This window comes from Choloepus didactylus, chromosome 11, assembly GCF_015220235.1.
Source record: "Choloepus didactylus isolate mChoDid1 chromosome 11, mChoDid1.pri, whole genome shotgun sequence".
Classification (NCBI taxonomy): domain Eukaryota; kingdom Metazoa; phylum Chordata; class Mammalia; order Pilosa; family Megalonychidae; genus Choloepus; species Choloepus didactylus.
The window spans coordinates 18,367,099-18,511,277 of NC_051317.1; the positions used below are offsets into that span (position 1 = coordinate 18,367,099).

The 144,179-nt window shown below is 40.1% G+C and overlaps 1 pseudogene; it reads right to left on the reverse strand.

The window, feature by feature from the left end:
* Positions 1-49,793: 49,793 nt before the first annotated feature.
* Positions 49,794-50,723, reverse strand: LOC119506475 (annotated as a pseudogene).
* Positions 50,724-144,179: the final 93,456 nt, after the last annotated feature.

The following is a 144,179-nucleotide window of genomic DNA, read 5'->3' on the forward strand; positions in this document are numbered from 1 at the left end:
CCCACATTGCCTGACAAAATATTTTTTCACACAGCAAGTGCTTAATAAATGTTTGCAAAACAAACAAACAAAAAAATCAGGCTAATTTGAACCTCAGAATACTCTGAATAATAAATCATGTATTGAGGAAGAAAGTGAGTCCAGATGAAAAGACATCATGATGGGACATTTCACAAATTATGCAACACTTATCTTCCAGGATGAACCGCTTCTTTTGTGTATGTACCCAGCATGTCATACACAGCCACCCTTGTAGCAGTAAACTGCATTTTGCTTCAGTCTGTACTCCAGAACAGACACAACCTCCTTGTGTTCTGCCTACAAACAATCATACCAACATTGTGAAATAAGACTGTAACTCGAAACTTTCCTCCTCTCAAATTGCCATTCTCTCAAGGGGGATAAGTAAAGAGCTAGATGACTTTCATGAACATTTTATCCAAGCTGGAAAAGGTTTCCTATGTTTCTTATCTTTAAAGCACATGGAGAAAGGAGTTGTCTCTATCAGAATAGACAAAGTTATGCTGAGATGACAAATGACCCCAAAAGACTCAGCGGCTTACAACAACAAATATTCATTTCTCACTCATGCCATGTGTCTGTCAATGGTTGGCATAAACTTTGATCGATGCCATTTTATTTGGAGACTAAGACTCAAACTTTGATCGATGCCATTTTATTTGGAGACTAAGACTCACCAAACAACCCCCATCTGAAATGTTGCTGGTCTCATGGCAGATGGAAAACAATGTGGTAGAATCATGCAACAGCTCTTAAAACTTCTGCGCAGAAGAAACACAGGTCACCTGTGCTTACAAGTGACACATTTCATTTCTGCTCACATTTCCTTGACCCAAAAACAATTCGCCTGTCAGTACGTCAGGGCTGTATAATCCTTCCACAAGAAGGGCAGCAAATATTGCAATCAATAATGCAATCTACTTGCAAGGGCAAATAGGATACAATGCCACGATTAGGCCTCTGCTCTCTGCACAGTTTAAGTGTGTCCATTTAAATCAGAAGCACAAACTTAAATGCCTGTAAGGGTCAAGATTCAAGCAGGGCACATAAACGAATCAGCAGGGAAGGGAATGAGGAACAAAAGGAACTGGTGAGGCCTGAGGCAAACCAAAAGTACATAAGCTGACTTAAAAGCATTTACGCACACCCTAACTTAACAGCATTCAAACTCAATTTTTTTTAATAGGCCAAACCATATCTATAAACCAGCTTATGGCCCCTGATTTAAATCCAGAATGATTCTTCTTGACGGAAGAGTATATCATTTGATGATGGATCATAATGAAGAAAAAAAAATAACATATTTATTGTATGTCTTATATTTTAGGCACGAGGCTAACCACTTAAAAAATTTTAACTTAAATCTCTATATAACCCAGAAGTTGTCAGCCCTTTGAAAATTAAATAAAACTGACTAAAGCTCTCTGTCGCACAGCCTATAGGAAGACCTGTGACCTCCTCAAGATTTCTGTGATCTCTTGAGGCTTATGTTCTCATTTTCACTTCTGCCTCTAAGTTACTCCCACCAAACTGTCAAGCTCATTTGCGTCTCACCTCCAGGGGCTCTTCTCTCTGCTACAAGCAGTTCCAGACATGGAATTTGGCCTCCTCTTCTTGTCTTAGCCCACAACTGTTCACACAGCACATGAATGAAGGTTTAGAGTGAGGGGAAGTGAGGACTGTATCACAGCAACAGGAACATATCAGTCGTTCTCCTCCTCAAATGCCATCCGCCCACACATTCCCTCACCTCCAGCCAGTCAGTTCGTCAGTCCCACTTACTCCTGCCCCCATGCACTCTCTTTTCCCCCATTCCTAAATCCCTGCATTTCTAATGCAGAGTCATTTCACTAATCCCTTATTTTGCTGTTTCATTCCAAACTAAGAGGCTTCTTATCTTTTTCAAAACTAAGTAAGTTTCTTCCCCAAGAAGGATCTTTTGTTAAATAAAAATTCCTCACCCAATGTATTTACAATAACATATCGAGGTACGTTTTATCATTCCATTTTCTACAAATGAGAAATCAAAATTAATATTTAATAGGGCAGAAATGATTTTCTTGATATAAACCATACCCCCAGGGCCTCACAACCATGAGCCCATGGAACATTGTACAGGAAGACAGAGTCCTCCTTTATCCTAAGCACAATAGCAGGTAAGATAATAGAGAGCCAATATGGCAAGCACACTGAAATACTAGAAAGTTTCATAAAAGTTTTGTTCTTCTACCACTCCTCTGGAAGAAGATACATCCCCCCTCTTTTCTGAAAGTCAAATGTCTCTCTGAACAGATCTGAAAAAGAGACTCCCTGACCTCAATGCATATACTGCTTCAGAGTCAGACAATGTTAGACTTTTGCCACCTCCACAAAAAAGTCAGCATCATTGCAGAAATATAACATGCCTTTGAAGCCCAAGAAACAATTCAAGGTGTGAAAGTTAAAGTCATGTGTCAACTTGGCTAGGTTATGATGTCCAGTTGTTGGGTCAAGCGAGACTGACCTGACCGTTACTGTGAGTGTATTTTGTAGACGGATTTACATCATTAGTCAGCTGACTGCATCTATGGCTGATTGCATCTACAATCAATAAAGGAGCTTGCCCATGGCAATGAGAGGAGTCTCCTCGTCCAATCGTTTGGAAGTCTTAAGACAAGAACTGATTATTTCAGCAGTCAAAAAGAACATCTATCTCTCCTTCAGCCAACCAGCTTCTGCTGGAGAATTCATTGTCACTTTCATCAGTTGTCAACTTGTGGCCTGCCCTACAGAATTTGGGCTACCAATCTCCATGGTTGCATGTGCCAATTCCTATTTTAAATATCTCTTAATATTGTCATATATATGTGGAGAGATAGAGAGATATGTAAAGAGAGATCCTGTCAGTTCTGTCTCTGAAGAACACTGACTAATACATAGGGACACCATGGTCTTTCGTGGTAGGATGATGAGAGGCCAGATACAGACTCAGCACCTCTTGAGTCAGAAAGCCATATTACATCACTCTTTGAGCTACAAAACTGGGTCCCCAGTCCAGCTCTCCAGGCAGAAGCCGTATCAAGAATCTAGCTTGACCACCACCATCAATCCAAGTTTTCTACTACCTGTTCCTATTTTGGGTGATTCCCAAATTATTACTATGAATTAATCTGGCATTCATTTGTTTACTCATCAAATTATTTATTATGTACCTACAATGCATCAGGTTTTGTTCTAGGCACTCGGAAAACATGAATGCAAAGACTAAGATCTCTGCCCTTGGGAAACTTACATTCCAGTGAATGGAGACAGATAATCAAATAATAATCATAATAAATAAAGCAATTATAGTATATTAGAAGGTAATAGACTATGGTGAAAAGAAAACAGATTGGGGAAATGTTCTTTCCCCCTTTCTTTTATACAGGAAAATGTTGGACTTGCATAGGTTAGCAAAGTGTTCCCATCCTTGTCACTGTTGACATTTGGGGCTGGATAATTCTTTATAATGCAGGGTAATCCTATACATTGAAGGATGTTTAGCAGCATCCCTGGCCTCGATATACTAGATACCAATAGCACACATCCTCAGTTGTTATAACCAAAAATGTCTCCAAACATTGCCAAATGTCTCGTGGAGGGCAAGATTGCCTGGTCCAGTTGAGAGTCACTGAGTTAAAGACACTTAAGGGCCATCAAGCTGAAAGGTAAGAGCAGACCCTCATATCCAGTCACTTTTATTCACTGTGCTGGTTTGAAGCTGTATATACCCCAGAAAAAGCCAAGTTCTTTTAATCCATTTCTGTGGGTGCAGACCTTGTGGATGGAATCTTTTGGTTAGGTCATTTCAATTGCAAAGTGACCCACCCCATGCAAGCTGGGTCTTAATCCTTTTACTGGAGTCCTCTCTGAAAAGAATAAAAGACAGAAAAAAGCCAAGAGAGCTCAGAGAGAGAAACACCCAGAGAGCTTGGAGAGAAAAGCCCCAGAGACACTAAGAGAGGACCCACAGAATCTCAAAGAGGAGGCCACTGGAACCAGAAGCTGAAAGCAACAAGATCTGGGAGCAAAGCAGACTCTGGCCATGTGCCTTGCTATCTGAAAGAGGAATCCCGGATACCAGCAGCCTGACTTCAGAGTCCAGGTATCATCCTTTTAATGCCTTAATTGGGACATTTTCATGGCCTGAGAACTGTAAATTTATAAACTAATAAATCCCCATTGTGGTCTGGTTTGCTAAAGCTGCCAGAATACAAGATATCTGAAATGGATTGGCTTATACAATGGGGTTTTATAGTTCACAAATTTATAGTTCTGAGGCCATGAAAATGTCCCAATTAAAGCATCAATAGGATGCTGCCTTCTCTGAAGAAAGGCTGATGGCATCTGGGGTTCCTCTGTCACATGGGAAGGCACATGGCCAGAGCCTGCTGGGCCTCTCCCAGGTTTGTCTTCTGGCTTCTGTTGCTTTCTCCAAATTGTCTATGGGTTTCTGTTTGTTTCTCTCTCTCTCAGCTCCTATGCATCCTTGCTTGTTTCTCCCAGGGCATTTCTCTCTAAGAGTCTGGGGTTCTTCTCTTAGCTTCTCCAGGGCAAACTCTGGATTTCATCTCTTAGTTTCTCTCCTGGTTCTGGTTTCAATGGCTGTCTCCAAAATGCTTCTTAGCTCTCTTCAAAATGTCTCTGCCTTTTACTTTCTCATAGAGGATGCCAGTAAAGATAATTAAGACCCACTTTGAATGGGTGGGGTCACATCTCCATGAAAACAACCTCTTCAAAAGATCCTACCCACAAAAAGTCTGCACCCACAAGACTGGATTAAAAGAGCATGGCTTCAGGGAGGCACTAAGACAACATCATAGAGAGCAGTGGAATTTAGTTAGCCCCCTGGAGCAACTAATAAACAACCAGGAACAACTAGTAAATAATTTGGAATAACTGCTAGGGAACAACCGTGACTGTCCACACATCGTACACCAACCTGGATTAGGAGGAATGCCTGAGCTCGCAGCATAAAATCTCTAAGTAAAAACTGTGGAACGACACAGGGAGCCCTCTTCCCCCCATGGCAGGCTCAATGGCAAAACCTCGCTGTGGTAGAGAGCAGCATTCCCGGAGCCAGTGAATATATCTCAGCCCAGTTCCAACTGGGGTTTTAATTAACAAACGTGGACTGCTGAATACAAGCTACAAACATAGACAATCCCCTAACAAGCAGACAGAGGCTTTTAGTGATGAGTGACCTTAAAGAGCCAGAAGACTCCTGTGTCCCAGGAAGAGGAGCCTAGAAGACCAGGTGCTATCTCTGGCCAAAGGGCGAAACTGGGAGACCACAGACTGGCTCTGAAAGGGGGTTTTCTGTCCCTTTCTCTCCCTCTCAACCTGAGGGGTACAGTGGAGAGAGCCTCAGCCATTTTCAGTTCACAGCAGTCTCTAAACCCAGACAAAGGTGGAGATAACAGAGCCAGAGAGACAAAGAAGGTATTCAAACGCAGATGATAACTCCCTAGGGGGTGTACCTTCCCTAGGAGGAAGGAGGTGGGGCCCAGCTCTATTACCGGTCTTCCCTTCAGAACCAGACATCAGAGCCTGGGGGAAAACAGCCAAAACAGAAACTAAGGGACCACACCTCCTTACACAAGTTGGGAGTGACAGCCTGACAGGTGCCACCTGCTTGGCAGGTTAGGAAAAGCACAGCGGCTAGAGACCTCACAGGAAAATCTGTCAATTTCTAAGACACATCCGCAGGGCAACTTGAAACTGAATATAACTCCATTGTGACATCTAAACCAGTTCTGGTCTGGGAAAATCTGATTGGGGTAACCAAGGAAACCAGATGTCTAGATAACAGAAAACTACTATCTACACTAGGAAAAACAAAGATATGGTCTAGTCAAAGGAACAAACTTACACCTCAGTCAAGATACAGATGAGATATTGTTTCACTTTAATGAAACAATCTATTAAAGATTTTCAAAGAAATGTGCTAAATCAAATAAAAAACCAAATCAATGAGTTCAGGGAATATACAGCAAGAGAGATGAAGGATATAAAGAAAACACTGGGTGAACATAAGGTAGAAATCCAAAGTTTGAAAAAACAACTGGCAGAATCTATGGAAATGAAAGGCACAACACAAGAGATGAAAGACACACAGAGACATACAAAAGCAGATCTCAAGATGCAGAAGAAAACACTCAGGAACTGGAGAACAAGACACCTGAAATCCTACACACGAAAGAACAGATGGGGAAAAGAATGGAAAAATATGAGCAACATCTCCAGGAACTGAATGACAACATGAAGCACATGAATGTACATGTCATGGGTGTCCCAGAAGGAGAAGAGAAGGGAAAGGGGGCAGAAGCAATAATAGAGGAAATAATCAATGAAAATTTCCCATCTCTTATGAAAGACATAAAATTACAGATCCAAGAATCACAGCGTACCCTAAACAGAATAGATCTGAATAGACCTACACCAAGACACTTAATAATCAGATTATCAATCATCAAAGACAAAGAATCCTGAGAGCAACAAGAGAAAAGCAATCCATCACATACAAAGGAAACTTGATAAGACATTCTGCAGATTTTTCAACAGAAACCATGGAGGCAAGAAGGAAGTGGTGTGATACATTTAAGAAACTGAAAGAGAAAAACTGCCAACCAAGAAATCATTTATCTGGCAAAATTGTCCTTCAAATATGAGGGAGAGTTTAAAATATTCTCTGACAAACAGACACTGAGTGAGTTTGTGAACAAGATACCTGCTCTATAGGAAATATTAAAGGGGGCACTACAAGCAGATAGGAAAAGACAGGAGTGAGAGGTTTGGAACACAATTTTGGGTGATAGTAACACAGCAATGTAAGTTCACTGAACAAAGATGACTGAGTATGGTTGAAAGAGGAAGGTTAGGAGTATATGGAATATGAAAAGGAAAGAGGAATTATAAAGACTGGGACTGTATAACTCAGTGAAACCTAGAGTGTTCAACAATTGTAATAAAATGTACAAACATGTTTTTACATGAAGGAGAACAAATGAATGTCAACCTTGCAAGGTGTTAAAAATAGGGTAGTACTAGGGAAAAAATACAATCAATGCAAACTAGAGACTACAGTTAACAGAAAACATTGTATTATGCTTCCTTTAATGCAACAAAGGCAATAAACCAAAGCTAAATGCCTATAAGAGGGGGACATAAGGGAGGGGTATGGGACTCCTGGCATTGGTAATGTTGTCTGACTCTTTTATTCTACTTTAGTTTAATTCTGTCATTCCTTTTGTTGCTCTTTAGCTGTCATGGGTTTTTCCTTTCTTATTCATTTTCTTTTGTCTCCCTACCTTCTTTGACTCTTCCTCCTCCTTTGTAGAGGAAATGGAGATGTCCTTATATAAATAGTGGTGATGATGGTGAATACATAAATACATGACTATACAGGGAACCGTCGATTGTTTACTTAGGATGGAATGTATGGTGGGTGAATGAAACCGTCTTAAAAAATATGGGTTGATAAAGAAAACTTGAGGGCACTATATTGAGTGAAATAATTCAGACATCTAAGGACAAATATTGCATGATCTCACTGGTATGAATTAATTATAATATGTAAACTCAGAGACATGAAATATAAGTTACCAGGATATAGAATGAGGCTAAAGAATGGGGATTGGTAGCTTATTATGAGCAGAATGTTCAACTAGGATGAACTTAATGTTTGGAAATGGACAGGGGTGACAGCACCATGTTATTGTGAGAATAACTAACAGTGCTGAATGGTGTATGAATGTGGTGGAAAGGGGAAGCTTAGAGTCACGTATGTCACCAGAAGGAAAGTTGGAGGTTAAAAGATAGGAATGTATAAAACAATGAATCTTAGGGTAGAGAATATCCATGATTAACTGTACAAATATTAGAAATCTCTTTCATGAACTAGAACAAATATGTGACACTATAACTAGAAGTTAATAATAGAGGGGTATATAGGAGGAAAATATACCTATTGCAAACTATGTACTACAGTTAGTAGTATTTTAACATTCTTTCATCAACAGTAACAAATGTACTATACCAATACTATGAGTCAATAATTGAGGGTATGGGAGGATTTGAGTTCTCTTTTTTTGCCTTTATTTGTTTTCTGGAGTAATGAAAATGTTCTCAAAATTGAAAAAAAATTAATTGTGGTGATGGATGCACAGCTGTATGATGGCACCGTGGGCAATTGATTGTACACTTTGGGTCTTTGGATAATTGTATGGTATTTGAACAATCTCAATAAAATTATATTTAAAAAAAAAAATTTAAAAAAAAAGCATGGCTTTCTCAGGTACGTAATAGTTTCAAACCAGCACACATTTAAAAGCCAACCTAAAGAACCTCCTCCCGAATGCCTCTTTGTTGCTCAGATGTGGCCCTCTCTCTCTACCTAAGCCAACTTGGCAGGTGAAATCACTGCCCTCCCCTCTACGTGGGATCAGACACCCAGGGTAGTGACTCTCCCTGGCAACGTGGATTATGACTCCCGGGAAGGAATGTAGACCCGGCATCATGGGATGGAGAACATCTTCTCGACCAAAATGGGGATGTGAAAGGAAATGAAATAAGCTTCAGTGGCAGAGAGATTCCAAAAGGAGCCGAGAGGTCACTCTGATGCACACTCTTACGCACAATATAGACAAGCCTTTTTAGGTTCCAATGAATTGGAATAGCTAGCAGTAAATACCTGAAACTATCAAACTACAACCCAGAACCCATGAATCTTGAAGACGATTGTATAAAAACATAGCTTAAAAAAAAAAAAAAAAAAAAAAAAAACATAGCTTATGAGGGATGACAATGTGATTGGGAAAGCCATATGGACCACACTCCCCTTTATCCAGTGTATGGATGGATGAGTGGAAAAATGGGGACCAAAAAAAAAAAAAAAGACATACAGTGTTCTTTCTTTCTTCAATTGTTCTTTTTCACTTTTTTATTCTTATTATTTTTGTGTGTGTGGTAATGAAAATGTTCAAAAATTAATTTTGGTGATGAACGCACAACTATATAATGGTACTGTGAACAACTGAACGTACACTTTGTATGACTGCATGGTATGTGAATATATCTCAATAAAAATGAATTAAAAAAAAAAGCCAACCCATTTCTGGTATATTGCATTCTGGCAGCTTTAGCACACTGAAGCACTCACTCAGGTTTGCAATCTGACTTTAGTACCTATCAGCTCCATTACCCTGGCCCAGCTTCTTAACCTCTCCATATATCTGTTTCCCAATCTATAAAACAAGGAGGGGTAACAGTGCTTATCTTGAGATTTGTCACAAAAATTGAAGAATACAATGTAGGTAAATCACCTGGTACACATTGCCAATTGAAAATTAAGACTTTCTAGCCCAAAATTATCAACTAATATCTCTCTTTTTCCTCCTAGTAATCTTCTGATGAAGATAAGCAGGCATTATTGTTTGATTTTATGAAAAGATAAACCTAGACCCTACTAAGTCCAAAGTCACACAACTACTAAGAATTAAGACTTAAACCAATGTCTTGATTCCTCGAAGTCTCAATCCTATACTTCTTCTGCCTGACTGCACCACCGCCCTAATTTTAACTTGCTTGTGTCTGTTTACAAACAGTTTCTACGGCACACTAGTGAAGGAAAACATTTGGATCACAACATTTATTCCTGGAAATCGATTTTGCCCACATGTGGCCTTGACTGGTGCAGTTTGATGCCACATCCCAGGAATCTCTGGGAGAAAAAGCTCCCGTCACACTGGCCCCAGCCCAGCCACCTCCACCACCACCATAGCATGGAAGCCCAGGTCAAGTTGCATCTGGTGTATGATCTTCTCTCTTCTCCCTGAAAGTCACTAAGACAGAACTGGTGGCACCATACATCCAGGCTTCCCTACTCAGACACCAACATCTCAGAAGCTTGGATGCAAATATTCAGATAACCAAATGAATTGAGGCGGGGACGAAAGGGAAAAGAGGGGATGAGACCTTGGCCTATGGCTTTGGGCAAATGCACGCATTCTCCCACTGCAATTTTAACAAGACGGGGTCCTCTCAGAACACTAATTCCTCCCTGGATCACTGCTTCCCAGAGCAATAACATAAATCCATCTAACATTTAAGCAAAAGGATATTGAGCTTGGCAGATCAGTACAGTGTATGTTTGCCTCCTGGAGTGATAAGGTCACTCATTCAAGACCCACTAAGCAAGGCGGATGGAAATGCGGAGAATCACAATGTGAGGTGGCCAGGCTGATACAGACAGCAGAGATAACCTTTGAAGAAACAAAGAAGAATTGGAGGGGAATCAAGTCAGAGCCTTCTAGGAAGCAGGGGAGTGAGGTATCCAGCTGTCATTAAGAAATACAGAAACTTAAGGACAGGACAAAATGTATCCTGGTATTGCAGAGACATAAAAGGGGTTATTCTTATGTCTGGAACCCCCAAAGAGGCAGGTTTTCAGTCCTAAAACATTCAAGTTCAACTGCTCAGTCCTGATCAGGTGATTTTTGTATCTGAATTCACAGCTTCCTAAAGCTAACTTGCTCCTAAATTTTCAGGAAAAACACCTATGTGATCATCATTGCACTGTGTCCTGAAAACTGATTAAAACCACTCAAAGAATGTGGGGGAGAATAGACATCCTCCCACATTGTTGGAGGTGGTATAAATTAGTACTTCTTTGGAAAGCAATTGGGCAATGTCTAGCAAAGTTTAAAATAAACATGCCATTTCATTTGGAAATTCTACTTTTAGGACTTTATCCAAAATAAACATTCACACATGGGCAAACTTGTATGTACAAGTGTATTCCTAGGATATGTGGTGGTTTTTGGAGATGTATATACTGCAGAAAAATATGTTCTCAAATCTAAACCATTCCTGTGGATGTGAATCCATTGTAAGTAGGACCATTTGATGAGGTTATCCCAGTTAAAGCATGGCCCAACCCTATCAGGCTGGGTCTCAATCCTATTAACTTAAGTCCTTTGTAAGAAAGAGAAAAATCAGAGGGACAGCCAGAAGCTGAACATCAACAGTAACAAAAGAGAAGGGAAGGACCAGGAGATGATACCATGTGCCTTACCACATGCCACACTAAGGACCAAGGATGGCCAGCAACCAGCCCCAGAATACCACAGTCTTCGGGAAGAAAGTATCTTCTTGATGACACTTTGATTTGGCCTTTTTCCCAGCCTCAAACCATAAGCGAATAAATTCCCATTGTTTAACCTGACCCTTTCAGGGTATTTGCTTGAGCAGCCTAGGAAACTAAGGCATGGTATTTTTTTGTAATAGCCAAAAACCAAGAACATTTGAAATGCAAATCAAAAAGAATCTGGATAAAATGTGCCAATGGAATATGAAACAGAATTTAAATGGATGAGGCAGGTCTACAGGTACCATTATGGAAGAGATTATCTCCAAAATGCATAGCATAAATGACAAAAAAGAGCATGGTGCAAGACAGTATTGCATGCTATCATTTATGAAAAAACAACCAAAATGAGGTGTGTTTATACATACATGTTCATATGTATATATAGGTATGCACATATATGTGTTTATATACACATATTTATACATACTCATATCCATGCATATGTGTATAGTATCTCTGGAAGGACACAAAAATATACAAGGATCCACAGGGTAACAATAGTTGCCTCTTGGGGTCAAGAATAGAAGGTGAAATTCCTTTTAGGCTGTTTGAGTATTTTACTCTTTGCCGATATTATGATAGATAGATACAGAAGGCCAGAGAGAAAGAGACAGAGAGAGTTTTAATGTAAGTTATTTTGTAGGTTTCATAACCAGGCCAGCATTCCTAAACCCTACAAACCTACACATCCAAGCAGCTCAAACCCAGATGGAGGGTATAACAAGGATCAAGGAAGAGCCCTGAAAATAAATCTGTATTTATAGGATACAGTTTTACACATTATCCACTGTAATTTTCCCATTCTAAAGACATTAACCCTGACACCCAAAAAGCCTTTTGAACCGCTTCAGGTCACAGTTGATTTGCAGTGAAAACTAATTTTCAAATTAGCCAAAGAAAATATGATTTAAAAAAGTAAGTCTACTCATCTAAGAAAAACGTTTAAAAATCAAATACACGTGTTTTATTGCAGCTAATGATCTGCCTTGAAAACCAGAGAGAGGATAAACAATGAGACCATGTGCTCTGGTTAGAAGTAAGAGAGGATTGTCTTCTGGGGCAGCTTTTGGTAGACGCCGTCCCTGGTACCCCCAGACCATCTGATTAAAGCTCTACTTCTGTGCTCCCAGAATTTCCCTTACCATGCTGTGTCAGAATTGCTTGTTTACATATCTGTCCCTCACACTTGACCATGAGCTACCAAGATGAGGGGAGACGTCCTCATTCTTTCTGCAGCCGCTCCCACAGCATGTGGCAAACAAAAGATACTTAATAAACATTTGCTAAATTGACTGAAGCAGTTTCCCAGCAACACATGCTGGGCTCATCAAGCTCACTCTGGGTGCTTGTAACCTTGGTACAATACTAACTGCTTGCTACCTTTTAGTGTTACATATCTTTTTGTCTGTTACAGGGAGGGGGGGAGGGCTGTAAATGATGAAAGACCCTAGCAGAAGTTTGAATTACTACAAGTATATGACCAATGGCAAATTACTTTATCTTCTGCATCCTGCTTCCTTATCTCTGAAATAGAGATACTATCACCTGCCTTGCCACATAGAGGTGAGGAGTAAATGAGATTATGGATGCAATCTGCCTTGTACGCTGCCCAGCCACTAAATAAATGGTAACAGTTTCTATCTTTTCCTTCAGCCCCCACACCTTAAACTGGGAGCCCCTCTCTACCAGCCATTGCCTCTGACTCACTCTGCCAACCTCCACATGTCCATTGTGGCATCTTTTACACACTAAGTATTCAACAAATGAAAACAAGTGTGTACTTTGGATGCTGTCAGACACGGGATGGAATCCAGGCTTTAGCACTTAGGAGGTGAGTGCTTGCAGGCAAGTTACCTCAGCTCTGAGTCTCAATTTATCTGCAAAATGGGTATGCAAATGTTTATCTCATTGAGTCCTGGTAACGATTACATGAGAGGATGCAAAGCTTGGCACGAGTCACTAAATGGTAAAACTTGTTATTACTTACAATAAAACAGAAACCTTGGCACCCTGGAGCTTTGATGCATAAGCACAGCTCATGTTATTACAATTGTTTTCCTTGAGGGGCAGAGGGAGGGGCTGTACAAAATGATGAGGTGAATTCTATTGTGAATTAAAAAGTTCTCTGAGAAGCAGGGCAAGATGGCAGCATAGGGAAGTGTAACTGTGTAACCAAATAAACCCCCTTTTATAAAAGCCAATCCACTTCTGGTGTTTTGCATTCCAGCAGCATTATCAAACTAGAAAGAACACCCCCTATAATTCATTTACTTTTTGTCCGTCTTTTTTCTACTCATCTGTTCATAACTGGATAAAGGGAGTGTGAGCCACAAAGTTTTCACAATCACACAGTCACACCATATAAGCAATATAGTTATACGATGGTCTTCAAGAATCAAGGATACTCGATTGCAGTTCAAAAGAATGACCTCTTGACTCCATTGGAGATGTCTCAGCCACTGAAATTTTATTTTTTTTAATTATTCTTCCCCCTTTGGTCAGGAAGGATTTCTCAATCCCATGCCAGGTCCAGGCTCATCCCCAGGAGTCATGGCCCATGTTGCTAGGGAGATTTACACCCCTGGGAGTCATGTCCCACATAGTGGGGAGGGCAGTGAGTTTACCAGCCGAGTGGGCTTAGAGAGAGACAGGCCACATCTGAGCAACAAAAGAGGTTCTCTGGGGGTGACTCAGGCACTATTATAAGTAAGGTTAGCCTCTCCTTTGCAGTAACAAGCTTCATAAGGGCAAGCCCCAAGATCGAGGACTTGGCCTACTACAATGGTAGTCACCAATGCTTGCAAGAATATCAGGAATTCCCCAGGTGGGGAAGTCAAATGTTTCCACATTTTCCTCCAAGGCCCTCAAGGGGGCTTTGCAAATACTTTTTATTCTCTGCCCAAATTACTCTGGGATGTATTGGGGTTTCATGCTAACCTGTACAAACCAACCAGATCTCAGCCCCTATTCAAGTATTCATGTAATTATGGTATTTGAATAAACTGATCATACAAGTTAAATTACATAACATGCTATAGAAAATATAGATTTTCCAACAAATAAACATCAATTCCTTTGGTCTCACATAGAAGTTGAGGTTTTAAAACACAGTCAATATCATCCTTTTCCCTTTAGACTCATTTACCTTAGTTCTAATCAAGTCCATTTCGCTCATATCTCTAATTGAAGTTTGATCTCTTTTTCATCTTCCTTAACCTTTGTTTTATGGGTTAATGCTGACATTCATAGCTGATGAACTCTGGCTCTGAGTCTCAGGTGTCACACAGATATCTGAAGTTCCAGGGACCAACCATGTTATACATAAAGAGCTCAACATCTCAGAATTTAGAGATAACCATTACAACTTATGAATAGATGTGACTGCTGTAAGAGCTTACAATCTAGGAACCTTTACCATAAGCCTTCCCCTGATAACCAGTGCTCTCAGATTCAATTCTCAGAGTTTGCACATTATACTTAGTCTCTATTAGTGAGGTATTATAATGTTTGTCTTTTCAATTCTGGCTTATTTCACTCAACATACTGTCCTCAAGGTCCATTCACCTAGTTGCACACCTCACAACTTCATTTCTTCTTGTTGCCACTCAGTATACCATTGTATGTATACACCACAGTTCACCATTCCATTTATTGGTTAATGTACCCTTAGGCCACCTCCATCCATTGCGAATTGTGAATACTGCCACCACAAACACCAGTGTGCAAGGTCCACTCATGTCCCTGCTCTCAGTTCTTCCAAGTATATACCCAACATGGGGTTGCAGGACCATATGGCAATCCCATAGTCAACTTCCTGTGGAGCCACCACACTGCCCTTGAGCTGGGCTGTGCCATTCTACTTCCCTAACAACAGGGAATAGGTTTATCCCTCTCTCCACATTTTCTCCAGAACTTGTATTCCTCTGTTTATTTTTTAAAGTTTTATTCACACATCATATAATCTACCCTAAGTAAACAATCAATGATTCCCAGTATAATCACATAATTATGCATTCACCACCACAATCTATATAAGGACATTTTCCATCTCTTCCCCAAAGAAAGAGGAAATGGAAAGAAAAAGAATAAAAATACAAAACACAGAAGAAAAATAAAAATAAAATATAATGAAAAGGTCAGACAATACCACCGCCATCAAGAATCCCATCTCTCCCTTATATTCCCCTCTTATAGACATTTAGCTTTGGTACATTGCCTTTGTTACAATTAATGGAAGCATCTTACAATGTTACTGTTAACTATAGACTCTAGTTGGCATTGATTGTACTTTTTCCCCTATACCATCCAATTTTGACTACCATGCAATATTGACATTCATTTGTTCTCCCTCATTTAAAAACATTCTTATTTTTGTACATTAAATCAACATCACTAAATACTCTAGGTTTTGCTAAGTTATACAATCCCAGTCTTTGTCTTCTATTTTTCCTTCTGGTGTCATACATGACCCTAGCCTTCCTCTTTCAACCATACTCATACTCACCTTTGTTCAGAGTACTTACAATATTGTGCTGACATCACACACTATGATGTTATCCCTTCCACTTCTGGATCTATGCAATCAATCCTGTTGAACCTTCTGTATTCCTTCAGCATCAAATGCCCGATCTGTAACCTCTTTTTTATTTCCTGATAACCTCTGTTCTCAGCTCTCAAATTTCACTCATCAGTGTTAGTCCATGTAAGTGGGACCATGCAGTATTCATCCTTTTGTTTCTAGCTAATGTCACTCAATGTAATGTTTACTGTCTAGCATTTTATATTTTGGATTTTACATGTCATATCTTATTTTTATTTTTTCCTCTCTCTCTTTTTACCCTTACTGATGGCTTTCATTTCTACACTCTTCTCTGAACCTCTCTCTCCTGTCTTTTCCTATCTTCCTGCAGTGCTCCCTTTGGTATTTCTTGTAGAGCAGGTCTCTTGTTCACAAACTCTCTCAGTGTCTGTTTGTCTGAAAATATTTTAAACTCTCCCTCATTTTTGAAGGACAGTTTTGCTAGATATAGAATTCTTGTTTGGCAGTTTTTCTCTTTCGATATCTTAAATATGTCATACCACTGCCTTCTCACCTCCACGATTTCTACTGAGATATCTGCACATAGTCTTATCAAGCTTCCTTTGTATGTGATGGATTGCTTTTCTCTTGCTGCTATTAGAATTCTCTATCTTTGACATTTGATAATCTGCTTATTAAGTGTCCTGGAATTGGTCTACTCAGATCTATTCTGTTTGGGGTATGCTGCACTTCTTGGATATGTAATTTTATGTTTTTCATAAGAGATGAGAAATTTTCAGTGATTATGTTCTCCATTGTTCTTTCTGTCCTTTTTCCCTTCTCTTCTCCTTCTGGGACACCCATGGCCTGTATATTTTTGCACTTCATGTTGTCATTCAGTTCCCTGAGACGCTGCTCATATTTTTCCTTTCTTTTTCCTATCTGTTCTTTTGTGTGTAGGATTTCAGATATTCTGTTCTCTAGTTCATGAATCCTTTCTTCTGCCTCTTCATATATGCTATTGTATGTCTCCATTGTGTTCTTCATCTCTTCCAATGAAATTTGGAATTTCATTCCCATAATTTCTGCTGATTGTTTTTTCAAACTTTCAAGTTCTTCCTTATGTCTGCTGAATGTCTTCTTTATATCCTTCATCTCTTTTGTCATATCTTTCCTCAAGTCGTTGATTTGATATTTTAATTGGTTTCACATATTTATTTGAAGATCTTTAATTAGTTTCAACTCCTGTATCCATTTGAAGTGTAGGTTTGTTCCTTTGACTGGCTCATACCTTTATTTCTCCTAGTGTGAGTTGTAATTTTTTTTTGGCTAGGCATCTGGTTTCCTTGATTACTCCTATGCTAGTTTGCATGTATTATGTCCCTCAAAATGCCATGTTCTTTGACACAATCTTGTGGGGGCAGACTTATTAGCGTTGATTAGATTAGAATCCTTTGATTGAATTTTTCCGTAAAGATATAACTCAATCAACTATGAGTGAAACGTTTGGATAATTTCCATGGAGGTGTTACCCCGCCCATTCAGGTTGGGTGTTAACTGGATCACTGGAGTCATGTAAAGGAGTTCACAGACAGAAGGACCTCAGACAGAAGGACCTCAGAGCATCTGAGAGTGACATTTTGGAGAGCAGCTAAGAGTAACATTTTAGAGAGCAGCTAAGAGTAACTTGGAGCTGCAGCCAAGAGAGACACTTTGAAGAATGCACAGGAGCTGAGAGTGGAGCTAGAACACAACTTGGGATCAGTAGACGCCAGCCATGTGCCTTCCCAGCTAACACAGGTTTTCCGGATGCCATTGGCCTTCCTTCGATGAAGGCATACTTGTGTTGATGCCTTCATTTGGACATTGTCATGGCCTTCAGCCTGTAACTTTGTAACCAAATAAACCCCCTTTATGAAAGCCAATCCATTTCTGGTATTTTGCAAAATGGTAGCATTAGCAAACCAGAACAGTAATGATCATAATCTACCCATAATAATAATGATGATGATGATAAAAGTAATAAATGACATTTCTTAAAGTGTAATTTTCAAAAAGTGGAAAATATGACCCCCCTAGAAACATAAAATGAACACCTGTCAAAGATTTATTTAACCATTAATGAGGAAACCAGCAGGACTGTAAAACCAGTTCAGAGAGCAGTTGAGGAAAAGAGATTTATACAGATATGAAAGGTATGCTGAAATAAGTTTGCTAAGTTAGAGACAAAACTGCTGAATGACCTAAGGGGCAATGAAATTGGAGCCTTTGAGGTAATCGTCTGTAGGGGCAGAAACCACTTGCAATCTCTACAAGATATACAAGGATCTATGAATTTACATGTAACTTCACAAAGTCAAGATCCTAATGAATGGTAAATAACAAAACAAAGGTACATGTCCTATAATTAAATAATCCTTGGGTAAGTCAGTTAGACCATGCTTCAATATAACATTGAAAAGACATGCAACCATCCTTTTCCAACTTTGAATAATTTTTTAAACATATTTAACAAGTTTATTTACTATTTGGCAGGCATTATGTTAAGTGCTTTATGTATACTAATTCATGTAATCCTAACCACAAGCCTATGAGGTAAGTGCTATAATTGCCCCATTTCTCAGATTAGAAAAGTGAGGCACAGATGGCTTAAGTGACTTGCCCAAGGTCAAACAGCTAGACAGTGGTGTAGCTGACACCAGAGCCCCCAACCTTAACCAATTATGCCATTCTGCTTGACCAAAAGGATAGCAGGGATTATATCTCTTCATTGTTGAATCCCTAGCACCTAGTTCAGTATTAGACACACAAGCTATCAAATGTTTGTGGTTTTACCTTCTTGAACTCAGAGCTAGGGCTAGAGAAAGCTATCACTGAGATCATGGATTATCAAATGCCACTATTTGCCAAACACTGAACTTGTTCATGAACTGACAATTTGAGAATTAAGTTGAGCTACTCAAATGCATACAACTATAAGTGAACATAAGAGACACGGTCCCCTGCCTTCACAGAGCTTACAGTCAAATGAGAAAACTAAAAGTAAACAAGGAACTACAACAAAACATGATGCATACTGTGATTGCGCAAGTACACGATACTATGGAAGAACACAACATGTGGATTTAATGTGGTCTGGGGTTCAGGGTCATTGGAGAATTCCACTTGTCCATCTGTAACTGGCCGTTAGGAATCATCAGGACCTCCTGACAACTATCTACAAGCCTCTCTTCCTAGAAAACCAAAGAGGACAATAACAGCTGTCTCCATTTCAGGTCCAACTCAAAGATTTGCCCAGCACAGACCTGATAAGTATATCACAAATGTATGGAAGAGATTGGGATGATTGGGGAGAGAGACAACAGAGGCCTCACCTTGTGGATCTATACCTCCTGATCAAGATCCCTCACAGCACCGTGCATGTGGGAGGTGATCAGAAAATATTTAAGGAATTGATAAATGGATGAATTAATGACTCCGTTTTTACAAAGATTATAATAGATGTGACCAAATAAAATATATTAGGATAAACTTGAGAACTTCATGTTGAAGTGGAAGGAAGCATAATCTGGCACTGGAAGTGTCAACTGCTCAAGTGAAGTAGCCCATTGATGCCCCTGACTTATCTAAGACTATAAAGAAAATATCTCTTAGAGAAGAAAAAAAAAATGGTGTTTCTCTAGGAAGAAGGATGAGAGTGCCATCTTTTTAAGAGTTCTGACTCATATCTCCTCCCAAGAAGGGAACCTCTTATCAATTATAAAGAAGAGAATGGGAGCCATGGAAGTCACTGAGAAGACAGTGAACTTGGCAGGGAAGAAGCCAAGATATATTTTATTCTATTAAACCTGCTCTCTGTTCACAGTCTTTATGGGCTTTAGCTAATGTTGCACGGGCGAAAGTTCGTGGAGCTTCTGATGCTCAGGATTTAGCCTAATGTGCTGATGCTTCCTGCAATCAGCTAATACCGAGCACAGATGTGCCTTCCACTCTTTCCCAATATTTACAAAGTATAATTCTGTGCACACTTAAAAAGGATTTCAACTGTATCTTATTTACCTGGGTATCTCAAGAGCCTAACACAGTGCCTAGAACACAGAAGGAGCTCCATACATGTCTGTTCTCTCTGGAATGTGCTCTCTGTGCCCAGACTTGTACTTTCTTGACCTGTAAGTTCCAGATAGAGCAACGGGGCAGAAAGGAGCCGTGTGCCGTGCCTCTCAGCTGAAAGAAGAGCTTTGGTTACCTCGCTCTGACAGAAAGTCAATGGGAGCCATGTGATTTGTGGAGCCTGGCTTTATCAAGCAGAGATGGATGGCCAAGGTCAGGCTGCCCTCTGGGGTAAGGTGGCACTGGGCCAGCAAGTTTTTCTAGGAAGGTGAGGCAGATGAAGCACAGCAATTTGTATGCAGCTCTGAGCCCTTTCTGGAGGGAATTTACTTCCAAAGCTTCGATCTTGGGGTCTTTTCATTGCTGAGCTTTGCATTTTTCTGTTGTGAGAACTTTGAGTTGGCACCTGAGAGGAGATGGATAGGATTTTTGAGTCTCTCTTCAAACTCTCTCTTTTTTTTTAATTCTTGAGGTTTATGCTAGATACATCTAATTCTCTGGGTGTACTCATGCAAAACTGACTGAACTAGCAAAAGTATGTCGAGATTGTAAAGTCCAACTGGTTTTTGCTTTTTCCAAATCAAATTTAAGTTTTAGAAAGGGGGAAAGTGGGGCGTGAGGGGGTGGGGGAGGAAGTTTCCAGTTTCCAGAATTTTATGAAAATTAAACACCATTTAGGCCAGGGGTTAGCAAACTACACCTGTTTTGGTAATGAAGTTTTATTGGAGCACAGCCACACTCATTCACACATGTATTATCTACGGCTGCTTTGGCACTACAACAGCAAAGCTGAAGTGATTGTGACAAAGACTGGATAATCTGCAAAGCCTAAAATATTTACTGCCTAGGCCTTGACAGAAAAATGTTGCTGACCCCCGATCTGGGCTTTCAGCACCTTTTTTATTCTTTCCAGGTGAAAGATGAAATTCCCTCAACATACTACCGTAGAAACTTGTAACAGAACTTCTCTGCATGTGATAAAGCACTGTGAGAAACATAGCAGGGATAATGTTTTGTAGTTATTGCACAAATGATTATAATTTTCCCCTTATTCATGTTCTATTAGAGCCTCTGCGTTTTTTGCCCAGACAATAGGCTTGGAAGCTGTTTTAGTTTGCTAAAGCTGACAAAAGGCAATATACCAGAAATGGGTTGGTTTACAATGGGGATTTATTAACTTACAAGCTTATAGTTCTCAGGCCATGAAAATGTCCAAATCAAGGCATCAATAGGATGACATCTGGACTCTGAAGACAGGCTGCTGACATCCAGGACACCTTTGACACTTGGCAAGGCACACGCGCATCTGCTGCTCTCTCCCTGAGCTCCTGGGTTTCGTTGTTGCCAGCTTCTGGCTCCAGTGGCTTCCTCTCTGAGCTCCTGTGTGTTTCTTTTAGCCTCTATCTCTCTTAGCTTCTGTGTGTCCTTCTCTCTAAACTTCTTTGGGGCTTTTCTCTGTCTTTTATAAACTACTTATAAACTACTCCAGTAAGAGGATTAAGACCCATGCTCCAACTGAAACAAGCTAATCAAAAGGTCCCACCCACACTGGGTCTACACCCACAGGAATGGATTAAAAGTACGTGGTCTTTTCTGGGGCACATACAGCTTCAAACCATCAAAGAAGCCAAGTTGAATGAGAGAGGACATTTTCTAAGTTCTTTAGCTGTCATTTAACACATTCAATGTCAGCCCTTCTGCTTCCGCAGAGTAAAAACGATCCACCCCACCCCACCCCAACCAACACCCTGCCCCTGGGTGTTGTTTAGAAATGCTATACACAAAATAACAAAGCCACATTTTCTCTGCACATCTGGGGTGAAATGGGAGGGTCTTGTGATCCTGCCTAAAAAGAAACTATAATGAAGCCACTTGTTCAAGTACTTTTTGGACGATGACTTCCGGTTAGTGCTGGCTTCCTTCACTGCCGCTGCATTAGTTTCCATAATCCCAGGCTAAAAGTTGATCTTCTGACCCCTGCTCAATTTCCCCTGGCCAGATCATGTGTGGACGCAACACACAAGGGAGAATGCAGAAAGTGGTGTTAAAGTATCAAAACTTATCAGCACCAGAAAATGGCAAAACTAATCACCCCTAAGTTGGCTGCAGTTTGTTCCTTCTCTGATTCATTTGTTCATTTATTCACTCAACAGATATTTAGTGAACACCTAAAACATAGGACAATAGGACACATTGAGCTAAGCACTGGGGATACCGCAGCTAGCAGAACAGATTAGAGCATATGTCCTAACATGACCACAGATAACAAGTGGTTCAAAACTGCAGAGTGTGATTATAGCTATGGAGGAATCCACTAGGATGAAATTATAAAGGATAATAGGGAACCTACTTAGAATTCTCATCGCCTAACCCAGTAACTGATAGATAAAATGTATACCATTTTTAAAAGTGATGACTGAATGCAAAACCAAATGTTAAAAATGCTGTATTTGTTGACCCTTCAATATGGCCAGCTCGGGGCAGCTTTAATTTTTACAGTAGGACTAAAAAGGAAGAGAATAAAGGCCTAGGAGGCATTCCTTGCCTTCAAGGAAATCATGATGGACAGAACAACAAATTCTCTTTCAAGAGAATTTGCAATGACAAGGCATGCACTTTACAAAAGCTGTCTTGACAAGAATTCTTTCAAGAGAATTTGCAATGACAAGGCATGCACTTTACAAAAGCTGTCTTGACAAGCCAATCTGGAAACTGGAACTGAGCTCAGTGGTTAAGAGAATGGGATCTCCAGTCAGACATCCAAGGTCCAAGACCAGACTCTGATACTCACTAGTTACATAACTTCAGACAGCTTCTTGTCCGAGCCTCAGTGCCTCATCTTTAAACTGGGTATAAAAACAGCATCCAACTCTTAGTGTTATCGTGAGGAGTCAGTGAACTGATGTCATGAAAACCACTTAGCACTGAGCTCTGTATATTGCACATGTTTAAGAAATTTTTGATACGGTCACTTAACCTCTCTGTCTTGATTTTCTTATCTGTGAAATGAAGACAATAATATCTACCTTGCAGGGTTGTTGAGAGGATTAAATGAATTAATGATTTAATTCATTAATCCACATAAGTAGTTGGTATTAGCTAATATTCCTAATATAAATATTAATTATTGTTATTACGAGTCACTCACTTGAGTGACAGTAGAGGTAAGCCATCCAATTTTAAAAGCAGCAACAATAAACCTGAATCTAGATGGCTGAGCAAATTATACAAAGGAATCAGATTAGTTGAGTCAGACCCACCTAGATCACTGATTCTCTTAAAGTAACTCATACATCATTTGTGATAGTATGGGGGATGGGCGGTAATCCAGCGATACTCTTAGATATCTCAAAGGTTTATATGCTTTTCATACCTTAATCACCTCCTCTGAGTTTAACTGATTGCAATTACTTTCATTTTCCAGATGCCCTTCTTCCTGGTATTACTATACTGTTTCCTCAGTGCCTTCTTTTAGAGGCATAAGTTTCGAGCAGTTACATATTGACTTTCAGCTCATCACTCTGAAAGTCTCTTTCCACACTAGACTGTCAGTTCCGTGGATGCAGGGCCAAGCCTGTTTGGTCCTCACTGTGTCACCAGTGCCCATGAGGTGTCTTTGGGGCTATGGGCTGTGTATGTAGCAAAGGTGCAAAATGCAAGGGATACAGAAAGGCAGAAGAAATGGGTAGTGCCTACAGGTCTTGCCTGCCCAGCGTGAGTCCCCACCTTCTGGTGAGAGGCGTGTGCTCATGACACAGGCACATCCGATCATGGTACAGTGTGCAGCAACTGGTGCAGGGAGGGGCATGCGACTTCAGCTGGGCCATAGCCCTTCCTCCATTTTTTCTGGAAAGAGCTGGTATGAGAGTTTATTTTCTTCCCTAGTCACAAGCTGTGAGAAGGAAAGCCAGGAGCTATCTGAGGGCCTTATCTGGAACAGGAGCAAGATGACGACACACAGAATATGCTAAGACAGGGGAAGTGAGAGTTCAGACAGTGCTCAGGTCCCATATCTAGTCACCAAGGCCACCTCTGCACCTGCTATTGCCACAATTTATTTACCTAGCCCAATACATTCCCCCTTTTGCTTAAGTTAGTTCAAGTCCTCTTTCCTTCCTGTGTCCAAAAGTCCAAGAAGGCTTGAAGAAGGGGTCATCAACTCTATTATCAACAAAAACAACAACATAGCTACCACTTGTTGAGGAATTACTCTGTGCCACACATTAATAAGTACATGTATTAAATTTCATTGAATATATATTTCATTAACTATTCATAACTCTATGAGATAGATAGTAATATAATCCCCTATTACACAAGAGATTTAGAGATATCAAGTAACTTGCTCAAAATCACACATCTAGAAGTCAGCAGAGCTGGGATTCAAACCCACATCTACTTGACATCAAATGCCAATTCCAATATGTCTCAAAGTCTGATCCCTGAACCAATACATTAGCATTACTTGGGGTGCTTATCTAAAATGCAGATTACCAGACTCTACCCTCACCTGCTGAGTCAGAAACTCGGTGTGAGGATAAACTATAGTTTAAACCAGTTGGCGGCAGGTGTCTTTGGATTCCCCAGAGACCAGAACATACATTTTGTTGGGAATATGTCTTCACCATTATGATCACTATTCACCAAAATAGATCAAATCAATGGCAGTATTATTCCAGTCTTCCACTGTGGAATGCGTGAGGGGGCAAGGAGGGTGGAGAGAAAAACAATCAAGAATCCATTTCCCCAGTCTCACCTCTCCCATCCATACACATTTGTTTCCACTGACTTTGTACCCAGCAAATGAAGAGTAAACAAATTTAGCAACTTGGCTTACAGAATATTATAAATCTCCCCTCACCCACCTGCAGAGTATGGCTTAGAACTCAAGGAGATAAGCAGTCTTTGAGTAAGTTCTTTATTTTAACAGACAACAATTTAAGAAAGATCTTCCTAAAGCACTTTGGGCTCCAAGAAGAATCAAGTTAGATAATAACAAGAAGTTATTAAGTGTAGGCTCAATCTTCTTTCTCCACTTTTTCTTGGAATTGCTTTCCTCTCTCTCATTCTAGAAAGACATTTTCATTTTATTCTCGCATTTGAGTGTGCTTGGGTATTTTTCCCCCAGAAGTAACACTTCCTTACCGCTCCTTCGCTGACTTGTGTTTTATTTATTATACTTCACCCCCCATTAAGTTTCTCCCTGGGAAGGTTTTTATTTTTCTGTTGTAGCCTCACCCCTCTCCTGACCTACTGCTACGGGATGATGGGCAGCTGTCCTCAATATTTTATAGTCACTCTCCACCAGCAAGAACTGCATTTCCACAGAATGGGAGAGAAAGGGGAAAAAATGACTGTCAATGCTGAAGTTTAGTACCTGGCTAGTAAGAACAAGAGATCATGCGAGGGATTACCATTCTATCCTAAATCTACTAGTTTTTTGTTAGGAGGTCCAGATTCTATTTTCTGCATTAGTGTGGCACCTTATGCTAACACAGAGGGGGCAGAAACCTTTGCACTAAAGAAATCCTAGGAATTTTAACTGGGCATGTGATAGCCCACATCTACTAGAGAAAAGAGTTCACAAGTTTTTCTAAGTCCCAAAATTGTAATACCTCTTTCTGTTGCCTCCAAGTCTCATTGCCACTGCCACCATCCATCACCATGGCAACCCATCCAAGGAAGAAGAAATTTTCCCACGTGTTACGTTTGTGGGCTTGTCTCGTCATTTGTTATTTCATGATTTACATCACCACCAAATAGGCCTTGACCATAATCTATGATTTATACCACCACCAGACATCTAGACTACAAATATTTTAAACCCCTAATGACCAAATTTAACTTATACAGTATGTTACCTCCAAGCCTCCAGAGTATAACCGGGATATCTCAGGACAACTAGTCTTAAGCAATAGGAAAGCTATTTTGCAACTATGCGGCCATTCGAGGCTATTCTGCCTTGAGGAAAAATGTCAGATAACAAGTAAAGAATGGTAGGGTAGGGGAATTGGAAATTTTTCTTCCTTTCTGTTTCACTCCAATTCTGTTTAAATATTAAATCACTGAAATTTTGACTTATTTTCATACCCCTCAATTCTTCTTCCTGACTTAGACTCCTAATGCAACAAGTGGTGCAATAAACAATGGTTTGTTGTTGTTTTAACTAGCAATAACAAACAAATAATAATCACCTCCCTTCAATCAACATCATTTAGCCATTTTAATAAAACAATGGGTTAAATTACAATGAAGCCAATAAGGGAAGATTCTTCACACTGATAACTATGTGAAAGGAAAGCCCTACCTAGTTTTGGAACTGGCAGCTCTCTTGTGGATTTGCTGAGTGACCCAGATCCACCCACCCATTCTGGCCCTGTTTGAGGGTTATACTCTCGGTGCAGTCCACTTTGGATCCAATCAAATTGACACACAGACCTCTACCTTACTAGAGAAAACTTTCTTGGGCTATATCTAGCTTTCCTGTTTTCTATTTGGGAAAACTAAAGTATCTTTGCAAAGGGACGTGGGTCCCCTTGGCCTAGCAAGCAATCAACTCAGCTTTGTTTTGAACTATTTAAGTGGTCATTGGGTCTGCTATACCATAGGGCCCGCCTACTTCTTTGATTCTATTACACTGTTCAGTATAACTTTTCAGGACTTGGAACACCCACCTATCCATCCATCTATACAGTGATTATTTTATTCATCCAACAAATACTATACAGCACTTTCCAACCCTTTCAACCCCCAGGGACTAAGTGGTCAGTATCCAGAACACCTGTAGCTATTTAGGACACACGTTTGTGCCAAAGCACCTGGTTGGTGGGGGGGAGGGGGAAGGCTCTTCACGACTATATTTGCACAAAGAACTGCACTAAACCTTGAAGACAAAGCAGTGAACAGCCATGGCCCTCATTTTCATCAAGCTACAACAAAGGGGAGAAAAAGTGAACCAAAAGAACTAGGGCAGGATTCAGCACCTTAAAGAACAGAGATGTTTCAAGAGGTGATATTCCGAGAAGGACTAGCAGTGCTGATGTGCTCTCCCTTACTCTCTGAGATATAGTAATATCTAACCCCTTACTCTTTGAAGTCACTGACCAGTGGACCATTGTTGCACTTATATTTCCAAGACACAAAATAATTTTCCACATATTTTGCATTTTCCTTCATGATTATGTACCATTCACATGTATCTATCACAACATCACCAGCCTCACTTGAAAGTTGCATAATACTGAGACGTGAATTAACGATGCTTAATATTTACTGAGCACATAATACCTGCAAGCCACTGTGCTGAACATTTTTATAGGAGCTGTATCTTTTGAATTCATACAACTCTGTGAAGTAGGTACTTTATGTTTCTCCTACTGCAGATGAGGAAAGTGATTCTGAGGCAAGAAGTAACTTGCCAGGGTCGTGCAGTTAGAAAGTTGTGGAATTCATGTTGAAAGCAGACAGTATGAAGCCAGAGCTACTTCTTCTACTGTTAGGGACGCCTGCCTCCGTCATGGTGAGACTAGAAAAGCCCACGACTCTAAGGGGGAGTTGACAGCCAGTGTGAAAACTCATTTTTCAGGAAAAATATTCATCATGTGCTTGGGATTGCCAACACTGTTTTTTCTGGATCTAAAACTAGAGCGTCAGGAGTTTCCATGACATTTCGTGTTGGCACCCCTGCTAGAAGTCTTTTGCATGGCAGCCTTGCAATCTGAAAGGCAAGCCGTTATTTGACTTCTCCTGGCAGGGAGTGTTCAATTGATACAGAAATCCAAGATGCAACGCCCAAAATCAGGAGGAATCTCAGAATCACAGACTTACCATCTGGAAGTGAGTTCTGAGGCCAGTAGATCTACTTTGGGTTCTCTGCAAGGCCAGCTCAGACATCTGGGACCATTTTTAAAGAGATTATTCATAGTGGTTCTCAAATTTGAGTTTGGATCAGAATCTCCTAGAGGGCTGGTTAAACCACAAACTGTCAGACCCCACCCCCAGAGTTTCAATTCCTTGGTGTGGGTGGGGTCTTAGAATTTGCATTTCTGAAGAGTTTCCAGGTGATGGCAATTATGCTGATCTCAGGATCACACTTAGCTCCAGCTCTCCTTAAAGCTGGAGAGACAGAGGTTAGCAAGGTGAAATCAATTGCCCTGGGTCACAATACCAGTTTTCAGCACAGCCAGAGGTTTCTTCGTTTAACCATGGGGTGGTTCTCTTATTTCTCCTCTCTCTTTTTCCCCATCAAGTTTTCAATATATATTGTTTTCCCTTCATAACCACAGAAAGCATGTCCATTACTAGAATGAATGTGTTAGCTAGGAGGTGATTACATTGAAAAATAAAATAGGACCATGCTTTCACAATGAACTTAAATCCTCATTAGTTTGCTCCTCTAATATATAACAAGGACCCCCACACATTCTACTTTGTTCAAGGTCAGCACCAAAGACGTTCATGAAAATCCTCATGTTTGGAGCCAGGCACCCGAGTTCTACATATAAACCGTAAAGACTCATGTCCCTTCCTCTGAGTGATTCTCACAGCCTATATGTCAGAGAGAAAAGAGCTCATGTCCAATTCTAGTTCTGCCTTGCACTCAGTTCCCTCTTCTGACGCAGGTTTTTTAACTTGCAAAATGAAGAGAATAATCTCAAAGTCCCCTCCTTCAGGGAACCAAATTTCTACAGAGCTGAGAAGCGGAAGCAGCCCTGCTTAAAACAAAGGAAGACTAAATGACAACAAATTCTATTTAAATAGGACTCCCCTTACAAATAACCACTGGGAAAGAAATACACAGGCGCCTGAGAATAATGTAGTGGTGAGGGTGGTGAACGGAAGGCAGGAAAAGAGGCAGGGAGCCATCTGGGGCTGGTTCTGAAAAGATGGGAGCAAATGAATCAGCACATTTGCAGTGACTCGTTTTGTTTACCGTCCTTCCCCCTGCCCTCCAAAGAATACATAGATCTGTGACACCTGTGAGGCATGTTTAAGCCCATTTCCATTTACAATGGGTTTTTATTTGTGCTTAGCAAAAAGACCAGAGAGGCAGAGCATGCTTGAGGATTTTTACCAGAAAAGATGCTGTGGAGGGCCACCATGTATTGTTCTTTAAAAGACGATCTTCTCCCTGTAAAACATATGCCAACCAGAAATATTAGGAAGCCCAATTCACCCCCGTTTAGGTAAAAGGATGAAACTGTCAAAAGGCTACAATGTTATCATTTCAGAATTAACACCTGTCAAGGAAAAAAAGGAAACTATCTTAGGTGCATACACTTTCTGAGAGTCAAGGTGAAAAGCCAGCAGGTCCTTATTTTACAGATTTTCCACAGCTACAAAAAGATAACATCCAGCAGATGGAGGCTTTTAGCATAAAATAAGCGTCTGTGGTTGCATTTACCTGCAACAGCTAGAAATATATGGCCACAGATGGCCAACTGTTTCTTAATTTTAAGGTAGAAGGCAAGGAAAGTTTTTCAACTTTAGTTTTTAGATTTACCGAACAATCATTATTTTCAAGTGCGGACATCATTAATGACTCCCATACTGCATAATGACAAAATGATGATACCAGGTGTCAGCATAAACATCTCAATAAACCTTAAAAAAAAAAAAAAAAAGAGTTGCTATGTTTGCAAATTAGCACCTGAGCACTGATTCCTGTTAAGAACTCAATGTGCATTCGTGCAGTATTCTTTGTGCTGCGTGATATATTCACAAAGAAAGGGAGCTGTTTCCAGAATTATGAGAGATGAAAAGCTGGTGGGATTTGCTATCTTTATCCTGAGGCTTTCAAATCAAACCAAGGTGAGTCAGAATACAAAGTTAGACCCAGACACCAAAAAGAAATGTGCACCTTGAGATTAACTGAGAACTTTCATATTGAAGTAGGCTGCAGAGCATCTTTTCCAAACCCTGCAGAAATTAAGAGACTCACATTTTCCCACATGATTCCTGAGAAGTATGTCGTGCTGCTGTGGAGATGATGGCAGGAAAAAGAGTTCCAGAACTTATTCTGGTGGGGAAAAAAGTACAGAAAAAGGCAGAACAAGAGGTAATGGTAAGAGAGCCAAAGAACTTACCAAAGAGCATCAAGTGAGATGTTACTCAGAAAAGAACTACAGGTAACCTGATGCCAGAGGGCTTGCTCCAGGGTTATTCTGCATTTTCATCATGGTGCACCAAAAGAGCTCCAAGTTCCTTCGGTCCCCACCCCTACCCACCCACCCACCAACCCCAGGTTCATGTTCTCCAGTGAAACACTTTGAAGTGGTAAAACTGGGATAGCGAAACAGAATAAACAAACAAAAATGCTCTGAAAATATCCATGCCATGAACTTCAGGGGACACCAATCAAAACTCAAGAAAATAAAATTTGGCTAAGGAGAAGTTATTTGAGATTTTTCAAACACCAATTTTAGAAGTGTGGCTACAAAGCAGTCTTGGAAAATCCCTCTGAAGGCTGGGAGCAGGGGCTCCCAGGATAGACTCCCAGGCTTCTGCTCCCCCCACGCCCACAGAGAATGGCAAGAATGGGCATACTATCCCAGTGTCCTTTGCAATCATCAGCTTCTGGTTAGTGTCGTCACTGCAAGGGAATGAATTTGGGACACAGGCAACACAAAAGCTAAAACGGATTTGTTTTACTACTCTGATGTAGATCCACAAATCGATAATCTAACATGAAGGCACGAAATTATCTAGAAAGCAAGTTTTTCTTCTCCTGAGCCAAATTAACAAGTTCAAAGGACAAAAATGCTTACTTTTCAGAGGTATAGTGCATCCTCAGTTGCTATAAGGTGGCCACATGATAAAATATCTCCATCTCTTTAGATGTGATATTTAGGCAAAATGTTTAAACTAACAGTGCCCTGGAAATTAAAGAGCTGAACTTATTACTGACTAAAGAGAAGGTCATCACAGGCTTTTGTAGGTTATCATAGCACCACCAGCCCTGCTTCAGAACTCATGGAAGCTCCTCCTTCCACCTGCTAATCCATGACACAGCTGGCAGCCTCTGCTTCCTATAACCTTCTCACATGCTGGGCCAAAGAGCTGAGCTCCTGTGACATCAGAAAATCAAGACTGACTTTCTATAAGTGAACTCAGAGCTCCCCTAATCAGTTTTGTTTTGTTTTTTTTTAAACAGGCTGATCTTTTGTGCCAACATTTATAATGTGATTATGTCTATGTCAGACCCCAGAAAAAAGAGTCTAACTTATAGAAGGAATGTCTGATCCAGGGGCCCTGCTGCTTATCTCACAGAAAATAGGTGCCCCATAAACTAAAGAATGAAGGCTGTTCAAGGCTGTTCCGGCCACAGTGGGGCCCCAACCCCAAAAGGCGGGTAAAAGCAAGGTCAAATATGTCTATAAGATGAACAACCGAAAAGGCCTGCTCTCCCTAGATAGATAACACAGCTGCTTTTCTAAGAAGAATAATGTGCCAAAATCCTAGCAACCTGTCAGCCTAGAAATTGACAGGCACTTGCCCAATCCAGGCACAGGACGCACTCAGCAGGCACCCTTCTCCCCCAACACCCTTCCCTCCCCACGTGGGTTCTTCCTTTAAAAAATGCTGCTCTCAGATAGAGGGCTGGAGCCATTTTTCCTTTCTTTCTTTTCTGATGGCTCCCACCTGCTTTCTTCTGCTTTCTTCCTCTAATAAACCTTAAACTCTCTACTTAAACCATGACTCGCTGCGTTGTGTGGATTCTTGAACGGCTCTGGACCTAACAGTCTACACTGAACTTCTTTCATAAAGTCATTACTTGGGCTGGCCTTTAACACCTCATACAAAGCAACAGTGTCTCATTATGTTTGGAAAGCAAAAATACCTGGTTTGGGGTAGAATTTTGTTCAGTTTTAGCATTTAACGGATATCCTGGGAACCAATATTTTGAAGTTGTGGAACTTTGGCATTTAATGAAATAGCGACTAGTGGCATAAGGCTGTTTAAATTTAAATTAGTTGGAATTAAATAAAATTAAAAACTCAGTTCCTCACTCATTGTTGCCATATTCCAGGTGTTCAATAACCACATGTGGCTACAAGATTAGACAACATAAGATAGAACATCTCCATCATCACAGAGGTTCTCTTAGAGCTATTCTAGAAGCTTAAATTAGAAGGGATCTTTTGGGTCTGTCTAGTTCCATGTGCTATTATCACTAGGACTAAATGTATAAAATCCCTGACAGGCAATCTAAAATCTAAAACAGCCAAGCTGTTTGAGTTCTTCCTGAGTAGTTAACCAAAGTAAGACCCCAGGTTTGGGGGTTGAACTTGAATCAAATCCTGGTTCTTCCACGAAATGTCTATGTTACATTGGAGTGTCACCTCGTCCCTAAGTTCAGGTTTCCTCACTGTCTGTGACCTACCCGCAGCCTTTCCTCACTTCCTTCTGCCCTAGTAACAGAACCCAGATATATGTCAGTAGTTGACAGTGACCCCTTGTTATCAGGAGAGTGGGTGCCACCACAATCCGGGAAGATGCAGCATCATTGCTTTACACCAACCTTAGTAATGGCATTTCCAGAGGCCATCAGTGGGCATATGATTCTGTTCTACATATGGAGATATTAGGAGAACTCTGCTGAAGAGGGCTTCCCTTCCCAAATAGAAATCAAAGCCTGTGAGGAACAGAACTTTCTCTTAGATCTGCTCCTTGCCTGCTGTGTGGACATAGTGCCTGGAGTTGCAGCAGCTACGTGGCAACCATGGGGTCTCAAGCATGAGGACAAAAGCCAACACGCTAAGGGTAGAAGAACAGAAGGCTGGAGAGAATCCGGACTCTTGAGGGCATCACTGAGCAACCACCCACATCTGTACTTATTTATATGAAAAAAAATAAGCCCTTAATGTTTAAGTGTCCATAAGTTTTGTTTACTTTTAGCTTACATCCAAAAGCATTCCAAAGTGATATTCCATCTTCTGTCAGTTAGTATAAGGTTTTATTGTTTTAATCAAAAACCTCAAATAATAGAAGTTTAAAAGGTAGACATTTATTTCTGTCTTAGGTAAACGAGACCAGAGGTAGACAGTAAAGGGAAGGTACAGCTCCCATGGTCACTGGAGCCTCTTGCTGCTTCTCTCCTTCTGCTCCCCCATCCTAGCATTTGGCTTCCTTCCTCAAAGTTACCTCATGTTCCAAGATGGCTACTAGAGTTCCAGCCATCACAAAGTACTCCAGGCAGCAGGAAATAGGAAAGGGAAGGACATATGGGCACTTCTTCCAGCTGAATTAGCTCCATTTAAGAAGCCAATCTTGAAAGTTCAACACAACACTACTTAAAAGTCACCAGTCAGAACACAATCACATGGCATTCCTAGCTGCAAAGCAGCTGGGATTGTTGTCCTTTAGCTGGGAGTCATTGCCAAAAATTCTGCTTTTTAGGATTAAGGGAAGAATGATTCTTGAGTGAAAACTGGCAGTCTCAGCCACACACTTTATATAAAGCTATTGTAAAATAAAATGAGTTGATGCAAGTAAAATGTTTGGCACAGAATACAACATCCTGAATAAAATTTGCCATTGGGGTACGAAGGGAGTAAAATATCTTATTTTCACTTTTGGGTTATTATGTAACTGAGTAGTCTCTGTAGTGTAACATAGTGTTCTCCAAACTGTAGTCGTTTGCATACCGTCTTTGTAATTTTCCCATATTAACACCTGTACTGTTATTTTTTTTAAATCAATTTGACTTTTAAACTTAAATTTAAGTATATCATTCCCATAAATAAACAACCAACGTTTCTCTAAAAAAACAAAACTTCTAATTATTAAGAAATATTCATTTTGGATATCACCTAAAACCATCTCACATGACACATTTTGGACATTTCTCCCTTGAATATGCAGATATAAATGACTTTTGTGATTGATTGCCTCAGTTTGCTTTGGCCATTAATCAATCTCTGCTGCTATTTATTTGCTTCATCTAACACTGTTAGATGAAGATTACTCCTTAAATAGCTTTAGTAATTAGCAAAACTGGCATTTCCTTGAGGTTCAACCATCCCTTAATGAGAACCGATGGCAAGAAGAATGTGGTTATGGAAATTAAAAGAAGGCTGACACATTCAGCAGCTTTTTATTTTTTTTTTTAGGATCCAGACAGAACTCCATTGAAATTAATTTGTTAGACTGTCAACTTCAAGCATGTCTTCCATATTTTTTTCTCTTCAGTCTCTAACCTACCTGTATTCAACTTGCCCAGCCAAACTCCTTGACATGACATTCAATGTCCTCCATGACCCTTCCCATCTCCTAGTCCACTACTTTCTTCCAGATACCCTAAGCTCTACTCCCACCCCCATCATCAGACCAGGCCTGACATTGCTAAACCCTACACCATCCGTCAGCTGCTCTCTGCATCACTGTTACCTCACAGGTAAACTGACAATTTTACTCCTGCCTCATTTAACTGCTAAGCCTGTCATGAGGATAAAATAAGACCAACTGTGAAAGGTCTTGGAAAAGTGAAAAATGCATACAATGTAGCTGGATCATCCAAGTCAATAAGTCAGTGGCATTCATGGTGAAGTGGTTCCAAGCATAGGAGAAGGCCTGGCTCACCACATACATGCAGTGTCACCTTGAGGACATTATCAAACTCTCTGTGCCTCAGTTTCTTCCTCCGTAAGATGAGGGTAGCACCTACACAGAGAATGATACTAAGATTCAAAGGGTTAATAGACATAAAACACTTAGAACAGTGCCTGACACATAATAAGCTCTCAGAACACAATAGCTATTTCTATTATTATTTCAAAAGGACAGTGCTTAAAAGAGTGGGCTCTAGAGTCATACAAATTTTGTTTCAAATCCCAGCCCTTGTCGCTCTAGTGGTTTGTAAATAGGTCACGAATAAACTCAGATTGCTCTCCCGTGTGCTAAAAAATAGTGTTTGTTCATCTCCTTAACAGACCTGCTCTTTCTCAAAAGCCCTCACCCCCACCACCCCCCTGGGTGGGAAACAAGCAAACAAATGAACAACAAAACCCTAGATTGAGTCCATACCAGTGAACCTAGATGGCCACAATAACTTAAAATCCCTTAGGTAATACTTGCTCTCTTTAAATAAAATGCTGGGTCGTAGATTTCCAGCCCTCCTCTGCTCCTCTCTAAGATGTTGACTGGGAATTTGAGAAGGCGGACTTCTGTAACCTAGAGTTGTGGGGAGAAGCAATGCCAGGACTGGGGTGACTCAAGCAAGGCAGCCTAGGATGCAAAATTTTAGGAGGTGCCTCACCCACGCATGAGAGTGAGCTCCGTAAATTCTCCACCCTGGGCACCTGGCTTGGCTCACTCTAGTCCTGGTCCTGAGAAGAGGGTACCCCTGGCCTCATGCTGGACTTTGAGGATGAGCCAGCCAGTTGGGGACCTCATAGCTGTCACTGGTTCTGTCCCTGGGTGTTCTGCTGTTGCTGACTGTGCCTGACACACCCCACAATCTTCTTTCTGTCCTTTGAGTGGGGGCCTGGCTCCCATTTTCTTTGATGGAGGTTCAGTGGCCAATATGGCCTTACCTTGGTTCTTCCTAAAGCTGCTGAGTCCCAAGTCATATTTTCCAGCCAACATCCAGAAATAGGTAGTCCACCCTACCTTCTCTGCTGCTGCTGCCAGGTAGTGCTCCTGTCCCTCAAACCAGCTACTCAGGGTCCACCTTTGGGAGCAGATGGGACCACCTAGGCTTCCTTCACACCTCAAGGAACTCAGAAGGCAACTTAGAAAAGCTAACACTGGCCTTCTCTCTGCCAAATCATGCTGGGCTGCCAAGTTTCCCTGGATGCCCCCCAGTCTGAGCAGGGCAGCCTAGAAGCATCTCCAACCAGAGCCCCAAATGTGCCTCAAGTCCAAAGCCCTCTGACCTCTGCACCAAATCAGTTCACCCCACCCTCTACTCCCTTCTCTGACCCAAAGTTCACAGGGGGAAGTCAGGACCCACATGCCCACCCCTGCCTCTCTCCCCTCTTCTTCCCACAGTGCCCTGGCAGAAGAAGGCTTCTAGCTTTCTCTTCAGAATATGCCACACTCTCCTTCTAATCTGGGGTAGCAAGTCACACAGGTGGAAGAGAGTTCTTTTCTACACCATGGAAGAAACTATGATCTAAATCTTCCAGGTTTTCTTTGTGATATGCTTAAAAAATAAGTAAGTGAATTTCCTACCTCCTCCTTTTCTCTCTCCCTACAATCCCTCCTTCTAAAGCCTGGCTTTTAGTGCTCTTGTCTTGTCCTTACATTTTATTTTCAATGTCAGAAGCTGATTAGCTTATTCTTTATCTTTATATTTCTGCTACAATGCACCCAATACCCCCACCTCCTGCCTGAAGTAGATGACTGAATCAGGCTAACTGGGGAGCCTGTAAAGTACATGGAGGTGCAAAAGAGGAAAGTGCATTTAAATTTTTTCAAAATATAACCCCTGTTGTATTTATGACCTTGCACACATGTTGCAGTTTGCAAATGCTGCCGTTATGCAAAATACCAGAAATGGATTGGATTTTATAAAGGAGGTTTATTTGGTTACACAGTTACAGTCTACAGGCCATAAAGTGTCCAAGGAAAGGCATCAACAACAAGTATCTTCACTGGAGAAAGGCCACTGGCATCCGGAAATCCTCTGTTAGCTGGGAAGGCACGTGGCTGGCATCTGCTTGCTCCCAGGTTGTGTTTCAAAATGACTTTCTCTAGATGTTGCTCTGCAGGTGTTTTGTCCTCTCTTAGCTACAGCACTTCCAAAATGTCACTCTCAGTTGCTCTCCAGAATGTCACTCTTAGCTTCTCTGGGGCAAAAGTCTGCTTTCAAAGGCCATCTCCAAAATGTCTCTGTAAGCTGCAGCTTCTCTGAAGTCTTTCTATTTCTGAGCTTTTATAGCGCTCCAGTAATTAAATCAAGACCCAAGCTGAATGGGCGGGGCCACACCTCCATGGAAACAATCCCATCAACAGGTCACACCCTAATCAAAGGTGTTACTAGTCACGTCTCCATGGGAACAATCAAAAGGTTCCAACCTAATGAGCACTAATACGTCTGCCCCCACAAGATTGTATCAAAGAAAATGGCATTTGGAGGGACATAATACATCGAAACCGGCACACACACATTTCATAATTTTTTGAGCCTCAGTTTCATTATCCAGAGGAAAGGAAATTTTAATGGTATTAAACCATAGGGTAATTGAGACAATTAAAAGCTTGCATGCAAATATTCAGAGCAACGTTATTCATAATAAACCCAACCAGAAACAATCCAAATGCCCATCAATTGGTGAATGGACAAGCAAAATATTGTTTAGCCAAACGATGGAATACTATCTGGGAATAAAAATGAATGAGCTACTGATATGTGGTACAAAATAGATGAACCTCAAAAAACTGCTAAGTGAAAGAAGCCAGTCACAAAAGACCACACGTATGATTCTACTTACATGAAATGTCCAAAACAGGCAAATTTATAGAGACAGAAAGTAAATCAGTCTAGTGCTGAGGGTGGAAGTGTGGGTTAATTGCAAAGGGGCACAAGAGAATGTTTGGAGTAATGGAAATATTCTAAAACTGAATTGTAATGATGGCTGCACAACTAAAAATTTACTAAAATCTCATTGAATTGGACACATAATGGGTGAACTTTATGATACATAATTTATCTCAATAAAGATGTTTTTAAAATTTGTGTGTATATATGTGTATTTCCACACACATGTATATACACAGAGAGAGAGAGCTCCTGGCACAGAATAAGTACTTTAATTATGTTAAGCACATTTATTATTACTATTATTGAAATTATTATTGTTATGAAAACCTCTCAGTTCACACCTTTTATATGGCTGTTGTCCTAGAATAATTTGAGGGGACTATTTATTTTTAGGGGGTTATTTGTTTAAAGTGTCTATTATCAAATTCTTGGTATCTTCAGAAATTCCAAGAGCTGTGCCAAAAGTTAGCAAATGCCCTCATTATTTTATTGTGCTTTAGAACCAAAGGGGAATATGTATTGTTAGGTTATTATTAGAATTCTCAACCAACTCCAAATCACAATACTGGAGACTAAAAATACATAAATAAAAATTAAAACATTCAGTGCACCTGCTTCTATCAGGTGCTGTAACCTTTTTGGAGAATATTAATATTTATACCCTTCCCTTTAGTTTTTATAAAAGATTCTTCTTTAATATTTAAAAGCATAATCATATTACCTACTTACAGCTTGCAGCTCTTTTCCTTTTCATAAGCTAATGTCTATTTCAGTAGAAAGAGAAACTGAGGACACGTGTACCTCTCATTTGACTAAGAATCATGTACATCTTCATGCCCTTTCCTGAAAGAAGCTATTTTATTCCACAAAATATGACCATCCAACCTACACTCTCCTAGTTCCAAACTCATGTTAGACCTCTTCCCCTCTCAGCCAGTTAATAAAACTCATTCCTTTTGTCTCCCCACTCTGGCCTTTTCCCTCTAGCCAGACAGGTTCCTACCACCTGGTCCCTGGTCCACACACATCCCCATTGCCCACCTCCTGCCACTGGAATTTTATTTCCACCATTACCCCTACCACAAATGATGACCAAGTTCTTGGTAGCCAGGCCTACAACTCCTCTCTCTATCCTACCAGTCCTATCCTTTACTCAATACTTAGGACAATTCTCCCTATTTTATCTGGCATGCACTTATTTCAGGATGAGTGGCATATTTTTTCTCCAGCATTAGGTTATATGCTTCCCAAGACAAAGACCATGACTTTACTTCTTTGAGAGCTCCTAGCTAGTTTGAGAAATTCCTCTCCCACCGCACACACACACAAGGGCACATGCTCATAGAGGAAATGGCAAGTTGAATTGCCCACATAATTTAAAGTCTGTCTGTCTGTCTGTCTGTCTGTCTGTCTCTCTCTCTCTCTCTCTCTCTCTCTCTCTCTCTCTCTCTCTCTCCATAGAGGTGAATTTCCTAAAGTCAATGGCTCTCAAAGCCTGTCCCACATATAGGATTAGCACCACCTGGAAATTTGTTGGTAATGCAAATTCTTGAACCCTACCACAGTCCCACTGAATCTGAAATTCGGAGGGTGGGGACAAGCAATCCTTCGTGATTTGGATACACACTTAAATTGCAGCACCACAGCCCTAAGTTAAATGCCTGCATGATGCAGCTTCACTGTAATTGAGATCCATATAGCTACAACCATCAAAATCCTCACTGTACTACCCATACTTTTAAATTGTCTGCTGCCCCATTAAAAAGACCCTGTCACCCTCCAGACATTTTGCCTTTATTGTAGCCAGACAACCACAAAATGAGGGAGAAAGCAAATCAACTGGTTAACTTCTCAAACTGTTCCCAGAGCTGAGCTGACATTATTAATGATCATCATCAGAGATGCTGATGGAACTGAAAAAGTACCTTTGGTGAAAACCATCCTTGGCTTGTACTCCATTAGAAACAAGGGTGCAAAAGGTCAGCCTTTGCCAAATGGAGAAAGACCAGTGTAGCAGGAAAGAAAATTTGCTGCAAAGCTTAGAGCAGGACTTGGGAACTGAACTGGGAAAAAAAAAAAAGTGGAGAAGAGGGCATAGAAAGTTATTAGTCAGGGTTCTCCAGAGAAACAGACCCAACAGGATATATTATATATAATATTAAGAGATTTATTATAGGAATTGGCTCACACAACTGTGGGGATAGGCAAGTCCAAATTCTTTAGGGCAGGCTGCAAATGGAAGCTTGATGAAGGTGACAATGAATTCCCCAGAGAAGCTGCCCAGCTGAAGTAGAGATAAAAATTCTTCTTTCTGACTGCTGAAATCACTGTTCTTGCTTCAAGGCTTCCAAATGATTGGATGAGGAGACTACTCTCATTGTGGAACGGAACCTCCTTTGTTGCTTGTAGATTTGATCAGCCACAGATGCAATCAACTGACTAATAATTTAAATCCACAAAATACCTTCACTGTAACAATCAGGCCAGTGCTTGCTTGACTAAACAACTGGACACCATAACCTGACCAAGATGACAGATGGACTTAACCATCACAGAAGGCCCCTTTCAAACAGCAGACCCAATGAACAGATTAGCAGAATGGAAAGGAGTTTGATTTTTAATTTTTAAAAAAATCGTTTCAAAGTACATATATTGTTTTAATATGGGGGGGGGGGGGGTGTCCCTGGAAAGTCATTCTCTTTCCCATGGTCTCAAAAAAATAATACAAACATTTAAATATCCTCTTAAAAAGAAAAATAAGAATGGAAGTTAACGCATTTGCCCCAGCTACAAGGGTTTTACTGAAATTGGAAGGAGGGACAGAGATTGGGACCCAGGTGAACAACAGCTATAAACATTTATTGAGCACCTCCTATATATAAGTCTCTCTGCTAGAAGGTGATTGTGATCTCCCCACCAAGCCACCAGCATCACTCACCCCAACTACTGTAAGAGCCTCCTACTAAGTTTTCTGTTTCCATCTTGCCCTCCACACAGCAGCCACAGAGGTGCTTCTAAAACATAAACCAGTTCACATCACTCCCCTGCTCAACTCCCCAGCCCCATGACGTCCATCAGACCTAACCTAGGATCAAAAGTCCTAACCTTGACCTACTGGAGCCATGGTGGTCTGTCCTGGTTCCCCACTGCCTCTCAGATCTCCTATCCTACTACTCTCCCCCTCCCTCACTCCATCTCACCTCCTCTTACCTTACTGCTGTATTTTAAACACATTCCAAGCACATTCCTACTGCAGGTCCCTTATGTTGGCTGTTCCCTCTGACTGTCCCCTCCTTCTTTTCCTTCAGTCTCTGCTCAGATGTGTCCACATCAGGGAAGTGACCTACATAAAACAGCACGTGCACACGTGCATGCACACACACACACACACACACCCCTCTCTTTACTCTCTCTCCCATTATTCTCCTTTATTTTCCTTCACACCTGGCATATTATAGTCTTCTATGGTAGCCTTATCCTCCCTCTAGAATATAGGCTCCACAAGAGCAGAGGTTTTGTCCATTTTGTTCTCTGCTATATCCTTAGCACCTAGAACAACATCTGGCATGGAGTCGGTGCTCAGCAAATGCACACTGGAAGAAATAATTGTTAAATGGAGGAATGAATGTTAGGTGCTGAGGATACAAAAAGATAAGCCACATATCCCTGCACCTGATGAGTTCACAGCCAGGTTCATATTTATGTCCTTTCTCCTGAAAAAATTAAAATGAGTGGCAGATGCCAATAATGCAAGGTATCTGCTTCTCATATTCGCATAGGAAAATGTACAAATGTATTAGCACTGGAATTGTTTTCTTAAAGCATCTGGTAAGTCAAATTCATTCGGTAAGACCGATAAGGACAACCACTTTAAAATTCTTTGTCTCTTTAAAAACTAATCTGTCACCATTTGCCAGAAGTAGCCACATTATTTCTCTCTGTCTCACTGTGGTACCAGGTAACTGGGAGTTACTTAATAACTCATGGGTGACTTTTCTCAAATGTTAGTCCCAAGAAAACGGGAGTGATGCACCTTTAAATTATTCTAACTGCAGGGAGGTCAACAATATTTATGGTTCCCCTAATATGTGAAATACCTCACTTTATAAGTGATCCCCAGGAGAGTTGAAGAATATTCAACAACCTTTCTTCCAGGAAGGCAAGCAAAATAATTGTTACTATTAGAAATGCAGTTTGCTCATTAAGTTGGAGTAGCATGTCATGAAATTGACATCAGCAATAATTTTCCTCCCTCATGGTTTGTTTTAATGAAAGTAACATTATGAAGACATTCTCACTTTAACTCCTATTGTGGGATAAAATGATTTTAACACACCCTCCAGATATACTTCACTCTTTGTATTATTTCCTCCCTTATTTGCTTTTTTACACATAGGACTCATGAGTTATATAGCTTTTAGCACAAACCAGCCCTGATGGTGAAATGTTAACTTACCATTGCATAGCAATGCCTTGGCACAACCTAACTCAGGACATGGTTTTCAATGGCCTCCCATTAAAAAAAAAAATACACACACACACACACACACACACACACACATATATATATGGTGTTAGATCAAGTGAATGTCTAACAGGAGGATTTCTTAGACAAACCTGAAGATTTAAAATATCACAAATGTAGAAATCTGAGCCTTTATGGATCAGTGCTGTGTGGGGTGGTACCCCATCTATGCACACGCTGCTACTGGGGAAATTGCCTGTCTGGGTGATTTCCCATCTCCATGGGAAGAAGACAACCGAGGAAAACATCCCCCATGACAAGCCAGGCAAGTGGGGCTTCTCCAGTGGCAATCAGTCCTTTGATCATCCAAAGGACTCCAGGTATCGGGACCTGACACAGTTTTCAAAATGTACTCTGGACCAAGTAAGTACAAGACTCCTGCCACTAGCTGGCAAAGACTGGTCCAAACAAGAGTTTCCTTCCATCACAACCAAAGTTCATGCCTCAGAAAGGGCCTGCTGGATAGGACAACCCCTTTCCATACAGTGGCACAAAGGAAGGGCTCCACTGTGTCCCCTATTCTGATGGCTGTAACTCTGTGGAGAGGGTTTCAGTTTTAAAAGCCTGCATTAAGGCTCCACCCAACCTAGCTGGGAAATCAGAAACTGCAGCAAGTGCTGAAGGATCCAAGACTGCGTCAGCCTTCGGGTCCTAGTCTACAGCCATGCTTGAACTTGCATGACCTTCTGCTTCTGCTCCATTGTGAGTTCCCCTGAGCTAAACAGGAGGTCACAGGCCCAAGGACCCATCAGGAGTCCTCAAGCTCATCCACCAGTGAGCTCTCCAAGACAGCTGTCTGGGAAGTCTTACCAAGATGTTAACTACCGACATTAAAATAAAGGGATAGAGAAAAGAGGGAAGGAGACGTCTGTGAGCAAAGAGAGTGAAAAGCTTTTGCTGAAATGTCAATGAAAGATTCAAGCAGCTTAGGAACAGAACATCTCTCAGCTTCTCTCGGATATAAAGGAAAGAAAATAAACAGGATATCCAAGACACCCTAAATATGGGAAAGGGAGAGGTTAGAGTTCCTGGGGAGTCTGGGTGAGGTGCCAGGAAAGGCATGATGCCCAAGTTATTTTTTATTCTGAATGACTTATTGGTAATATTTCTGAATATATATAAATATAAATTATAAGCTCCCCAAATGGACTATTACAGAAGCATGAGATTAATCCAGTGAGACTGGTCCCTTGGACTTATGGATTTATCCCATTACAAAATAATAAATATATTAATTCAGAGGTATTTGTCCTATCAGCCTTTGACACTTCAGTATAAAGGAGAGGGCGTGCTTAGCAACAGTGAAGCATGTGGGTTCTTGACTCAGACAACCCTAGGTTTGAACCTCTGCTCTACCACTCATGAGCTGTGGCCCCATACATGTTCCTTACAGTGTGATTACGCTCATCTTACAGTTATCTTTCAGAATTATTGTAAAGTTTAAACAAAATAATGTGAGGGAAGCCTTTGGCACAGGATCTGTAGTAGATGTCATTGAAAGAGAAAAGGCGATAGGAAGTGCTTGATGGAGCTGAACAATGAACCGAAGTCAAGTGAGAAACACCATCCCCCAGTGGAAAGAGACATGTGGAGTCATCTACAGCCATCCTACATCTTAGGACCTAAAATTTTCTTAGGACCAACCCTGACAGGTGGACTCTGAGTTCATCTTTTGCTTATGGATTACCAAGGATTGTCCAAAGGAAGGGCTCAGCATATAGTTCACAAACTGAATTGAATTTGTGTAGTAAGCCAGACTTCAAACTTGTTTCTAGCAGCCTTTATCTCACTCAAATACCTACATCTGTTGTTTATTCATTTTCAACACTAAATGGAATATTTAAAGACTGATTTATTCCCCTTATTTATTTCACATGACTAAGAATGGTGTGTGAAAATGGCTAAATATTTTTTCAACTTACTGTTAAGCAGTTCCTATATGTCTACAAAACATCTGCATACCACACAGCAAGGGAAAAGAAAGAAAAGAATCAAATATCCATTTTTAACAGGAAAAAAAATTTAATGAGCACACAAAGTATGCAAAAAAAATCTTGAAGGAGCAATGTGGCCTTTTACAGAGAAAAGCAACAATAATGTACTGTTCTAAAACAGGGAAAATATCTCTTTAAAATCTAGCTTTTAAAAAAGGTCAGAGAAGTTTAAAATTTACTCAAGTGTAAATGTCAATTGGAATAAGTGATACCTGTGAGGAAACGGAGAGACCACTGACCTTTTATCCAAAAGAAGGCTGGATATGGTGTCTATAAAAGGTGAAGAGAAGAGAAAATTTGGAAGGATTTTGAACAATGGAAAGAAACCAGAATGAAGGAAAACCTAATTAACAGAAACTGCTAGTTCCACACACAGGATGCTTTTAGTTGCAAAGCCCTACCTAATCTGGTTAAAGTGAAATAGTAATGTATTAGTAATTGATCAGCCTTCAGGAAAAGTTTTACATAGGTCTCAGTGTGATCGCAGACTCTCTTACAATTTCTTAGCTTTCTTTACCCTCAGAACTGAACTTCATTTTCAGGCATATTTTCCCTTAGTAATGCCACAAGCTCTATGTTCTCGTAGAAAGAATCTGTTTACTGAATAATCCCAGAATTTAGTCTTCTCTTGATTGGTTTGACTTGGATCACATGCCCATCCCAGAGCCAATCACTGTGATCATGGGCATGGAATATGCTGATTGGCTTATGACCTTCCATTGCTGGTTTATGCCCTCCCACCCACACCACGTGGCTTTTAATATTGTGATACAAATAAGAAGATTGAATGGGAGGAATGGACTCAGGAAAGCAATAGCCACTACAGATAGTGACTAAGCCAAAACAAGCTTCATAACTGTGATTAAGCCACCCTTTCTTCAAAAGGTTTGAAATGAAGTAACTTGCCTTCTTAAGAGAATGGAATTCAAGCATCCATGTGAACCACACAGCTTTTCCCAAGCCATGCTTATCAGTTAAAGATACGGAACCGATGAAGAAGCACCATAAAATCCACTTAGCTGAAAAAGTTAGTGGGAAAAACTATTTTATTAAATATTCACCAGATTTATCACCAATCTAGACTTGTTTATAAAGTTCTTCATAATCAAGCCCAATATGCCTTTCTGATTCCATCTCTTAACACTCTCGGCTCACTTCATGCTTTCCATACAGTCACCATCTTTACCAGACTTCTCACCAGTTTCCCAAAGCTTCATGAATTTTACATACCCATGCTTTGAATTCAGTACTTTTTATGTTTCCATTCTACATCCTCTATTAACTTATTACTTATACCTCTTTTTCTTTTTTTTTTTTGTTACCCATGAAATGCATTTATCTACATACCATACAATAATCCACAGGGTACAATCAATTGTTCACAGTACTATCATACAGTTGTGCATTCATCATCACAATAAATTTTTGAACATTTTCATTACTCAAAAGATTAAATAAGAATAAAAATAAAAGTAAAAAAGAACACTGAAAACATCCCATCCCCCCATCACCCCCTATTTTTCTTTCAATTTTTGTCCCAATTTTCTACTCATCTGTCCATACACTGGATAAAGGGAATGTGAACCACGAAGTTTTCACAATCACACAGTCACACCGTATAAGCTACATAGTTAAACAATCATCTTCAAGAATCAAGGGTGCTGGGTTGCAGTTCAACAGTTTCAGGTATTTCCTTCTAGCTATTCCAATACACTAAAAACTAAAAAGGGATATCTATATAGTGCAGAGTGACCTCTCGACTCCATTTGAAATCTCTCAGCCACTGAAACTTTATTTTGTTTCATTTCGTTTCCCCCTTTTGGTTCAGAAGAGTTTCTCAATCCCACGATGCTGGGGCCAGGCTCATCCCTGGGAATCATATCTTGCATTGCCAGGGAGATTTATACCCCTGGGAGTCAGGTCCCACACAGTGGGGAGGGCAGTGAGTTTACCTGCCGAGTGGGCTTAGAGAGAGATATACCTCTTTTTCTAATTTTTAGTTGCTGCCCTAGGATTTACAATATATATTTCTGATTTATTCATCTGCCTTCAAATAATATTATTTTACTTCACAGAAAGTGTATAAACCTTAACAACAGTATAGTTCCAATTCTTTCCTCCCATCCTTTGTGACATTGTCTGCTGGCAAATTCTCTCAGCTTTTGTTTACATTAAAAATTCTTTATTTTACCTTCAGTTTTTTTCTTTTTCATTGAGATTGTTCACATACCATACAATTATCCAAAGATTCAAAGTGCACAATCAATTGCCCCCAGTACCATCATACTGCTGTGTATCCACAATTAATTTTTTTTTCAATTTTTAGAAAATTTTCATTACTTCAGAAAAGAAATAAAGACAAAAAAAGGAAACTCAAATCCTCCCATACCCCTAACCACCCTTCCTCCATTACTGATTCATAGTATGGATATAGTTCATTTGTTACTGTTGATGAAAGAATTAAAATACTACTAACTGTAGTACATAGTTTGCAATAGGTATAGTTTTTCCTCTATGCCCCTCTATTATTAACTTCTAGTTATAGTGTCATATGTTCGTTCTAGTTCATTAGAGACATTGCTAATATTTGTACAGTTAATCACGGACAATGTCCACCATAAGATTCACTATTTTATACATTCCCATCTTTTAACCTCCAACTTTTCCTTCTGATGACATACGTGACTCTGAGCTTACCCTTTCCACCATATTCACAGACCATTCAGCGCTGTTAGTTATTCTCACAACGTGCTACCATCACCTCTGTCCATTACCAAACGTTTAAGTTCACCCTGGTAGAAGATTCTGCTCATAATAAGCAACTGCTCCTCATTCTTTAGCCTCATTCTGTATTCTGGTAACTTATATTTAATGTCTATGTGTTTACATATTATAATCAGTTCATATCACTGAGACCCTGCAATATTTGTCTTTATATGTCTGTCTTATCTTACTCAATATAGTGCCCTCAAGGTTTCTTCATCAACCCATTTCTTTTAAGACAGTTTTGTTCACACACCATACATTCCATCCTAAGTAAACAATCGATGGTTCCCTGTATAGTCACATATTTATGTATCCAGCTCCATCACCACTATCTATATAAAGACATCTCCATTTCTTCCACAAAGAATGAGGAAGAGTCAAAGAAGGTAGAGAGACAAAAGAAAAATAAAAAAGGAAGAGAAAAAAAAAATGACAGCTAGGAAGCAACAAAATGAAAGACAGCATTAAACTAAAGTAGAATAAAGAGTCAGACAACACTACAAATGCCAAGAATCCTGTACCCCTCCCCTATGTCCCCCACATATGCATTTAGCTTTAGTATATTGCATTTGTTACATTAGAGGAAGCATAATACAATGTTTCTGTTAATTTTAGTCTCTAGTTTGCATTGATTGTATTTTTCCCCCAATCCCACCCTATTTTTAACACCTTGCATGTTGACATTCATTTGTTCTCTCTCATATAAAAACATATACCATTTATCACAATCGTTGAGCGCCCTAGGTTTCACTGAGTTATACAGTCCAAGTCTTTATCTTTCCTCTTTCCTTCTGGTGTCCTACATGCTCCTAACCTTCCTCTTTCAACCATACTTTGTTCAGTGTACTACTTACATTGTTGTGCTACCATCACCAAAATTGTGTTCCAGACCTCTCACTCCTGTCTTTTTCTTTCCGTCTACAGTGCTTCCTTTAGTGTTTCCTGCAGAGCAGGTATCTTGTTCATAAACTCTGTCATTTTCTGTTTGTCAGAGAATATTTTAAGCTCTCCCTCATATTTGAAGGACACTTTTGCAGGATATAGGATTCTTTGTTGGTGGTTTATCTCTTTCAGTATCTTAAATATATCACCCCACTTCCTTCTTGCCTCCATGGCTTCTCTTGAGAAATCCACACATAGTCTTATCAAGCTTTCTTTGTATGTGATGGATCACTTTTCTCTTGCTGCTTTCAGGATTCTCTTTGTCTTTGATGTTTGATAATCTGAATACTAAGTGTCTTGGCATAGGCCTATTCAGATCAATTCTGTTTGGGGTACACTGCACTTCTTGGGTCTGTAATTTTATGTCTTTCATAAGAGATGGGAAATTTTCATTGATTATTTCCTCTAGTATTGCTTCTGCCCCTTTTCCCTTCTCTTCTCCTTCAGGGACAACCATGACACACACTTTCCTGAATTTCATGTTGTCATTCAATTCCAAGAGACGTTGCTCATATTTTCTCTATCTGTTCTTTGGTGTGTAGGATTTCAGGTGTCTTGTTCTTCAGTTCCTGAGTGTTTTCTTGTGCCTCTTGAGATCTGCTGTCGTATGTCTCCATTGTATCTTTCATCTCTTGTGTTGTGCCTTTCATTTCCACAGATTCTGCCAGTTGTGTTTTCGAACTTTCAGTTTCTACGTTATATATGCCCAGTGTTTTCATTATACGCTTCATCTCTTTTGCCATATCTTCCCTAAACTTATTGAATTGATTTAGCATTAGTTGTTTCAATTCCTGTATCTCAGATGAAGTGTAAGTTTGTTCCTTTGACTGGGCCATACTTTGTTTTTCTTAGTGTAGGTTGCGGTTTTCTGTTGTCTAGGCATCTGGTTTCCTTGGTTACCCCAATCAGGTTTTCTCAGACCAGAATGGGCTCAGGTCTCAGAAGGAGGCAATAGTATCAGGGTTCCCTGAGGGTGTGTCTTAGAGGTTTAACACATCCTGTGAGGCCTCAAGCCTCTGTGCTTTTCTGCCCAGCAGGTGGCACCTGTCAGCCTGTCACTCCTGACTGGTGTAAGGAGGTGTGGGCCATGGCTGTTTTCCCCAGGCTTTGGGGTCTGGTTCTGAATGGAAGGAGGATAGTATAGCTTGGCTCCACCTCTTTCCTCTTAGGGAAGATGATATACCCCCTGGGGATATATCATTTGCATTTGAATTGTCTCTCTGACTCTGCTATCTCCTCCCTTGTCTGGGTCAGAGTGCTGGGAAATGAAAATGGCTGAGGCTTTCTCCACTGAGCTGAAAAAGGGACCGAAAGCCTCCTTTCAGGGCCAGTCCATGGTCACCCTCAGTTTCACCCATCAGCCAGAGACAGCAGCTGGTCCTCTGGGCACCCCCTCCCTCCCAGAGAGGTCCTCCAGTTCTCCAAGGTCAGTCATCACCAAAAGCCTCTGTCTGCTTGTTGGGGATTCACAGCTTCTATTGAGCAGTCAACATTTGTTAATTAAAACCTCAGTTGTAGCTGGGCTGAGGTATATTCGCTTGTTCAAAGAGCGCTGCTCTCTACCAGAGCAAGGTATTGCAGTTCAGGATGCCATGGGGGAGGGGCTCTCAGTGCAGGTCCACAATTTTTACTTACAGATTTTATGCTGCAATCTCGAGCATTCCTCCCAATTCAGGTTGGTTTTTGATGTATGGACAGTCATGTTTGTCCCACAGCAGTTATTCCAGATTATTTACTAGTTGTTCCTGGTTGTTTTTAAGTTGTGCCAGGGAGACTAAGTAGCTTCCAGTCTTCTCTATGCAGCCATCTTCTTCCTTGTCCTGCCTTCAGTTTTGAAAGATATTTTCATTGGGTTTAAAATTGGGGGCTAACAGATATTTTCTTCCTTTTCAATAGTTTAAAGATGACACTTGTTTTCTTCTGACTTGTATATTTGCTGAAAGAAATCTGCTATAATTCTTATCTTTGTTTCCATGCATGTTGTGTGTGTTTTTTTCTCTGAGCACTTTTAATATTTTCTCTTTAGCATTGGTTTTCAGCAGTTTGAATATGTGCTCAGTTGTGTTTGGGTTTTTCTGTTTGTTTTTTCCTACTGAAACCTTTTTTATGTTGTTGTTGGTACTTAAAGAAAACAGTTTTGTCCATAGTTCACTGTACCCTGGACTTATGATACCAACTTGTATGTGGCTGATCAGTAACCAGGCGAAACTGCATTCTTCTTAGGTCTATTAGGTTGATAAATGGCACTTAACTAATGATTTCTTTCATATAACCTTTAACATGGACTCATAATATGTCGCATTAATTATGCCCCAAGAAATGAGGGACTAATGGTAATTCAGATAAGCACCTCTTAAAAGGTTTCTCAGTTTCCTGTCCTGTTCTAGCCAGATCTTTTGGAAAACCTTGGGGAAAGATTGAAATTCCCCACCAATTTGAGACTCTAGGTGAGTTTTTACAATCTAAAGTTGAAAAAAAACAAAAATCCCAACATAGTACCCAATAGCCCTCCACCAATAAAATTATTGACCAAATGAGAACTGTGAGTCATTGCAGTAGGCAAAGACTCCTTAATGGGACCTCGAAGGCCAAAAAAAAAAAATAATAATAATAAATAAATAAAAGGATACTGCTGAATCCATTACAGGAAAGAATGGGCAGCGAGCCTCAAAAATACTCTCCAATTCCATCAGTGCCCTGAAAGCCTGGAAAGTGTTTGTAAATTTGTCATGATGCTTGTAGTCTTGAAGCAATATCTGAACTCTTTCAAATGGAATAAAAATTGTTTCTATTGTCATTGCAATTTCTGCTGCCACGCTATGAGTTACAAACTCTGGGGTGCTGATATGCTTATGGAAAAGGCAAATAAAATCCTCATACAGACCAAATGTTAGGGCCCATGTAGTTGTTTTCTGCATTAATGGGGAAAGTATTCCATGATACAAGTTTCAGAATCCATCCCTCCTCAAATTTGATATGGCATCCCAGGTTTTGATTCCATATAGCTGTTGCCAAAAGAGGACCTTCAGAACAGGAAAAGTGATGGCTATATTGTTGAAAGCTGCACAGCAGCCATACAAGTAATGTTTCATTTCATAGATATTTGCATTTTGAGGTGATATATCTTGTTTTAAAGATGATATGATCAGTGGCCTCTTTTCATAGGCTTCTGAATCCATCATATTGCTTAAGAACTTTCTTCTTCATGAAGGCTCTTTTTTAACCTATAACACTATCTGGGCCTGACAGTAGCTTTTTGGTATCTTTCCCAATTTCTTCCATTTTACTAATATCTTTTAGGTTCCCTCTTTGGAAACAATTGTGGTAAATGAATTTCCTGTGTAATACTTTGCTCTTCTCCAGAATTTCAGAACCATCACCACAGACATCCCGACCCATGTCCAGTACCTACCCGCCAGCAGGTCAGCAAGTGAGCGAGGCCACAAGCCAGCACTTACACAGGCGCTGTGTGTTTGGTTTTGTTTTATTGTTTTTAATATTTACCCTGATTGGAGTTTTCTGAGGTCTCTGGATCCGTAGTTTGATACCTTTTATTGTTTTGGAAAATTCTCAGTCATTATCTCTTCTTCTGTCCTATTCTTTCTCCCTCTTCTCCTTCTGGGATTCCAATTGCACAGATGCTAGACCATTTGATTTTGTGCCATAACTCTTGGATAGTCTTTTATGTTTTCCTTGCTATGTTGCAATTTGGGTAATTTCTATTGACTTATCTTCAAGTTCAATGATTCTCAGCTGTATCAAGTCTACTGATGGATCCTTCAAAGGAATTTTTATCTCTGATTTCTGTGTTTTTTATTTCTAGCATTTACATTTGACTCATTCTTACAGATTCCATCTCTCCACTGAAATTCCCCAACTGTACATGCATGTTGTCCACCTTTTCCACTACATCCTTTAACATATTAATTATAATTACTTTAAAGTCCCTGACTGATAGTTACATCTTGGTCATCTCTGAGTCTGGTTTTGTTTGCTGCCTTGTCTCTTGATAATGTTTTTTTTAAATTACTTTTTTGCATCTCATAATTTTTTATTGAATTCCAGATATTGTGTGTAAAGCAGTGAAGCTAATAGTATGCCTAGAAATGAGTATGCATCTTCTTTGGTCAGGCTATTTGTTTTGGAGTTGAGTCAATCTAGCAAATGTAATGCCATAAAAGTTGCACTCGTGTAATTAGAGCTTCTTTCTTGTGCTGTTGCCTTTTTTTCTAGTAACAATGGGTCTTACCCTGGGGGCTAAAGAGTACTTCCTGTTCTGCAGTAGTTTAAGTCTCTAGCTCTGTAGGAGACATGGGTCTGAGCAGGAGGGTGGAGTTCTGTGCTGTTCTCTTAGTGGCCAATCCCCTCCTCTACACTTGCATTAACAAGAGAGGCTCTCTCTGGTCTGTTGCCCTGCCCCCAAGCTTTCTTGTTAGCATCTGGGGAAGGTCTACAGAAAAAAGTCTGCTAGTGGGTGCAAAATCTCCTTGTGTCCATGGCTCCCAGAATTCTCTCCTTTCATGCTAGCTTATACCCAGAGTAAAGAAATTCAGTAAAATGTTAGCTGATATCTTCTTGCCCATTTGTATGGCAACCTCCTATTTTCCTCTGTCCTGTCACAGGGTAGACAGTCCACATGTCCAGTATCTCTTTGGAAGGACATCTCCCTTCTCAAAGTTCAGCTGCTTGCTTTCTCTGTGACCTCAGCTCTCTAATGGGTTGAAAAAACAGTTATGCAAGTACAGACACAAAATGAAAGAGCAGAAAGTTTTACAAAGATTGCTCCTTTGAATGAGCTAGAAGAAAGAAAATGTGAAATAGGATTAGACATTTAGAACAACCATGGGAATGCTGGATGAAGGGAGAGGCTGCTGAGTATTTAGCTTTTGTAAGCGAAGGTGAAATGTGAATCAGCAACCAGCCCACATTCCTCAGCCCCACGGATGCAGCTGTGGAGATGGAGATGTCTGTGGAAATGCAGCCCAGATTCCAGAAGCATCCGGCTGGGGCCAGAGCTAGCAGAAGAAACTTCATCCTCCACAGCTTGGAGTTGTAGGTGGATGCACAATGCCAGAGTAGGAAGTTTTACAAATTGCTCTCTCCACTAGAAAATGAATGAGCTAGAAAAAGAGAGACTAGAATTAACTGGATGGTAACTGGGGCTAGGGCTGGCAGAAGGAACCTCTTCCTCTAAAAGTTGGGGTAGAGGGTTGAGGTCAGTCAGGGGAATCCTGAGGGACCAGAAGCTGACCTCAGTTTCAGCCCTCTGGGCAGCCATGCTTCCAGCCTCCCACCATTATCCACCTGGATGTAAAGAACTAGTGCAACTTCTTTGGTGGTTTTTTTTTTTTTTTTTCCATTTCTGTGTGTGGGTGTTTCCAAGTCTGACAGACCTCTGAAGTGACAGAATATATTCTGGCCTTGTTTCAAGCCCTCTCAGTAGCAGTAGATTCTAGTCTCACACAAGTATCTACCAGGACTTAAAGACTCAGTGCACTTTTTCATTAGCTGGGTTTCTTCTGTCTCTTCCCTGTATTGTTTAAGTCTGATGGATCCCTGAGGACCCAGCATAGACACCAGCCTTCTCTCAGAAGCAGTGTCTTATACCAGCATCCACCAAGACATAAAAAGCCAGTATACCTCTTTTTCTTTTTTCTTTTCCTTCCTTTCTTTTTTTTTTTTTTTTTTTTTTTTTGGTTGATTAGTTTATTTCTTTCTCTGCCTTACATTTCTGGGTCTGGCATGTCCCTGGGGGATGACCAGGGACCCTGGCCTAGGTGTGGGCCCTCAATAGGAGCAGCTTCTGGCTTCCCACTGGCACATAACAAGAAACTAGAACAAGCAGTGTACTTCATTACTTTTCTCCTTGTTTTTTTTTTTAAACTGGGTTTTTTTGTGGTTGTTTTGCCTGTTTGTTAGTATTTTTTCTTTTTTCCTCTCTCTCTCCTTTCCTTCCTTTATTTCCCTTTTGATTTCTTTTTTTGTTCTTCTTGTTCTTAGTCTGGCAGACTGGAGAATGGAAGACCTAGATTTCCAAAGTGACCATAACATAATACTCAGAAATTCCAGTTCTCAACACAAAATTTAAAATATACATGGAAATAGGAAAGTATAGCCAAGTCACAGGAAAAAAAGAATTCAATAGGGAATATTCTGGAGGAAGCACAGTCACTGGAATCACTAACCAAAGATCTTACCATAACTCTAATAAATAGGATCAATGAACTAAAGGAAAACATGGAAAAGGGCTAAATAAAATCCAGAAAACAATGCGTGAACAAAAGGAGAATTTCAATAATGAGACAGAAATAATAAAGAAAAACCTAATGGAAATTTTGGAACTCAAAAGTACAGTAACTGACTTGGAAAATTCAATAGAGAGGCTCAAGAGCAGATTGGAGAAGACAGAAGAAATGATCAGAGACTTCAAAGATAAGATAATTGAAATTATCCAGGTTGAGAAGCAGAAATTAAAAATGAATGAAGAAAAAATGAACAGAGCCTGAGGAAGCTGTGGAACACCATCAGCCATACCAACATAAGCATCATAGGAGTCCCAGAAGGAGGAGACAGAGATAAAGAACCAGGAAAAATACTTAAGAAAAATGGCAGAAACTTCCCAAATCTAATTAAAGATATGGATATACAAATCCAAGATGCTCAATTAACGCAAAGTGAGATGAACACAAACAGATCCATACCAAGATACATTATCATCAAACTGTCCAATGCCAAGGACAAAGAATCTTGAAAACAGCAGGAGAGAAACAACCTATCACATATAAGGGATCCTTAATGAGATTAATATCCAATTATTCAATAGAAACCATGAAGGCTAAAGGCATTGGAGACATATTTAAAATGCTGAAAGAAAAAAAAAAAGTTAACTGAGAATAACATACCCAGCAAAGCTGTCCTTCAAGACTGAGAAAGAAATTAAGACATTTTCAGACAAACAAAAACTGAGGGACTTCATTACCATAGACCTGCCTTAAAGGAAATGCTAAAGGGAGACCTCTGTGTTGAAAGGAAAGGACACTGGGCAGTAACTTAATGCTGAATGAAGAAATAAAGATCTCCAATGTAAGCAAAAATAAGGATAAGCATAAATGCCAGTATTATTTCATTTTTCATTTGCAATGCTATCTTTTAATTCCTAGAAGGCTTAAAATTCAAATGCATAAAAAACAGGCATAAATCTTTGTTATTGGACATACATGTATAAAGCTGTAACTTGTGACAAGAGCAACATAAAAGGGAGGAATGGTCAGATATAGATATAGTTATGTATAGACCACTGATGTCAAATTAGAATCTATACAAACTAAATTGTAATAGATTTAAGATGCTAAATGTAACTCCCATGGTAACGATAAAGAAAATCCTAAAAATCCATACAAAAAGAAATGATATGTGATTCAAAATGGCTCATTATAGAAGACCATATAAACAAAAAGGAGAGCAATGGATAAATCTTCCTTATAAATAATTTCCTGAAATGTAAATCTCTCCAATTAATCTCTCCAATCAGCAGGAAGAGATTGACAGAATAGATAAAGAAACGTGACCCAACTATATGCTATTTACAAGAGACCCACCTCAGATCCATAGATACAAATAGTTTGAAAGTGAAAGGATGGAAAAAATATTTCACGCAAATTGTAATAAAAAAGTAATATCAGATAAAATAGACTTAGGTCAAAATTTGTTACAATAGACAAGGAAGGATATTATATATCAATAATAGGATCAATTCAACAAGAAGATTTAAAAATTTTAACAATTATAAATATATACACACCTAACAGCAGAATGCCAAAATAAATGAAGTAAGCACTGACAGAACTGAAGGGAGAAATAGACAGTTCTACAGTAAGTTAGAGATTTCAGTGTATTACTTTTAATACTGAATAGAACATCAAAACAGAAACTCAACAAGGAAATGAAGGATATGAAAAATTCTATAAACCGACTAAATCTAACCAACATTTATTGAACATTTCATCCAAAAATAGCAGGACACATTCTTTTCAGGTGCACACAGGTCACTCCCTAGGATAGACAATATGTTTAGGCACAAGAGAAGTCATCTCAATAAATTTTAAAATACTGAAATCATAAAAAGTAACCTCTCTGACCACAAGGAAATGAAAATAGATTCAATAACAGAAGGAAAAGTGGACAATTTGCAAATATATGAAAGTTAAACAACCAATGGGTTAAAGAAGAAGTTACAAGAGAAATTAGAAAATACTTAAAGACAAATGAAAACAAAGACATAACATTCCAAAACTTATGGGATGCAGCAAAGGCAGTGCTCAAAGGGAAATTTAAAATTTTAGCTAGCATGCCTATATTTAAAGAGAAGAAAGGTCTGTCATTAATAACCTAACTCGACATCTTGAGGAACTAGAAAAACAAGAGCAAAGTAAATCCAAAGTTAGCAAAAGGAAGGAAATAATTAAGATTAAAAATGAATTAAATAGAGAACTGAAAAACAATTGAGAGAATAAACAAAGGTTGCTTCTTTGGAAAAAAACCAATAAAATTGGCAAATCTCTAGTGAGACTGGCAAAGAAAAAAAAGAATAAAGATGCAAATAACTAAAATCAGAAGGAAAATGATGATATAACTACTGACTGTACTGAAATAAAAGGATAGTAAGAGAATATTATGAGCCATTGAATGCCAACAAACTAGATAATCTGGAGGAAATGTCAGAATTCCTAAAAATAAATCAATTACCCAAATTGACTAAAAAAGATGTAGAAAATACCAACAAATCTATAACCAGTACAGACATTGAATCAAAAATCAAAAACCTTCCACCAAGGAAAATATCAAGATCAGATGGCTTCACTGTTCAAGTCTACCAAACATTTAAAGAACTAATACCAGCCCTTCTCAAACTGCCATAGAACTCAAGAGAAGGAGAACACTTCCTAATTCATTCTGTGAGGCTGGCATTACTGTGGTATTCATCCCAGGAATGCAAGGCTGGGTCAAGAGAATTAATCAATGTAATGTTCTTCATAAATAAGATGAAGGGAAAAAACATGACTATCTCAATAGCTGCAGAAAAGGAATTTGACAAAACTCAGCACCCTTTCTTGATAATAAACACACAGAAAACTAGGAATACAAGGAATCTGCCTCAATATGATAAAGGCCATTTATGAAAAACTAACAACTAACATCATATTCAATGGAAAGATTTAAAGCTTTCCCCCTGAGATCAGGAATGAGACAAAGATGCCCACTTTCACCACTGCTATTCAATGTTGTAACAGAAATTCTTGCCAGAGTAAATAAGACAAGGGAAAGAAATGAAAGGTATACAGATTGGAAGGAAAGAAGTAAAACTATCTCTATTTGTGGATTACATGATCTTATATATAGAAAATCCAAAGAAATCCATAGGAAAACTACTAGGCTTAATTAAAAAAAAAAAAAATTCAGCAAAGTGGCAGGGTACAAGATCAACACACAATATCCAGTTGTGTTTCTATCACCAGTAATGAACAAAACAAAGGAAATTAAGAAAACAATTCCATTTATAATAGTAACTATAGGACTCAAATATCTAGGAATAAATTTAACTAAGGATAAAAAAGACTTGTATACTGGAAATTACAAAACATTGCTGAAAGAAGTTAAAAACCTAAAGAAATGGCAAGACACCCCATGTTCACATATTGGAATATTTAATATTATTAAGTTGTCAATACTACCCAAAGCAATCTACAGACTCAATCCAATTCCTATCAAAATTCCAGCAACCTTTTTGCAGAAAATGAAAACTCTAACCATAAAGATCATATGGGCCTCAAACAGCCAAAACTATTTTGAAAAAGAAGACTAAAATTGGAAGACTGACATTTCCGGATTCCAAAACTTACTACAAAGCTACAGTAATCAAAACAGTGTAGGCCTGACGTAAGGATAGAAAAATAGACCGATGGAATAGAATTGAAAATACAGAAAAGACCCACACCTCAATGGCCAACAGATTTTCTACAAGGGTGCCAACTACATGTAATTGGGAAAGAATAGTCTCTTCAACAAAGGGTGTTGGAAAAACTGAATATCCATTTGCAAAAGAATGCACAAAAATGCACAAATATGTGGAAATTAAACCATACTTAATGGTGAAAGACTGAAAGCTTTCCCTCTACGATCAGGAACAAGACAAGGATGTCTACTGCCACCAGAAATAAAGGCATCCAATAGAAAAAGAAGAAGCAAAACTTTCCCTATTTGCAGATGACATGATCCTAGATACAGAAAATCCTGAAAAATCCACAACAAAGCTCCTAGAGCTAATAAATTAATTCAGCAAAGTAGAGGGGTACATGACCAACACCCCAAAATCAGTAGTATTTCTATATACAAGCAATGAACAATTGGAAGAAGAAATCAAGGGGGGAAATCCATTTACAATAACAACTAAAAGAATCAAGTGCCTAGGAATAAACCTAACCGAGAATGTAAAGGACTCATACACAGAAAACCAAAACATTGCTAAAATAAATCAAAGAATACCTAAATACATGGAAGGACATTCCATGTTCATGGATTGGAAGACTAAATATTGTTAAGATGTCAATCCTACGAAAGTGATTTATGGGTTCAACACAATCCCAATCAAAATTCCAATGACCTTCTCTGCATAAATGGAAAAACCAATTTTCAAATCTGTATAGAAAGGTGAAGGCCCCAAACAGCCAAAACCATCTAGAAAAGAAGAATGAAGTTGAACTAACAATTCATGATCTTAAAACTTATTACAATAACACAGTAATCAAAACAGCATGGTACTGGTACAAACATATAGATCCATGGAATCAAACTGAGAGTTCAGAAATCAATCCTCACATTCGTGGCTAATTTTTTACAAGGTGGCAAAGACTTCTCAATTGGGAAAGAATTGTGTCTTCAACAAATGGTGCAGGGAAACTGTATCTCCATCTTGCAAAGGAAAGAAAGAGGACCCCTACCTCACACCTTATACGAACATCAACTCAAAATGGGTTATAGACCTAAATATAAGAGCCAAAACTATCAAACTGCTAGATGAAACTGTAAGGAAGCATCTTCAGGACCTTGTGTTAGGCAATGGTCTCTGATACCTTACACCCAAAGTAAAAGCAACAAAAGAAAAAAATAGATCAACGGGACTTCATCAAAATTAAAAACTTTTGTGCCTCAAAGGACTATATCATGAAAGTAAAATGACAACCTACAAAATGGGAAAAAATATTTGGAAACCACATATCTGATAAAGGTTTAATATCCAGAATATATAAATAAATCTTTTGACTTAACCAAAAAAATGACAAACAACCCAATTAAAAATGGGCAAAACTCTCTGTTGCTCAGATGTGGCCCTCTCTCTCTCTCTCTAACTAAGCCACCTTGGCGGGTGATCTTGCTGCCCTCCCCGCTAAGTGGGACCTGACTCCCAGGGGTGTAAATCTCCCTGGCAATGCAGGATATGACTCCCGGGGATGAATCTGGACCCGGCATCGTGAGATTGAGAACATCTTCTTAACCAAAAGGGGGATGCAAAATGAAACAAAATAAAGCTTCAGTGGCTGAGAGATTTCAAATGGCGTCGAGAGGTCACTCTGGTGGACATTCTTACGCACTAAATAGATAACAATTTTTAGGTTTTAATGTATTGGAATAGCTAGAAGTAAATACTTGAAATTATCAAACTCCAATCCAGTAGCCTTGACTCTTGAAGATGCTTGTATAACAATGTAGCTTACAAAGGGTGACAGTGTGATTGTGAAAACCCTGTGGATCGCACTCCCTTTACCTGTTGGATGGATGGATGAGTAGATAAATGGGGACAAAACCTAATTGACAAACAGGGTGGGATGGGGGGATGATTTGGGTGTTCTTTTTTACTTTTATTTTTTATTCTTACTCTGATTCTTTCTGGTGTAAGGAAAATGTTCAAAAATAGATTGGGGTGATGAATGCGCAACTATATGATGGCACTGTGAATAGCTGATTGTACACCATGGATGATTGTATGGTATGTGAATATATCTCAATAAAACTGAATTTTAAAAAATGGGCAAAAGACTTAGACAGATATCTCTCCTTACAAGATATACAAATGGCTAAAAAGCACATGAAAAGATGCTTAGCATCATTAGCTATCAGGGAAATGCAAATCAAAACCACAATGAGATACCATTTCATACTCATTAGAATGGTGAATATTAAAAAATGGAAAATTACAAGTGTTGGAGAGGATGTGAAGAAATAGGAACAATAATTCATTGCTGGTGGGAATGTAAATTGGTACAGCCACTGTGGAAAAGAGTTATGTGGTTCCTCAGAAAACTAAGTATCAAATTACTACATGACCCCGACATCCCACTACTTGGTATATACACAAAAGAATTAACAGCAGGAACTGAAACAGATATTTTCACACTAATGTTGACAGTGGCATTTTTCACAATTGCCAAAAGATGGAAGCAACCCAGTGTCCATTAGCTGATGAATGGATAAACAAAATATGATACACACACACAATGGAATATTATTCAGCTGCAAAAAGGAATGAAGTTCTGATACATGCTACTGCATGGCTGAACCTTGAAGATATCATGTTGAGTGAAATAAGCGAGACACAAAAGGACAAATATTGTTTGATGTCACTGATATGAAATGATTAGTATAAGGAAACTCAAAGAGTCAGAATCTAGAATATAATTTACCAGAGGATGGGGTAGTGATAGAGAATGGGAAGTTAAGGCTTAAAATGCACAAGGTTCCTACCTGGAATGACGAAAATGTTTTGGTAATAGATGGGGTGGTGGTAGTACAACACTGTGAACGTAATTACCAGCACTGAAATATATATCTGAATGTGGCTAAAAGGGGAAATATTAGACTTTATATATGGTAATAGAATAAAAAATTCTTAGAAATGTATGTAACTACACTACATAAACCATGGACTACAGTTAATAGTACAATTATAAAAATTGCTTTCATCAGTTTTAACAAATGTACCAAACCAATGTGAAGGTGTTAATAACAGGGTAATATGTGGGAATCCTGTATTTTATTCACATAACCAACAATTTCTCTAATCAAAAAAATAATGTCTCTAAGCACCAAAAGATAGAAAGAAAGCAATTTTTGGAGGGAAGTAATGAGTTTTAATTTTGACACATTGTATAAGAGGTACTAGTGCATCTGGAGAGATTGATCAGGTAGGCATGAGAGAAAAGAGTCCATCAGTGAATGACAGGGTTTTTTAATTCCACAGTTCCCCTAGCACCATTCTAGGAGCATTATAGATACACCATATTTGGGGACCATTTGGGGCCAGTCTTTAAGCGGGAAAAGAGATAGCATTTGATCATTTCTGTTACAAATCTAAAAGCAAAGCAATTCTTTGGCTATGGTTACCTCACCTCCCTTATGTAATCAATAACTATGGTTGCCTCTCCTCCCCGATCTACAATTATAATACCCCAAAAGTTACCTTTACATCTTTTTCTCATCATTATTCAAGTGTTCAAGTCTCCACCAAGCAGCCCTCTTTTTGGATGGTTTAAGAATCCATTTTCCTTCTAACCACAAAGAGCAAGCTACCAGCAACCACGGGTAGTCTTCCAAAGTTACCAGTTACTTTAGTTATTTATGGCTGTGTAACAAACCACCCCTCAAGACTTATGTGTTTCAAACAACCACAACACCTATTTTACTCACAAATCAGCAAATGGAATAGTGTTCAATGAGGACAACTGGTCTCTGCTCTACTTTCTGGCAGCTGGTATGGCTCGAAGGCTGGGGACAGCAGCCACCTGAAGGCCTCATCAATTGCCTGGCTGGAGGTTGATACTAGTTGTCAGCTGATACCTTGGCCGAGGCCTCAGTTTTCTCCGTGGCTTCCTAACTTCCTCACAGCATAGCACCTGGGCTTGAATGGTGAGCATCCCAAAGAGAGAGACTGGTGGGGGCCATAATGTCTTTCCTAACGCAGGCTCAGACATCACACAGAGTGACTTTGACCATAACCTACTCATTAAAAGCAAATTCCATATTCAAAGGGAAGGGAATTAGATCCCACCTTTTGATGGGAGGAGTGTTAGGAATTTGTTTTAAAACAACCATACCAGATTTTTTCCCAGTCCTCAGAGGAATATGAGCATCTCAGCTCCCATAGTCAAATCTGGCAGTTTTAGGATCAGCAAGCCTGCTCTAATGCTTAGTACAAATCAACCACATTCTTTAAGGAACTCCTTGGGAAGTCTAGGAAGCAGGCTGTGACCAACTTGCCCAGTGAAACGCTTACCTTTTCTGAGCTCACAGTAACCACCCTCTCACCATGACACCAGCTAGATGGTTATTCCATATTCCAATTCATATTAATACATAGCTTTGTCTTTCTGGTCCAATGGGGTCATAGTCTCCTAGAGGGTATTAAAAATGTATTATATGTCCCATTTCTGGTACTCTTTCATGGTATTTTAAACCATGCCATAGAATGAAGACAAGGAAGGAGTTTTTTTCCTCTTTACTTTGAGAATATCTGTCCTCTAAGATCCACTCTAACTTTAACACTATATAAAGTACAACACACAAACACACACACACACACACACACACACATACACAGTGCTGATCACTGTGCAGAGTATGTGAAACATCAGGCTCTCAGATCTGGAAAGTCCTTGAACATCACCTAGGGTCCAATCATCCTGTTTTTCCTAGCGTTTTGCAAACATTGCCTTATTTAATTCACACAATAAATCCATGAGAAAGGTACTATTTTTATCTCCTTTTCTCCATGAGCAAAATGAGGCTAACAGCAAGGTACTTCCCAGTTCATAACAGCCAGTAAGGGGGATAAAAGAGATCAAATCCAGGTCCGCCTGACTCCCAATCCAGGGACCCCCTCAGGGAGGAGTCTCAGGTCTAGAGATAGGCAGGGACTTACCCAAGATTAGGATTTGAGATTCCTAATTCCCAGTTCAATGTTCTGCTCAGGTGAATACATGAAAACTATTTCCTCACTAAACCCAGAGTTAGAATCAACTTATCCCCAATCTGGAATTGTAAACCACATCCCTTGCCTTCATTTTCTTCGTCTTGGGCCTGAATTCACATAAGTGGGAAAGGGTGAAAGGGCAAAAATATCACAGAAAGAGGGAATTCTGATGATACAACTTCTTGACACAAGTAAAGGGCAAATGGTGCTCTGCTTCAGTCTGTAATGGGCAATATTCTGACCTTTTTGGCCAGAGCTCCAAGTACTTTGATTCTTGGGACATTCTTTATCTACCTTTGAAACTAAATAAAAAGAAAGAATGTTTCTAGATGCTTTGCTGTCATGATATAAAATATAACCCAGGGGGATGTGTAGTGGGCAATGGTTGTGAAGGTTAAGTTCATGTGTCCACGCGGCCAGTTTAGGATGCCTAGTTGTTTGGTCAAGCAAGCACTGGCCTGATTGTTAACTGTGTGGACATTTTGTGGACTTAAATCTTCAGTAAGCTGATTGCATTTAAGGCTGATTACATCTACAATCAACTGAGGAGATTGCCTTCAACAATGAGAGAAGTCTTGTCCAATCAGTTGAAGGCTTTAAAAGGAGAAGAGATGCTCTCAGCAGTCAGAAGAGAGAATTTCCATCTCTACAGTCAGCCAGCTTCTCCTGGAGAATTTAGGAAAATCTTCATTTAGTTCCCAGCTTGTAGCCTGCCCTACAGAATTTGGACTTCTGCATCCCCACAGTCACGTGAGACAATTTTTATAAAAATGTCATAATATTTACAGATATCTCCTGTTGGTTGTTTCCCTAGAGAGCCATGACTAATACAGTGGGATTTTTTTAGAGAAGTTCGGGGTTTACAGAACAATAATGAATAAAATACAGGATTCCCATATACCACCCCACCAACACCACCTTGCAATGGTGTGGAACATTTGTTACAATTGATGATAGTACATTTTTGTAATTTTACTATTGATTAAAGTCTGTGGTTTAACTTAATGCTCCCTGTTCGTATAGCATAGTTTCATGGATTTTTAAAAAACTTTTATCATTACCATATATACCATTTAACATTTCCCCTTGTGATCATATTCAGATATATATTTCAATGCTGTTAATTGCATTCACAACGCTGTGCTACCGTCACCCTGTTGGCAGTTTTTGTTTGTTTGTCTTGTTTTGCTTTGGCTGCCAAATACCCGAAGGCCTTTCCTGTAAATATGAACATCCCATCTTTTGAACCTTGGTGTGAGGCAGGACCCTCTCCCACTATAGAAGCTGTAAAGGCCAAGCATTCCTCTCTCAGACTCCCTTGCAGCTGGGGCATGAGAACTGGTCTTGACCAATTGCAAGCTTCTACAGCAGCCTTTGAGTAAGGTATCAGTGATACAAATAAGCAGGAACAGAGGAGGCTCCAATCTGGAATTAGGGGTGGCAATGGCAGCAGCAGCACCCAGTTCCCAAAGACATCAATTTCAGGGACCGCATCCTGAGACCAGTGCCAGCGGCAGTGCAAGCTGTGCCAGCCCACATTCCACAGTGGGCACAGGAGCATCCTCACAGACCAGCTCTTAGCATGATTTTAGCCGTGGTCCTGGCTGCAGTCTGGCATTCCCTGTTTCTGTGCATAGATAGCCCTGGCTCTCTATCCTTCCCAGAAATGCTGTGAGAAAATCGTTATCACTTTTTAGAAATTACTTTCCTGCTTAAGTCAGCCAGAGGCAGTTTCTTTTGCTTGCAACTAAGAACCCTGATATGCTAATGAATAAAATTTAAAATGTGATAAACAGACTTGGGATGGGGGGTAAAAATTTCTTACAAAATTTGTATTCCAATGTACTTGACAAGAAGCTTTACTCAAACTGACTCATGCATAAAGGAGTGAATGCATCTTCCTATTATCACATGTTCACATTTTGTAAAACAAGATCAAGATCTAGACTAATCTCCCACCCACATCAAGGTGTCCTTCCAGATACCTCTGTATCTGTCAGGGATACCATCAGTTTCCTCATGACTCAAGCTTGAAACCCCACAATTAGCTTTGAGAAATTCTGAGATAGGTGGGGTGCTGACCATGTGAACGTGAGTCCTGGGTTCTGTTTCTCTGGGTTCTGCCACTCACTTGTTTCATGACTTTGGATAATTAATTATTTCACTGTCCCTCAATCATATCATCTGTAAATTAAGGAGGATAGTCTAGCCTGCCACCACATCCCCTAGTAAAAAATATACTACTCCAGGAAGACCAAAAAAAGACTTATCTCACATGCTTAAATTACTCAATTGGTAGTGCCTGCCTGAAGCGCTGTGTTGAGAAGGATTCTGAGGTGCTATCCCAACTTAGTAGGAATAAATAAGGTGAACACTCAGAGATATGCATCAGCATGCATGAAAGGGACTGGAAACATATGTTCCAAGTACCCACACAGATCTCCTTTCCCTTTCTCAAACAGATCATTCCTTTACTCATAATACGCCCCTCAACTTTATTGAAATAATCCCTCTAATTCCATCTCAGAGGCATCCTAGATGCTTCCCTGTTACCTCTTTCCACATTCCAATTTTTATACTTCTAATAAGTAATTTCTTCATTCTGCCTTGTTGAATGGGTCGTGGCATATCTGCATCTCTCTTCCTTAAAAGAAAGGTAGGTCGCTGAATTGTTGTGAAACCTTAATGAAGCAATAAATATAAAATGCTTAGCATACAGAAGTGCAATTATTATTTGTTGCGTCTATTCAGCTTAAAAATTCCATATGTCTAAGATAAAAGTTACTAAACATTGGTGATGGGTACAGCAGGCAAAGATGCATGTGACAAAGTGGGGCTCAGCTCTTCAGACAGCTCAGAAGCATTCAAAGTGTATCTGCTGCAGTTCTGACCCAACTCACAATATTTTCCAGCTCTGCCTTTCTCTAAGGATAATTTAAGGTCCCTTTGCCTTGACATTGGGCTCTGTCAGTCTCAGGTAGTGGCAACCTTGCCTATTCAGGACCTTTAATGTCCTTGACTGACTAGCAGATCTAACTGCAGTATAGAAAGGAAGTTAAGAGCCCAGGCTCTGGATAAGACTATTAATGTTGAATCCTGGCTCCCCCACCTACCAGCTGTGTAACATTAGGCAAGTTTTTTGATATCTTAGTGCCTCGTTTACCTTCTCTGCTAAATGGAAATCATTATAGTACCTACTTTATAGAGCTGTTGTGAAGACAAAAAGATATAATCTACCTAGAGTGCTTAGAATAACCTGGCACATAGTGAGCCCTTAATAAATGTTAGCTGTCAGCTGCCATGTGAGACCACAGAACCGGTTCTGGTCTGGCCCTGCAGAGACTCACGTGATGTCAGGAATGCTCCTTTACTTCCTCAACTGTAGAGCTGAACCATGAGAGTTGGACCAGAGCACATATTCCTAAAGTGGGGTCTAGAAAACCTGAAACCTGCCTCATGTCCCAGCATAATTACTCTTACTAAACATTTGTTCCTGTGTTCAGTCATCCTTATGTGGTTAAGAATTGACCTGGAGGAGTCTGGGGATGCTGGACCCCATAACCCCACCCCTTCAGCTCAGACTCATTAACTTTAGTGTCCTGAAGTTTGGATGACTCAAAAAAGGCATGAGGGTCTCAGGATCCCTCTGGCCCAGATTTTCTGAGCCTTCCTCAAGCCTAACTGCAATCCCTACATTGACCTATGAATGAGAGGCTGTGCCGGTTTGTATATATTATGTTCCCCAGAAAAAGCCATATTCTTTAATGTATTCTTGTAGGGGCAGACATATTAGTGTTGATTAAGTTGGAACCTTTGGATTAGGTTGTGTCCATAGAGATTGACCCACCCAACTGTAGGTGATAACCCTGATTGGATAATTTCCATGGAGGTGTGGCCCCTCCCATTCAGCCAGGGCCTTGATTAGTTCACTGGAACACTATAAAAGCTTAGACACAAGGAGGGAGCTCGCTACAGCCAAGAGGGACACTTTGAAGAATGCACAGAAGCTGAGAGAGTAGCTGCAGATGAGAGACAGTTTGAAGATGGCCATTGAAAGCAGACTCTTGCTCCAGAGGAGCTAGGAGAAGACAAACACCCCAAGAGCAACTGAGAGTGACATTTTGAAGAGGAGCTGCAGCCTAGAGAGGAACATACTGGGAAAAAGCCATTTTGAAACCAGAAGTTGGAGCAGACACCAGCCACGTGCCTTCCCAGCTAACAGAGGTTTTCCAGATGCCATTGGCCATCCTCCAGTGAAGGTACCCGATTGTTGATGCATTACCTTGGACACTTTATGGACTTAAGACTGTAACTGTGTAACCAAATAAACCCCCTATATAAAAGCCGATCCATTTCTGGTGTTTTGTATTCTGGCAGCATTAGCAAACTAGAACAGAGGCCCTCAGAAAACAGGAGGAAGCACAAGGCACTACCATTTCCAGTCCACTGCCCTGCTCTCTGGTATCCATCAAGATCTTCCTTGAACCCTGTAGTCATACATTTCAATAACCCCAGATTGTTGCTTCAAATTATTGGATGACCTAAGTATTTCAGTTTTCAGTTGCACCTTTCTAGCTGAGAGTTCCTAAAACAAAGTCATGTAGCTCTGAGTCCCTGCATACAGACCTGTTTATGAGTTATCCCTTTAATCCCTAGCATTTTTTCCTGAGTGCTTTTAGAAGTGTTATGAATCCAAACAGCTTCCTGGCCCACTGTAGCTTCTAACATGAGATCATGGCTTTAAATCTCAAAACCCACAGTATACCTAGTTATTAATAGCAGGGGATTTCAGTTCAACACAATGCTCTGGTAGACTGCCAGCAATCTGAGTTTAACATCCTCCAGGGTGTGAAATTAAAAGGAAAAATCCTCAAAGCTTGAGAGTTTCTGTTTCATTTGAACTAGAGTTTTAACTCCTTCTCTACAGCTTCCATTAGTTGTAAGATTACCGTACCTATGGTTCAGGAGCAATTTTGTAAGGAGTTCTAGGACGATGACTATGTCGTATTCATCTTTGTAGACTTTAGTGACAAGTATATGATAAATACTTGTAGAAGTTTGCATTATTGTTCAAAAATATTCACCTCTTCACTTCCACAGGAGGAACATCTATCCCTGTCCCATTTATGTTGGGCTTGGCCATGTGTCTTGCTTTGGCCAATAAGATGTTAGCAAATGTAATGCTGCAGAGGCTGGAAATTCACTCATGCAATTGGACCTGCTCTCTTGTGCCTCTGTCATGAACAAGAGAAGAAAATTTCTAGGCTATCTCCCTGGTCACAGAAGGAGGATAAGAATATGGTGAGCAGCACTGAATGGCTGCTGCCGAGCCCAGTCTACATCAGCTAACTCCCAGCCAACTCAAGTCAAGAAATAAATAAATACATTTATTGTACCTCATGGAGATTTTAAAGCTGCTTGCTACACAGCATATTGTAGCAACAGAAAACATTAAAGGGCTCAATAGATATGTGGTCAATGAACAATCTTTAAGACCACAGGACTGCCATATACCAGCTCCTTATCTCCTAGAGAGCAACAAGAGAGAAACTCGGTTATTCAGCACTAGAGAATTACTGTGATACTTGTTTCTCCTCCAACAGGGGGTGATGGCATAAGAGTGCCATGGTCACATTTGAAAAGTTAATAAACACAGCCTATAACTTGTTATTAATTAAGACTGGTTAAGCAAAGGGATAAAATATTCCAATTTTGTCATATTTCCTCTTCTTTCCCCAACTTTGTTTCCATCTCAAATAAGAAAACTGTCCCTTTTAAGAAGGGCAGAATTGTCCCAAGGTTACAATGTGCTGGGGTAAAACTCAATCTCTTCTCTAATAAAACTCTTCAAAATGAGTTTCCCTTCTCTTAGGGATCCCGGTTCTTGCATTGCCTAAAGTCCAATGCCTGAAAACAGTGGTATATGTATAAGAATTGAGAATTCCCAATAAGCATATAATCAAACCCATTTTTATTGCTGTGGTAGAATTAGACTGAAAATTAAAAATTCATTACCTAGTACAGCTTATATAAGCTATGTTTCAGCTCCTTGGAAAAGGTTCCCAATCCACTCAATGTAACAAATGTAAGAACACAAAATTTACCAAACCAAGTCAGGTCCTAATACCCTTCAGCACAAAATTCTGTAACAGTTGAGAAACCAAATTTGTCCTTGATGAAGTTAGGTTGCAAGCAAAAGACTCCTCATTAATGAGTTATTCTGAGCATGTCATTCAAGAAAGCTTCTGATAGGAGTAACTGGTACCAGACTTGCCCTATGCCACAAAACCTTAAAAATAGACAAATATAGGAAGGAGAGAAGACAGCAGCATAGAGAGGAGTGGAGGCTACTTAGTCCACCTAGAACAACTAATAAACAACCAGGAATGACTAGTAGATAATCTGGAATAACTGCTGGAGGACAAATGTGACTGTCCACACATCATACAACAACCTGGATTGGGAGAAATGCCCGTGATTGCAGCATAAAATCTGTGAGTAGAAACTGTGGTCCCAAGCCAAAAGCCCCCACCACCACCATGGCAGCCCAAGCTGCAAAGCCTCACTGTGCTAGAGAGCAGCACTCTCCAAGCAAGGGAATGTAGCTCAGCCCAGCTCCAACTGATGTTTTAATTAACAAAAGTTGACTGCTCAATACAAGCTACAAATCCCCAACAAGGAGACAGAGGCTTTTGGTGACAACTGACCTTGGAGAGCCGGAGGACCTCTCTGGGAGGGAGGGGGAGCCCAGAGGACGAGGTGGTGTCTCTGGCTGGTGGGTGAAACTGAGGGTGGCCACAGACTGGCCCTGAAGGGAGGCTTTCTGTCCCTTTTTCAGCTCCATGGAGAAAGCCTCAGACATTTTCATTTCCCAGCACTCTGACCCAGACAAGGGTGGAGATAGTGGAGTCAGAGAGACTATTTGAATGCAAATGATATCTCCCCAGGGGGTGTATCTTCCCTAAGAGGAAAAAGGTTGTGCCAAGCTCTGCTACCTGTCTTCCATTTCAGAACCAGACCCCAGAGCCTAGAGGAAAACAGCCACAGGCCAAACCTCCTTACACCAATCTGGTGGTTTTGAGGCCTCAAAAGGTATATCACTTTTCTAACATACACCCTGAGGGAAACCTGATACTGAATATTGCCTCCTTCTGAGATTGGAGCCTGTTCTGCTCTGGGAAAACCTGATTGGGGTAACCAAGGAAATCAGAAGCCTGGACAACAGAAAACTGCAACCTACACTAAGAAAAACAAAGTTATGGCCCCAAGGAACAAACTTACAGTTCAACTGAGATAAAGGAATTGAAACAACCAATGCTAAATCAATTCAAAAAGTTTAGGGAAGATACGGCAAAAGAGATGAACCGTATAATGAAAACACTGGGAGTACATAAGGTAGAAATTGAAAGTTTGAAAAAACAACTGGCAGAATCTATGGAAATGAAAGGCACAACACAAGAGATGAAAGACACACTGGACACATACAACAGGAGATCTCAAGAGGCAGAAGAAAACACTCAGGAACTGGAGAACAAGACACCTGAAAGCCTACACACAAAAAAACAGATAGAGAAAAGAATGGAAAAATATGAGCAATATCTCCAGGAATTGAATGACAACATGAAATGCAGGAATGTATGTGTCATGGGTGTCCCAGAAGGAGAAGAGAAGGAAAAGGGGGCAGAAGCAATAGAGGAAATAGTCAATGAAAATTTCCCATCTGTTATGAAAGACATAAAATTACAGATCGAAGAAGCACAGCATAGAACAGATCTGAATAGGCTTACACCAAGACACTTAATAATCAGATTATCAAATGTCGAAGATAAGGAGAGAATCCTGAAAGCAGCAAGAGAAAAGTGATCCATCACATACAAAGGAAGCTTGATAAGACTTTGTGTGGATTTCTCAATAGAAACCATGGAGGCAAGAAGGAAGTGGGGTGATATATTTAAGATACTGAAAGACAAAAACCAAGCAAGAATCCTATATCCAGCAAAACTGTCCTTCAAATATGAGGGAGAGCTTAAAATATTCTCTGACAAACAGACAGTGACAGTTTGTGAACAAGATACCTGCTCTACAGGAAGCACTAAAGAGAGCACTGCAGACAGAAAGGAAAAGACACAAGTGAGAGGTTTGGAGCACAATTTTGGGAGATAGTAACATAGCAATGTAAGTACACTGAACAAAGATGACTGTGAATATGGTTGAAAGAGGAATGTTAGGAGCATGTGGGACACCAGCAGGAAAGAGGAAAGTTAAAGACTGGGACTGTATAACTCAGTGAAACCTAGGGTGCTCAACGATTGTGATAAAAGGTACAAATATGTTTTTACATGAGGGAGAACAAATGAATGTCAACATTGCAAGATGCTAAAAATAGGGTGGGATTGGGGGAAAAAACAATTAATGCATACTAGAGACTCTAATTAACAGAAACATTGCATTATGCTTCCTCTAATGTAACAAAGGCAATACACCAAGGCTAAATGCATATGGGGGGGTACTTAAGGGAGGGGTATGGGACTCTTGTCATTGGTGATATTGTCTTACTCTTTATTCTTCTTTGGTTTAATGCTCTTTCCTTTTGTCACTTCCAAGCTGTCATGTTTTTTATTTTAGATCTCTTTCTTTTTTTTCTTGTGTCTCTCTACCTTCTTTGACTCTTCCTCCTGCTTTGTGGAAGAAATGGAGATGTCCTTATACAGATAGTGGTGATGGTGGTGAATATATAAATACATGACTATACAGGGAACCATCAATTGTTTACTTAGGATGAAACGTATGGTGTGTGAACAAAACTGTCTTTAAAAAATGGTTGATGAAGAAACCTTGAGGGCACTATATTGAGTAAAATAAGACAGACACATAAGGACAAATATTGCAAGTTCTTACTGATATGAACTAATTATAATATGTAAACTCATAGACATTAAATATAAGTTTCCAGGATATATAATGAGGCTAAAGAATGGGGAGGAGTTGCTTATTATGAGCAGAATGTTCAACAAGTTGAACTTAAACGTTTGGAAGTGGACAGAGGTGACGGTAGCACATTGTGAGAATAACTAACAGTGCTGAATGGTCTATGAATGTGGCGGAAAGGATAAGCTCAGAGTCACATATGTCACCAAAAGGAAAGTTGGAGGTTAAAAGATGGGAATGTATAAAATAGTGAATATTGTGGTGGACAATGTCCGTGATTAACTGTACAAATATTAGAAATTTCTGTCATGAACTAGAGCAAATGTATGACACTATAAATAGAAGTTAATAATAGAGGGGCATATAGGAAAAAATATATACCTATTCCAAACTACATATTACAGTTAGTAGTAATTTAACATTCTTTCATCAACAGTAACAAATGTACTATACCAATACTATGAATCAATAATGGAGGGGGTGGTTAGGGGTATGGGAGGATTTGTCTTCATCTCTTTTCTAGAGTAATGAAAATGTTCTAAAAATTGAAAAAAAATTGTGGTGATTGATGTACAGCTGTATGATGGTACCATGGGCAATTGATTGTACATTTTAGATCCTTGGATAATTGTATGGTTTGTGAACAATCTCAATTTAAAAAAAAAAAAAAAAGTGAAAAAGCACTCCCCCTCCCCCCCAAAAAATAGCAAATATAGGAGGGCACTGTTTTCAGGCATTGGACATCAGGCAATGCAAGACCCAGGATTCCTAAGGGAAGAGAAACTCATGAACTGAACTCCGTGATCATCCCAGCAATAGGCCTGAGGACAATTCCCCAACCAAGGTGCAATGAGCTGGAGTCCAAGTAGAACACAGCAGCCCTGTTCAGCTGAACTGGCAAAGATCCGAGTTTGGGGTAGCAGAAACAGCTGTCAACTATGGGGCAGGGCACTGAACTGTACAGAGGGGCGCCCTAGCAGTTCGTGTCAGGTTCCCAAAAAGTCCTAGAGCAAGGACTGACCTCTGATGCACAAGATAGCACTACATGAAGCTCACTAGGAGACTGGCTGCCAGGGGATTGAGAATGGGACAGAAATACTAGAGATGAAGTAGTGCTGGAGGACATTGGAAGTCCAGCCCAATCTGAGTGGATAAACCTTATTAACACTTGATTAATGCCCAGGAAGCAAGCTAACATACCAGAAAGGTTTCCACATAGGTGCAAATATCATGCCCTAGAATAAAGGCCTACTCTAAAAAAACCTTAAAGCATGCCCTGACAAGATCCATAGGGAGAAGAGAAAGAAATGCCCAGAGAAGCAAGGAGGGCTCACAGGAGCTGAGAGTGCAAGCCATGGAAACCAGAACTCATGAGAGAAGGACCAGCAGACATCACCATGTGCCTTCCCATGTGACAGAGGAACCCCAGATGCCAGGAGCCTTTCTTCAGAAAAGCTTCTATAACATTTGCTGTATGGTGTAATGCTGACATTCATAGCTGCCAAACTCTGGCTCTCAATCTCAGGTGTTACACAGATACCTGAAATTCCAGGGACCAACCAGGTTATGCACAAACAGCTATTCATAAAATTTCATAAAAATAATATGAAGAATAAAAATGTTGGAGAACACACATCACCAGATTGCAATACTTCCATCGCGATACAGTAATTAAGACCCTTGGAATTGTGGGAAGACTGATAACTACACTAATGGAACAGAAATGATAATGTATATATAGACCCAGAAATATTCAGTACCCTGATTTACAAGATACCAAAGCCATTAAGAGGACTAATGAAGGATCTTTCCAAAAACATTTAATGAAAAAATTCATACTTGTATTTTAAAAAAATAAACTCTATTCCTTAAAAAAAAAAAAAAAAAAAAAAAAAAAAAAAGATCTATAGGGAGACAGCTTAGGAGTTGAGTATTATCAAGGTAGAGAGGCTTGTGAACCACCTTGGGCTTTCCACAAATATGTCATAACAAAATATAAAGATAAGTCTACACAATTATTAGGTCATAACCCAGTAACTGAACTGTCTACTAGAACAAAAATAAACCGTCTTCAGAGGAAGATTACAGAATCCAAGTATCTACAATGTATCATCAATAATGATCAGTACACAATAAAATATTACAAGAATGCAAAAAAATATATATATAGTCATAGTGAAGAAAAAAGGCAGTCAATAAAAACTATTTATCAAATGGAAATAAAAACTTATATTCACACACACAAAAAACAAACGCTTAAAGCACTCCAGAAACTGGAAACAACCCAAATGTCCTTCAGTGGGTGAATGGATAAACAAATTGTTACACATCCACATAATGCAATACTGTTCAGCAACAAGAAAACATGAACTATTGATACATATAACAGGAATGACTCTCAAAGGCAATATTCTGAGAGAAAGAAACCAGACTCAAAAGATTGCATGCTGCATGATTTCGTTTATATTACATTCTGGAAAATGTAAAATTATAGCTACAGAGATAGGAGAATTTGACTACAAAGGGGCAACACAAGGGATTTTTCTGGGGTGATGGAATGGGTCTGTATTCTGACTGCGGGAGTGGTTACATGTATTTATACATGTGTTAAAACTGATAGAACTCTATATCCTTAATATCTATTTTACAATACATTAATTTTAAAAATAAAAATTACAGTCTGAAAGGAAAAAGGATGTAAAGATAATATTATAAATATCTTTATTCTAGTAAATCCAAAAATAGAAATAATATTATACATCCGACCCAAACAAAAAATGGGCAAGGGATATACACAGACAATTCACAGAAAAGGAAATACAAGTTACTCTTCAAAGTATGAAGAGATGCTCAACCCCACATTTTCACTCTTGGATTGACAAGATCAAAGAGTTTGAGAATGAATCATGTTGGTGAAGATTTGGGGCCTGTTCTAGTTTGCTAATGCTGCCAGAATGGAAAACACCAGTGATAGATTGGCTTTTATAAAAGGGGGTAAATTTGGTTACACAGTTACAGTTTTAAGGCCATAAAGTGTCTAAGTAACACATCAGCAATCAGGTACCTTCACTGGAGGATGGCCAATGGTGTCCGGGAAACCTCTGTTAGCTGGAAAGGCATGTGTCTGGCATCTGCTCCAAAGTTCTGGTTTCAAAATGGCTCTTTCCCAGGATGTTCCTCTCTAGGCTTCAGCTCCTCAAAAATGTCACTCTTAGCTGCACTTGGGATATTTGTCCTGTCTTAGCTTCTCTGGAGCAAGAGTCTGCTTCCAATGGAAGTCTTCAAAATGTCTTTCATCTGCAGCTCCTGTGCTTTCTTCAAAGTGTCCCTCTTGGCTGTAGCTCCTCTTCAAAATGTCACTCACAGCTGCACTGAGTTCCCTCTGCCCATCAGCTCATTTATATGGCTCCACTGATCAAGGCCCACCCTGAATGGGTGGGGCCATACCTCCATGGAAACATCTCATCAGAGTTATCACCTACAGTTGGGTGGGTCGCATCTCCATGCAAATCTAATCAGCACCAAAACATCTGCCCCACAAGACTGCATCAAAGAATATGGCTTTTTCTGGGGGACATAATACATTCAAACCCACACAGGGCCCCAGGCACTCTAACCTTACTGCTAGAAGGTAAATTCATATAATCTTGATAAAGGAAAAACTGGCAAAAAAAAGTTCTATCAAAAATTTTTCAGATGCATATGCCATTTAACCCAGCAATTCCACTTTCAGAAATTTATCCTACAGATATATTTGCAAGTATCAAATGACCTATGAACCAAGCTATTTACTGAAGGCTTGCTTTTATTAGCAAATGTGGGAGGAGATCTAATAGTCTATCAACACTAGACTAGTTAAATAAAGTATGATATATACACACAGTGGAATATCATGTAGCCATTAAAATGAAAGAGAAAGCTTTCAAGTTCTGAAATGAAATAGTGTTAAGTGAAAAACGCAAAGTGAAAAATATTCTGTGGTAATCTTCCACATAAAAAAAGGAGGGAGGCACCCACAAGACATAAAACGTCTCTAGAGATATAGATCTAAGATGGCGGCATAGAGAGGAGTAGAAGCTAAGTAGTCCCCCTGGAACAACTAAAAAAAAACCAGAAACAACTAGTAAATAATCCAGAATAACTGCAGGAGGACAGATGTGAACGTTCAATCATCATACACGAACCTGAATTGGGAGGAATGCCCAAGATCACAGCACAAAATCTGTAAGTAAGAACTGTGGATCCAAATTGGGAGACTCCTCCCCCATAGCCCAAGTTACAAAGCCTCGTGGTGCCGGAGAGAAGCTTTCTCCCAGCAAGCGAATATAGCTCAGCTGAGCTCCAACTGGGGTTTTAATTAGCGAGTGTGAACTGCTCACTACAAGGTGTGAATCCCCAACAAGTAAACAGAAGCTTTGGGTGACAACTAACCTTGGAAAGCCAGAGGGTCTCCTCAGACTAGCTCTGTTCCTTTTTCAAATCAGTGAAGAAAGCCTCGGCCATTTTGAATTCCCAGTTCAGTGACCCAGACAAGGGTGTGGCACAGGCAGAGAGAGACCACTGAAATGCTAATGACCTCCCCCTAAGGCATCCATCTTCTCTAATGAGGAAAGGGGTGGGGCCCAGCTTTACTGCCTGCCTTTCATTCAGAACTTACACCAGTCAAGAAATATAAGCTAATCTTTGCATCAGGCAGACAGCATCCCTGCATAGCCCGGTGGCCCTGGGCTTAGCTTGAGGGACGACGTGCACAGCCTTCCCTCCAGCAGAGGTCCTGGAAGATCACAGTTGAGAAGGGAGGCCTGCTTGGAAAACCCAGGGACGCTATGTCAATGCCAGTGGTATGTGGGTCAGTGACAGAAAATCTGGGGCAAAACTGAAATGAAGGCTTAGACTCCTGCAGCGGCCTTGACTCTCCGGGAACCTGGGGGATTTGAATATTAAAACTGCCCTTCCTCCCTGGCCACCCATACACACGTCCCACATTCAGGGCGGACGGCTCCAGCAACACACCCAAACTGAGCTCTCCAACTGAACCCCACAAGAATCATTTCCCCACACACCACAGAGACAGAGTTGGGGAGAACTGACTGGAGGCATATAGGTGACTCGCAGACGACATCTGCTGGTTAGTTAGAGAAAGTGTATGCCAACAAACTGTGTTTCTGAAAAATTAGATTGGTATCCTTTTTTTTACAACTTGAAAGAACCCTATCAAGCAAAGCAAATGCCAAGAGGCCAAAAACAACAGAAAATCTTAATGCACATGATAAAACCAGACGAGATGGAGAATCCAACTTCAAACTCCCAAATCAAAATATCGGAAGAAACACAGTACTTAGCAAAATTAATCAAAGAACTACAATCAAGGAATGAAAACATGGCAAAGGATTTAAAGGACATCAAGAAGACCGTGGCCCAGGATATAAGCAACATAAAGAAGACCCTAGAAGAGCATAAAGAAGACATTGCAAGAGTAAATAAAAAAATAGAAGATCTTATGGAAATAAAAGAAACTGTTGGTCAATTTAAAAAGACTCTGGATATTCACAGTATAAGATTAGAGGAAGTAGAACAATGTCTCCGTGTCCTAGAAGTCCACAGAACAGAAAATGAAAGAACAAAAGAAAGAATGGAGAAAAAAATTGAAAAAATCGAAATGGATCTCAGGGATATGATAGATAAAATAAAATGTCCAAACTTAAGACTCATTGGTGTCCCAGAAGGGGAAGAGAAGGGTAAAGGTCTAGAAAGACTATTCAAAGAAATTTTTGGGAAAAACTTCCCCAACCTTCTACACAATATAAATACGCAAAGCATAAATGCCCAGTGAACTCCAAATAGAATAAATCCAAATAAACCTACTCCGAGACATATTCTCATCAGACTGTCAAATACTGAAGACAAGGAGCAAGTTCTGAAAGCAGCAAGAGAAAAGCAATTCACCACATACAAAGGAAACAACATAAGACTAAGTTGTGACTACTCAGCGGCCACCATGGAGGCAAGAAAGCAGTGGCATGACATATTTAAAATTCTGAGAGAGAAAAACTTCCAACCAAGAATACTTTATCCAGCAAAACTCTCCTTCAAATTTGAGGGAGAGCTTAAATTTTTCACAGACAAACAAATGCTGAGAGACTTTGCCAGTAAAAGACCTGCCCTACTTCAGATTCTAAAGGGAGCCCTACCAACAGAGAAACAAAGAAAGGAGAAAGAGATATAGAGAATTTTAACAGACATATATAGTACCTTACATCCCAAAGCACCAGGACACTCATTTTTCTCTAGTGATCACAGATCTTTCTCCAGAAGGGACCATAAGCTGGGACATAAAACAAGCCTCAAGAAATTTAAAAAAAAAAAAATTTTGAATATACTCAAAGCACATTCCCCAACCACAATGGAATACAAATAGAAGTCAATAATTTTTGAACTGTAACTTCACTATTTACTTCCTATGATATAAATTACATGAACTCTAATGCCAAATCAGTGGTTTTGAACTCAGTGTAAAATATATAATTTTAGACATCTATATAAAGGTGGGGGAATGGAGGAGTATAGGAACATAGTTTATGTGTCCTATTGAAGTAAAGGTGGTATCAAAAAAAAAAACAAGATTGATATGGATTTAAGAGGTTAATTTTAACCCCCACAGCAAACAAAAAGAAATTATCAGAGAATATAACCATAGAGATGAAAAGTAGAGTTTGGGTTAAGAGAAATGGGGGAAGGGGCAATGGGGAGTTAAGAAATGAGGGTGGAGTTGCTGTTTGAGGTGAAGGGAAATTTCTAGTAATGGATAATGGGAAAGAGCATTACAACATTCTAAATGTGATTAATCCCACTAACGGAAAGCTAGGGAGGAGGTGGAAAGGGAAGATTTAGGTGGTATATATGTTTCCACAACTGAAAAAAGAAAAAAAAAAGTCTAAATCGATGATGATTGAATGCCAAGGATGAACTTGGATGGGATTGGAGGATAGAGGACAGGTGGCTCAAAGAGACACAGTTGAGACATAAGGAAAAGGAAATATAGAATGTAAGCTTTGTATCATTGTTGAATCTCTTATACTTCGTAGCAGCACTTAATGGGATTGCATAAAAGAATGTTCTTGTTCATGGGAAGTGTATACGTGAATTATAGTGTATGTTCAAGGATGTGTGCAGCTGACTCTCATATGTTCAGAAGACAGAGTAATAGATGATGGATGATAGGGAGGGAGGGAGGGAGGGAAAGAAACAGCAATGTGACAGCAAGTTAAAGTTGGTGGATTGAGTCATCGGGGGATGGGGTCAGGGTATGATGGAATTCTTTGTATGGGGTTAGTATTGTTTTTGCAACTGTTCCTATAACTTTGAATTTATTTCAAAATAAAAAAAAATAAAAATAAAAAAGCAAAAAAGAATGATATGAAAGAAAAGAAAATAAACCTAAAATCACAATGTATATTAAATAAATCATAAAGTTATGGTGCTAAAATGAGAACTGGTGTTTTTCAGGACCACCAAGCAGTGACTATTCTCACTTCAAGTGGGTAGATACATGGAAAACTACAATAGAATCCAACTAAACAGAATAAATGGAAGTAATTGCATGCTTAAAAAAAAAAGTGTCTCTAGAAAGATACACAAGAAACTGGTTCGACTGGCTGACTCTGGGGAGGGGCCTGGATGACTGGGGAATGGGCGCAAGAAGATGTCTCACTGTACCTCCTTTTGTTCCTTTTAAGTTTGTGACTGAATGACCTATTTCTAAATAAATGTAATTTTTAATCCATCAGAACCTTTTGGCAAGCTATGCATTTTGGCCTAGATTACCTGAATGCAACCTTCTACTGACAACGTATGAATTGCGCTACCGTGATTTTCCCTTTTATTGGGTTGGGACCCATATATCACTAATCCTACAAACCACACCTCTTTCTGTCAGGTTGGCTCTAGTGCTGTGATCAAAGCCAAGTAAGAAAATAACCAAGTACAAAGAATCCCTTCACATAAAGGACAAGCCTGTATTGCCCATTTTTTATTCACAAAGTTTAGTATTCTGCAAAGGTCCATTTCCCCATTTTTTTATTCACCTGTGGGATGTTAATGATATATATATATTTTTATGGAGCTAACTGCCCCTTTCAGGGTCTAATGTGAAGGATTTAGGATGAGCCCCTAAATTTCACCCCAAAACATCTACCATTGGCATGTACTGATACCTAAAATTCTTAGAATCTTAATAATAGCAGTAATAAAACTAACAGCTAGAATTTATTCAGCACTTATCATGTGCTTAGTATATCTGCTGTGTGCTTTGCTATGCCCTTTAGATGAATCTTCTCAATTTCAGCTTCAGTTAAAACCCTTTGAGGTCAAGCAGCACTTCACGTGAGTTACAGATTGGAAGGAAGACAATGCACCCACAGACACACACTGCTCTTTAATATGAGAAAACCAAGACTTAGAGAAGTCAACTTGCACAAGGTGGCTCACCTCACTAGGGTAGATCTAGACCCAAGATCCCCGGATTCAGACACAGGCAGTCAGACTCCAAAGATGATGCTCTAACCATTACCCAAAATGACTCTCTAACTTCAGAATCTTTGCACAGGAGGAAGTCTCAAGGTCATCAGTACAGGGCCCATTCCACAGTATGCTTGACAGGAAGTTACACAGCCTCCACTGACAGGGATCTCGCGATCTCCTCAGACATCCCACTCCACAGGATGCCTCAGATTCTTTAAAAAGCTCTTATTTCCACCAAGCTCAAACCATCTGCTTCCCAGCACTCCCTCTTTCTCTCCTTTGAGGCAAGACAGGATGGTGCCAAATCCTCCATCCCCTTCCAGTTTGGGAAGTCGCTCTCCTGCCCTCTCTCATGTATCCCCTTCTGGCTGGTCCTCAGCTTCAAGATTCCTCAACATCCCAGAGGTCCTCATTTCAATGTCTCTTTGGCTTTTTTATTTTATAAATTAGTTTTATTGAGGTATAGCTTATAATAGAAGGTACAGACCTTAAGCGTTTGTTTGATGGGTTTTCACAAAACCCACACTTCTTTCAAAATATAGATTTCTATCACCTCAGAAAGTTCCCCAATGTCCTCTCCTAGTCATCCCCACAGCCCCACCCTAGGGAACCACTGATCTGATTTCTATCACCATAGGTTAATTCTCCCTGTAATCACACAGTTAAGTGCTCTTTTGCATCTAGCTTCTTTAACTCAGCATAATGATTTTGAGATTCATCTGTGTTGCTGTAAATTGCAACAGTTGATTCCATTTTTATTGCTGGATAGTATTCCATAGTGAGAATATACCATAAATTTTGTACCATTCTCCTCCTGATGGACCTTTTGACTATTGCCAGTTTGGGGCTCTCTTGAATAAAGCTACTATGAACATTCTTATACAAGTTTTTGTGTGGATATATGTTTTCATTTCTCCTGGGTAAATACCTAGGAGTGGAATGGCTGAGTCCTTAGAGTATGTGTATATTTAATCTTCAGGGAAATGCAATTAAAATCACAGAGAGATTCCACTTCACACCCACTAAAGCAGCTGTAATTAAAAAGACTGATGGCCATGAGTGTTGGCAAGGATGTGAAACAATACTCCTTTTAAAGTATCACTCTACAAACAGTATATACAATTCACAGTTGGCTGACTAGTCAAGGTACTGTCATCTCCTCTGCTCTGGGCACTCAGCATCCATTAGTTAATCCAGCTGGATCTTGCCCTGGCTCCTACTGAGCTGACCGTCACCTGACCTTCCGTAGAGATTTCCGCTTTTGCTAACGTTAATCCTCCATCCTCTTCCGTGCAAGTGATTTTTTTAATCCGGATGCTGAGCACACTTTTCCAACTTTAATAAACTTTATAACAAATTATACTTGTTCCAATTATAAAGGGGAGATCATTGTTTACCATCGAAGAAATCAGAGAAAGCACATAGGAAAAAATTTTAAATGAGTATTTAAAAACACCATGTCTGTAAAAACAAAACAAAACCAAAAACTGCAAAATAAGAAAAAGAAGAATGCATGTAATTAGTAATAAAGGATACATTAACCATATTTTAGTCCAGAAAACATTTCTTAAATATGATTTCATTTAATACCCCAATTGCTATGCAAGGCAAGTGTTCTTATCACCCCATTTTGGCAAGTTGAAAAAGGATAAGTGATTTGCTCAAACTTTTACAACATCAAATCACAACTTAAAAGTTAACACTTTGAAAGTTCATGGCTCCAAATTGTGTGCTTTTTCTGCTACGTTGGTTCATCTCACAATAATTAATCTCAAAATCCCATGTGTAATCTAATACATTTGACCAATTTGCAATAGCTTTTAATAAAGATGGCCCTTGGCCCCCATTTTGTGACCCTTGGTGGTTAGAGTTAAAATACAATATCTTCTGAAGCTCTCTGATTAGTTTCCTTTCCCCTTTTGTATGTAGATTCTGGTAGCAGCCTGCCACGCAGCCAAGAACAGTGGCTTGAGAATCAAGAGACTTTTCTTCTGATCCTGACTCCAGCGGTGCTGACAAGTCTGGGACTTTGTAAAGATGATAGGGCAATGAAGAAGACTGTAGGCTTTGGAGGAAAAAAAAAAAAAAAAACAGGGTTCAAGTCAGCTATTAATTGTGTGGCTTTGAGAAGATTACTTTGCCTCTCTGCTTCTCTGTTTCACCATCTGTAAAATGGAGACACTAATACTTAACTTGCAAAGTTATTGTGAGGATTAAATGAGGTAACACGTATAAAGGGTCTACAATAGTAGGTGCTCAATGCATGGTATTTACATTAAAATTATCATCATCATCGTCATCATAAGTTACAATTGTCTCAGGTTGGGGCTAAAAGAGCTTTAAGCTCATGACCAGCTTTGTCTGATATTCTATGAGCCTATCTATGACAACAGCTTCATAAGTATTACAGAAAACAATCTGTTGGAAATTCCTTTGACCAAGGTTCCAAATAATTGAATGGCTACTATCTCACTCTCTGGAATGTTCATGTGGAAGTGCTTTCTTCCCTCAGTCACACACTGATTCATTATTGCCAACCTACTATGTGCAGGCACCATGTTAGGCAAGGAATGAGCTTCTGATGAACCAGAAAATTATCCTGTTTAAAGAAATAGGTGTATTTTCCCAGCAGGGGGCTCTAAAAACCAGTATGGATCCTTTCTAAAAGCAGTATTGCTTTTTTTATCCATTCCTGACAATCACCGCTCTGCTAGAAAGATTTATCTGAGAAGCTCCTTATTGTCCCACAGATTACATGTTTTGCAAGAAGGGATTTTTAAAAACAGACTATAATTTTAGAAAGCTGCATATTTGTTCAGATTAGTAGTTGCTCATCAAAGGGCCCATAAATGCAGAATTAATGAAATAGAAGTAGGAGGCTGGAGCTAATACTAATTCTAAATCCAAAACATCTCAGAATTCAGAAGCACTTGCTTCTTTTTCCAGGAGACCACTTGTGTCTTGTTTTTCAGCAAGAGGGCATCCTGAACAATTGTGTGCAAATCAATCACTTCTTAAATGAAAGTCTATTTCAAATCAAGAAACTGTTCTTTACAAAGAAACCTATAGCAAAGGCTCTTGTAAAGCTAAAAACCATCTTGAAAAGTAAATAATGACTTCTGAAATATATTTTATAAATCTAGACTTTCATGTCAAGATTGCTTAATAAAACAAGGTACACATGCATTTTCTAGAAAATTCCATTTAAACCTGCCCTATATACAATTATTTATCATTGTAGTTTGCAGCCACCAATGAAGGTCAACAATAATTCATTTCTATTTCATTTCATTAAACAGGAAAATTATAAATATAAGGCAAAAAATAGCAATTTTCATAACATTTAGCTTTTTCATACCATGAATAAGTAGGAACTGAATGTATCTGAAGGTTTGAGTCAATGAGCAATGCAGGAGAAGTATGAGCAGGGCACAGTGGAGGGCAGGAAAGAAAGATCTGCTTTCAGAACAGGAAAGCTATTTGCCTATCAATCTGCAAACTGTATTTTATTAAAAATGTAATTACCCACAGGACTCTTATTTGCAGAACCCATTGAAGGTATATTGACATTTGCAGCTGTGTTAAGGTCTCTGAAGTCATTGCAGAGCATTGGAACCCTCCTTGCTGGGTTAGTATTTGTAGAGACAAGGTTTTCTTGTCCCCAAAAGACATTCAAAAACCAAGAGGAAATTGCTTTTAAACAATAGTTTCATGGTTCAGTCATCTGGGGAAAAAAAAAAAAAAGAGGTGCAGGGTCTTGGCTTCCGTCTTTTGCTTCTTTCTTATGCCCTCTCCATCCTCCCCCAAGACCAAGGGGCAACTTCCTTGATCTGCAACCTGTGTAGCCACACAGAGTCCTGAGCTCAGAAGGGCCCCAAGGCTGGTTTAATGTCTCCTAACACCATCCTTAATTCCTTAATAATTTTGGAACACGAGGCCTCGCATTTTCATTTTTCAGTGTGCCCTGGAAATTATGTAGTAACCAGTCCTGCCAAGCTCACACACACACACACTCACTGCAGACATCTTCTCTGGGCCTACATGGTAGCGATGGTTGGAATCCTGGTTAGGAGCTCAAGCACAGAGAAGGCTGCCTGCACTCAAGTCCTTCTTTTTTACTAGCTTTTATGACCCTGACTCCCTCATCTTCACAATAGGGATGACACTCATCCCATCTCATAGTTGTTACGAGAATTAGACAAGATAAAGTATGTAAAGCACTGAGAGCAGTGAGCACTCAATAAAGATGAGTGCTCTTTCTGTCATAATTATGATATCATGAAGGGGGAGAGAAGAGGTAGTTAAAACTGTGGCTTCCACTGGGAAGCACTGCCTGCCTTCCCTGGTTATGTTCCCTGCCCCTCTGCCATTTAAGGAACCACATTCAGTACAGTATGACAATCCTACCCAAAATGCAGCATTTCCCAGACTCCAATCATCATGTACCACCTCCAGGAATTTTGCTCTGTCCCTCTATCACCTCTACTATTTACTTAATATATTTGTTTAGATCAAGTTAAAGCTATTCTAAGTGAAATAGTTTTGTTTAGATCATTTTAAAGCTATTTTAAGTGAAATAGTTTTACCGTAGATATAAACTATATCACTACTGTAAGTGGAAAACCAGTATTGCACATCAAAAAGGCAAGGTAAGTGTAGAAATAAATACACAACAGTTAAAGGTTTAAAATGTTTATTCACACAGCACCTAAAATCTTCTTGGTACCACCAGCAGCCTCCGCACCACCCTCATTTCTGCTTCTATTGGTCTCTGAGCCAAGTGCACCAACCGTCTTTCATTTCTGTATCACCAGCTCGAGCAAAGTATGCTATAAACAACAGGTTCTCTGGGACTGTTTGCTGCCTAAATACAAGTGAACAAACTGATAAGCCTGATAGCCCCTTGCAAAGTGGTTGGCTGGGGGCTTTCTTAAGGCCCTAACACCTTCAAATCCTAAAAAGCAGTGGATTTCTGTAATGCAGTGTTTCTCAATATGTGATCTGAGAATCACCTGCACCAGAATCCAACCCCACTCCCTGGGAGCTTGTTAAAAAGGCAGATTCCCCAGCTCTAGTCAGAACCCACTGAAGCAGAATCTCCAAGGATAAGACCCAGGAATCTGCCTTGGAATAAATCTCTCCTGATGATTCATATGCACACTGAAGTTTAGCCTAAAGGTAGAAGTTTAGGCACTGAGGTAAGGAGTAATAAACAGTAGTAGCAGTAATAGCAATACTAACAACTACTAATGTTCATTGTGTTTTTAATATGCACCAAGAAATGGGCTAAGTATCTTACACAGGTCATCTCATTTAATCTCCTTAACAAGCCTACAGGGCAGGTACTTGCCAAAGCCACACAACTAGTAAGGTGCAGGGGCAGGATTTAACTCTGGCAGCCTGACTCTAAGCCAAGCTTTCAACCACCATGCCGTATTCCTGGGTAAAGGAGAGGTGCAGTAGAATGAATTATATACCCCAATTTAGACATGTTATTAATCTTAATTCACCTGTCTGTGGATGTGAAACCATTACAAATAGACCTTCTGAAGATGTTAATTTTAGTTAAGGTGTGGCCCAACTGATGGGGGTTGGGCCTTAATGCGATCACTGGGGTCCTTTATAAGTAGAAGAAATTCAGACACAGTGAGAGAGAGCAATCGGGAGGAGCCTGAAGTCAGAAGTCAGCAGGAACACCAAAGGAAAGGAGGGGCTGTCACCATGTGACATGAGTCAGAGACGCAGGTAAAGGAACTCCACGTTTGGCCAGCAGCCAGCACCAAAATGTTACAGACTTTGGAGATAAAGCATCACCTTGTTGATGCCTCAGTTTTGGACTTCTCCTAGCCTCAAAACCGTGAGCCAATAAATCCCCACTGTGTGGTATTTGCCATAGCAGCCTGGCAAACTAAGGAGGTTTCCAGAGAGAGACATTACCCGTAGATTTTTGGGATCACACCATATATTTTGTCAGCTCATAAGCTCAGAACTGTCTACAGTGTAGTCATTAACCAAACAAGAGGCATGCAAAAAAATCTGTTTTAACTTCTCTTGTGCATTCACACTGATGCTTGTTAGAATTGCCTGTGAATACAGTTGGAATAAGAAGTATTCTTTATCATGAAGAGAACATGGCCCCTCATTACCTGGGAGGCCAAAGCTACCTATCTCAGATTCAAAAGACCACACTGAGGAAGCCGGGGTCACTTACCTCAACAAACTCTTAAAGAGTTCTCATAGTGAACTGTCTCAATTTAAGGCTGAGAGTTCTCTGCCACTGCAGATGAACAAAGAAAGGTTAAATGATCACTGCCCAGGATCTTCTAGAGGAGATTTTTGCCTCTACTGGGGAATTGAAGTTGATCAACCAGAGATCTCTTCCAGATCTAGCATTCCAACAAATGAATGCATTCAACACCAAAAAGAATCTCAATGTAAGGCATTATTTAAGATAGATATATTTGTGTTCTGCTTTAAATAAAAGAAGAAAAAGAGAGAAAAGAAAAGGAAAACCACTGGCTGATGTTAGAAATCATTAAAGTCTCATAAACACGAGGGAAGTACAGACCGGGTGCAGGCATTGCGGAACAGACACATTATTAATCATGAGTCTAAAGAAAAACAAAAAACCCACTGAGTTGGGTGACTTCCATCGTGGAAATATTTAGTGCAGCATGGTTCCTGCTGATGTCTTGATGTTGGAATTTTTAGTTCAATGCTCAAAACAAACATTTATCTTAGCAAAAGCTGAGCACAATGCAAGTCTCTTGTTACATATGATTATCATCATTCTTTGTAGTGGGAAGAAATATTTTAAAAATAAATATTTAAAAGTGCCTGTTTTTGAGTCTTATTCAACTTAACCAAAAGGATTGGAGCCATCCTCATCTAACTAGATCAGCAGAGTCACCAAGGATGAGCTGTTCTTGCAGGTACATATGTGTTGAGCAGGAAAAAAAAAAGCCAATTCTGAAATGTCATACTTTCTGAGAGAAAGTCCTGGAATGAATATCTTCAGTGTTTTCTGTTGCTGTGAAATTTCTTTGGCTGTGAGGCTCTTGAATCAAAAACCATGTATGAGCCTGTTCCTGGGGCTGCTAGTAGGCTGGACATTTCAATAGTATCAAAAGTCACTTTGTGAACAAATTGTCATGAATACACAAATCTGTTCTCTATACCATGAGGCATTTATGGGGCTAAAATAGCCCCCCATCCAAAGCTAACAACAATGGGCTTGGTATTTATCCCCTTGTATTTTTGTCCACTTATTCCTACTTCTTCAACTAGCTACTGTGCTGCTCCATTTTTTTTCCTCCTGCAGTTTTCTCATTCGTTATTTTGTTTCTGATTTACCTTTGTTATATGAAACATTGAGAGTTGTTTTTCATAACTGTAATCAATTAAGAGGCATATTTTCTGAGATTTTTGCATTGCCTTTGGATGCCTTAGCCAATGAATGCCATCTTCTCTGGATATACAATTCTTGAACCACAACTGAATTCTCTGGGAACTGTGTAGGTTTTAGCCATATTCTGATGTAAGTTATTTAAAATAAGAAAACTGAAACTAACTTGATTTATGTCCTTTTGCAATAACCTCTTTTCTTTTGTTTTCTTTAATTTTCTGTTTGGAAGCTTGTAGAATGCTCTCTTTGTCCCTAAAATTTTAAATCCTTACCAGGATTTGTCTTGGCATAGATTCTATCTAAAGCTTGTCTGAAACCTGGGAAGCTCTCACTTTCCATCCAAGTCTTTTGTTAGTTTTGGAAATCTTTCCTGTATTATTCCTTCAATCATTGCATATAATCTGTTTGCGCTATACCTTTCTTCATGAACTCCTATTATTTGTAGGTTATACTTGTGTTCTCTGTCTTCTATGTGTCTTCCCTCTTTTCATCCCTTTCACCTATCTCTGCATTCTGGAGACATTTCCAGAATTTATCCCCACTCCTTATTAAAATTTCTGCAATGTAGACTCTCCTTTCTCTTCCAGTTATTACCTTCTTCTGTCTGTTGTGATTTTTCATCCTAGACATTTTAAGAAATGATGTCCTCTCTTTTAATCTTATTCAGGATAAATTAATTATCTCCAAAGTTTTGCTTCTATTCATTGGAAGGTACATTTCAAGAGACCTTTCCTCTGAGTCTGCCACTTGGTTCACTTTACTCTCCTTCCCTTGTGCTACATATCTTCTCTGTTCTGAGTTCTTCATTTGAGGGATGGTTTCGTGGATATTTCTACAATCTCTGTCACTTGATCTTTCTCAGGTTCTGGTTTGGAAAGTCAGTCCACCTATATCTATATACACATATGCTTGCTCTCTCTAATTCCATGCTCACAGACAAGAGTCTTAGAGTGATGAACCAGTTAAGTTCAAGTTTCCAAACTCAAATGTCCACAGGGTCAGGCAGGTAGTTCAAAGCAAGTGAAGCAGAAGGACCCGTGTCTTGGCCAAACAGACTAGCCCCTACCCAGCTGTAGTCTGAAATCTGGATGCATCAATCATAAATCCAGACGTTAACATGCTAACAACTAATATGAAAATTAAAAACACCGTGCCGGCCAAGCAATACCTACATGGTCTAGATTCAGCATAGATGATGTTTCCTTATGTCTTCAGAGTTAACAAACCCTGCTGAGCTGAGTTTTCCTTAAGCAAATATGCAGGCTCTCCCCTCACACCCCAAGGACAAAAATCCTCACTTAGCGGGAATGCTGGAAAGCGGTTTCAAGCATCAAATGTGGGGATAAGGGGTGATTACAAAATTTTTGTGGTCCTTTCCAACCTTGGATCTATGTTTCCTTGACCCTATCACTCCACTTGAAAATCTACCACCACCACCACTTACTAAAGTCCTACTCACCACCCCCTTCCCGCCACCTCTCCTGTGAAGTCACCCACAATTAGCCCATCCTGTTTCATGTTCTCTCTTCTACAAAGCTCTTCACTACCACTTTTCTTTTTTATTATTATTACCTTTACTTATCAAAAAATAAAATAAAATAAAAAACATTCCCAAATAAAACATAGCCAAGGAATAAGAAAAACAAATATTCTGAAACAACTACATTGCTTCCAATATGCTCCTACTATACCACAAGAAAATTAACAAACCACAGTCACTCCTGAGCATTCCCATATCAAGATCACCCTCAATATCTTATCTGTTCTTATTAGATTGTTATTCCCCCTTCACTAGTTGCTGTCTATCTCTAGGTACCCTATATTCTACAATATAATACATTTGTTTTACATTTTTCACATTAGTGGTAACATACCACTTGTCTTTTAACTCTTTCATTGGTTTCTATTCTGGGTGTTATCGTATCAACATGCAATCAATACAAAATTTATTAATGAGTTATTTTAGATTGATTCCTTTTTTTCATACTAAGTCTTCAAAATTTTCTCCTTGAGGAGTTTCTCTGTTGCCCCTGGCCAGGTGTCAAATTGGCTTTTGATAAATATTTATTAAAGCGAAAAGTATTTTTACTGCTACTTTCTTTAGCCGATAAAAATTTCCTTTCCAATTGCCCATTTTCTGTGGTAATTTCTATTTCTATTCCCACGTCCAGTTTCCATATAGCACCCCAAATGCTGATACCCAGCTGTGGTCCCGGAGGTCCAGGCCTGGGAGGGTTAGTGCCTTCCAGGGTTACCGACTGTCTCTGGCGCCACCTGCTGGCCCCTCATGTTATCCATCAGACACATGACTAGAGATGAATATCCCTAAAGGTTACCAGAATCTGTTTGCCTGGAGGAACAGAAATATCCTTCAGACCAACACTGAAGGGCTCAGACTGGGCACAACAGGAAGCTCTTGCCAAGGAAATGTCCTCTCTGCTCATCCTTCCACTGTTTTCTGGGGGTCAACGCTCCTTTGTCACTGTAACAACTGTGTTATGTATAGAACTACCACGACCGTGACACTGCCTTCACCATCTAGTGAGAGTTTGCTACACGGCACACATTTCATCAGCAACTATTAACCCCGAAAGGGAAGGAGCAGTGCTGGGAGGACAGAAAGCTGTACTGAGGTCCTCACTGTATCACTCCCAGCCACGTGGCCTGTGACTCACTAAACTCCCCTCCAGCTTTAGCAGCCTATGCATCTATGAATTAGTGCCAGGGCTCCCAGGCCACCATCTAGATTAGCTTTCAGGGCTGCCGTAACCTATTACCACAAACTGGGTGGTCAAAGCAACAGGAACATATTCTCTAACGCTTCTGGAGGCCAGAAGTCCAAAATCAAGGTGTTGGCAGGAGCTCCCTCGGAAGGCTCTGGGGAAGAAGTTTCCTTGCCTCTTCCTGGTTCTGGTGGCTCCTGGCCATCCTTGGCTGGTAGATGCTTCACGCCTACTCTGCCCCTGTTGTCACGTGGCCTCCCTCCCTGTGCATCTCCATCTCTGTCTCCTCCTTTTCTTACAAGGGCACCAGTCCTGTGGGACTTAGGGCCCATCCTAATCCAGGATGACCTCAACTTAACTAACTACATCTGCAAAGACCCTATTCCCAAATAAAGTCAAACTCTGAAGCTCTGGATGGACACAAATTCAACCCAGGAACCATCTAAGCTCATGCTATTCAATATGGAAACCACTAGCCACATATGACTGTTCAACACTTGAAATATGGCTAGTCCAATTTGAGATGCACTGCAAGTATAAAATTATGTTGAATTTCAAAGACTTGGAATGAAAAAAGAATATAAAATGTCTCAATAAATTTTATATTGATTACATGTTGATATGATAATATTCTGGAGGCATCAAGTTAAATAAAATGTTATTAAAATTAATTTCACTGGCTTCTTTTTACATTTTTATGGTGACAATAGAAAATTTTAAATTGCATACATGGCTCACATTATATTTCTACTGGACAGAGCTGACCTGAACAGTTGAATGCCTAAAGCAAAGTTACCATATGTATTAGTAAAAGGAAAAAAAAAAAACCTCACTATTTCTAGGGTCTTTTTAATTCCTTTATTTTGTCCTTTTTTGTAAGAGCCTCTGTGCTAATGAGAGAATGCCTGGTCTCCTACTCACAGGATGATCATTTTGGCCTGCCAGCGTCTTCAAACCTTGAAGATGGCCTCCCGGAGCCAGAGGCAGCCTGGCCAGGAAATCTTCCTCAAGTCTTTAAGAAGACATCCTAAAGAGGTGTGGTGTATACTTGAAGGAGCTCTGGTCCAGAAATGTAAATATTTGGGGTGAAGAGCAATTCAAGAAGAACCGACTGATAAGCTTGTTAAAAATGTTCTCTCTTACTGGTAATCAAAGAAATGGAAATTGAAACATGAGATCTCATTTTTAACCTATCAGGACACAGACTTTTTAAAAATTATACTCAGGGTTGGCAAGGGTATATGGAAATCAGAACATTTATTCCCTGCCTTTACCCAGCCGTTCTAAAGGGCAACTTAGCAATATGGAAAAATGTTCTTACAACTGTGCAGGTCCTTTGACCCAGCAATTACACCTCTAGGGATTTAGGCTAAGGCAAATCATCATGGCTATGCGCAATAATTTATCTGTAAAGACACTCAATACAGCAAGAATTATAACAAAATGCCAAATGAACAGACCTTTTAAATGATGGCATATTGAGAAAATAGAATAGTATGTTGTCTTTAAAAATTGTGTTACAGAATATTTAATGATAAATTAATGATAAATCACAACTCAGGCCATGTGATATTTTAATAGTGAAACAGATCATGGTGGTCCCCTGTTTAAAAGCCTTCACTGACTTTGCTTGGTATTAGGACGGAAGCCCCCGCCCGCCTAAGGCCCTGGTGAACTGGGCCCCACCTCCCTCTCCAGCTTTACCTCCTGCCGAGCTCCTCCCCCTTGCTCATCTCCCTCCAGCCACAGGGACCTTCTTTCAGCCCCACAGCCCTGAAAAGTTCTTTCTGGCTTCTGGACCTTCATTCAACAGTTCCCTCTGATAGGATACTGTCTGGACCCCACTTTTCTCCTCATTCTATAGGACTCAGTTTTAAATGCTTCTTCCCGAGAAAGGCCTTCCCTAACCCCTCAGGCTAAATTAGTTCTCCTTGTTTCCTGCCTCGTAGCATCTTCTCTTTTCCTCCAAGTGAATTATCACAGTCTTGGACTCTGCATTTATCACTGGCATTATTTGTCAAATGCCAAACTCCCCACCTGACTATACCACACATCACAGCAGACACTGCCGTTTTATACCCCCAGCACCTGGCTCAGCACATGGCAGGTAGGAGCCGCTCCATAAACACAGGTCGAATAAATGAATGATATTCTAATAAGCAAAAGGCGGTCATAAAAAGGTACGTGTAATATGATTCCAATATCAGTAAAGACATGTGTATGTATATAAGTGTAATAAATCTGGACACAGAACTTTAAAAGACCAGAAGAAAATCCAACGTGTTAATACCAATTATCTCTGTGTCACGATTTTACCTTTCTTCTTTTCATCCAGATTTTCTACTGTGAACATACCTGACTTTCAAAATCAAAAGAAAAGTTATATTTAAAATAATAATAAAAACTAAAGCCCTGGGTTTAAATGTCAACCCTTAACAATAGCTTGATCTTGGGAAACAGCCATCTCATAGAAGAAGTAACGGAATATCATACACGCAGTTTCACACACATTTCAGTAATTACTCTGAGTGTTTGAGGGAGTGAGACAGAAGCACTGTATTGGGGTGACGGTCATGTGCCCAGTGGGCCTTTATGTAATCTGCCAAATACCACCAGGAGTTAGCAATCGCTTGAGTAGCTGGAGCCCAAGCCTTTGACTAGCTATGGATGGGTTGTCACCACCCAGTGAGGTGAGCGTTGGGGGCCATTTGGAATGCAGGAGAGAGTCCACCGTGGGGAGAGAAGTGGGAAGAATTTCACAGGAACAGGAACATCGCCTTGCTTTTCCCCAAGACCAAATGCTGGGAAACAGGTGGCCTCCAGAGCCCCAGCGCAAGTTCCCAGCAGAGGTGAGAGAGGCACACACAGAAGCGTGAAGTTACAGAGGACAGGATGGCATTCTTGTGCTGAAGAACTCAACTTGGTGGGCTCTTCCTGCACTCTCTTGGCAAAAGTCCAGTGATTAGAGGCATCCTCTCTGGTTCTTTCTCTTCAACTTTCACTCGCTGAAGGCAATTTCAAAGGAGAATTTCTCTGGCCCTGATGGAAGATGGTAGCTTACTCAGCTTATTCCACAAATATTTATTGAGTATTTTTAATGTGTTAGGAGCTATGCTAGGAGCAAAGCCTAAAATAGATGAAGGAGGCATTAACCCTGCTTTCAAGCAGCACATGATTTATCCATTATGGTGTTCTAGTGGTAAGTTCTCTCAACTTCCCCCTACAATGCCAACTCTACCACTCCTTCCTCGCGCCCCTACTATGCTTACTTTAGCGCTAATCCCGCTGAACGGCCATCCATTCATCTAGGAGCCTGTCCCTGTTAGCCTGTAACCTCCCTGAGGACACAGACTCTATTTTGAATCTGAGTCTGCAGCACAAATCTGGTAAATATGGTGCTTATTAAATGAGCAAATGAAAAAGTGATTTAATTGCCTGAATAATTTCATGTGCAAATGCCAATAATGCAGTACAGGTTGTCTAGAGAGTAAACGCTCATTGAGACTTCATGCTTTGCAAACTGAATGGAGGTGTGTGTTATCTTTAAATGGTTCTTTCTATACTAAATAGATGGGAAGTGAAAGAAACTAGGTACAGGAAATAGAAAGCTGTATCTTCAAAAACCTCTCTGAAATAGATGCTTCCGTTTTGACCCTTCAGGTCAGTGACCCTGATAAGCACACCATTCAGAGTTCCAGTAAAGACTAAGATTCCCTCCTAAGAGAAGTAATTGCACCTGTTGAAGGCTAACATCAAAGACATAGGTCTTCCATAGCCCCATTCATTTTACCACAAGTTATAAAGCTGGAAAACACTGGTATACAGAGTAGCTTGTGTCAACATGATGGTACCCAGAATGCTAGGGCCATATACTGATGAACAGGGGAAGAAATTGAAGATGGTTAACCCAGAGGAGACAGGGAATAGAAATTCAGGGAGGTGAAATAGCTGACTTCAAATATAAGAATGACTGGGGTACAGAAAAGAGGTGATAACTTTTTCAGTGTGGCTCCAAAGGTCAAAGCTCAGCCCCACAGGTGGTTGTTAGAGCGAGCCAGAGACTTGGCTCAATAAAAGAGGCACCTGTCAGGAAACTGTCATAAATGATGCAAGTTTGTACAAGGTCAAAGGCAGTAACACAGAACAGAACTGCCTTTGAAACGCTGCTTTCAAAGGTTACAAAAGAATGCTGGATACTCATGCTCAGGCTATATAACTCAATTCTTGAGCTCCCTGTCTACCAGGAAAGAATGCTAAATTGAACATTCTGTAAGATGCTCTCCTTGGATTGATGGGCTCATGGCTTTCTGAACGGCCTTGGCTTTTTGGCAACTTGCCTTGCTCATAGCAGGTCTACTTACTTTGAACACACTTTTGACCTGTTCAGTCCTAACCTTCTCAAGGCCCAGCAGACACCTCTCATGAAGTGTCCTTGGATCACTGCGGGCCACAAATATCTCTCAATTTTCCAAAGTGCTCATAACCAGGGTCCCTTCAATTTATGACTCTCTGGACTTGTTTCATGCTATTTCAACTGCTCGAATATTTATGTTTTGCCCTCCAGTTAGATTCCAGTGTCCTAAAAGAAAGGTACTGTCTGCCTTCAATCTACAGAGATTAGCACAGTATCTACTTAACAGGCCCTCAGTAAAGTAAATGTCCACAGATTTGTACTGCTGGATTCAAGCCAGAGGGAACCCATTCTGTCAAGGTCTTGGAACAACTGTGTTTTTTTCAGTGCAGAATTTGCCATCCATCACAGAGGATTTTAGAACGGAAAAAGTCAAGTAAAGAACAAGGTCATTTCCAGGAGCCCCAGCAACTCCATTCTCCAAGGTTGGCATGTTCTCTCCCTCTCTACAAACAACAGACCAGATGGTCTCCTAAATCTTGGCTTTTGGGGTTTAACTCTAATTAAAATGTTAGTTAGCAATGAGGTCGGTGATTCAAAATCACTGGTAAGTTGTTTCCAGACAGCCAAACTTTTCTTCTGCTCTAAGAGCAGGGTGGCTAATGTTATCAGCCTTGCTCTTGCTTCCTGTATTATAATTGCCTAGCTGTTTAGAAAATGAAATAAGCTCAAGACCACCAAACCTAGCTGAAAGCAATGAGTGTTCCAGGAGACGGGAGGTAGCAGCAGCCAGATGGCTAAGGAGCCTCGAACGATACTGCAGTCAAATTGGGAGGCACAATCAGGAAATGTTCCTCAATTGTGCAAATGCCACTTGCCAGGTGTTGAACTCAGAGATGCACATGTGTTTGCCTAGATATTTTGTGAATGTAGTTGAGAAGAAACCCTTTAAAGTAAGTTCTTGAAATTGTAAATATTGGAAAGAACTTTTCAAGGCCATCTGATCCAAAACCTTACCAAAAGAACAAATTCTCCACCAAAAGAGCTCACCCTCATTCTTATCAAACACATCTCACCACCTTGAGAGGCATTTGGGGGCAGTTCTTACTATTAGGGGTTTTCCCTCCTAATATACTTAGCACCCTAATTTAACTCCCACTTACAGGTTCTTATACTCTCCGGAGCTATGCAGAAAAGGGCCTTGTCATCCACGGGGTAACTCTTTTCAAACAATTAAGGCAGCTCTCAGGTCCCCCTTAAATCTTTATTTCCTTAAGGATCCCCAAGTACTTAACTGCTCATTATTTGATGTAATCGCAAATTTCTGCACTTCGCCTACCCCCATCTTTACCTCAGGGACTCTATTTCCCACCAGTAGCCTGCTGAGTCAGCCTGATCAGGTTTTATAGCACCTGACCCCACCCCCTGGCCACAATGAATTGGTCAAGGCACGAACATCCAGCACAAGCACAGCCACCAATAGGCATCCTGTAAAGTCAGTCTGGGGAGAAAAGGTAAGCTGGGCCAATCAGGTTGCTCTCCTGGAAGCTGGGAAGCTGAGACTGTTGCCATTTAACTGTGGGCTGCTGAGCTCAAGGGTTATGCAGTCAGGACTGGAGCCAACATTTGGGGCCAGGGGCAAGATGGGTAAGCAAAGGGAGGAAGCTGTTTAGGGAAGACAGGATAATGCAGCAGATATACAAAGAGAAGCAGAAGCCCTATGAGAAAGAGAGATGGAGATGAGAGAGAGGCAGTTGCTGCATTTCTAGAGACCTGAGTAGTAGGTCTTCCAGAATCCCAGGGATCCACAGCCTTTCAACAGAGGACAAGGACAAATGAGGTAATCACTATTCTTTGCAACCCTAAAATGCTGGGCTAGAGCCCCTCCCCATTTCAGTGCCTCTCCTCTTAGAGTGCTTTCACACATTTTCTCAATGCTACTCCAGATATGGGCTTTTTCAACTGTGTTGGACCAATATATATATATATGTATCATATCATATCTATTATAAAGCCTAAGTGAAACAATTTAGAAATGATAATATATAAATACAAAATGCAAACATTAATTAAACGCTTACTGTATACAATATACAGCACTGGGTACAAAGCCATGGTGGCAACCCTCAAGGAATCTGGAGTCTAGTGAAGAAGGAAAACATAGACACATACAATGCAAGAGACCATTAAATGCTAAAGTGAAAATAGGTGGGGGATAGGGGTGGCAAGGAGACTTTCACTTTTTCTTTTGTTCCTTTCTGTTCTATCAGAATTTTCCAATAAAATGTATGCATTACTTTTTTATGTCAAGAAATATTTTCATGGCAAGGAAACTATGGGTCATTTTTAATTTTTTTGTTATTATTTTCTTGCTTTCTTCCTTATACTTGTGAATATTTTTTAAAAAGCTTTGAATATTTTTAATAAATAAAGATGAAAATGAGAAAATTACGATAAAATGCAGACAAAAAATCTTAAAATACAGGAGGGAGTTTATGAGCTTATTGCTGACTGAGGATATCTTGGAATATTTTGTGGAAATGGGGCTGTTTTGGTAGGGCTGCAAAAGACGGGAAAATAAAATAGGTGGGTATGTGGGAAGAGTTCTCCAGGGTGATGCAAAACAACAGCCAAGGAAGAAAAGCATGAAATTGGCAGCACCTTCAGGGGGCACTGAGCTGTCCAGCATGGTTGATCAATGGCTGCAAGACAGAGAGCCCAGAATGGTGGTCTGGACCAATTTGTGGAAGGTCTTGAAATGGATTTGAAGAGAAAGTCTAAAACCAGAGTGTTTTTGAAATCCCTTCCCAAAACGTGAGGTTTTGTTCAAACTAAGCTGGCAACATGAAAATTGAAAGGCATATAAGCATGTTTGGTATCACTCTGAAATGTTTCAAGGCACTGTGGCTACATATCTATTGTATACATTTTATTTATTTTAAGTTCACTGTGGCTTCTAGAATGCTTGATAGCAAAATTGCACTAAAGTCCTTCTGGTTTCTTCTGGGAGTGGGGGGAAAAAAAAGACTGGAGTGAGAAGCCAGAAACAAAATAAGTCTGCAAAGTTCAAAGTGAAGTTAGGGTCAAAATGTGAACTGCGTCAAAAGCTTCATCTGTAGCTTGACAAGGCAGAAGGTGACGGTGGGCGTGTGTTGAAACTTCAAGGAGGCTCTGCAGCTTAAACTTATTCCATATGGTGGGGCTATGAATACCGCATTCTTCCCTGAACCAGAGTTTTGAAATATTGCTATTTAGCTTTAGTCAACTAAAAAATGTACTCCTCTTCCATGAAAGAGCCCAGGTGAAATTACAGAAAAATCCAGGGATCAAACTTCAGCTGCATCTAGCCTAGAACTCAGAACTTTCACCAACAGATCAGTTTATTCCAGTCCAAGGACAACTTTCTACTGGTTGTTTAGATGGCGGTTTGAGACATTCAATGAGATTTGAAACAGTCTGTCAGAGATTCTTCACTTTCAGATCCAAAGATTACTTGCATTAAAGTGACCCACCGTCACTGAGAATAATCAACCTTATTTCATAGAATAAACTTTTATTCCATCACTCAGTAACTGTCCATCTGTGGAGCCAAACTTTTGAGAACCTTATTGTCTATATAATAGATTGTGAGACAGAGCTAAAGTAGGAGGAATAAGGGTGTGCATAGGGAAGGAAAGGCATTTCATAAGTAGGGATTACAATACCTGATGACTAAATGTAAAGACGGAGGGACAGAGAGGAAACAAAGACGGCTCATTGACTCAACCAACAATTGTGTATGGTGCACCCACTATTTCTCAACATTGTGCCTTGCGGAGGTTACAAGTGTGAAAACGACCTCGTGCCACTCACTGTCTGAGAGACATTACAAACCAGTGAGCAGAAAATTAAAACAAAGTGCCAGAGTAGACGATGCTGTGGACAATTTAACAGTCCGGAGCAATCAGAAAAGATTTCTGAGAGGAATCAACATTAAAGTTCAGCCCCATTAGGTACTGTATAAAAATTAGCCATGTGCATGGGAAATGACAAGGAGAAGTGATTTGAAGCGTGTGCCCCGAGTCAGACTTGGAAGATTCAAATTAAGGTGTGTGACCTCGAGCAAGTTACTACTTCTCTTTGTGTCTTATTATCTTTATACATTAAACAGGGATAATAATTCTTTCCTCATAAGGTTACTCTGAGGACCAAGTTAAATAAAGGAACAAAGAACTCTTGGTACAGGGAACGGCACACAATAAGTGCTAAATGAATGGTAGCACTTTCCTTATTATTAAGGGGGAACAGCATATGCAAAGGCTAAAAAGTAAGAAAGAACATGACAAGTTCAAGGGAAGTATTTCAATGTTTAGAGAGTGAACAGTATGTGTTGGGGCAACTGTAAATGAAGAGCCTGGAGAGGGAAGCAGAGGTAAGATCATGATGTCTCTCTTAACAAGACTTAGATGAGTAACAGTGCATGGGGGTGTCATTAGATAAGTCACAGACTTCAGAAGGCTATCCCAAGGCAAAAGGCAGTGATTACTTGACAACCATCTGTGGACCGCTTTTTCTCAGGTGTATGCATTTGGGGGTGAGGGGTGGGGGTTGTGTGCGACAATAGAAGCCACTGAATGAGAAACTGCCAGGGGGTTGGGAAAGATAGGAAACAAGGATAGCCAAACCCTTTGGTGAAGGCTCTTAGAGCAGAAATGGGGCTTATCTGAATAGGGTGGCAGAGGGAAGGGGCTTACCTAGGGTCAGCAGGAATTTATCTGGACTCCACTTCTGACATTGTCACTTACTCCCATGTGACAAAATCACTCCCTTTCTCCGGGTCTTAGTAAATAGGGGGTTGGCCCAGATGGGTGACTCAGAACCCAGGAATCACACATACCTATGAGTCCATGAAGAAACTAAAAGAGGTTCCCAACCTATCTTCAACATATGTTTTTAAAACCCCAAGGCAATACTAGCTCTTTCAAGCTGATCCAAAGCCCCAGTGGGCAACTGCACATCTTTAATTAGTTCATAATATCTATGAGAATAAATTAATTACAACTTACTAAATGAAGTTTGTTCTTTTTTAAAAATTGAAAAATGTATAATAAAAGGAGTGTTGGATGTGAAGAAGTTTGACATCACTGGACCAGATGGTTTCAAAAGGCCATTCCAGCTCTAACATTCTGGAAGTCTACCTTCACCTACTGTTAGATATCTGGTATCTGGTCTATCGAGTACTTGTCCCCAAGGTTAAAAACATGAGGTTCAGAGTCAGGTCTGGATTCAAATCCCAACTCTGGCACTGGCTAGTGAATGACCTTGAGCAAATTACTTAACCTCTATAAATCTCAATCTGCAAGTTACTTAACCTCTATAAATCTCAATCTCTGAATATGTAAAATTGAGGCTGAAATAGCATTTGACTAATAGAGTTGTTGCAAGGAGTTAGAGATAATGCAAACTTCAGCCATAGGTATACCTCCTTCCTGATCTTTGCCAATCTCACAAAGCCTGAAATATTAGTTAGATGATATTTTTATTTAAATCAATCCACGTTGTCATTTAAGTTACTGTACTTTAACAGCAAACTTTATATTGTTGCCATAAATGGAAAACCAGTATCACCATAAATCAATAGTAAGCATAAGAATACCAATGAAAATTGCATCAAATTCCATCTATGTAAATAACAACTAAAATTGCATTAAATTGTAGTTAAATACTATTTCTGCCCAAAGGCTCTAGCCTGAGGCCCTCTCTCTGTGTTAAATGGAGATTAGCATGTATAAGAATGGAGTCAAAAACACTGCAGCTTCAAACTGAGACTTTCTCCTTGAAGTAATAAGAAAACTTCAAAGAGATTTAAAAAGGAAACTCTGTGTGACTCAGCGTTATTCAATGCCTCAACTGGGTGTCACCTAAAATAGTCTCTCCTAACACATATGCCACATTTGGGATACACTGAGATAATGCATTCAAAGCACGGCTCGCTGGGCTTGTCATGAAGTAACTGGTAAGTGTTCATTTTCATTACTATTGGTAACAGAGCCGAGCCTCTTGCCCCCTGCCCACCCCATCCCACTGGCAGCCTAGTTGTCTCACAGTGGAAGCTTCCCTAACTGGCATTATCAGTCACCCTTCCCAGTCTTCCCAAGTCACTTAGTCAATTTCCCCTCCACAGCACATCTTTAATTTATCCCTTTCTGTCCACTTTCAAGAAGTACCCATCGTCTGGCCCTGGTTTTTACATCAACCTACGCTGCCTCCTTTCTCCTCAAACCCAGCTTGAAACACTACTCTGAGAGGCTTTGCCTGGTCCCCAACCCCCTGCCAGACAGAGCCAACAGCCTTCTTTACCAGGGTCCCTGAACCACCTGCACAGACTTCCACTGGAAAAACTACCTTGCTCCATTGCAGTATTGTGTATGTATCCGTCTTCCCCACTCAATTATAAATTTCTAGAAGACAGAGACTGTGTTTAGTTCACCTTTGTATGCCTCAGCTCATAATGAATGCTGAATTCCGTTTTTATACATGGATGGAGGAAAGGATAGGTGAATGAAAGGAGGGAGGGAGAGAAGTGGGGAAGAAGGGAGGAAGGCAGGAATGGTGAGTAAGACAGATGAATCACACTGCTTCTGACTTTCGGATTTCCTAAAACAGCAGAAAAACAAGGAAATCCAGGCAGAGTTGGCTTAATTCCCTCTTGTCTAATTTCTGTACAGCCCCTTCACACACTGTCCCTGGCATTTTCCTCATCTTACAAATACCTAAAGACTCCAGCCTTCATGGAAGGTACCTTGGCTCTGTGCCAGAAAACAAACAAGCCTAAAAATAAAGAAAAATAAATAAATAACAACAGTGACATCTCATACTTTGAGGCCTGGGAAATGAATTCCAAATGGGAGCTGAACTCAAAGCCAAATGTTTGGCTTTCAGTGACACCAGCTCCTTGGCTGAAAGCCTCAGCCCCCTCCTGAGACCACTTAGAAAATGTTCGCCCAGAGCTCTTCTTGAAAACTGCTGTCTCCCATACATTTTTCTTGGGCATGGAAGAAATTACTGGCAAGAAAGTCTTGTTCACAAAACAATCAATCTTTCTACCTTCTACCTCAAGGTTACTGTTTGTGGTAGATTTTTTTTCTATCTTGGGAATTTTCCAAATAGTTCCTCAGGAGTTAGGCTGTGTTTGGAAAGGGTTTGCTCTATCCAGCCGATTAATACCTGTCCATGTGTGTCTCACACATGCACGTGCACACACACACAGAAGAAATCAAACTTTTAACTTGGTGTCTCCTTGCTGTTAGGATTTCACAGGAACTTATGTCTGACAGCATGTAGCTACTTATGGGTTGTGAGCTTCCAGAAAGAGGGGATAATATTGAGAACAGGGATCAGCTAAGGAAGCTCCGAGGCATGCTGGGGGTTGTGGGTGGAAGACAGAGGAAAATGCAGAGGGCCAAGAAAACATTTTCCATGCACTTTTTTCAGCTAGACTAAGCTCCTGGGAAAATTTTAATAGCATTGCTCCTGGACATGATCATAGGGTTATTTATCTGCTCCCATCTCCTCTTAAAGTACTTCTATTCAGAGGATATACTGAAAAGCCAAGTTCAAGACCTTAGTTCTCACTTCCAGGGCTACAGAATTTGGCCTTTGCCCTTTTCCCTCTACTGACTTGTCAATGGCAAGGTATCCATGACAACACAGGGAGGCCCGCCATCTTGACTACAATGATACCATCTTATCCCAATCTGAGGGAAGCATCAAACTCAACCAAACGCAACCAGGCAAATGTGGATCTGTGGTGGTTACAGAGTTTAGACAAGTGTTAACCAACCAGAGGTACATAGGTTTGGGAGCCACACAGACCCAAGTGCAACTGTGCAAATTACTTCACATCTCTGAGCCTCAGATACCTCATCTGTAAAATGGGGATATTGCTTGCCTTAAAGGATTGTTATGACGATTAAATTAAATGTTGGACATTGTGCCAGTTTGAATGTATTATGTCTCCCAGAAAAAGCCATATTCTTTGATGCAATCTTGTGGGGCAGACAGAAGAGTGGGGATTAAGTTGGAACGTTTGAATTAGGTTGTTTGCATGGAGATGCGCCCCACCCAACTGTGGATGATAACTGATGGGATATTTCCATGGAGGTGTGGCCCCACCCATTCAGGGTGGGCCTTGATCAGTGGAGCCATGTAAACGTGCTGACTCAGAGATGAAACTCAGTGTAGCTGTGAGTGACGTTTTGAAGAAGAGCAAGCTTGCTAGAGAGGAATGTCCAGGGAGAAAGCCATTTTGAAACCAGAACTTTGGAGCAGACGCCAGCCATGTGCCTTCCCAGCTAACAGAGGTTTTCCGACGCCATTGGCCATCCTCTGGTGAAGGTACCCGAGTACTGATGTGTTATCTTGGACACTTTATGGCCTTAAGACTGTAACTGTATAGCCAAATAGACCCCCTTTTTATAAAAGCCAGTCCATCTCTGGTGTTTTGCATTCCGCAGCATTAGCAAACTAGAACAGACATATATAATGGATAGGGTCTATTACCAAGCAAGGGGTCAACAAATATTTGCTGAATATTAAAGGAATGATGAATTTCCCTTTTATGAATGCCCCAGTTAAGGAAATAATAAAATCAGATCTTGTTCTCGCCTAGAGCAGCTTGCTCAGTCTCTGGCTTCCAGAAACAACTTCTCACCAGCATTCCTCAAGCCCTAGGACACAGGTGCTGGGCCATGTTGAGAGGCATACAAGGGCAGAGTGGTAAGAGCAGTCAGTTCTGTGTGCAGACAATAAATGGGTACATAGTCTTTAGAGAATTTAAAAACAGTAATAAAAAGAGCTAAAAGTCAATCTGTTTTTTGATTATCACTATGCACCAGCAATTCTAAATAATGTCAGTGATAAAATATTCCTCTCCACTCCTACTACTCCACCCATGGTATACCACGGCCTCTGTGTCCCGGCTGAGTCTCTTCTGGCCTCAAACTCCACCTGGATAGATTACTCCTTCGGTGACCAGAGGAATTCCTAGATCTTTATCTGTATCCTTATATCCAGAGAATTCCTTAAGCCCTGTGGCCCCAAACTGTCTTGAGAAGAATGCAGGATAAGAACAAGAGTTAGAGTTACTTTAGATCAGTAAGGGTCTAAGAAGGTCCAAACCAAAATAATAAGTCCAATTTACCAGAGAGAATCTTCCCTCCTCTTCTTTCACGGCCCCTGGTTTGGAGTTGATCAATATGCCTATTTCCTTGAGAACTGAAGCTTGACCCCTGGCTGGCTGGTATGCCTTGGGCTTCTTAGCTTTCCCCAGCACAAGGTGATACACATGGTATTGTCCTCTCCTTTCTCTTCCAGGTTCCCTTGATTTCCAGTTTCCATTCCTCCATGTGACTTTCTCTCCATAAAGCCTCCAGTAATAGGATTAAAGCTCAATCTCACTGGCCACAACTTAACTAAAAATAATATCTTTAAGAGGTCCTATTTACAATGGGTTCACTCCCACAGGGATGTAATAAGGTTAAGAACATGATTTTCTCTGGGGTACATAATTCAACCTACCACACAGAGTCTTTAAGATGTGATTAGTTAAAACAAGGCTGAACTGAAGTAGGGTGGGTCCTAATCCAACATGACTTGTGCCCTTATATGAAGACGGAAATTTGGACACAGGGACAGACAGACATAGGGAAGAAGGACATGTGATGACAGAAGCAGATTGAAGTGCTGCAGCTGCAAGCCAAGGAACGCCCAAGATGGCTGGCAAACCAGCAGAAGCCAGGAAGAGGCAAGGAAGGATTTTCCCCTATAGGTTTCAGAGGAAGCATGGCCCTGCTGACATCTTGATTTTGGACTTCTAGCCTCCAGAACTGTGAGACAATAAGTTTCTGTTATTTGAAGCCACCTTGTTTGTGGTACTTAGTCACATCAGCCCTAGGAAATTAAGACACAAGACTACAACCCTGGCTTTGGGGCAGGCTCTTCCCAGTGGCTGGTTCAGCATTGAACATAATGTGGATGCTTCTCAAATGTCTGTGGAATAAATGAATTAAATATATCCCTGCCCAGGAGCCACCCAACCTTTGCATGAGCATCTCTGGTCTGAAACACCCACACATACCTCCACAGATGCCCCATCCCACCTCCAGACTCTTCTATTAAACTGCTCCACTCTATAATGAGTCAGTCACAGAAAAGAAAAAAAATCTATCTCCTTATTGCTTGTGCCCACTTGTTAGTCCTAGATTTAATCTTACTACTTTTGAGTCTTTTACAAAGACATTTTGATGTTAAATGAGAACGGGTTGGTCCCTGGATAGAAACTGTCCAATTAACCCAACTGGGTGGTAAAAAATTATCTTTCATCAGTCATTCACCTCGAGAAAGGAAAGGTGGGTCTTTATCTTAATAGCAAAGAGGACACTTTAATCATGGTAAATCTGAGGGATAAATCAAAACAATAAGCTTGCAGGAGGCAAATGCCTTCTATTAGATAAATTTAGATGAGCCCCTCAATAGTTGCCCATTACTCTGACAGGAGCAGAGAGAAAACCTTGTCTCCATCAATCTTCCCTCCAAAAGGGCAGCATTAATTAGACATTGACACTATATTTGTGTCTGAACAGCAGGAACAGACAACAAACAAAAGGGATGTTTCAAAAAAAGGGATGAGGGACTCCCAGGGGTGTAAATCTCCCTGGAAACGCAGGATATGACTCCCGGGGATGAATCTGGACCCGGCATTGTGGGATTGAGAATATCTTCTTAACCAAAATGGGGATGTGAAATGAGACGAAATAGTTTCAGTGGCTGAGAGATTTCAAATGGAGTCAAGAGGTCACTCTGGTGGACATTCTTATGCACTATATAGATAACACCTCTTAGGTTTTAATGTATTGGAAAAGCTAGAAGTAAATACCTGAAACTATCAAACTCCAACCTAGTAGACTGGACTCCTGAAGATGATTACATAATAATGTAGATTACAAGGGGTGACAGTGTGATTGTAAAAACCTTGTGGATCACACTCCCTTTATCTAGTGTATGGATGGATGAGTAGAAAAATGGGGATAAAAACTAAATGACAAATAGAGTGGGATGGGGGGGATGGTTTGGGTGTTCTTTTTTTACTTTTATTTTTTATTCTTATTCTGATTCTTTCTGATGTAAGGAAAATGTTCAGAAATAGATTGTGGTGATGAATGCATAACTATATGATTGTACTGTGAACAGTTGATTGTATACCATGGATTATTGTATGGTATGTGAATATACTTCAATAAAACTGAATTTAAAGAAAAAAAGGGAGGAGGGATGCTTCAGATATTATCTTTCCATCTATCAGTAGCTTGCAAAACATTTAACACCACCTTACACTTTTATACAACTTTTTTTGTACTTAGAAAAAAAAAACAAGTTTGTCACTTCATTTGACCCTTATGGAACTCCTTGATATCAGTAAAGAAGGTGTTTGGTTTTACAGTTGAGCAAAGTGAGGTAGAGAGCAACAAGCCATGGGACGGCCAAATCATATCCATTTACTTGGAAAATAATCCTTTCACAATGCCCGGCAGACACTGTGCTAGGTTCTGCAGATATGCCGGTGAGCAGACAGATATATCCTCTGCTTCTACAACCCTTAAAACAGAAAGGAAAAAACAGAAGATTAAACTAATCAGTAGGATAAGTGCCAAGATACAGAAGCAGGGTGGAGTAGCATTCAGGGTGGGCCTGAAGGATGAATAGGGAGCAGCCAAGTGGAGCCACGCAGATACTCTGATTGTCGGAGGATCCCTTTCAAAGAGAGCTCCAAAGATTTAAGGCAGGTCATGATGATGAGAAATACTAGCAAAGCACACACACAGGCACACAACACAGTGGGATACAGGAGACCTCCAAACAAGGAGTAGAGAAACAAAATGGTAAATCCAAAGGCTTTTAGATTCCACAGGCTCCTGGGGCTCCACAGCATTCTGGGGGTTCCATAGCATGAATACTGAGATGTAATGAGATTTGACCATTGTACTTGTAAAACAGAGGCAAAGCTGGAACTCCTTTTTCCTTCAGGCAGACATCTTACACCGGCCTTCTGGTATACCTAGCCTGTAGTCAGGGACAAGGTTCAAAACACAAGTCCAGAGATCTCCCTGCCTGTCTTTCTGCCTGCATAACAGACAAGATATGCCAGAGTGGCATCTTGTACCAGCTCTATCTCACCAGACAGACATGAAGAAAAAAAAGAATATTTTTCTCTAGTCTTCCTCTCTCACCTTAAGCCTCTGGACCTAAAGTGGGATTCTTAAGTCAGGAAGAGGCTGACAGGCATTAGGGGAAAAGAAGATGCTTTAAGACTCCATATGCTCTTTTTGTTGATACTATGAAATGATTTTTCAAGCAGCACAAATGAGAAATGCCTACAGTTGAAGGTCCCCCATGGGTGGGGGTGGAGGGCTGGGGATGGATCATTCTTTCTGTGAACTATGTGTTTTTAAGATCAATTTTACATGAGGTATTTTATTCTCACTTTCATTCCCATGAAGGGTGGGGGACATGTCAGTACAAATGAAAACCAGCTTTCTGTCCTCAGCTTGACTCTGTGAGCTCCCAGCTGCGCTATTTGTCTGATTGTCTCAGTCCTCTCCCCTGTTGGGTTCTCTTCTGTAACCTCCTTCTCCCAGATCTGAGCCCTAATCTTCCTAGTTTTCTAGATAGTAAAGTGGTTTGTCTTTCCTCAGTCAACAAAATTTATCAATGTTATTTGGTTATAAGTTGGCTGCTCCAGCATCCCTTATCCTGCTGCCATAAATTCCTAATGCACCGCCTCAGTGCTCCATTACAAAGAAGAGCAGAAAGCTTTTATGAATTGCTATAGGTGCAGAAACATTGCCTGGGGGCTCAGAAACATAAAGAAAAAGCTCTAGCCCTCTGAGCCAAACTCTCACATAATCAGGCAAATTAAGTTTCTCTTGTGCCCCATGGGAACTCTAAGATTACAATGGATATGGGTTCTGCACTTCATATTCTTGAAAATATCTATCTTCGTAGTGTGGTCTGAGTTCACTGATGGCCAATAAAAAGTCTTTATTGATTCATTTAACAAGCAGGAGCATCTGCTCTTTATATGCTCCACCCTCAGTTCCTTTCTATGAAAACACTATTTTCATTTCACGTATCACAGTCTGAAATAATTTATCTTTTTATTTTTGTTTATTCTGTCGCTCCCACCAAAATATAAGTTCCATGAAAACGAGTACCTCATCTGTTTTGCCCAACATTATATCCCCAGTGCTAACAGCCTAATATGCAGTAGATGCTCAATAAATATTTGCTGGATGTGATGGATGATGGTAAGGCAAAGGCATTATCAGGAGTACTCACTCCACCAAAGGATTATATAAAGGGAACAACTGATGTTTTATGTCCTCGTGTTTACAATGCAATTATGACTGTGTTCTCACTCACACATAATTTTTTTTCCATACCAGATATCCTATAATTTGTACCTCAGTAAAACAAGTACGTGGGTAATCTGGTCACACACACACCAGAGATCGAGGTCCAAGATGTCATTGGTAAGGCTTGGTGATTAACATGCTGGAAAAGTTTACATACCTCTTTCTGAAGTTGTCTGAGACACCTAACTGAATTCAAACATACTTAATGCACCTACTGTACCCCAAGAATCTGAGAGGCCTAATATGAAATAAGCAGCTTCAAACAGAACAGCACCACTTACTGGCTGAATGTATTGGGTGCCATAAAGGATGTCATCTGAAGGAAAAGGATATTTTTCTGATTTTAAAAAAGTCTGAGAACCAGTATTCCAGATAATGCTTAAGACTCTTACATCTCTGGCCTTCTACAATTCTCCATTTCCATTAAAGGACTTTGAGCTCCCTTTCCCTACATTTTCTACAGTTTTAAAACAAATAAATAAATATATATATTTATGGTGGAGCTCTAAATCTATAAGCTGCCCTGTTAACTTTCACTTTGTAAAATGGGAATATAATAATATGTTGAACAGAATTCTATATTTTCAAATCTCTTCTGATCTTTAGGACAACCTTGCGAGTTTTGTATAATAGACTATTTGTCTCCTTTCTCCCAAATTGACATTTGAGAAAACTGGAATGCAGAGGTTTATCCAAAATCGCACAGACCACTATGGCTAAGCAAAGTTCAGACCCAATTCCTAATCTTGTGCTCCTTGCACTGGTTCAAGATGGCCAAAGGAAGGACACTGAGGCCACTACTCTCCCTCCCCTCCCTCCCTGTAGCCCATGGCAGGCATTACTAATCAAACACCACCCTCCTTCCCACTGTGCCTAGAGGCAATGTTAGAAGCCTTTTCAACACAATGTTCCAGGAAGCCACTACCAATCAATCTCAGGTTGAAACCTGAGAGTTGAAACCAACACCAGCCAAGTTCTCTCTGTAAATTAGGAAGCTGCTGGTGAAAAGCAATACAGAAGTGAAAACCACTGCTTGCACAAGGAGGATAAGTATTAAAGAAATACCAGGAAGGTGAGCTAGTAAAGCAAGTGGTGGAATGACTTCTGAATCTTACATTCTCTAGTTGCCTGAAAATCATAAGACCTGGGTATAACTGTGCTCTAGTTGCTGCAAAGAGTAAGGATGATCATTGTTACCACCATGAAATATTCAAATATGGGTGTTAATTGCATTCTCTGCTTCCATCAAAGAGGAAAATGACTATTTCAACCTCTCCCTGGGTGACCAATATGCACATATTCCATCCCTAATCCCTCCATGAAATCACTTAAATGGTGCTATTTACAATCAACCCAGCCTTAAGCACAGCAGCTTTAGAAGGAGGGTGGTAACTCTGAAATAACATCTTTCATAAACCCAAATGATCTCCATTTATGGCGAAACAAATGTAAGTACATCTTGCAGAATCTTTCTTTCCTTCATGGGGGATGTATTCCTGTTCTTAATTTAGCAAATACGCTAAATAATAATAAAACTGATAATATACCTTAAGAGGTGAGTCAGCCAAAACCAACAGAATATTTCCTCCTAGATGGGCTGACTGCATCTTTCATATTTCCTCACGATATATAGATTTAAAGAGATGCCCCTTAAATTAGCACTTAGCAGAAATAAAATCTAATTTATTATTTGCTGAAAAACTAGAACAAAGTAGAAATATAACTGTGTCCAAGGATTGATAACTTCCCCAGAATTCCAACCTAAACATTAGTAGTTTAGATCATCGGTGTCACACAACACCCTCCTTTTGAGTTATGCAAAGAGCTTCCAAAAAACATCTTCCCCTGCACTGCCTAATTGCTGTGCCAAAACTGAGCAGACGGGGCATCAAGGTGGATCTACCACTTGCAGTCACTGAGCATTTTCCTATTTACTTGTACTCTGAAAGCAGATTGTACTGCTCAGGCACCTGTGACGAGTTGGCATTTGGAAATTTGCCCATCTTCTCTGATGGAGGTCATCCAACACTGAGGTCACCTACTTCATCTTTCCTTTCCCCCAAATTATCCTTAAAGGCGGTACATCTGGTACATCCCAGACATAACCAGGCCTTACATGTTCTTTTTCCTTAGTTTTGTTTTTTGTTTTTTACAGAGAAGTTGTGGTTTTACAGAGCAATCATGCAAAAATACTGGATTCCCATATACCACCATATTATTAATGGCTTGCATTGGTGTGATACATTTATTTCAACAGATGAAAGCACATTTTTATAAATGTACTATTGACTACAACTCATGATGTAACACAGGGTTCACCATTTGTGTTGTACAGTTCCAATGATTTTTTTAAATTTCTTATTCCAGCAATGTATATACAACCTAAAAATTTCCCTTCTAACTACAAATATGTAATTCACTGATGTTAATTATGTTCACAATGTTGTCCTACCATCACCATCATCCATGACCAAAATTTTTCCACTGTCCCAAATAAAACTCTGTACATTTTAAGCTTTAATTCCCTATTCCTACATCCACCATGTCCCCTGATAACTTATGTTCTAGATTCTGAATCAACGAGTTTGCTTATGCTAATTATTTCGTATCAGAGAGATTACACAATTTTTGTTCTTTTGTGTCTGGCTTATTTCACACAGCATGATGTCTTCAAAGTTCATCCATGTTATCACATGTTTCAGAATTTCATTCATTTTACAGATGAATAATATTCCATTGTGTGTATATACCACATATTGTTTATTCATTCATTGGTTGATTGACATGTAGGTTGCTTCCATCTTTCGGCAACTGTGAATAATGCCACTATGAACATCAGTGTTAAAACATGTGCTCCAGTTCCTGCTTTCAATTCTTTTGGGTCTATCCCTAAAAGTGAGATTGCCAGATCACATGGCAATTCTATAGTTAACTTTCTGAGAACTGCCAAGCTGTCTTCTACAGTGGCTGCAACATTTTATATTCCCAGTAGCAATGAATGAGTGTTCCTATTTCTCCACAACTTCTCCAATGCTTTTAATTTTCCATTTTTTAATAGTAGCCACTTGTTCCAGTTTGCTAAAGCTTCTTTGAAGAAAGGCCAATGGCATCTGGGGTTCCTCTGTCACATGGGAAGGCACATGGTGACATCTGCTGGTCCTTCTCTCCCAGGCTCCAGTTTCAAAATGGCTTTCTCCAAAATGTCTCAGGGCTTCTCTCTTAGCTTCTCTCTATCAGTGCCAGCGTGCCCTTGCTTGTTTCTCCCAGGGTGTTTCTTCCTAAGCATCTAGGGGTCCTCTCTTAGCTTCTCCAGGGCAAATTCTGGATTTCATCTCTTAGCATCTCTCCTAGTTATGATTCCAACGGTTTTCTCCAAAATGTCTCTGAGCGCTCTTCAAGATGTTTATGCCTTTTATCCTCTCCTAGGGGATGCCAGTAAACTAATTAAGACCCACCTTGAATGGGCAGGGTCACATCTCCATGGAAATAATCTAATCAAAAGATCCCACTCACAATAGGTCTGCCCCCACAAGGTTGGATTAAAGAACAGTCTTTTATGGGGTACATAACAGATTCAAACCAGCACACCTTTCTACAGGGTGTGAAATGGTATCTCATTGTGGTTTTGATTTGCACTTCCCTAGTGCCTAATCATATTGAGCATCTTTTCAATCTTCTGGTCTTCTTTGGAGAAATGACTATTCAAGTCTTTGGCCCATTTATTAATTTTTTTGTCTTTTCATTGTTGAGTTGAAGAATTTCTTTATATATTTTGAAACCAAAACCTTATCAGATATGTGGCTTCCAAATATTTTCTCCCATTATGTAGGTTATCATTTTACTCTCATGATGAAGTACTTAGAGGTGCAAAAGTTTTTACTTTTGATGAGTGCCATTTATCGATTTGTTCTTTTGTTGCTTGTGCTTTAGATATTAGTCTAAGAAACCATTGACTAACAAAAGGTCCTAAGACTCTTTTCTACATTTTCTTCCAGGACTTTGATGGTTCTGGCTCTTATAGTTAGGTATTTGATACACTTTAAGTTGATTTTTGTATACAGTGGAAAGTAGGGTTTTTTAACCTACATTTTAATATTTTAAAATGTTAGCTCTGGGGTTTATTCCCTGAGATGTCTGTTTCTTGAGTCTGTAACCATCTTTCTTAAGTGTCTGGCCATCCTGTCAGGAAAATTCACCCAAAATAAATGCTGAGTTCAGTGTTCTCCCTGTCTTTTCTGGTCTGTCTTGTCCTGGGCTTGTGCTTACAAGCGGCATTGGGTTTTTCCTGTTTACAGGAGTTTGAATGCCCCCTCTACTTCCCAGTAGACAGACATCTCCCTCTCCCAGGTGTTCCATTACAGGACCTAAAGCAGGCAAGCCTTTGGCCCAGACTGCCCACTTCAATTATCTCCCATACTGCCTTCCTTGTCACAAGCTGCTTTTGCCTGAAGGGTAAATTCTGGGGTGGGTGAACACCTGAGAGAAGTTCTCCAAGTCAGTCTTTCTCAGATGGAACAGTGCCAAGGACTCACAAAGGGAGCACCTGCAGGCTCCAGATTGCTAGAGAGGGATGAGGGATGAGGGATGAGCCAGGAAGGGCACCAGGAGCTTCTTTCCTGTCTCCCCAAAGCTGCACTTTCATGACATCCCTAGCAAATGCAGTCCTCCTGCCATCCTCCAAAAATATGAGGAAATGTACGGTCTAACCCTCCACCACTGCGCCTTGTCCAGGGTGGGGTAGAACAATGATCACCCTCAGAGCCAGACTCCCAGAGATCTGCAGTAACTAATCAAAAACCATGATCAGCAGTCAATCAATGCCTCCCCTATCCCAAATCTTGGGAAAGTGGATTTTAATGTTCCTTTTTGGCACCAGCAAGTTCCACCAGTGGCTGGTCCCCACTGCTGCCTGCTGCTAGAGTAAGGGCTAGGTGACAGTAACCACTGCACAGAGAGAACAATTAGTTACTGGTATTTGCCGTAATTTACCAGCCTCTTCCACCCACTCTTCCCTGGATGTTCTAATGGACCCCAGAGTTTTAAAATAGTTGATTCAGACTGTTCCGGCCTGTTGTTCTGGTAGAGGGACTGACTCCTGGAGCCTCCTACTCTGCCATCTTCCCACTTCACACCTCTTTTCACCAGGCCTTTACATTTCTGGCCAATCCCAAATTTCTCTATCTTAGCAATTATAGCTTCCATTGGTTAAGAATTATTAGATGTTTGGCACTGTCCCGAGAGATTTATGGATATCAACTCACAAGAACCCTAAGTAAGAGGTAGGTGCTAAGGTCATCTCTATTTTACAGATGAGGAAACTGAGGTTAAGAGAGGTGAAATGATTGCTCCAAAGTCACTCAGCTTGTAAGCAGCAGAGGCTGGATTAAAAGCCAGGATCCAGAGCCTCTGTGTTAACTCCTATGTGACCCTGCCTCCAGCCAATGACATTTCACTCAGACACTCAAGGTAATGGGAGAGAACATATTCTGTCACAATCCTCCATCCATCCATGTTCCTGTGTTGAACCAGAAAAACATTTCAATATCAGAATCTAAAACACCAAGGAGATAATTCTCTTAATAATACCAACAAAGGCTTAGATTGAAAATATGGTGGGCATTTTGGAGGGGGCTACACAGGAGATGAAATTCTTTTCCACACTTGGGGAATTTCCCCTGCCTTAAGCATCTCATTAGGAGCCAGAGCCTGACAATATGATACTTGCCTTCTCAGGTCCCCTGAAGGTAGAGCATGGAGACATGGCCTAGGTCATCTGCTCAGGAGCTAGAGATGCAAGAAGATGAGACTATGGAGGATCCATTCTGAAGGCAAGTGGTGGCCAAAAAAAAAAATACCCCATTCCCAGGGGAAACAGGGTAAGTGGCATCTTCTCTAGCAAGAAGCAACTGTGCAGGCTGTAGTGTCCAGAGCCCGTGGCATTAGCAGAAGGGCCCTCACCAGACTAGTTGTGTGGCCATGGTCTTGGATGTCCAGGGGTTTTCAATTCCCTTTCAAGACATTTCTTCTCTACTTGTAATAGCCATCCATATCTGTTGCTTGCTCTGCTGGGAGGCAGTAGTCTAGGACTGCACATGCCTCCATTTTCCATAATCACTTTCCAATCACTTCACTAAAGGGGGAGAAAAGGTATCTAATTTTACGATAAAATCCAGAATTTCTGCACCCATAGGTAAGATTATTCATCTGTCAGTAAAGGTCAACTCTGAAATAATTCATTTGCATATGTCCACTGTAGCTAAATTACCAGCTCTACAGATCCCCAAAAGTACAAGTTTCTTCTCAGAACATGGATGCCAGCAAAACCCAAGGGATTTTCAGAAATACAAAGCATCCTGGGGAGCAGGATAACATGTGTCCAGATTAAAGAGAAAATGTTTGGCTAATGCTAAACAAAGCAAGGAGGTTTCTTAGGTGAAGGTGGCTTTTATGAAAGAAAATATTCTTCAAAAATAAATTTCAGTTTTTATTCTGAAGTAAAGAGAGTGTACATTCCCTGAGCTTTACTTTCTTAGGAATCTTTAAATTTTCAAGGCTGCATGCCTTTGCAGAGTGGGTTTTAAACATGTGCTTGCTACCAAATGATTTTTAAATGTTTTCTATCCAGAAAACTTCCCCACTGAAATTTACAGCTGCTTACAATTAAGTCTCTGGTAAGATTACCACACTACTTGTTTCATTGAAATGTAATTCAAGTATCTTCTATGAGTTAAGCACTTTGCTAGGACCTAAGAATGCAGAGATGAATCAGGTCAATACTTGACCCTGAGAACTGCAATGGCATCAAAGACGCACACAATGCAGTGTGACAAAAGCTAACGAAGAGAAATATAAAGCATGCAGAGAACGCTAAAGATGGCAGAGCTGCCTGAGGCGATCAGTTTACGCTACATCTAAATAAACCTCAAAAGAAAAATTTTAGCAAGTTGACTCTTAACTAATTAGTCCTTGACCTTGTTGCTTTGAATACTACAGGTACTGTTCCGGTTTGCCAATGCTGCCATTATGCAAATACAAGAAATGGATTGGCTTTTATAAAGGGGATTTATTAGGTTACAAATTTACAGTTCCAAGGCCATAAAAGTGTCCAAACTAAGGCATCATCAACAAGGGGATACCTTCACTGAAGGAAGGCCAATAGCCTCTGTCAGCTGGGAAGGCATATGCCTGGTGTCTGCTGGTCCTTTGCTCCCAGGTTGCATTTCAAAATGGCTTTCTCCAAAATGTCTCAAGGCTCCTGCCTCTCTTAGCTTCTCTCAGCTTTCTGCTTGGTTCTCTAAGCATCTGGGTGTCCTCTTATCTTCTCTGGAGCAATTCTGGGCTTCATTTCTTAGCTTAGCATCTCCAAAAGTCTTTCTTTCTGCATCTCCAAGTGTCTCCAAGCATTTGAGTCTGTGTTAGCTCCTTCCGTTTCTGTGGGTCCTGGCTTGGCATATCCCAGGGTGTTTTGTCTTCTCTGATCTCTGTGTGAGCTCTGTTTAAATGACTCCAGTGGTCTAATTAAAACCCTCCCATAATGGGCAGGGTCGCACCTCCATGGAAATGACCTAATCAAAAGGTCTCACCCACAGTTGGGTGATTCATATCTCCATGGAAACATTCAATCAAAAGGTTCCACCAAAAAAGATTGGATTAAGGGATCATGATTCTAACAGGGAAATGACAATTATAATGATCCCTAAATTGTAAGCTCTTACAGCAGTCAAATCTATTCCTGAATTATAATGGCTATCTCCAAACTCTGAGATGTTGATCCCTTTGTGTATAACCTGATTTGTCTCTGGAACACTGGGTATCTGTGTGACACCTGAAACTCAGAGCTAGAGCTCAGCAGATATATATGTCAGTATTAATGCATACAGCAACCGTTAAAAAAAAAAAAAAAAGCTGGAAAAGAGCCCAGACTTGAATTAGAGATATGAATGAAACAGATCTGGTTAAGACTAGGGCAAATCAGGCCAAAGGGTAAAGGTTGAAACTGACTGTGTGTTAAAACTTCAACTTACATGTGAGACCAAGGGAAGAAATGTTTATTTGGTATAGGATCTATATTTTCTAAACAATACAACTTCTACAGTCAGTTTGTTCAAACACCACAATTACATGAAACTTTGAATAGAAAGTGAGATATGGCGGGTCTGTATAGGTTAAAGTGAAATAGCAACACATCCCAAAGTAATTTGGGTGGAGAATAAAAATACATATTCGGGGCTCCCCTGAGGAGCTGCAAGAGGATGTAGAGGTGTTGGATTTCCTCACCTGGATTGCTGCTGATGTGCTCACAAACACTGGGGACTGAAGGCTTGACATGCTGAGCCCTCTGTTTGGGGGCTTGCCCCTATGAAGCTTGTTACTGCAAAGGAGAGGCTAAACCTGCTTATACTTGTGCCTAAGGGCCTTCCTGAGTGCCTCTTTGTTGCTCAGATGTGGCCCTCTCTCTCTCTCTAACTAAGCCACCTTGGCAGGTGATCTCACTGCCCTCCCCCCTATGTGGGACCTGACTCCCAGGGGTGTAAATCTCCCTGGCAACACAGGATATGACTCCTGGGGATGAATCTGGACCTGGCATTATAGGATTGAAAACATCTTCTTGACCAAAAGGGGGATGTGAAATCAAACAAAATAAAGCTTCAGTGGCTGAGAGATTTCAAATGGAGTTGAGAGGTCACTCTGGTGGACATTCTTAAGCACTATATAGATAACACTTTTTAGGTTTTATTGTATTGGAATAGCTAGAAGTAAATACCTGAAACTACCAAACTCCAACCCAAAAGCCTTGACTCTTGAAGATGATTGTACAATGATGTAGACTACAAGGGGTGAGTGTGGCTGTGAAAGCCTTGTGGATCGCACTCCCTTTATACAGTGTATGGATGGATGAGTAGATAAATGGGAACAAAAACTAAATGAAAACTGGGGTGGGATGGGGAGGATGATTTGGGTGTTCTTTTTATTTTTATTTTTTATTCTGATTCTGATTCTTTCTGGTATAAGGAAAATGTTCAAAAATAGATTGGGGTGATAAATGCACAACTAAATGATGGTACTGTGAACAGTTGACTGTACACCATGGATTACTGTATGGTATGTGAATATATCTCAATAAAACTGAATTTAAAATAAAATAAAAATGAAAGTAAAAAAATATCATGGTTGGGATCAGATACCCAGTGAATCTCCCTGGCAACGTGGAATATGACTCCCAAGGAGGAATCTAGACCCGGCATCGTGGGATGGAGAACATCTTCTTGACCAAAAGGGGGATATGAAAGGAAATGAAATAAGCTTCAGTGGCAGAGAGATTCCAAAAGGAGCCGAGAGGTCACTCTGGTGGGCACTCTTATGCACAATATAGACAACCCTTTTCAGGTTCTAATGAATTGGGGTAGCTGGCGGTAGATACCTGAAACTATCAAACTACAACCCAGAACCCATGAATCTTGAAGACGATTGCATAAAAATGTAGCTTATGAGGGGTGACAATGGGACTGGGAAAGACATAAGGACCACACTCCCCTTTGTCTAGTTTATGGATGGATGAGAAGAAAAATGGGGGAAGGAAACAAACAAACAAACAAAGACACCCAGTGGTCTTTTTTACTTTAATTGCTCTTTTTCACTTTAATTATTCTTCTTGTTATTTTTGTGTGTGTGGTAATGAAGGTGTCAGGGATTGATTTCGGTGATGAATGCACAACTATGTAACCGTACTGTGAACAATCGAATGTGTGATTTGTTTTGTATGACTGCGTGGTATGTGAATATATCTCAATAAAATGAATATTAAAAAAAAAGATGAAAAACTATATATAGCATGGCTTATTCTGGGGTCCATAGTAGTTTCAAACCAGCACAGGTACCTACATCCATTTCCCCATCCTAAGAATATCCTGATTTCCTTTTGCAGATTTACCACTGTATCATGGTAGGAGGATAATTCCACGTGCCCACCTCAGAATAACAAGCCAGCATTCTTCTACCACTCACGAAACAGAGAGCAGACCAGTGTCCTATGCTCAGTCAGGCTTCTGGGTCCTTGAATCTGGACCAAGTACTTCAGGTAGAGAGGACAGTGTTGATGGTAAAGAAACCAGCCTCTTATCGTCATGAGGCCATTGCTGTGGCTCCCACCATCCCATCCTCTCAAGTCCACTTTGGTTCTTGCCCTTTCCTACACCTGTTCTTCCAGGATGCCTTGTACTCTGAGGACCTCCCATGGCCTTGCGTTAAATTTTCATTTACTTAAATAGCCAGAGTCAGTTCTGTTGTTTACAATCAAGGATCCTAACTGACTCACATTAGCTGGACCTCTCATAGCAGGCTGCAGAGCCCAACAAAGCTCTCTTCAGTCCAGGTCATATCCTGCTTCTGAAGGCCACCGGTCATTTTTCCTTCCACGATTACCTTTATCCTCCTCTTATCTTTTACCTTTTCTTTCAAGTGTTCAGTACTTCTATTCCTCATTTGAAACCAAAACCAAAGAAGTTTTTTACATGAAAAATTTTAGCTATATCTAGGCACTATATAATGATGAGCCATGCATACACCCTCCAAGCCTTTGAAAATTACTAAATATAATGTTGCAGAGTTGTCCACATATAGATTACTGAGCTGGAAAATGATATTAGACCTCAAGTACCCTTGCTTCAGTTTTATGGGTAATTAAGACAAAAGTGCTGCTGGGGCTTGAGGAATCAATTAAATTGAATGTATAGAACAGAGGGACCATTCTCCACAACCTGCTCAGGAAGGAGTTGGGGGTTCACTGTCCAGGCAGAATGGCTGCTGGAGCTTTGTGCTCGGTCTCCATGTGCAAAATGGATGGGCCAACAGCAAAGACTTATTACTGAGAATCATAAGCAGCCACTACTACTACCATTTATCAAGCTCTCCACAAGGGCAGGGACCAAGTCTACTTTGTTCACTGCTGAATCCCCAGAGCCTAGCACATTGGAGCAAGTGCTCAGTACATATTTTGTGAATCAATGAATGTCAGCATTGGGCTAAGCACTTTATGCACATTAATTTAATGCTCTCAACACTGTGGTGGGTATTACTCTCCATCTGTACAGCAGATGTGAAAGTGCAGGCTCTGAAAAGTTAAGCTACTAGGAAGTAATGGAGTCAGGACTTGAATCCAGGCTCAAACAAGCCCAAGGCTTATGTTCTTAAGCCCTGCGCGGCACTGCCTCTTGCCACTCTGCCTAAGGATCACCACCTCCACCACCAAGGAGCCTGCTGTCCATTGCAGGAGGCAGAGATGGACAGAATTATTATTGCAGACATTGAACAGGATAGGGCTAAGGAATGAGCTACAGGCAATGCCCACATGCCCACTACCCCCTTAGCTGACAAGGTTCACATGACTGTGTAATGCCACCACCTCCTCCCTGATATCCATTTTCCAGGTTTGCTCACCTAATATCCATTCCTCACACACTGATACTGGGATCCTCTTACCTATCTAAAACCCTTCAATGGCTTTGCCATTACCCCTGGGATAGAATCAAAAGCCTTGCAGAATCATTATCAACTGGGAGCTTGTTAGACATGCAGAACCTCAGGCCCCAGCCCAGATCTCCTGAATCCAAATCCATGCTTTAACAAGATCTCCAGGTGATTCATAAGCACATTAAAATTTGAGAAACTTGGGTCTAAAGTATTTAGTGAAGCCTTCAAGGTTGTGTAATCTGGTTACCTCTGCAGCCAAATCTCCAGCCTCCTCACACCTCAAACACCAGGCACTCTGAACATTTCCCTGTTCCTCGTATGTGCCAATGATTGATCTCCCTGCTGAAGGCTTCACACATGCTGATTCTCCCCCTCTACCCCACTCCCTTTGCCCTGGCGATGCCTTTCTCATCCCTTATGCCCTAGCTTAAACATCACTCTTCTGTAGAAGCCTTCCTTGCTCATCACCCCTCCCCTCACTCCAACCATGTTACATGCATCTGCAATGCATGCTCGTGGTCCAATACCTCACTCACTTGCAGTTGTGTGTCAAATCGTATCTCTCTCTAATAATTCAAGTGAGGAAAGAGATCATGTCTGTCTTGTTTTCATTATATCCCCAGTTCCTATAATAGTGCCTGGCATAAAATACTTAATAAAATCAATCACTGTATTAAAAACAAAAATGTTCAACTTCCTAATCATACTGTCATCCAGGCTATAGTTCTACCTCTAATTCCCCAAAATAGAAAGAAGATGCATGAAACCTATTTAAGCAGCATTTCTCTCCCCATTGACTTCTACAAGGAATCAGTGGTAGAAGTGAGTGATATCTGATGCTAACACACACACACTCACGCATGCTCGCCTACACAAATGACACCAATTATTCATTCAGATAAAAGAAGAAAGAATTCATTCAATGAAGTCAAAAGGGCTAGGTGAAGGAGCATAAGTACAGAAAATTAAGTCACTGCAACATGTGCTGAGTCATGAAGCTATTGTGGAGAGACTTATGAAGCAAAAAGTTAAGAGATGGGAAAGTAAGGAAGTATTTATCAGCCAGGGTACAAAAACAAGAAGTGTTGTGGGGTTTATCTGATGCCATCTGTTTCCAATTTTCCTGTGAGCTCAGTAGGACTCCAGGGACTAAATGGGTAGTTATCAAATTTTTCTAAAACTTGTGATAAAACCCAGCCAAAGAGTGGTTATGTTAAAATCTCTGAGTATAGAAGATCCTTCACACCCATGGGGACAACCTAAATCATCTTTTTTCCCACTTCCAATAAGGCCCTGTCTTTATATAATTTTGCATAAATCTATGCATGGTTAACATAAAGTTAGGGACATATTCTTAAAACAGAAAATAAAATAAAATTGGATTGTCATCAAACCCCCTGGAAAGGGTCAGTGAGGGAAGAGAAAATAAATGACTTAAAAACTTACAAACATTTCACTTCCAGCAATCTCCATGACACCAGCCCAAGCCTTCAGCCCCCAAGACTGATACTGTCTCCCTCTACTCGGTTGAGGATGGTAAGCATGTGATCCACATGCTCCAAATCCCTTCCTCACATCCATGGTGGGCACCACTGGTGGTCTTGTCTCTCTTGCCAGGATGTGGCCTCCAAAGGCTTGTCCACATTGTGGACATTAACTAATCAGGACTGACATCTAAAATGAACTTTCTTTGCCTTTGCTGATTCAAACGATGATGCCCTTCTTAATCATGAAGTTGATTTCCTTCCTTTCTCCTATGAAGCAGCACATTTGGCTCAACCTCCAAGATTTAGCAACCAAAGATTTTGATTTGAATCAAATTCCCCTTTCCATTCATATCTTGAACATTGAGGTCTTCCCTGAATAGAGTCAAACTTTAATCCATTTAATGCCTTTCTTTTTATGGTGCTCTTAACTTTTTCAAAAGCATTCTAAATTGCATTACTATTTCTTTCTCAGAAAATAGCAGTAAGCTAGATTAAGCAAGTAGTATTATCTCCAAGAGAACTAAGGCCTAGAGAACTGAAATGAATCACAGAAAAATCATCCAGTCAGTTAGAAGAAAAGCTGGGTTTAACGCCCAGGTCACCCAGCTGCCACTCCACAGCCTTCCCACGTCACCATAGCACCTACGTCTTCCAGGGGATGCTTTTTCTTCTTTCTCAGGTTACTCTTTCCCACTTGAACTACACACACACACACACACACACACACAGATACATACAAAGCCATATACTCACAAAGAGAGACGCAGAGATGTACACACATAGACATACACATATAGACACACAAAGAGACAACACAGGGACATAGACATACACAGAGAGATACACTCATAGAGACACACACAGAGAAGCACACAGAGAAAGGAAGACATAGACACACACTTTCTGACAACTTTCATTTCATTATCCCAGCGAAAAATGTCCCATTTTCCTATGGGACTCTATCAATGTTACTCGTGGAGAACTTCCCAGCCCCCGACTGTTCTGTAAAGAACAGGCCTCCCGCTGGGAGCACAGTGAATCAGAGCATGTTAGATGGGAGATTATGGCTCTTAGCAGAACTGGCATGTGGCGATCTGTACAGCACTCATCCACTTATTAATCAATCATTCATATCCTAGTTTGTGTTTAGATATTCTCAGAGGCTGTTATGCTTATTACCAGGAATCAGGGATGCACAGTAGCTGTCACATTGGTTTCTGAATACCCTATCTGGGGGCTGAATCCCTATTGTAACTGTCATATTTGCTTTAAGAACAGGCTATTTGTGCCATCATCTGATTTCCCAAGAACAGAAGCATTTGCTTTTGGTACTAGAAATTGTAACGGACCTCTGCAGAGAGGCAAAGGGAGAGAAAGATCAAATGCAAGATTATGAAACTGGGAGAAAATGAGTGAGAAATAATTCAATCTGTAGTCTTTTTTAGAGTATTAGGCTATAGACATAGTGAAAGCCATCTTTATCTTCTTTCTTTAATCCTTCCTAATAATGCCTGACTCTCCTTGTAGAAAGTTTGTGCAGACACTGTTCCTGGCCTACCCAAAGGCAATCTCTCTTAAGGCTCTACCACAGTGGCAGTATGGGAGAGTATCTGCCCATCTCCACAAGAACTTATGCTCATGGAAAGCCACCCTATCTTCAGCCCGATGGGAGTGGATCTTGATTAAGTGAAGCCAAGTGTGCCAGTTTGAATGTATTGTGTCCCCCAAAGCCATTATCTTTGATGTAGTCTTGTGGGGCAGACGTTTTGGTGCTGATTAGATTTGCTTGGAATGTGCCCCACCCAGCTGTGGGTGATGACTCTGATGAGATATTCCCACGGAGGCATGGCCCCACCCATTCAGGGTGGGCCTTGATCAGTGGAGCCATATAAATGAGCTGACTCAAAGAGAAGGAACTCAGTGCAGCTGTGAGTGACGTTTTGAAGAGGAGCAAGCTTGCTAGAGAGGAATGTCGTGGGAGAAAGCCATTTTGAAACCAGAACTTTGGAGCAGACGCCAACCACGTGCCTTCCCAGCTAACAGAGGGCTTCTGGATGCCATTGGCCATCCTCCAGTGAAGGTACCCAATTACTGATGTGTTACCTTGGACACTTTATGGCCTTAAGACTGTAACTGTGTAGCCAAATAAACCCCATTTTTATAAAAGCCCCTCCGTCTCTGGTGTTTTGCATTCTGCAGCATTAGCAAACTAGAACACCAAGCAACTGGTTTGTATATATTACATCCCTGAGAAAAAGCCATACTCTTTAATCCAATCTTGTGGGATATTGGAATTAGGTTGTTTCCATGGAGATGTGACCCACCCCAATTGTTAGTGACACCTTTGGTTAGGGTGTGCCCTCTGAATGTTTCCATGGAGGTGCTGCCCTGCCCATTCAGCGTGTGGGCCTTGATTAGTTTACTGGAGTCTTATAAAGGGGATGCAAACTGAAGGACTTCAGAGCAGCTGCAGCAAAGAGAGGGCAAAACGCTTCAAGAGCAACATTTTGGAGAACACCATTTTGAAACGCAACGTAGGAGCAAGCAGACACCAGCCATGTGCCTTCCCAGCTAACAGAGGTTTTCTGGATGCCACTGGCCTTTCTCCACTGAAGGTACCCGATTGTTGATGCCTTACCTTAGACACTTTATGGCCTTAAGACTGTAACTGTGTAACCAAATAAACCACCTTTTATAAAAGCCAATCCATTTCTGGTGTTTCACATTCCGCAGCATTAGCAAACTAGAACAATACTGGATCAGCAGAACCCCCCACAGTGCATCAACCCTCGGAGCAGGACTTAGGAGGATGCACTTAAATCACCAAAGAACGCAGGTTGGAGGCACGACTGTGAGCAAAGAAGCAGACCTTGGTGTCTTTCACATAATTAAAAAGACTAGGACCACTCAGCTGGAAAAGTGTCTGTTTTTATGGGCATAAAAATGAGACATGAGAAGCCTGTTGCCCCCAGGGAAAACGTGACCTTGAAATAACTTTACCATTTCTACATCCCAGAAATGAAGGCTGTATCTGCCCACTTGGACTTGACAAGCTCTAGATGTTAGAATAACTACAGTCATTAGCCACTCAAAGAGCCTGAGATTATGGCCTGGTAAAAAAAGAAGCTTGTCAGATGGTGGAAAAGGGGGGATCTCGCTTTTCCCCTGGAAAGTTTCTAGTGCTTCCAACAATTTAGAACATGCCTGCAATAAACAATGGATCACACCAAAGCTCTATCTTATTCGCACCTATCTTACTGACCGTCTACCCGTCTTCCTCAGCAGCAACTCGCTCATCCACCTCTTGGCCAGAACTGAAGAAATTCTCTCACACCATTTGCTCAGACAGCTTCATGGGAACTAGGAAACGTTATCCACACTCTGCCTGAAATGCCAGCTTAGGCAGAGTAGGAGCAGTCAGTGAGACTCATTTTCTTATTTTCATATTTGATTTGAACATTATTAAAAGGGCTGTTAAACTAATGAAACCCCATGCTCGTGGAAGGTTTAGGATAGAGTGGCTAAGGACACATATAAAAGGAGTTATTCTGCTTCTCCTTTCCTTAGTAATAACATTTAGCACTCAAACATTGCTTTTCTTCGCCATCCCTTTTTACAAACATGAACCGTACAATTTCACTACATTAACTTCAAAGAGGGAGTCAGAGATGGCCCTATAATTTTGTAGTAACTTTGGTGATTTATATGGTCTCTCAAAATTATAGTCTACACCCAGAGTCTATATTTTAACCTGGCTTAAGGTAGGAAGAAAAGAAAAGAGGGAGGAATGGAAAGAGGTCATATAATAAAACAACAGAAATCTCAAAAGCCTAGTAGAATTGCAGTACTATAGCCTGTGGATTTAGTACACAGAATTGGAACAGTTAGTGAACCAAAGGACATAACTAAATTTTCAATAGCACTGTTATGCTTAACATATTGCAGTCTGTATAAAAAACAAGGAAAGGCCCCAAATTCCTCCTAGCAGAGAAAGACTTCTTCCAACTTAAAAAAAAGGAAAAAAAAAAAAGTAAGCATATTTAAAAAAAATGAAGAGGCCTATAATCATTGTTATCACTGCTGGTAATATTTTCAGAGTTTGCCTCTTCCTGGAATCATATTTTAAGCAAAGAGCTTCCCAATGATAAGAATAGCTACAATTTGTTGAATGTTTACTATGTGCTAAACACTATGGCAAGTACTTTAAATGAACTGATTTGATTCGGTCTCCCCATCTGTAGAATGAGGGAATTTATCCAGAGCAGGGGTCAGCAAACTATAGCCCATGGGCCCAATCCAGCACGCCACCTATTTTTGTAGATAAGGTTTTATTAGAACACAGCCACACCCATTCATTTGCAAATTGCCCATGGATGCTGTTGCACTGCAAGGCCAGAGTTGAGTAGTTGCGACAGAGACCACAAGGCTCATAAAATCTAAAATATTGTTCATCTGTGCTTTTACAGGAAAAGCTCGCCAAACTCTGACTTAGAAGATGGTCTCAAAGGACCTTCTGGTTCTAATGTCCTAGGCCACTGGCTCTGGATGTTGAAAACTCTTTCTCCATTTTCTCTGCTGTTTATCATAAGTAGAATCAAACAGCAAAAATGGTAACTTGGCCTGGACTTGCCACTGCGTTGTTCTGCAGTTATGTAGTTCTATTTCAGTGTCATTTTTGTTTCTGGAAAATATTCTTTGCTTTTTTTTTTATTCTATAATAATTCACTTATCAGCCCACCATTGAGAGCTAACAACTTCAGTTAATTTGATTTTAAATGGTATGTTGTTGATAACACACACATCAGCTATTTAAAAGTATAATTATGGGGCTCAATTAAACTACACCAATAGAAAAGAACATTAAATTCCCTCACTACTTCCCTCACTCTCTCAAATTCATTACTTCTCCGTTTTCTCTGCCATCACTATTGCCTGGTGCTGCTTCACTTTGTACTTGAATTATTTCCTGAGCAATCCTAGGCACAAAGCAGGAATCCACAATCCTGAAATCCAAGACTCACCTTTTGAAAGACACAGAGCTAGAGATGTAAGGATTTTTCTGAAATGATGACATTTTTTCATATCCTCTCAGATTTGTGGCTACTTGTCATGTGGCATCTAAAAGGTGCAGTTTGATAAAATACATGAATTTGCAAAGCTTTAAGAATGCTTTATCACCATTATTGCCGATTTAGAAAGGGCTGGGAATGCAGCAAGTTCACAAATAATTTGGTTTTCTGTATTATCTTAGGTTCTGTAATAAAAGATCACTCTGAGATAGCCAAGAGCCACACGGCAGTGAGGACATGAGCACACTGTATAAGAGAATGGTGCTAAGTCAGGTCAGCATGCATGGGGTACAGTTTCAAAAGATCAGGTGCTGGATTTTAGTATTGTTCATGAGAACAATTTTTTCCCATTCAGTCTAATATATTAATCATCTCTTTAATTGTTTAATCCCTACCTTTTCTAACCATTTGTTAATAGCATTCATTGGGTTCACTCTAAAACACTTTGGTACTGACCCAGTGTGGTGGTTTCAAACTGTTATGTACCCCAGGAAAGGCCATGTTCTTTTAATTCAATCTTGTGGGGGCAGACATATTGTCGGTGGGACCCTTTGATTGGGTTGTTTCCAGGGAGATGTGACCCACCCAACTGAGGGTGGGACCTTCTGATTAGATTATTTCCTAGAATTTGTCTGTTCAGGGTGGGTCTTGATTAGTTTACTAGAGTCCTTAAGAGAGCTCAGGGGCTGACACAGACCCAGACACTTCGAGATGCAGACAGAAAGATGTTTGGAGATGCTAAGCTGAGAGATAAGCCCAGAGTTTGCCCCAGAGAAGCTAAGAGAGGACCCCCAGATGCTTAGAGAGAAATGCCCTGGGAGAACAAGCAAGAATGTACAGGAGCTGAGAGAGAGAAGCCAAGAGAGACAGAAGCCCAGAGACATTTTGGAGAAAGCCATTTTGAAACCAGAACCCAGGAGCAAAGGACCCGCAGACACCAGCCACATGCCTTCCCAGCTGACAGAGGTATTCCAGAGCCATCAGCCTTTCTTCAGTGAAGGTATCCTCTTGTTGATGCCTTAGTTTGGACACTTTTATGGCCTTAGAACTATAAATTTGTAACCTAATAAATTCCTTTAATAAAAGCCAATCCATTTCTGGTATTATGCATAATGGCAGCTTTAGCAAACCGGAACACCCAGTAATCATCTAGATTCACTTATTTATTGCAGCTTGAAGTATCACCAAAAAAGAGGTAAAAGTATTGCCTTTCTCTTTTTGAGTATTTACCTTCAATATCATCAATCAAAATATCAGTTAAGTACCACTCCTACCCCCTAAGTTCAAGACTTAGAGAAGACTATAAAGAATTCAAGTTTAGCCCATCTTGAAATTATGGAGTCAAAGTTATTCTGTTCCGGTTTCTAATTCTTCCCACGAGTCTCCAGAAATAGGCAATTGAACTGAAACAGCTTCATTAATGAAGTAGTTACAGCCTCTGTCGTTCTGTTCATGCTTATCTGCTTTAAAACATTACTAGTAACACCTGCATAGCCTTTTGTCTTAGATCGCCTCTCATCTTTCTCCGAGGACAAATGTGGAATCCACACAATTTTTGCATGTGGCTCATCCTCTCATTGTCGGGTGAGGCAGTCTCCAAGTAATGTCCCTTGTATCAAGATCAACCTGAAGGCCAAAAATTCACAAAACGACCCCGGAGAAGACGAGCACCTCTGCATTGGAGGCAATGGCCCCAGGGGCAGCCCAGCCCCTCCCCTGGCTGGTCTGGTAATGGGAAGAAGTTGGAACCAGGAGGATACTGAGAAATGGTGCAGAGGGAAGAAGTGTTTTTTGTCTTTTTTATGTAAGCCTTGTTTTAAAATGTTGAAATATGAGTTGCTCTGCCATGCCCTTTGCCTGCAATATCTTATTTAATCCTCTCAAGAGTCTTAGCAGGTAGGAACAATCATCTCCAGATTTACATATGAGGGAATTTAGATAAAGCACAGCTAAGAAATGGGGAACCAGTACTTGAACAGTGGTTTGACTGATTCTCTAAGCCAGGTTTAAGATTCTCTTAGTCTTGGCTCCTATGACATGTCCCAGATATCAAAAGATCAATAAATTCCAAGATGCAGAAAGTCAGATCAGTCTGTGTCTTCTTTTTTTTTTTTTTATGTTACTTCAGAACCCTAAAGCTTTCTGACTATTTAAAATGGGGTCCTAGAACAAGCAAACTTACATATTTTGCACAAAAAAAAAAATAGGATGGGATGGGGGGATGCTTTGGGTGTTATTTCTAACTTTTATTTTTTATTCCTATTCTGATTCTTTCTGATGTAAGGAAAATGTTCAGAAACGGATTGGGGTGATGAATGCATAACTATCTGATGGTACTGTGAACAGTTGATTGTATACCATGGATGATTGTATGGTATGTGAATATATCTCAATAAAACTGAATTTAATTTAAAAAAAAAGTTATCAGAAGATCAGAGAAAAACAAAAAAATACTTTTCCCTTGTCCCTTCTCCATGTGTTCTGTTTCCTAATTTCTAGCCACACAGACAACATTTAAGATCACGTCTGCATGTGCCAAACTTACCCGACTTCCTGACATAGCCCCTTGCAGGAATGGTAGAGAAGGGAGGAAGAGCATGTTTCAGGCCTTTGGTAATACAAAAAAGGCTCAGAGCCAAGTGTGGAAGTAGGAGCTAGAGAGGACCTAACTGCTCTGCATAGTAAGGTGGAAGGAATTATTTTCATAATTGGCAGAGTAGCGGAGAAAGGAAGGACTGGAACCATTGGGGACGCACACAGCTTAGGGAAATTTTAATGGAATAGGGTCTTAGTTTTCCTCATTGTTCAAGCAAATACCATGGAATAGGTTGGCTTAAACAGTGGGAACTTATTTGCTAATGGTTTTGAGGTTAAAAGAAGGTCCAAATCAAGGTGTCATCAAGGTGATGCTTTCTTTTCAAAGACTGGCATTCTAGGGCTGGTTGCCGATGATCCTTAGTCTTGGGCTCCTCTGTCACATGGCAATGCACATGGTGGCCTCTCCTAGTCTCTCCTTCTCTTCTAGATGCTGTTGAATTTCTGCTTCTTGCATCTCATGCTTTTTTCTTTCTCTGTCTGAGTTTCATCCTGCTTATAAAGTAATAGGAATAAGACTCATCCTGGGCCACACCTTAACTGAAGTTACTTCATCAAAAGGTCCTACTTACAACAAGTTCACACACACAGGAATGGATTCAGTTTAAGAACATTTTTCTGGGGTACATACAACTCCAAACCACCACAAACAGAAATGTCCAATATTCACATATAAATCAAATTATTACTACAACACTAACTTTTTCCATCTCCCTAATCCTTCACCAAAGTCAGTTTAACCTCACTAAACCATTAAGTCACTCTTCCTTCCTTAGTGAAAATAAGTAAAGAGATTGGAAGCAAAGGCAGAAACAACTTTCTTTATACTTTCAAAACAGCAGAACTTGTTTTGTTGGGTAGAAGAAATGTACGAAGAGGTGTCTCCTCAGAGGGAAGGAAAGACACCTTTAGAGGATCCTGACCACCAGTTAAGGAAACTTTTAAACATATGCCATTGTTGTCTTTTTCCTGTATGGGAAGTTACTACCTTAACATAAGAGGAAAAGTTTGTGTTCTAGATCTCTCTGGAACCTTGCCAGCCAGTTCCCTTCTCTGACTCTGTCCTACCACCCATTTCCCTGGAAGGGCTCAGGGAACAAAAAGCTAAACAACTAGATACCCAAAGGCAAAGTCTGGTGGACTTTTCAGGCAACATTTTTCACATTCCCACTCTCCTTATCTGATTCAGCATCAAGATTCATGCAGTGCACAATTCCTTTGAACTTATTTACAAGTTCTATCATTATACTTGCCCCCATTATGCAAGCAGTTGGCAATCTCCCCTAATTCTCTGACTCATTTTTCCCACGAAACATTAAACATTACCATCTTAATGAAATTCTTAATGAAATGGTCCACTATGCATGCAAATGACTGGCAGTGGCTGGGCCAATAGCTTATCACTGGGCGAGGCAAAGGAAGAACGCTTTTTTTTCTTTTGGTCAGTCACTGGGAATGTCAGTTCTCACCCACATTTTTAGCTGGAATGATAATTCGACAGGACCAGAAGATGGGTCTCTGTGAGATACATGGATATAATTAAGGTTGGATGATAAGAGTTTAAATGAAATAGGAACTGATCTCAACCTATACAAATCAAAACTTACTTTCAAGGCTGAAAGGGCTCACTTAAACTTTTCTTGCCAATTAAAAAAAAAAAAAATTATCAACTGTCCTGATTATCTGGAGGTTCATCAGAGGTCTGAGAGAGATTAACAATTCTCTTTTACTTCGCAGGGACTTAAAGCAGAAAATGGCTAAAACATAAGAAAATTGGGGGACTTCTGAAATTTTCAACATAATTAACAGATGATCCTTCAAGTATCTGTTTCTTCCCAGCTGCATTTTTCAAAAGCCCTTGTTGCATAAAACTCAAGTCTTGTACACACCACACACTGTCCTCAGGCCAAAGTCACTGCCTGCCAAAAGCCGAAATGGAAGGAAGGCAGAACCGTTCACAATCTTATTCAAATAACACGGACAACAGTGACCTGTGCCAAGTAGACACCAAATGAAAGTACTTAATAATAGCTACTATTTATATAAAAAATTCCCAGTTCCCAAACCTTGTCAACTCCACATTGCTAGAAAAAAATGTCATATACCCAAAACGCCCAACACAGAATCTTACCTGAACATTCATGAGACTTTAGAGAGGATTATGTAATCACCTATTACCAACCCTGGCTGCATAAATATTTAGTTTCCTTCCTCTTAAGTTCTTCCATTTTCCATAGAAGAACTTAAAGATGACGGAAAATTAGGTTCATAGATTTGTTTTCTAAAATACTTTGAGTACAGAGAATTGAGAAATCTCATACCTCAGTTCATGGCACACTCAGATCAGTCAGAAAAGGGCCCAAGTTCTGTTAATTCCTTCATCCCAGAAACCTCTGCCATTCTCTCCCCTCCAACTGGCACCTGCTCTAAGGTGTTTGACATAGATTCTAAAATATACACTTACATTTGCAAAATATATAACTGTGTGCATTGTTTTAATCTATATATTTATATCTATATAAATATTAAATATATTTAAATATATTTAATTTATATAAATCTCATTCACTTTCTCACTTTTTCACTCAATTCTATGTTTTTCAAATGTACATATATTACTATATCTGGTTCATTGTTTCTAATGACCGAATGGTATTCCTGTTACCTTTTTAATGTCTCAAACAAGTTTCTAAAATATGGCATAAAGAGATAAAATGGACTTATTTTCTTTTCTTTTCCTCCATTGGGGAAAGTTTCTCAGGGTAACTGCTGCATTTCTGGTGAGCCATTGGGTAAACCTCTTAATCTCTTCATATCTTGGTCTCTTCATTTGTATAATGAGGGAGTTATGCCAGATCAGAGTTCATTGACAGGGAGTATGCATTAAATAACCTGAGAAACTTTTCCAAAATAACGTGCATAATCTTACACCAAAATCTAAAACAGTAAAAATCTAGTATAAATAAATGTTGTGGATTAACTTCCCAGATGATTCCTGTGTGATCCTATGGTTAAAATCCCTCTACCAGTGGCCCGGTCCAGCAACGTGGTGGCCTAAGATGCTCTGGGGTGTCATTACCCCACAGAGTCTGAACTGGCAGAGCCACCTTTCTCAGAACTCAGAAAATAGTTAAAGGGTTGCAGTAACACGGCAAGGGCTGAGTCAAGAAAACACAGCTTTAAAAACTGTACGAGTAAGGTAACATCCTGAACATGGGGACATAAAACATCCCCTGGAAAAATCTCCCCTCAGAATCAGCTAATAAAAGATAAATCCCACTTCTTAGAATTCTGGAGGACAAGAGATACTGGACAAGGACTCCAAAATGCTGAATGGAAGGAAAAGAAAAATGGTCTCCAAGATCGGGTAGGAAATTTCTGTCCCAGCCCTGCCAGTCCATACCCTTCCCCTTCACTGAGTCCCACACAGCTTGGGGGTCCTGTGGTAGCAGCTCAGCTCAGGTCACTTCTGCAGTGGATACAGACCACAGAGCCACTTACAGCAGAATTATCAATAAAGAAACAGAACTTGAATAATAGGATGAATGAACTAGACTTACAGACACATACAGAACACTGTACCCCAAAACAAGATATCCACTGATAAGAAAAAATTAGAATAAGTGAACTCATACAGTAAGAATCTAGAGTATAGGTTACCAGGGTCTGGGTTGGGGGTAGAGAATAGGGATTTAATGCTTAATTTGTAAAGAATTTATATTTAGGTTGATTGTAAAGTTTTAGAAATGGATGGTGGTGATGGTATCGCAACATTGTGAATGCAATTAACAGCACTAAATTATATATGTAAGTATGGTTAAAAGGGGAAATTTTAGGTTGTGTACATGTTACTAGAAAAAGTAAAAGATGAAACACAGGACTGTGTAACACAGTGAACCCTACTGTATATTACGGACTATAGTTAATAGTACATATTTAATATTCTTTCATCAGTTGTAACAAAGGTACCATACATTAATGCAAAATGTCAACAATAGGGGGTATATGGGAATGCTGTATTTTTTACATAATTTTTCTGTAAACCTATGATTTCATTAGTTAAAAAAATAAAATTAATTAATTTTTAAAAACTGTAGTAGTAGCTCATGTCACCCTTGCTTGCCCCTCCTTCAAACCCTCCCTGGTGGTGTGAAGCCAGCCTGCACTTCCATTGTGGGTCATGGGCCCTGTTCTGGAGGGAGCAGAGTAATCCCTAGTACATTCAGGGGTGCCTGCATGTCAGTGCCAAGCTATCCCTTGGCATCCTGAAAAAATGAACCAGGAAACTCTTCTTGAGCTCACCCTCCCCAAACTTCCCTGCCGGCAGAAGCAGCTTGTAGAGAGCCAAAGTATCCCAAGAAACAATTAAGTCAAAGTGGTATGGGGCAAAGGATTGCCTGCCTTAAGTCACACAATAGAGCACCTAGGAGGGGTAAAGTCTACTTCACAGGTAGTAGAGAACACATTCAAATTCTTGTGAAGAGGGGAACTCCTAGGACCATGAGCAGCAGAAACCCAGGACAAGATGGAGAAGACCCTGCACTTCACATGCACCTCAGGGTGATCTTCTTGATGGAAGGGTTGCCAAACTCTGAAGGAGAAGTACCACCCAATGTAGAGATAATTTTCAAAAACTGTGAGAGGTGGTTCTTGCCTTGGTTTGGTTGTTTTCTTTAGCTCCTGACACTCAAGGAAATCTGTCACATCACTAGCTGAATACAAACTTAAGAACAGACAGCTCAGAGAGTAAACCCCAGAGGTAAAACTTTATATATTAATATGTACAGGGTGCAATAAAAGATTACAAGGTAACAAACAAACAAAAAAAAAACAAACAAAAAAACAGGTGTTCTGCTTTGCTAATGCTGCTGGAATGCAAAACACCAGAGATGGATTAGCTTTTATCAAGGAGGTTTATTGGGTTACACAGTTACAGTCTTCAGGCCATAAAGTGTCCAAGTAATGCATCAACAATCAGGTACCTTCACTGGAGGATGACCAATGGTGCCCGGAAAACCTCTGTTAGCTGGGAAGGCAAGTGGCTGGCGTCTGCTCCAAAGTTCTGGGTTCAAAATGGCTTTCTCCCAGGACATTCCTCTCTAGGCTGAAGTTCCTCAAAAACATTACTTTCAGTTGCTCTTGGAGCATTTGTCCTCTCAGTTTCTCTGAAGCAAAAGTCTGCTTTCAACGGCCATCTTCAAACTGTCTCTCATCTGCAGCTACTCTCTCAGCTTCTGTGCATTCTTCAAAGTGTCCCTCATGGCTGTAGCTCCTCTTCAAAATGTCAGTCTCAGCTGCACTGAGTTTCTTCTGTTTGTCAGCTCATTTATATGGCTCTAGTGATTTAATTTAGACCCACCCTGAATGGGTAGGGTAACACCTCCACGGAAATTACCCAATCAGAGTCACCACCCACAGTTGGGTGGGGCACATCTCCACAGAAACACTCAAAGAATTACAGTCTAATCAACACTGATACCTTTGCCCACACAAGATTACATCAAAGATAATCGAGTTTTGGGGGACATAATACATTCAAACCAGCACAACAGGAAATGATGCCCCATCCAAAGAAACAAGATAAAAATTCAAAGCCATTATTGAAGAAAACTAGACTTTGGACATACCAGAAAAAGACTTTTAAAAAATTATCCTCAGTATGCTCAAGAGAATAAAAGAAAACAAAGAGAAAGAATGAATGGATATCAGGAAAACAATGAATGAGAATTTTAACAATGAGATAGAAATTCAAAAAAGGAACCAAACAGAAATACTAGAGTTCAAGACCACAATAACTGAAATGAAAAATTTCCCAGAGGGTTTCAATAGCAGATTGGAGCTGGAAGAGAATCAGTGAACTCAAAGTCAAGAAAATAAATACGACTCAGGCTGAGAAGCAGAATGAAAACAAATTATAAAAAGGAAAGAGGGACAGAAGAAGATGGTGGCATAGAGAGGAGTGGAAGTTGTTAGTCCCCCTGGTGCAACTAATAAACAAGCAGGAACAACTAGTAAATGATCTGGAATAACTGCTGGGGGACAACCATGACTGGCCACACATGGTGCACCAACCTGGACTGGGAGGAATGCCTGAGATCGCAGCATGGAATCTGTGAGTAGAAACTGCAGACACAAGCCTGGAGCCCCCTCCCCCCATGGCAATACAAACTGCAAAGCCTCCCTGAGATAGAGAGCAGCTCTCTCTGAACAAGCGAATATACCTCAGGCCAGCTTCAACTGGGGTTTTAATTAGCAAACATGGACTGCTCAATGCAAGTTGTAAAGCCACAACAAGCAGACAGACGCTTTTAGTGACGACTGACCTTGAAGAGCCAGGGGACTTCTCTGTCTCGGCAGGGGGAGCCTAGAGGACTGGGTGCTATCTCTGGCTGACGGGTGAAATTGGAGGCCATGGACTGACCCTGAAAGGGGGCTTTCTATCCCTCTTTCTCTCTCTCAACCTGAGCGGCTAAGTGGAGAAAGCCTCAGCCATTTTCATTTCGCAGCACTCTGACTCAGAGAAGGATGGCGATAGAGTCAGAGACACAAAGAGCCTATTTAAATGCAAATTAAAATTCCCTAGGGGGGTGTTTCTTCCCTAAGAGGAAAGAGGCAGAGCTCAGCTCTACTACTTGCCTTCCATTCAGAACAAGACCCCAGGGCCTGGGGGAAAACAGTCAAACCAGAAACAACTTAAGCTGAGAATTAAAGGGGCCACACCTTCTTACAACAGTTGGGAGTGACAGTCTGACAGGAGATACCTGCTGGGCAGGTTAGGAAAAGCACAGTGCCTTGAGGCCTCACACAGTGTTATCAGTCTTCTAAGACACATCCTCAGGGAAACCTGGTGCTGAATATTTCCTCCTTCTGGGACCTGAGCCAGTTCTGGTCTGGGAAAACCTGGTTAGGGTAACCAAGGAAACCAGATGCCTAGACAACAGAAAACTACAACCTACACTAAGAAAAACAAAGGTATGGCCCAGTCAAAGGAACAAACTTATACTTCAGCTGAGATACAGGAATTGAAACAACTAATGCTAAATCAATTCAAAAAGTTTAGGGAAGATATGGCAAAAGAGATAAAGTGTATAATGAAAACACTTGGTGTACATCAGGTAGAAATCAAAAGTTTGAAAAAACAACTGGCAGAACCTATGGAAATGAAAGGCACAACACAAAAGAAGAAAGACACAATGGAGACATACAGCAGCAGATTTCAAGAGGCAGAAGAAAACACTCAGGAACTGGAGAGCAAGACACCTGAAATCCTACACACAGAAGAACAGATGGGGAAAAGAATGGAAAAATATGAGCAATGTCTCAAGGAACTGAATGACAACATGAAATGCTTTAATGTATGTGTCATGGGTGTCCCAGAGGGAGAAGAGAAGGGAAAAGGGGCAGAAGCAATAATAGAGGAAATAATCAATAAAAATTTCCCATCTCTTATGAAAGATATAAAATTACAGATCCAAGAAGCACAGCATACCCCAAACACAGTAGATCTGAATAGGCCTATGCCAAGACACTTAGTAAACAGATTTTCAAATGTCATAGACAAAGAGAGAATCCTGAAAGCAGCAAGAGAAAAGAGATCCATCATATACAAAGGAAACTTGGTAAGACTAAGTGCGGATTTCTCAGCAAAAACCATGGAGGCAAGAAGGAAGTGGGGTGATATATTTAAGATACTGAAAGAGAAAAACCACCAACCAAGAATCCTGTATCCGACAAAACTGTCCTTCAAATATGAGGGAGACAGACAATGACAGAGTTAGTGAACAAAATACCTGCTGTACAGGAAATACTAAAGGGAGCACTGCAGACAGATAGGAAAAGACAGGAGTGAGAGGTTTGGAACACAAGTTTGGGTGACAGTAGCACAGCAATGTAACTACAATGAACAAAGATGACTGTGAGTATGCTGGGAGAGGAAGGTTAGGGGCATGTGGGACACCAGAAAGAAAGAGGAAAGATAGAGACTGGGACTGTATAACTCAGTGAAACCTAGAATGTTCAACAATTGTGATAAAATGTACAAACATGTTTTTTCATGAGGGAGAACAAATGAATGTCAACCTTGAAAGGTGTTAAAAATAGGGAGGTATTGGGGGAAGAGTACAATCAATGCAAACTAGAGACTATAATTAACAGAAACATTGTATTATGCTTCCTTTAATATGACAGGGGCAATATACAAAAACTAAATGCATATAGGAAGGGGACACGGAGGAGGGGTATGGGACTCTTGGCATTGGTAATGTTGTCTGACTCTTTATTCTACTATAGTTTAATGCTATCTTTCCTTTTGTTGATTCCCAGCTATCATGTTTTTTTTCTCTCTTTCTTTTTTCTTTTTCTTTTGTCTCTCTACTTTCTTTGACTCTTCCTCCTGCTTTGTGGAAGAAATGGAGATGTCCCTGTATAGATAGTGGTGATGGTGGTAAATGTATAAATACATGCCTGTACAGGGAACCTTCAATTGTGTGCTCAGGACAGAATGTATGGTGTGTGAACAAAACTGTGTTTAAAAAAAATGGGTTGATGAAGAAACCCTGAGAGCACTATATTGAGTGAAATAAATTATACACATAAGGACAAATATTGCAGGGTCCCACTGATATGAATTAACTAATATGTAAACCCATAGACATGAAATATAAGTTTCCAGGATACAGAATGAGGCTAAAGAATGGGGAGCAGTTGCTTATTAGGAGCAGAATGTTCAACTAGGTTGAACTTAAATGTCTGGAAATGGACAGAGATGATGGCAGCAGATTGTGAGAATAACTAACAGTGCCGAATGGTGTGTGAATGTGGTGGAAAAGGGAAGCTCAAGGTCATGTATGTCACCAGAAGGAAAGCTGGAGGTTAAAAGATGGGAATATATAAAACAGTGAACCTTGTGGTGGGCAATGTCCGTGATTAACTGTACAAATGTTAGAAATCTCTCTCATGAACTAGAGCAAATGTATGATACTGTAACTAGAAGTTAATAATAGAAGGGCATATAGGGAAAAATATATACCTATTGCAAACTATATACTACAGTTAGTAGTATTTTAACATTCTTTCATCAACAGTAGCAAAGGTACTATACCAATACTATGAGTCAAAAATGGAGGGGGAGTGGTTACGGATATAGGAGGATTTGAGTTTCCTTTTTCGTGTCTTTCTTTTCTGAAGTAATGAAAATGTTCTAAAAATTGAAAAATTTAATTGTGGTGATGGCTGCACAGCTATATGATGGTACCATGGACAAATGATTTTGCACTTTGGATCTTTGGATGATTGCATGGTATGTGAACAATCTCAATTAAAAAAAAAAAAGAAAATAGAGTCCAATGAGACCTGTGGGACACCATCATGCATACCAATACACTCATTACAAGAGTCACAGAAGAAGAAAGAAAGAAAGGGACCGAAGGAATATTCAAAGACATAATGGCATATAACCTTACAATTTAATAAGACATGAATTTGCATATTCAAGAATCCCAATAAACCCCAAACAGGCTAAACTCGAAGAGACCCATGCTCTGACACATAGAAGTCAAACTGACAAATATGAAGGACAAAGAGTAGTGACAGCTTCAAGAGAAAGCAACACGTTATGTACAAAAGAGACCCAAAAAGATTAAGTTCTGATTTCACATCAAAAACCATGGAGGCAAGAAGGCAGCGGATTGAAATACTTAAAGTACTGAAAGAAAATAATTTCCAACCAAGAACTTTATATCTGGTGAGACTGTCTTGCAAAAATGAGGGAGAGATTAAGACATTTCCAGTTAAACAAAAGCTGAGGGAATTCATCACCACTAGACCTGCCCTACTGTTCTGGTTTGCTAACGCCACTGTTATGCAAAATACCAGAAATGGATTGGCTTTTATAGAGGGGGTTTATTTGGTTACATTTTTACAGTCTGAAGGCCATAAAAATCTCCAAATTAAGGCATCAGTACAAGTATGCCTTCAGCGAAGGAAGGCCAATGGCATTTGGAAAACCTCTGTTAGCTGCAAAGGCACATTGCTAGTGTCTGCTTGCTCCCACGCTGCATTCCAAAATGGCATCCTCCAAAATGTCAGCGTCGGCTTTCAACAGCCATCTTCAAAATGTGTCCCTAAGCTGCAGCAGCACTGAGCTCCTTCTGTCTGAGCTTTTATAGGGCTCCAGTAAACTAATCAAGACCCATGCTGAACGGTGGCACCACAACTCCATGGAAATAATCTAATCAAAGGTATTACCCACAGTTGGGTGGGTCACATCTCCATGGAAACAGCCTAATCCAAAAATTCCAATCTAATCAACACCAATACATTGGCCCCCACAAGATTTCATTAAAGAATATGTCATTTTGGGGGACATAATACATCCAAACCAGCACACCTACCATCAATGCTAAAGAGAGTCCTTCAAGATAAAAGGAAAGGATCCCAGACACTGGATCAAAGTGGCACAAAGAAATAAAAATTTCCAGTAATGGTAACTGTATTTGTGAGGATTCTCCAGGGAAAAAGAACCAATAAGAGAAGGAATTCAAAATGGTAAATTTGAGATTTATTTTTGAAATTGGCTCACACAGCTGTAGGAATTGGCAAGTCCAAATTCCATAGGGCAGGCTGCAAGCTGGGAACTCTGATGAAGGGTTTTGATGAATTCTGTCAAAGAATTTGGCTGGTTGAAGTGAAGATAGAAATTCTCCTTTCTGACTGCAGAAATCATCAATTCTCCTTTTAAGGCCTTCGACTAACTGGATGAGACTTCTCTCATTGCTGAAGACAGTCTCCTTTATTGACTGTAGATGTAATCAACCATAAATGCAATCAACTGACTATTTATTTAAATCCACGAAATACACTCACATACCAATCAGGCCAGTGCTTGCTTGACCAAACCAATGGACTCCATAACATATCCAAGTTGATCCATGAAATCAACCTTCCCTGTAACCATATGGAAAATTGTAAATGCCAATACTATTTTTTTGTATTTTTAGGTATGTAATTCCACTTTTTACAACTTACAGATTCTAAAATGCAAATTCATAAAAGCTACTGATAAATCTATAGTTTTGGACATAATTTATAAAGATATAATTTGTAACAAGTTAAAAAAAAAAAGGTGGGGGGGACAAAGAGGTATAGGAACACTGTATGTGTATACTATTGAAATTAAGTGGGTATCAAACCAAATGCGACTGATGCAGATTTAGGATGTTAAATTTAAGCCCCATGGTAACTACCAAGAATATATGAAAAATGTATAAATACATGAGAAGGAACTCAAAATAATACAATACAAGGAAATCAAATAAATATGAAAGTAGGTATTAACATAAAAATCAAGGGGCAAAAATGTATAAGACTTACAAAGAAAAAAATAGCAAAATGGTAGAAGAAAGTCCTGCATTATCAGTAGTTATTTTAAATGTAAATGGATTAAACTCTTCAGTCAAACAGGGGAGATGGGCAGAATGGACAGAAAGCATGACCCAACTACATGTTGTTTCATGAATTCAAAGACACAAATCTTGAAATTGAAAGTTGAAGGTGAAAGGATGGAAAGATATATCATGCAAAATTAAACAAAAGAAAGCTGGAGTAGCTATAGTAATATCAGATAAAATAGACTTTAAGTCAAAAACTGTTACAAGGGACAAAGAAGGTCACTATATCCTAATAAATAAGACATAAGAATTATAAAAAATGCATGTACCTAATGGCAGAGGCCCAAAATAAAGGAAGTTGTGATGGGGAGGTCCATGTGTTGACTTGACCAGATAATGGTGCTCAGTTGTCTGGTTAAGGAAGCACTGGCCTAACCATTACTGTGAGGACATTTTGTGTACTTAAATCATCAATAAGTTGATTGCATCTATGGTTGATTACATCTACAAGCAACTAAGGAGTCTGTCTTCACCATGAGAGATGTTTCATCCAAGCAGTTGAAGGCTTTAAAAGGAGAAGTGATGACTTCAACAGTCAAAAGAGAGAATTTTCATCTGTCCTTCAGCCAACAAGTGTCTCCTGGGGAATTCATTGAAAACCTTCATTGGAGTTCCCAGCTTGCAGCCTGCCCTATGGAATTTGGACTCAGGCATCCCCCCAGCTGCATGAGACACTTTTATAACAACTCATAATATTTAAAGATATCTCCTGTTGGTTCTGTTTCCCTAAAGAACCCTGACCAATAAATATTAACAAATTTGAAGGGATAAATAGTTACACATTAGTAGTAGCAGACTTTAATATACCACTTTCAATAATAGGTAGAATATCTAGTCAGAAGATCTTGAAATACAAGACTTGAATGATACTCTAAACCAACAGACCTAACAGACATAGAGAACAACACTTCACCAAAAGCAACAATACAAATTCTCCTCATGTGCACATGGATCATTCTCCAGGAAAGATCATGTGTTAGGCCACAAAACAAGTCTCAATAAATTAAAAAACATTGAAATCATACAGTGTATCTTCTATGCCCACAATAGAATGAAGCTAGAAATCAGTAAGAGAACTGGAAAGTTCACAAATATGTGGAAATTAAATAATGCACTCTTAAACAACTAATGAGTCAAAAAAATCAAAAGGAAAATTAGGAAATATTTTGAGGCAAATGAAAATAAAAACACAACATGCCAAAACTTATGGGATGCAACAAAGGCAATAATGAAAGGGAAATTTATAGTTCTATATGCTTACATTAAAAAGGAAGAAAGATTTCAAATCACAGACCTCACCTTACAACTGGAGGATCTAGTAAAATAAAAGCGAACTAAACCCAAAGTGATTATAAATAAGGAAATAACAAAGGTTAGAGCAGAGATAAATGAAATAGAGAATAAAAATGACAGAGAGAATCAAAACCAAAAGTTGATTCTTTGCAAAGAGCAATAAAGTTGCCAAAACTTTAGGTAGATGTCCTAGTTTGCTAATGCTGCTGGGATGCAAAACACCAGAAATGGATTGGCTTTTATTATGGGGGTTTATTTGGTTACACAGTTACAGTCTTAAAGCCATAAAGTGTCCAAGGTAAGTCATCAACAAACGGGTACCTTCACTGAAGGATGCCCAATGGCATCTGGAAAACCTCTGTTAGCTGGGAAGGCACGAGGCTGGTGTCCGCTCCAAGTTCTGGTTTCAAAATAGCTTTCTCCCAGGATCTTCCTCTCTAGGCTGCAGCTCCTCTTCAAAATGTCACTCTCAGTTGCTCTTGGAGCATTTGTCCTCTCTTAGCTTCTCTGGAGCAAGAGTCTGCTTTCAATGGCCATCTTCAAACTATCTATCATCCGAGCTTCTGTGAGTTCTTCAAAGCGTCCCTCTTGGCTGTAGCTCCTCTTCAAAATATCACCCTCAGTTGCTCTTCAAAATGTCACTCAGAGCTGCACTGAGTTCCTTGTGTTTGTCAGCTCATTTATATGGTTCCAGTGATTTAATTTAGACCCACGATGAATGGGTGGGGTAACACCTCCATGGAAATTATCCAATCAAAGTCATCACCCACAGTTGGGTGGGGTGCATATCCATGGAAACACCCAAAGAATTACAATCTAATCAACACTGATACATCTGCCCACACAAGACTACACCAAAGATAATGGTGTTTGGGGGGACACAATGCATCCAAATCAGCACAGTAGACAACAAAGAAAAAAAGAGAGGACACAAATAATTAAATCAGAAATTAAAGGAGGGACATTACTACTAACCCAACAGACATAAAAAGAATTACAAGAGGATACTATGAACAACTTTATGCCAACAAATTAGATAAAATAAATGAAACTGACAAATTCCTAGAAACAAACAAACTACTTACATTGATTCAAGAAGAAATGGAAGATCTCAACAGACAAATAACAAGTAAAGAGATTGAATCAGTAATCAAAAACTTCCCAAAAGAAAAGCCCAGAACCAGATGACTTCACTGGTAAATTTTATCAGATATTCCAAAAAGAATGAACATCAATCTTGCTCAAACTCTTCCAAAAAATTGAAGAGGAGGAAACACTACCTAACTCATTCTATAAGGCCATTATCACCCTTATAATAAAAGCCACATAAAGATACCACAAGAAAAGAAAACTACAGATGAATATCCCTTCTGAATGTAGATACAAATATCCTCAAGAAAATACTAGCAAAATGAAGCCAACAGCATATTAAAAGAATTATACAACATGATCAGGTGGGATTTACCCCAGGTATGCAAGGGTAGTTGTACTGGTTTGGATGTATTATGTCCCCCAAAACACCATTATCTTTGATGCAGTCTTGTGTGGGCAGGAAACTTTTGGTGTTGATTGGGTTGGAGACTTTTGATTGGATGCTTCCATGGAGATGTGATCACTCAACTGTGGGCAAGATCTTTTATTGGATACTTTCCATAGAGGTGTGGCCCTGCCCATTCAGCATGGGTCTTGATTAGTTTAGTGGAGCAATATATAAGCTCAGACAGAAGGAGCAAGCTTGCTATAGCTAAGAGGGACACTGAAGAACACACAGGAGCCAAGAGAGTTGCTGCAGATAAGAGACAGTTTGAAGATGGCCGTTGAAAGCAGACTTTTGCTCTGGAGAAGCTAAGAGAGGAAAAATGCCCCAAGAGCAACTGAGAGTGACATTTTTGAGTAACTGCAGCCAAGAGAGGAATGTCCTGGGAGAAAGCCATTTTGAAACCAGAACTCTGGAGCAGATGCCAGCCACGTGCCTTCCCAGCTAAAAGAGGTTTTCTGGATGCCATTGGCCATCCTCCAATGAAGGTACCCCATTGTTGATGTCTTACCTTGGACACTTTATGGCTTTAAGACTGTTTAACTGTGTAACCAAATAAACCCCCTTTTATAAAAGCCAATCCATTTCTGGTGTTTTGCATTCCGGCAGCATTAGCAAACCAGAACAATAGTTCAACATAAGAAAATCAATTAATGTAATACATGACATTAATAGAAAGAAAGAGGAAAAACACATTATCATATCAAGTGACACACTTGATAAATCCAGCGCCCTTTCATGATAAAGTTCTTAGACAACTAGGACTAGGAGGAAACTTCCTCAACTTTCTAATGAACATATATGAAAAATGCACAGATAACATCATATTTAATGGTGTAAGACTGAAAGCTTTCCCTCTAAGATCAGGAACAAGACAGGTATGCCTACTGTCTTATTCAACATTATACAGGAAGTTCTAGCCAGAGCAATTAGGTAAGAGAAAAAAATAAAAGGCATCCACATTGGAAAGGAAGATACAAAACTTTCTCTGTTTGCAGATTACATGATCCTATATACAGAAAATCCTGGAAAAAAATGGAGTTGAGAGGTCATTCTGGAGTGTATTCTTATGTATAGATATCCCTTTGTAGTTTTTAGTGTGTTGGAATAACTGCAAGGAAATACCTGAAACTGTCAAACTGCAACCCAGTAGCCTTGATTCTTGAAGATAATTGTTTAAACTATGTAGTTTACATGGTGTGACTGTGATTGTGAAAACCTTGTGGTTCACATTCCCTTTATCCAGTGTATAGATAGACAAGTAGAAATATGGGGACAAAAATTAAATGAAAAATAGGGTGGGGTGGGGGAATGAGGTGTTCTTTTTTACTTTTATTTTTATTCTTTTTTTTT